The sequence below is a fragment of the Salarias fasciatus genome, chromosome 14, assembly GCF_902148845.1.
Source record: "Salarias fasciatus chromosome 14, fSalaFa1.1, whole genome shotgun sequence".
Lineage (NCBI taxonomy): Eukaryota > Metazoa > Chordata > Actinopteri > Blenniiformes > Blenniidae > Salarias > Salarias fasciatus.
Window position 1 is genome coordinate 17138053 of NC_043758.1, and position 144179 is coordinate 17282231.

The 144179-nt window shown below is 42.0% G+C and overlaps 4 protein-coding genes across 9 annotated transcripts; 2 read left to right on the top strand and 2 right to left on the bottom strand.

Annotated features, from left to right (window-relative positions):
- The first annotated feature begins 1405 nt into the window (after positions 1 to 1405).
- Positions 1406 to 8543, top strand: lbhl (LBH regulator of WNT signaling pathway, like). The gene is made up of 4 exons (XM_030107752.1): positions 1406 to 1892; positions 6547 to 6622; positions 7198 to 7495; positions 8441 to 8543. The coding sequence occupies exons 2-4, from the start codon at positions 6551 to 6553 to the stop codon at positions 8509 to 8511; spliced, it is 441 nt and encodes a 146-aa protein (XP_029963612.1). The 5' UTR covers positions 1406 to 1892; positions 6547 to 6550; the 3' UTR covers positions 8512 to 8543.
- A 3001-nt stretch (positions 8544 to 11544) lies between these two features.
- Positions 11545 to 13027, top strand: c5ar1 (complement C5a receptor 1). Its single transcript, XM_030107751.1, has 2 exons — positions 11545 to 11588; positions 11797 to 13027. The coding sequence occupies exon 2, from the start codon at positions 11809 to 11811 to the stop codon at positions 12868 to 12870; it is 1062 nt and encodes a 353-aa protein (XP_029963611.1). The 5' UTR covers positions 11545 to 11588; positions 11797 to 11808; the 3' UTR covers positions 12871 to 13027.
- A 2183-nt stretch (positions 13028 to 15210) lies between these two features.
- Positions 15211 to 25470, bottom strand: LOC115400093 (dapper homolog 3). Its single transcript, XM_030107750.1, has 4 exons — positions 25068 to 25470; positions 19303 to 19447; positions 18814 to 18924; positions 15211 to 17811 (listed from the first exon to the last, which is right to left on the bottom strand). Exons 1-4 carry the CDS (start codon positions 25296 to 25298, stop codon positions 16322 to 16324), a joined length of 1977 nt encoding a protein of 658 aa, XP_029963610.1. The 5' UTR covers positions 25299 to 25470; the 3' UTR covers positions 15211 to 16321.
- Positions 25471 to 30618: 5148 nt separating this feature from the next.
- Positions 30619 to 103714, bottom strand: gramd1bb (GRAM domain containing 1Bb). Of its 6 annotated transcripts, XM_030107743.1 has the most exons (24): positions 103206 to 103714; positions 92811 to 92900; positions 88144 to 88170; positions 52653 to 52863; positions 50376 to 50396; positions 48812 to 48835; positions 46167 to 46187; positions 45580 to 45603; positions 39906 to 39990; positions 38759 to 38862; positions 38555 to 38650; positions 37813 to 37893; positions 37568 to 37683; positions 36474 to 36627; positions 36197 to 36386; positions 35922 to 36065; positions 35689 to 35807; positions 35448 to 35590; positions 35216 to 35319; positions 34789 to 35095; positions 34584 to 34595; positions 34316 to 34423; positions 33623 to 33743; positions 30619 to 32363 (listed from the first exon to the last, which is right to left on the bottom strand). In XM_030107743.1, the coding sequence occupies exons 1-24, from the start codon at positions 103613 to 103615 to the stop codon at positions 32274 to 32276; spliced, it is 2802 nt and encodes a 933-aa protein (XP_029963603.1). In that variant the 5' UTR covers positions 103616 to 103714; the 3' UTR covers positions 30619 to 32273. The 6 variants fall into 6 exon arrangements, with proteins under 6 accessions (XP_029963603.1, XP_029963604.1, XP_029963606.1 ...); XM_030107744.1 differs by lacking the exons at positions 48812 to 48835; positions 50376 to 50396; XM_030107746.1 differs by lacking the exons at positions 45580 to 45603; positions 48812 to 48835; positions 88144 to 88170.
- Positions 103715 to 144179: the final 40465 nt, after the last annotated feature.

Consider the following 144179-nt stretch of genomic DNA (forward strand, 5'->3'; position numbering starts at 1 on the left):
AAAAACAACAAGCCGTTATATTTAGATGGCTGTAAGGAAGCATCTTTAAGCAACATGTACCAGCACACATGTGTCCAAAAGAGAAGTGAAAAGGATAAAACTGAAAAATGCATATGGAACATATCTCCCAAAAACTACACAAATAAATTGATGTTTTTTAAAAAAAAAAAAACAATAATCACTCCAGTAACTTAAATGTATCTAAGGTAAATAAGTAATTAAACAAATGAGCACCCTCCACCGGAATTCTTTTACATTTGTAAAAAGTCCAAAAACCCCCAAACCTACAAAAAATGCATTAATGCTCTGCAGATAGTCATCTGATAAATAGAGGAAAACCTTGTAAAATATATTATTTTAATTATTTTGACATGATTAACAAACAATCTAACCTGGAACTGAAGAATTTTCTTTCCTTGTCTGAAGGAGAAAGTCACTGAAAGAGCACAGGCTGGTTACCAGACATTGCAAACACAGATCATGCAGCACAGAAACATGAAGTCCAGACCTCACAGATTTATTTTTTGATACACATTTTGCTTTATCCAGGTCAAGGTCACAGCCTACAGGAAACAAACCTATCTATGCTAAACACATTCACTCTATGCACAGGAAGAACATGCAAACTCTACACAGACATATCCAAACCTGTGACCTTCTTACCACTGTGCCACCATCCTATAAATATCTTCAAATCTAAAGTTTAAAAGCATAATACAATTTCATTAATGTCAGGAAATACCCCTGGAGGGCTCATTTAGAGTAGACCGATTGCAAGTAGGTGTCTCCAGTGTTGAGTCTTATTATCTTTGTTTCTTTCACAGAAAATTCATTCGGGCCCTGCGGGAGGACGCCCTTCACTCCTCACCAGCTCCTTCACTCTTCACCAGCTCCTTCTCTACCTTGTTCCATATATAGCCTATTGACTTACCTGCCAGAACGGATTACACACTGCTGTTAGCTGTGCTCTGTTTGTTTAGCAATAGTTGTTGCCTGCTATATAGGTGTGTGTGTGCGTGTGCGTGTGCGTGTGTGTCTGTGTGTGTGTGTGTGTGTGTGTGTGTGTGTGTGTGTGTGTGTGTGCTCTATATCCCCTCTCCACCCGTCAGTCCCTGATCCCAGGGCTAATTCCATGAATCGGCCAAATCTAAATCCACTGATGGAGCAGCATGGCACAAAGAGTAGGGGAGAGAGGGAGAGAGGGAGAGAGAGAGAGAGAGAGAGAGAGAGAGAGAGAGAGAGAGAGAGAGAGAGAGAGAGAGAGAGAGAGAGAGAAAGATGTGACCAGGCAGGCTGGATTAACAAGATGGAGAGAATCATCATCATAAAAACAAAAACAAAACCTTTCCACCTTAGGCAGGAGTTGAGCTTCTCTTGAGTTGATGGAACTTTCATCAGCCACGATGCACCCATGATCCAGTGTGCCAACTCATCAGAGAGGACCATCAAGCCTGCACACGTCATCCGTCCAGCCTTGGTAATCGAAAGCGACGCTAATCCCGCTCCTCTCCAAAGCCTGGCGATGGGGTGGGGTGGGACCGGCAGAGATCCCGAGGGAGACATGAGGGAGGAAGTAGGATACTGGAGGCAAGGAAGTGTGTGTAGGTTTTGGGAAAGAAGAGGAACTCAGTAACCCGAGCTGCGAGACACCGGAAGGCTCCTGCTTGAATCCAGGGGCCACTGAGGATTTGGGATCCCAGCTCTCTTCCAGGCTTCGCCCTGGAGGCCACAAACCTGAGTGAGGACTCTGCGGAGGGGGAATGCTGCAGGAGCTGCTCGCCTCCTGCTGCACCCCCTCTCCTGCCACCTGTACTGGATGTGGAGGGGCCGAGCTTCACCACGGTGGAGCTGTGCCAAGATGGAGAAGACTTCTGCCTGACAGCCAGTGAGGGGTAAGAAGCCGCTGAGGCCACAGTCCTGTGTGGGCAGTTTAACTGCAAGAAGTGTGAGTTTTACTGAGGAGTTTTCCTCACCGATTTCTCAATACGTTCTTGAAATTGCTTTAAAAAAAGTTCCAAATTGTAGAAGTTTGGCGAAGGTTCACTGTCATCGATGTATACAAGAGAGCTCTGCTCTGACAGAATGAAATCAGTTTCCAATAAAGAAAGAAGTGTCAGCTTACTTAAACACACAATTATCTGACAAGGTGAATTTAGCTGTGGTCCAGCTGGAGATGTCCCCATTTCCATTGTCAATACAGCACAGTAGTTTAAAAAATACTGTTTTGCTTCGACATATATTTTACAAAATCGCACATAGTTCCAATAAAATAAGTTATATACAAAACGTCTGATAAAACTTTTCAAAACAACAAATTCCGTTATAAGAGGACTCCACACTCAACCCGAAAATAAAACAAATTGCATAAATATACAAAAACTCATTCCTGAATGTGGAAATGTATTCATAAGGTTGTTTCTGTCTGTAACTGACATGAAAATAGTAACCCAGAATTAGGATTATGCTGTGATACCAGTGTAACAGGATGCCGCATTGCACTGTGAGGGTGTGTGTGTGCACATGTGAGGATCCATTTGTGCAGAGCTATAAACTATGAGGATTGAGATGTTTTTTTTTTTCTTTATTATTTTAAGTTTTGAGAGGTCAAGACCAAACCGAGCCGTGAATGGATTCTGTCAGGACAATCTCCACCGGGCTCCTTTAATCCTTTAACACTTTAAATCACGCAACGATCTGCAGGCGAAGCGCTAATTGGTCTTTATGAAAGAGGAAAGCTTTGAGGACTGCAGCAATGTTGCCTCAGAGTTTCTTCAGAGTGACATTTTACCCTTGCTCAACTGCAACACGTTGCAAAGAAGCAAAGTTTCTTATCTGACTGTTGCATTTTTTTTTTTTGTTGATGCGTGTGCATCTGTGAGAGGTGAGAAGTGAAGACTTCCTTTGATGGAGAGAAGAACAGATGATTTTTTTTTTTTTTTACAAAAGACGATTTTCATTATAAATATAAAACAAATAAAAGTATGCTGTTTAGACTTGGTTTAAAGAAATATCCCTCTTTTCACTAATCAGCTGGTAATCAGTCGATGCAAGAGGCATTTTCTTTTCCTCTGCAACAGCATGACGGATTTCTCCCCGGTCGAACACTGGGCTCTCTGACCGAGTTGAAATGTGCAGGTGTCAGAGCAAGTGTATATGAGAAGGATTACATGGAGGTTAAGCTTCTTCATCATAATAGCCGCTGAAAGTTTCCATCCCAGGTGGCACACAAACAGCTTAAGCCTGACACACTTGTCAGCAGTGTAATTTCAGAAATTGAATTGTGGGGCCGTGCACATTCACAAGTGGGTCAAAAATGATAGCCTCCACCCAAAGCTGATCCTATTTGGTTGAGAACAGGATGTCCTCGTTTTGATGGCTGGTGCAAACTGGCTTGGTGTTTCTTCATTTGTCATATTACACAATTAACATGTTGATTAAAGCGATGAGGCTGAAATCGTTTCACTGGAATCGAAACAAATCAGTCTGACAAAGACAGTGACAAAAAGATTAGGCTCAGGTTTAACAGCTGGACTCAAACGGCTTTGGCTTGAGACACATGTTTTTAGACAGAGTCACCGTGGCCTGAATTTATAAAGTGTCAGAGCAGAGGTCTGTTGAAACTAGTGTGGTTTCCCAAAGCTATGGATGCCTGAAAGGAACACGCCAACAGAAGACACAATGAATAACAAATACTTTTCAGGTACTTTTACTTTCAAGAGTACATTTTAAAGGTGCATTAAGGAGTTTGCACGTTTCATGCGAAACAACGTTCTCTACAGGCCTTCGGCGTAACTGCAGCTTAGTGAAACGCTCGTGCCTGTGGCTTGCATCCATGTACGTGCACAGAAGAGGGGAACTCCTTCTTTGCTCTTTTAGTAGCTCGAGTAAAATTTAAGTGTCTTTTGCCTGGTGGGGTCTGTGCTGGAGCTGTGGCAGTGCTAGAAGCCGGTCTGTTCTTACTTTCTGGAAGATCCATCCTCAATACTGCTCAGGTGTTGCTCGCTAAGCATCTGGCGGAGTAATGGCGGACAAAACGAAAGCTAAGCAAATCAGGCCAGCGGGAGCGCGCATTACGTCACATCATCTCAAATTCTCCCCAAGGAATACAAATTGCCTGTTCTGTCAGATTTTGCTGCCTTGTCATATTTTGCTACCTTTGCATTTTCTGACAGACGTGTCTATACATTTTTGCTACCTTTCCCCCCCCATTAAATAATGCTCCCAGTACACAGTGCACGAATAAATCATTAGTATTCATCCCAATAGCCTTGTGCCATTAACCCCAGCTAGTTTTGATGTGTTTTATAAGTACTTTACAACACAAAGTACTGACCAGTTCTTCCAGCGCTCCTGTCCTGCTCACGATGCTCACTCTCACAGGGCGCGAACTCCGACAGGGAGCAAATAACTATTGGCGTGATTTTAATGATGTGGAACGCATGCGCATAGCCACAAAGTAATCAAATTTAATCAAATCCTCAAATCAAATCCAAAATTTTCGATGGGTAGCAAAATCTGACAGAACACCGGCTCTGCAACTTAAGTGCTGACAATTTAGCGCTGTTAGCGGTACTTGCAATGAATATGTCAGGGCACATTCTACACATCATTGAATATTTGTAACATATTTATGGTGGAAAATAAGTATTTTTAAAGTTGAAAAACTTCTTAATGCACCTTTAAGTATTTAAGTCTTGTCAAACGTCAATACAGAACATGTGATCGAGAGTACGACTTTCAAAAGCATTATATGTCCACAATTTGGATCATTTTTTTTATGATGGAGATGGAATTCTTATTGGTTTAAAAAGTTGGATAGTGAAGTGAAAATACTAAGCGCGATTTAACATTATTTTTTATTTAAATGCAACTTTATAAGTCTTTCCTCACTTGTGATCACCTAATAATGTACATAATATATGTAATAAAATAAAATTATGTGATTAAAATGATTTATTTGTTTTGTATAGTATATTATATTGTTAAATGTTGAGTTTCAGTTTTACAGTGAACCTCTTGTTGGTGCATATATAATGTCTGTGCTTTCACAATGACCTCTGAGAGCAGATCCAAGCCTTGAATAATGTCAACACACTCATGGACAAACCAGATGTTTAATCCTGTGTAGCACACAGCTTCGTGGTACTTATAAAGAAGTTTGAATGGATAACTACTGACAATACCAAAAAGTCAATTTACATCTTTAGGAATATTTTCCTTTTGGAATTTAAATTTCAAGTTTAACTCTGTTCTGTTTTCCATGAGCAGCACACAAGTTCAGGATGCTCCTCAACTGTCTGGTCAGTTTTATAAAACATAAACACCACAGAACCACATATTCAGAAAGAATTTAAGAGTGCTTTGCAAATGCTTAAAATAAATAAATAAATAAATAAAAAGAGGGAGGAACCCAAAACAGTGTCTAAAAACAGAAAGTCTGTGGATTAGATTTGCCTTCCAGCTGAAATTTCATTAAAGATGGAGCTAGATTTAGCAGATTGTGTCATTACACCAGCCAGCGCAGTGTGATTGGTACTTATGGAGGGAGGACTAACAGAGAGACGCAGTGGGAAAAACAGAGAAGGAGCAGGAGAGAGGGAGGAAAAGAGGATTCAGACAGATCCTCCGGCCTTCTTAATCCCCCCGGCGGCTTTTCTGGAGACCGGCGTAAACAGATTGAAGTCAAATGTGGACACACATTTCACCAAAACAAGGGTCTCCGATCATGATACATTAGAGTGTGAACACAGAAATGTTTTCCTTTTTTTTTTTTTATTGTGAAATGAAAATAGAGACAACTTTGACATTTGTGTCACTGATCATAATCGGCTTTGGCTCACAAAAATCACAGTACTGTGGTCGAGATAACCGAGCCAAAACAGGGCATTTGTTCAGTCAGGATCCCATCCAGATAAATAAATAAATAAAATGATAAATATGAGTGCCAAACTCCATAATCCATTTTGTATCAAACCCTATTTGCGCTCTGCACTAATCTGACGTGCGTGCGTGCGTGTGTGTGTGTGTGTGTGTGTGTTTGTGTGTATGTGTGTACAGTCTCATAGTTTCACATGGACTGGCCAGCTTTGAGATGTAGGACAGGAAATCTTTGACCAATAGAAAGCCAGTCGGATGTTGTGATCCTGCTGGAATTCAGCCATGACACGGGGGTACGAGGGGGCAATCACGCTGTTTCATAGAAAACCGGATGATGTGATTTCACCCAGTGTCACCGAGAGTCCGACTGCAGGCTGTGGGCTGAGAGGCGCTCGTATGCAGACAGGACAGACATGTGTCCGTTAAAACAACACAGCCATGAGAGCAGTCAGCAAACAGAATTTCCTTTAAAATGTCATCTGAAGGAAACGCTGAGGGATCCAAAGTCCAAGTCTTCCTTTGTAAAAGACTAAACAGATTAAATACATTTTACTTTGGTTCAAAGGTTGAATGGAGAGATGCTTCACATGCCGACAATAATGTTTAATGTGTGTTTTTTAGTTTTATACTTTGTGCATTTGCCTCATTGTGACTTTGTTTTGTCTCCAGAGGAATGGAGGAGATGAGTGCTCAAGATCCAGACTGCGAAGACATGCAAAGGAAGGACCAGAGGTTGCCATTCCAGGTAGACTCAAGATGTGTGCTGTTTCAAACATTGTGGAAACCTAAATCTGTTCATATGACAGGGATTTATCTGAAGTATGAGGGCAAATCAAGTCCCGTGACACAAGTGATTTACCGTACATTCTGAGGTGAAGACGTTCTCTATGGTTGGACTGTGGTACAGGTTGAGGTTAAAGGAAAGGAAGAGTTGACAGTTGGCGAGTTATAGTACCTATGAAGGTCAGAAGGTCGGCAGGAAGTTATGTGAGTCAATATAAAACCTGCCGAAGTGATGAAAGCAGTGTGACGAATGTGGGTTTGTCACATGAAGTAACTAAACCCGCATTTTTTTAAAATCAATTCAGAATGTTTTGAATTTCTTTGTCATTTTTTCCTCTTTTTCAGTTGATCAAAGCTGATCATTTTGGGATTACCTGAATTAACTTAGCCTTTATTAGCAGGCACAAATACAACAGTATAACTGAGCGGCTCAGGTTTCTTTTGCCAACTTTTGAGGTCTTACTGTCCAGTCAATGTTTAATTTGAAGAAAATGGGTAATTTAAACTCACCTCCTAAACCTCTCAACTCCTCCGCAGATCTTCCCCGACCCCGTGGAGGTGGTCCTGAGCGCAGAGACGTCTCTGAACAGCCAGCAGCAGGAGCACGAGAAGGAGCGCCTGCCCTCCATCGTGGTGGAGCCCACCGAGCTGAGCGAGGTGGAGAGCGGAGAGCTGCGCTGGCCGCCAGAGAACATGGACATGGAGGAGGACGAGGAGGACCTGTTCTTAGAGCAGTGCATCCCTCCGGCCAACATCGCAGACTGGGGAGAGGATGAGGAGGAGGAGGAAGAGGAGACGTCAGTCATACTGAACCAGCCGGGCTTGACACTTATTGGTGAGAATATCATTTTGCTATCAGTTTTTTTTTAACCAAGGCTCAGCTTTGATTTCATCACCTGGTAGGACTCGTTCACACTCAAAGGTCACAGAATTTCAAAACCTCACATTACCCCCAGTGACCAGCTCTTTCTTTAGGTTTCTGTCTTATTCTAAAAATATATCTGAAGGGGAGAAGTAACCAGCTGCAGCTACAGTCAGCATTTTAATTCATCTTACTTCTCTAAATTTTAAAGGGAATGTGTTTCACAAGTGTAATCGCCTGAGAATAGGGACAATTATTTACACGTTATTTGGAAACGGCGCGGTCGTATGAGATAATCTGAGTGTGTTGATTATAAAAAGGACAGAATATGAGCAGAAAACACAGCTTTACATCAAATCACTTCCATATAAGCTGATGTTCAAGAGCAATTCTTTCCAAGAATCGCTATGAGGAACCTGCAACAGTCAGTAAACCTCAGGATCGCATGTTTCCATCAAACGTGATTTCAAAGAGTAATAGTTTTGCTTCAAGGCAGACGAGATAGATGTACTCATCCCACAAATACACATATTGCACCATTTAAAGAGGGGATGACCAGGCTTTCCAAATGTTTTATATTAATTTCCAAGAAATAATCTAACAAAGACAGAATTTCTGACTCTTGTGTGGAGTTTATGTTAAACTAATTAAACCGAAGCTGTACGATCAAACCATTCTATTACTCCTTCAGAGTTTGTTACATTTACGAAACCAGTGAAAAGAAGAAACTGTGATTATACTATATTAGGTTATTCAGCTTTCAGATTCCATGTTTCAGCAGTTTATTTCTGATTCAGGCCTTCATTGGAAATAAGTGTGAAAATGGGAGTTGTCGGGCATGTTGTGCAACGCCACAGTTTCATTGTTGAATGTTTAATAATCAGAGGAAATGAGAGCAGTGTGTTTAATTCTCTACAGACCTGCAGTCGGATGCATTCAGAGACGACACCCCGACACTTCCACCGAGCAGCGCTCCTGCCTTCAACTGATAATACCTCCGAGAAGTCTTTCCCTGCGTGAGGAAACATCCCAACACATCAGCTCATACGGTGGAAACACACGAAAACTACCACAGTGTGTTGTACAGAGATTAAACAGAAAACATGCCAGCTGGGACATTTACATTCTCACTTATATCAACGTGCACAACACAAAAGACCATGGAAAAAGACACCCACAGATTTCAGCACACCTTAGCTGTTCTGTTCTTATTTTAGGGAACATTTTGCTGACGTTGTGATGTTGAGTTTCATTTCCTTGGTTGTTTCCTAAGTTTGAACATCTCGGTGATATCACGCACACATCCTGTCACAGCAACATTTTTGTCTTTCGTTTATGTTTTGCTCATTTTGTACACATCGGCTCTGCCTCTTAAACAGGCAGCAACCTTATCACACATCCTCCTCAGAAATCACCATTTTCACCCCGCAGGTGACGTTTGAGGACATTTACTTGACGACACATCTGCACTTGTTTGTTGGCTGTTCTCTATTTGCTTCAATCTGTGGTGCATCAAAATGTTCCTTAAAAATCAATACAAATGCAGTGTTGTGATATTCTTGTGTAAACTACGAGACAATGGTATCATCTCATTTCAAATGTCTCACTGTGAGTAATATAAATGACGCACGATGAGTGATGATCTTATTTCTCACAGGGGTGCAAAAAAAAAAAAAAATCATTGGTCAGAGGAGCATTACTTCTCCTTTTCTGGACCGGAGTGGACGCTCAGTCGCTTTGTCTCATAATGTGAGCCCCGACAGGAAGGCAGCTCCACATGTAGCTGTTATACAATGAGAGCTGTAGCGGTTTCATAGTCCTTTATTTTGTGTTTAGGATCTTTGTGAATAACTTGTACATAATATGGAAAGTCTTTGTGGTACTGTAATATGATTGTGATGAACTGAACAATAAAGTATTTTCCCCCCACAATATAGAAAAATATTTTCTGGTGCTTCAGATTTACGTTGCTTCATTTCCCTGTAAGCTTTAAGAACTGCTCTTCTTCTCAACTACCATATCATGCAAACAGTAAAACTTTGTAACTTTTTCAACAAATCAAATTGGTTTCATTTCTTAAGAAATGGATAATTTCATGCAATTTAAAGTAAAATGGATGCAATCAAGGAAAAAGTTGGCTGTGAAAGGAGCTACTGCTCATGCAGATGCATGACAAAAACCAACAAAAACAGGGTCAGCATGGAAAATCAGCTGAGACCATCCTGACAATTGAATATGTTTCATAATTCATAAGCATAACCTTGGTGATTGATAAAACTATGGAAACCTTGCTGGTCCATACACCTGCTGTTTCTGAGATGTGGAGTTTGATGAAGACGTCTTGGTCTGGAAGAATGAATGTAGCTCAGAAAACACTTAGTTTAATATCTGATGTTTAAACCTACTGACTGCAACTGCAAATAGAAATTGGCACTCAGAGAGCGCAGACCTCCGCCACAGCTCAAATCAGTCACCAACAACCATAAGAACACCAGATATAATCACACAACACTGTGATCGGGGGTGTGATCGGAGCAGAGCGCTGCAGCGTGCGGTGGCTCTCTCTGTCGCCCTCTCTCCCTGTGTGTGTGTGAGTGTGTGTGTGTGTGTGTGTGTGTGTGTGTGTGTGTGTGTTTATCTGAAAAGGAAAACCAAAAAGCAACATAATTTATGTTATTTTACTTCATTTTAATTTGAAAATTGACCGGATTCTCTCGTATTTTCCGTTCCCGACTTCCTGTGTGATGTAATCTGCTCTGTCCAGCTTTACAACTGGCGGTCCACGGTGCGCGGCTCACGGAGAAAATAGAGAGGAGCGGAGCGGCCGCGGTCCACGGTGCGAGCCGCTACGCACGCAACGGTCCCCCGCGTCTCCTGTATGAACCGTCAGATAGGTTAACATAGGTAGGTTAACTGATCTGACAGTCGGTGTGCGGTGCTTCCCACTTCCGCGTCGGAAGCGGCGCGTCCCGTGTGAACCAGGCGTTTGTCCCCACCTGTCGGCGGGCCTGCTCAACCATGTGAAAGACTCCCTATCTCTCAATGATAAAGAATCCTTTAAAAAATTCCTGGATCCAGACAGTGATCCGGATCATCACCAAAATTTAATCAATTCTAAGTTAGCCTAAGACCCACCTTTCCACAAAGTTTCATTGCAATCCGTCCATTACTTTTTCCGGGATCTTGCTAACAAACCAACCAACCAACAAACCAACCAACAAACCGACATGATTACATAACCTCCTGGCGGAGGTAAATATGCAAAGTTGCGATTTGAAATCAAAGGGTACATCACACTTTGGCTTCACACATATTCATAGCAGATCTTTAAAAATGTCACCAGTCACGTCATTGAACTCTGTGTTTGAGTGGGAGGCAAGCTCCGCTAACTTCATGGCCCAAGTACTTAGATTTGATCCTGACTGAGTGAATTTATCGTATAATAAGCTTTAAATGGCATCTGAACTAAACAAAATGTTTAATTCCAGTGCAATTTCAACAATATGCGTTTTCTTTAAATCATCCCTCATGGTGCAAAATACTGCAAAAAAATGTCCCCAAAAATATTTTTAACATTTGTAGCTTGTATTACCTCTGACTTTTGAATAACTGAGTTTTAATTGGTGAGTGTGCCAAGAAAGTGTTTTCTACGATAAACATTTCCTTCATGTGCTTTATATAAAGAAATTGAGATTTTTAGTGGAGTTTCGTGTGTGATGTGGATGTCTTGTGGATGTCAATCATTTTAGGCACATTTCCTTTTATGGTGAAGTCAATCAAAGCTAATGCTGCACTGAGGCAGCCAAGAAAAGGAAACACTCACCAAAACAGGTCAAGATTTGAGATGGTCAGATAGCTATTTGTAAGAAATGTTGAATTTCGCATGGCAGGAGGGGTTTCCAGAATCAGCAGTTTCGTGATGACTGTTGAAGTCATACATTGTGAACTTGTTTCTGGTGTTGTGCAAGTGTGTGGGGAAGGGCGGTCAAATAAAAGAGTGGTGAGCAGAGCGGCTCCATAAGTTCCTGTCAGCAGTGAGAGAGCAACATCAACAGAACACTGACCTGTAAGTTTGAATGAAATCTTGTTCTATGCAAAATTCTAAGGCATTTTATTTTATTTAAGATTCTCTGTTCTGGGAAAGTGCTTATTTATTTGTTTATTTATTGAATCAAACTCTATGAAACAATTGTGTCAGATACTGCTCATCAATCCAAAATTATGTTTATATTATATTTTTGATCCTGAAATAACTTGTGTTTTAATATTTGCAGCTCTGAGGAGCCATGGACTACCCTGAATACAACGATTTCAACTTTACGGATCCTCTAGATTATAATTACACATTTCCAGATATTCCTGTCACATTGTTCCCTGAGATCCAGCCGATCCAGATCGTCTCTCTGGTGCTGTACGCCCTGGTGGTCCTGGTGGGGGTCCCCGGGAACGCCATCGTGGTGTGGGTGACTGGCTTCTGCATGCAGCGCTCGGTCACCTCCATCTGGTTCCTCAACCTGGCCCTGGCCGATCTGCTGTGCTGCCTCTCGCTGCCCCTCCTCATGGTCCCTCTGGCGCACGACGACCACTGGCACTTCGGCCCGCTGGCGTGCACGCTGGTCAAGGGCTCGTTCTCCCTGGTGATGTACTGCAGCGTCCTGCAGCTGGTCCTGATCAGCGCGGACCGCCTCCTGCTGGTCACCAGGCCCGTCTGGTGTCAGAACAACCGGCGGCCCAGGGCGGCGGCGTACGGCTGCGTGGCCGTGTGGATCCTGTCCCTGGTGGCCAGCGTCCCCCGGTTTGTTTACGCACGCGAGATCGCGGCCGGCGGCCACAAGCGCGAGTGCGTGATGGCGTACACCAGGCGCAGCGTGTGGCCCGTCACCGCCCTCCGCTTCGTGATGGCCTTCATCGTCCCCTTCCTGGTCATCGTGGGGTGCCACCTGGTGGTCTACTGCCGCGCGGAGAGAGGCATGACGCGCGGGCGCACGCGCTCCAAGCGCACGCTGCGGGTCATCGTAGCCGTGATACTGAGCTTCTTCCTGTGCTGGCTGCCTCTGCACATCGTGGACTGTCTCCTGCTGGCCACCCCCGCGGACTCCCCCCGCAGGCCTCACCTGTACCTGGCGCACGTGCTGGCGGTGTGCCTGGCGTACGCCAACAGCTGCCTCAACCCGCTGCTGTACGTCTGCCTGGGCCGCGGCTTCAAGGACAGCATGAGCCGCTCCCTGCGCAACGTGCTGCACTTCATCAGCGAGGAGCCCGGCGCGAGGACCACCGTCACGCACACGCACACGCACACCGACACCAAGAGCACCACCAGCAACGGGAGGGAGATGAGCAAAATGTGACCCCGATGGAACTGTGCGCGCGCTTGCTTTAAAACAGACTGGATCGATCTCACATCAGATCAGTCGGAGGTTCAGTAGAAATCATTCAGAGGATCATTTCTGCTGCCTTCCGAGCTTTGGCCTGTCAGACTAGACTCAGAGGTCCTCAAAATGTGGCTCGGGCATCCAGGGGGGGGGGGGGGGGGGGGGGGGGGGGGCGCGACAGAGACCCTCAGTGGGTCACACAGGAGCAGGAATCCATGAATACTGTTTTTGTTAAGAAATCGTGATTTTAAAAAGTGATAGCAAGGTGATCTATAGTTATTTTGGTAAAACACACATTTTTAGAACTGATTTGCTTTATTTATTAAGAGGAGGAATATGTCAAACCAGAAGTCGAAGATGATAGGATTTTTTTTTAACTATATCTTCTTGAGAAAAACCTGACTTCCATTCCTTTAGTCTTTAATACAGTCCAACTCTGTTTATTGAGACTTTATGGATTTTTCTTGAGGAATACACATTGAACAATTTTGTCGTGGAAAAAGTTTTTCAAGATAAACAAAAGAAATTATCTGTAACCCTAAAACTTTCAGACTTGGAATTGAGGCATTTTCAAAAAATGAAATCTTTTTTTTTTCAAATCTTGCAAAAAGGCATCCCTAGGATTTTTCCTGAAGTGTCCCCAACCCTTAATGTTTCTGTCCTTATATTCCTGGTTGTATATTTTGTAAATATGGATTTACTCGTATATGTTTCATTAGAAAACACAAGGCAACAGGGCAGGGAAATGAAGTCAGTAAAGTCCCAGTTTCATCAAACTGGAACGTAGGAATGACATTTACCACCTGTGGAAAACTGGAGAAATGGAAGTAGGTGGAAGAAGCTGGAAAAAGCTGGTTTCTGCCCACATTTGTACTTAGCTGAATGGGGTTCCATGGGACAATGGGCGTTCTGAGACACAAAAAACCAAGACTAATGGTTGCAAACTTTGCCATAGTTAAGCCCAAGTACAGTTTTTTTGTGCATGCAATCCATCATTTATTTAATTTCATTTGATTTTATTGACCAAGTGAAATGCTGCCTGTAATACTGAAGTCAAAATTTGTGTCAATGAAATGTCTGATGAGTGCAGGTGGATAATAGAAAAGACAAGAAAAGCTTTTTGAAGGAGAGATTCAGGCCATTCCTTTCCCCTAGATCTATTTTGAAATTAAGATCTCAGGTTTTTGAGCCGAGCAAGCCAAAGCACAGCAGTGGTTGAAATCTGTTATTTAAGTTTTAAACTGACCAGCAAGGAGATCTGATCTGTAGCTGCCTGGAAACTGTTGAATTTCTGCAAATGTACTGCGCTTGAATGCATTGCATGTTTGATTCCAGCAGTCGATACATTCCCCAAAATTTCAAGGGGGTTTCATGAGATATTCAAAGGCGGTCATGCTGCTGAAGTCTGAGACTGGCAGTTACTATGGCCATCGTACATGTATTTTTTCCCAAATGTTTTTGTTTTTTGTACATCTCAATAAATATTTCAATATTTCTGATATACAAAATTTGTTGCCTCTTCCTTTATTTATCACAATATTCTCATATTCTGGTCTTGAAACATGCTAGTGGTGTTGAGGAACCCATCGTGTACTGTATGCTTTTCACAGACACATGCAGGTGTTATCTGGTTGTAGGAACTGTTGCTCAATATGTTCAGTCTCTCTGCGACTTTAGCCACAAAACTCCTCACTTCTGCTTTTTTACTTTTCTATCACATGACAATGATGATTTTTTTTTGCCATTAAAAACAAAATATGAGTTTAATTCCCAGGTAAACATACTGTCAACATCTGAGATCATTACAGAAATGTGATAAATAAATAATCAGCTGTGGTGAATAGGTTTGCCTCTCTCTTGTACATAAGTTCTTCTCTTCAACCACAAGAGGGTGACACACCCTTCATGTCTGCCCTGTAATGGCTCAAGAGATGGGGCCCCTCAGGGAAGAGGCTGTTTCAGTGTGAGATGTTTTTACAAGCTTCCTGATGACTTCAACATCAGATTTGAGGTGTGCTGAAGTAAAGAGTCGAGAGAGACCCAAAACATGCAGCACGTCGGCCCTTAAGGCCCGGAGCTGAGCAGCCTTAAGGAATATAAACATATAAAGTACAGACATTTTAAGTTACATGTATGTATAAGTTAAGTTAATGCACCCTTAAAATTGTAAAACTGCTGTCCGTTCAGTATCTTTTCTTGCCATGGCACCTCTTCAATAAAGGAAAACTGTGTACTACTTTGACAATTCAGAATGAGGAAAATAATGAGCATGTGTAAAAGGAGCAAATTCAAAAGCAAACGTGTTTTTATTTACAAACTACATTCATTCCAAAACAAGGCCACATGATGGTATATACAAAAAAGATTATTACAAAAGAACATATTAAGTATTTACAGAGTGTCATTGTGTGTTTAAGTGAATTTGTGCACTTCTTTATACTGTAGGTTATAGGCATGCATTAATGTACACTGGTCCCTTTATGAAATCTAAAGTTTATCCCCGACTCAGAATTCAGGTTGTTTCCACTCATTGGTCCCAAAATCAGCAAACCGAAGAAGAGAGGTAGTGGGCAGCTCACTTCTTTGAGAATCAATGTAAAAATAAAGATCCTCCATCAGCCTGGAATCTATGAGACTGGACGAATGCAGGAAGAATCGTTTTTACCAGAAACACTGAAAGGATTTTTTGGCTTTGTTGTTGTATTTTCTGTGTTTCTGGGGAAAAAAACTCTAAATTTGGAACTAATATGTAGAAAGATGGACATGTCAACACTCACTATCTTGTACACTGTGATGTAAACTAGAAAAACTTAACCAGGCAGATAAAGTAAATCTGATTAAGTTTCTTGATGTTAAAATGCTTTTATCTCATTTTCAGAGCAGTGATATTCCACCCGACATCAGGCTATTGACAAACTGCTGGTGGAATTCACAGAAGAGAAAACATTTTTTGAACAATCAGCTGCATAGACAACAGTTGGTTGTACATAATTAACCATAGGCATTTGATTAATTGAATATGAAACCAACTCATATTAATTAAATGAAAAAAAACAAAAAACAACTGGCAGCATAGTCAGTTGCTGAGCCTCAGTACGGTCCATGTCAACACAGCGTGACTTGGCAGTAATAATCATCCTTTAGAGCCGCATAATAGCCATTAGTTTCCTGTCTGATGGCTGTCGGCCATGAGATTAATACAACCAGACACTACAGATAAAGGATCTCTTAGCAGATCTTAAATCATTCCCCTCAATGCTTCTCATTGAGAGGAAACTGCAGTTTGAGGTAGACTCAGTGTTGGGTCTGGGCTTCTATTATATAATAATGATGCAGTTCTGTTCCTGATGAAAACAGTCACAGTGTGGATCTGGCAGTGGGACACAGGAGAAGATGAAGCTGGTTTAAAAGAGGTCTGACTGTGTGTTCACACAGTGGTCATGACTTTAAGCGACCCTGAGCGGAATCTGAGTATCTTCTTCTTGAGAGCATGGGACGCTTTGATCTTGACGAAGGCTTTTGGTTGAGCGGGGGCATTGGCACTGGCTTGAGGTGAAGGAGAGGATGATGAGGAGGTGGAGGCAAGACGAGGCGGCAGCTGCTGGGGCCACACCAGCCCGCCGCTCTCGTCTGAATCACTGGACAGTGAGCTGGAGGCCGGAGAGTACACCTCGCTCATGCTGGACTCAGACTCCACAGGGACTGTGGCGGCATAGCCCTCCTCTCCCCGACAGAGAGGCGCCCTTTCCTGCAAGTCTTGGTGCCACCGTGGGGTGTTCTGCTGCTGGTGGGAGCAGGGGGGACCCTGCCGAGCTTTCCGAGGGGGCCGGCGATGTGCCTGCGCTCTCTGGGTCTCTCCCTCATCCTGGCTGAGCTCCAGGTTGGAGCACCAGCGTCGGTTGCTGTTGTGGCCGTTGCTGCTGACCTGCGGCCCAGTGACCTGGATGTGGCTCTGGGCAGAATGCTCTCTGCCTTGGTGCCTCTCTGAGGTGCTGTACCTCCTTTCAGGGAGCGCCCGTTGACTGAGAAGGCTGTTTTCTGACTGGGACCGCGCTGTCTTGCTGCTGGATTTCTTGGATCTCGGTCGCTCATTGTGGGGTTTCTTCGATGTTCGGGACTTGGAGGTGGCGTGGTCGGGAGAGGCGGGAACTCGGTTGTGCTTCAGTTGCTCTGGGATGTAGTGTCTGGGAGAGCGCACTGGGGCATGGCAAACCTGTCCGGGGATATACTGAGCGCTAACTAAGTTGTGCATGTGATGAATAGGGGGTTGTAGATGTAGATAATGCTGGGGGGATGTGGGTTCATAACAAAGGTCAAGAGCCCCAGCACCACAGTTAGGATCCAGCGAGGGCAAAGGTGACGGTAACCTCCCAGCCAGCGAGTGTGGCCTGGACTGGGGGTAGGGCAAAGCCAAATAACAGTCCTCCTCCAAAGACGGGGCCTCTCCTCCACAGGCCTCCCCTTCCAGCAGGTCACAACCCCATGCCTGGCTCCGAGGGTTTGCCGAAAGGTCAGCGTGGGGCTGTAGATGGGCGTCAGGATGGTGCTGCTCCCTGGTCAGGGAAGGAGTTCTCCTGTGTAGGGAGCCGTGTCCAGAGGCACTGCTGTACATCGGGTCCGGGTTGAGAGTGGTGCGGGGCTGACTCGGCCGTGGCGAGAGGGTGTGACGCTGAATCAGACTCAGGATGTAACCCTCTACCCTGAAAGCCTGTTGGTAGTCCTCCTCGGTGGCCTGGTCCTCCTCCAGCTGCTCCTGCCAGGTGTGGGCGGTCTCGGCGGGCTCCCACTGCCAGGAGTCCACTGCCACGCCCTCCTCAGCGATACCCTCCAGAGGCGGGTACGGCGCAGAGAAGGAGCGAGGCAGGGTGGGGCGTAGAGCCGGCACATCGAATTCTCCAGACAGCATGAGCGGGTCTCCTAATCACAGAACACAGTATGGTCAAACTCTCAAGTTACAAACACAACCCTGCAGATGCATTTGTCACAGTTCTGGGCTTGTGGAGTTCCTCATGTTACTTATAGATCTGCTAATGTTACACAATGGTTCAGTTCTCATTTTTAGTGAGCAAATAATAACTTATGGAAAACACAAAATGCATCAACCACTGCAGTAAATATCATTATTTATGAAGCCATGTGGTTATAAATCTAAGTTTCTTTCCCAGTTTGTCTCAGTGTGAAGAAAGATGACTGGAGCGCAGCAGAGTTTTTAGGACTCAACCTCTTGGTATGAAGGAATTTCCTCTCTTCGGAGCTTTCCACAGTTCAGATATAAATAAGCTGCAGAAGTATGTCACGGTTTGTCCGAGGTTTCGCAGACACAGCCTATCTTTGATAGAGACACGCTAGCTCTGGCAAGACCCTTTGTTGGCATGGTCACCCACGGGCTGCAGAGATAATAGACCGTGTCTCTGGACACAAGGGGCCCGATGTTCATTCCAGCATAGCGGTCGTCTGACTTTAGTGAACGCTGAAACATGACTTCATGTTTTTGTAGGGGTAGAAATGCACGCTGCAGGGGGGGGAGTAGCATTTATTGTGTTTTGCTTGCAAGCTTTTGTGAATGTTTCTTAACGAAAAATAAAATCAACTTGTGTGTTCAGAAACTCACAGAGAACCATAAATATCTGAACAAAATCCCAAAATTTATTCAACAATTAATTAAATATTTCAATATCAAAGTGGATGATAAATCTGCCAAGAGGCCAAAGCAGCTTTTTTTCTTATAGTTTTTTTTTTTTTTTTTTTTTTTTTTACATACAGTAGATAATGAACAAGAAGCGGATATTAAAAGACTTACTCACCACATCTATTGCTCTCATGGTACCACATTTCTAGATTGTTTTAGGTTTTCTTTTAGAGAACTAATTGGAACATACAGTATCTCCACCTCAGTGTTTCCACGTCTGTTTTTCTTACCGACAGACTTGGGCCTGTCGCTGGAGTAAGTCCGGGAGGTGACGGTCTCTGCAGCCTCTGCTGAGCACGACTTTCCCTTTGGAGACTGACCTTCGCTTGACTCATAGAAACCTAGGACACATGAAGAGCCAGAAGAAATTACTGTCTTGTCTAAATCAGAGCTCGCTCATTATTCCAACTATCTAAACATATGCAGACAGTCATTTCACAAATAGGCCAAGAAGCAGAATTACGAACAACTGGAGCATGAGTGAACAATACGAGCAGAAACGAATTACAAAGTCATTACATCTGTATTCTGAAATGTAAAGAGAAAAGATGGGATTTGCTGGATGCAGCAGCAATACAATGCAACAAGAAAAAAAATTGCTTCGTGAATTTTCTGAAAGACAGGAAATTATCTGGAGCATTTGCATTTAGATAAACCCTAATTATATGCATGACAGGGCCGCAATGGGAGAAAAGGTGTCCGAGGGACTGCAGACGTACCAGAACTTGGCCGACTATCGCCGGTGTCTCCTCCTCCTCCTCCCTGGGCTGCATCGCAGCTGCCGTCCTCGGCGTCGACCCTCAGCTCTCCCACCTGCTGTTCCAGCGCCTGCATCAGACCCCATGGGGAACTCTGAAGAGCACTCTGCAAAACAAACACACTCTCAGACTGTTTCCCCGCTGTCTCTTTCATGAAGTGTCATACACAAATGATCCTTTTTGAGTGGATGATAAGAGGCAACAATTAGTGATCAAGTTCACTGCAGTTAGATTTCTGGTTTGTGAAAATATTGCTAATTGCAGACATACAGCTGCGGATCCTCCACTGCTGGTTTCTCAAGCTGCACAATCACTTGCTGTGTTTCACGGTTTTTAGTCACACACTGAAATTCCAAATATTCTGTACTCTGCAGAGATGAGCGGATTATCCAGTTATCAGATCAAGATCAAGAGAGTCACCACTGGATCGAGAGCATCAACCAAAAACTCAGCAGCTTTAAAATCAGGAGAGTTTCAGTCATTGCAGCTTGTTTAGCGTTTCCTGTCTCACAACAACATTAAAAATACACCAAGAGATTAAAGACAAGTTGTCAAAACGGATAAAGCTGCAGCTCAGATGCGGGGCTGTCTTTAACTAGTCACTGAAATACAAATGTGGCCTTCACGTGCGGCCACGTACACCATCTATATCTGTCACTGTGCTCTCATGCACAGGCCGGCTTCCAGGGCATGCAGTCAGTTGGAACATGAATAATTCAGGCTTCTGTGAAGGGTAGGGACACGTTTTCTCATGTGGGAGGGGACACACACACACACACATGCACACACCACACACACACACACACACACACACACACACACACACACACACACACACACACACTACAAACTTGCTTGCTCATACAACTCAGAAAGCGCCACACAAAAGGACAATGCGATAAACAAAGCGCAGACGATTTTGCTTGCTCTTGCATTTTTTGCATAAATGCAGGAACAAATAAAGAAGACCACGCACACACACACACACACACACACACACACACACGCTCACAGACACTCACAGTGCTGAGACAGTGCAGCAAAATTGGTCATGCCTCTTCAGGCGCCCTGACAGTTTTCACCAGGATCATGTCGACATCTTCTGACACACGTTGCAACATCCGCAGACATTTTGCATGCAACCGTGTCGGCACCAGTTAAAACACGGACACACACACACGCACGCACGCACGCACGCACGCACGCACGCACGCACGCACACACACACACACACACACACACACACACACACACACACACACACACACTCATTAGGAGACTTCATTACTAGAAGATTGAGCATGTCCTTATAACAAGGTGACACTTCCTACTTTAAAGCCTTGCTGTGATGGAGAGTCTGTCAGGCGGCCGCTGCAGGCTTCTGCGCTTCCTGAGCATCGTCTTTGCACTATTGTGTCTGATCACATTAAATGTGGCCTACAGAAAGGCACACTGGGCTTCAGGCACACAATAATCAGAAAGCTCAGTTTAAGAAATATATGGAGAGAGTTTTATTTTTAACAAGGTAACACTTCCATTAGGGATCCTTTTGAATGTAACTCGAGCCTGACTGTTCTGTTTTTCTGGTTATAACATGTCTGTAATGAAATATACACATTATGATCCCTCAAAATCTGTTAGCATTTCACTTTGATAGTGTTTTCTTTACTTATCTCCCTGTACTGTGCAGCTATGACACCGCAACCATTAAACATGAATAATGGACATGTTAAATCTTATTGGATTTGACCAATAGGAGACAGTAATAATGAAAAGCTCAACAAGGAAAATAGTCAACAGAAAGGTGTATTCATAGTAGGCTACCATTTTTTTATGCTGGTTTGTAAATTCCAGTGCCAAGCAGGTATTGTACATTATATGTTACAAAAAAGTGCAAAATTGTAACTTTGCTGTATTTGATAATGAAGACTCAAACACATTCAGAATTACGTAAAGCTCCGATGTGTTTTATAGAAAATAGGTTAGTCGGTTTGCTAAACGGCGACTTGCTTTGACTTAAAATGATGAAATGCATGAATAACAGTAACGCTTGAAGAGAGAGGTGTCTATTAGAAAACGCTCGCTCTTCTTCTGAGTGACCTTTTGGCCAATCGGTGACTGAGCTCCAGCCGCTTTGTCCTGCAAACTACATGTGGTCACAAAACAAACACAGCTGAGGGGTAATTGATCCAAGCCGTCCTCTTCACACAACCTCTTCACCCTAAACTCGCTCATTTCCTTTGTCTTGACAGAGCTTCTTCTGGTCTTTACTGTAATCCAAGAATCAGCGTCATTCCCTGAATATGTTGTGTGTGGTGGAGATGAGGAGCGGACCGAGCTTTGTTTTCAGGATTGGGGTTAGGAAATGTCTGGGAGGAGGGGAGCCTATTGGAAATCAATGAATCAATGAAGGAGCTCCACACGATTGATTGCCTGTGTGACTGCATCCACAAAGAAGTCATTGTCAACACACACACACATACACACACACACACACACACACACACACACACACACACACACACACATACACACACTGTGCCTGTCATGACGCTGGTCATTAAATCATAACCCTGCAGTCAGAGAAAATAGAAATCTCTCTCTGTGGATGAACAAAAGCCTTCTCACTGCAGCGGACTATCTTCGGACGGCACTCTGTGATTACTGGTGTCACCCTGACAGTCACACGGCATCATTGCTATTTTACTGCATCCTGCGCCCCACGCCGGCTGCTGGGGGATGGGAGACACCGAGGACACCGTGCAGCCACACTCACTTAAGATGTGACACAGCGGGTGTACAAAACACCAGAACAGCCTGTTCTGAATCCAGGCAAAACCCGAACAAAAGAGTGTCTTCTGGATTTTACATCATTTTTAGGTGTTATTATGAAAAACGGGACACTTGCGGGTTTAGAGGAAAGAGACAAAGTAGAGCAGTCGACATACAAAGACACATTGTAATTCTGTTACACAAAAGGTTTCCTGCAGGAGAGACAAGAGTTGGCAAGGTATGGATCTTGGCAGTTTTAAATGGGACTGCCGAGCAGACCTCGAAAACCAGTTAATGGCTGGCAGGGTTTGGAACAATATTGCCAGGATATGGAAATCCATGGAACAGGGCACACAAGGCATGCAGCTGCACCGCTGGACCCTTTATAATTAAAGCAACGTAGAGACTGGATTCAAACTGAGAGGTCTGTGGGAGGCCGGAAGACACACACACACACACACACACACACACACACACACACTGCTTCCCCCATTTTTCTGCTCGACTGTACTTCTGATATCTTTTTTCTTCAAAGAAATGAAGACATTCAATGTCTAATTTAAATCAGGTCGATGCATATTTAATCATCTTTTAAATAAATTCCGGAGGGCAAGACTTTTTGTACACACAGTATATGCACATATAACCACAGCGAGCTGGATTCCTCAGCAGACTGAGTCAGACTCAGACCCAGTCCTGTGTACGTTGTGGCTTGTGAGCTTGGCAGCAGGGTGTGTTGGCTGTGAAAGAAATCCCCAAAGAGAGACGGGCACCAGGCGGCTAACAGCCGGTTTGGGGTGTGTTTACAAAGAGGTCTGCAAATGCATATGTCTGATCCGTCCATGTGTACAAAGTATAGGAGCAAAAGCGCTCTGTAACTCTGCTTTATGCTTTTTTGTGCAAAAACAAAGCAGGGGAACGACTTGTGCAAATGATAAGTCACTGCTGGCACGCCAACAGCTTCACACTAATGATGCGCCGCTGTGTTAACACAAGGACACCCAAGCTGATTGATGGTGAGCAATCAGTGAAGAAACAAAACAAAGGCAACAGCAGACACAGGCATCCAATCTTGCAGAGCGTGTATTCATTACTTTATTACAGAGACCTTTTGCCATGCGCTCACGAAGCTTATTCATCTCAAGAAGTCTGTTTTTATTCACCGGATGAGATGAGACAACCTCACTGTGTCGGTTTTCTAAGATAAACACTCCTCCACGCCGATGACTGTATGTATGTCGCGCAGTCATACACAATTCATACATCTTCTCCAAACACACTCAGCAGGGTAGCAGGGAGGGAGGTCAGAGATTCTTGCTTTCCCAGCTGCTGTCTGGCGTCTCACAGCTGTCAACACCTTCAGCACCACCCACTGTATGCAGCAGGAAGAAGTTCTCTCTCTGTCTGGGGCCACATTCACGTTCAAGGCAGCTCCACACAGGCGCGCGCATGCTGACCCGCGCAGGGGCGCGCACAGACACATTCGTTGGTCTCATGGGTCAGTCGTTTTCGTGTCACGTGTGAACTATACATTTCAGAGACTTTAACCTACATGTGAAAGATGAGATTGGGGATTTGGACGCAGATGGTGACCTGATATTATGAGGACTCAATTCAAGACTTCAATTAGAGTCCTGTCGGGCATGGTATCCTCCGAGGAGTTTCCCGTGTAATTACTCACACGCTTGGAGAAGCAGAACAGTTAATAAACATCGATTCACGAAAAAAAAAAATGAAAACGGGGAGAATGTGCGACCCTGTGGGGGAACGCATGTCACTCTTCCAGAGGAGACTGACGCGTGTTTCACCACTGAGCCACTCCACGGCCCTGCCCTCTGGCACTGGAAACACATTCTAAACTCACTGCTATGATGAATACATTTAAAAAGACTAAATAACAAAAATACAGTACTCAGGAATACAATACATCGAGGCCACCTATGTGCGCCTCTTCCACTCACTGGGGCCATCATTAGTATTCTGCTCCATATGCGCCTATTGTTAGGCCCCCCGACGGAGGAGAGGAGAGGAGAGGAGAAGGGAGGGAGGGAGGAGGTGTGAGGAGGAGGAGGCGGTTGATTTAATTTCTCTTTCACCCTCTTTAATAATGCCTTCCTATTGTGGCAATGTTGAGACAGCCTTCAAACGCAGGAGCAACAACCAAACAGAAACAGAAGTGACGCCGAAATCCAACTTGCGCATCAGCAGAGAGAGAGAAAGAACATCACATCCTCAGAATGTACGGCGCTGCTCAGTGGTGCGTAAAAGTTCACGTGGGAGACGATGCCGTTGTGTGCTGTTACCTAAACTTTCACTGGCCTTCATTAACCTAGTTTTTAGTTCTCCTGTTAATCCAGACATCTCTGTGTCACAACTTTACTTGATCACCATGACAAAAACAAAAAAAAAAAGAAGCTGTTCCATGATTCCATATGGATGTTAATGGTGACATTATATTTTAAGCTGTGGAAGCAATAATGCAAGCTGGGGGAATAATTCACTTTTCTGGGATGTGTCGAGGGTTCGAAAGGGAGCTTGTTAAGTAGCAGCCAAAAACCTACAAGAGGGAACAATGGGCCATTAAATAGTCGGTCTGTGTGCCACGAACGGCGGGTGCTCCACCCCCTGGTTTCGTTACCCCACAGACATAAATCTCAGGCCGAAGCACAGAAATGCATTACACCCTTTCAAACAGGGACCGTATTAATCATGTTGAGTAACTTTTTTTTGCAGCTAGAGGTCACTTCAACACAAAAGGCGCAGCCCAAACCCAAGAGTCCAACCAACGGTCAAGCAGCGTCCTCACAATGAGGAGACGCTGCAGGCTTTCCCCAACTATGTCGGACTGTGTTGCCTGAGACAGACAGAGTCACCACCGGGCTGTGATTTTGGGTGTGAGAGAGCACATGACCACAGCAACTGGAATCAGTCATAAGAGCGTAAAAACTTCTTACCAGCTGTCTCCTCAGAGTCAGGTTTTCCTGTCCCCAGCTGCTGAAACACGCCAGCTCCCCTCTGGTGTCCCCCTGAGCCGGAGGGTCCCCGAGAGCCAGAGCTCCCAGCACCAGGCACTCCTGCCTCTGCCTGCGGAGCTCCAGCTCACACAGCCCGGACAGGCTCGCCTCCAGGCGCTCCTTGGTCCGACTGCGCTCCGCAGTCACCGGGAACGAGAACGCACGGTGCATGCCCGCCCCGAAAATCCCCGGACTGTGTGCAATAAAAGCGTATTATTCCTCCTATGTTGTATTTTGGTGCTGCCCAATTGGCCCAGATTTACGAGGGCAGGCTATAAAGGGCCACGCTGCATCCCATTCCTGGTGATAGTGCGGTTGCCTTGGAGCGGCATGGTGTCGCAGACCGTCTATGCGCAATACATTTTCTGTTTCGCAGCTGTCAAACCCAGGCACGGAGCTCCGCCCTCTGCGACCAGCCACGACCACAAAAGTGGGGAGTCATCCGCCCCCTTTGTAAACCTGATCTCAGCCTTCATTGGACACGAGAGGCTGGTGGGGCGCCGTGCGTAAAAGCCGTCCCATCCCCCTTGATTCATTACAGTGACGCGTCGACCTCACCCATCTTTCCATCTTGGCTTGAGACTAATGGACTACTTCAGGAGAAGCTTATTTCTGGAAGCACAATAAACCAGCGGGGATTTTTATTACACTGGAGCGATTTAGCGTCGCCACAAAGCTCCGGAGCGAAGAAATGCGACTCTGGCAAGACAGAACGACAAGTGTGAAAAGCTGTAAAACGAAGCATTGGGATGTTATCATCGGTGTAATAGTCCACATAATAAAAAAAATCAAAATGTTCTGACTAATGGCAAAATATCTTTGTAATAAATTGTAATAAAAACCCATCAATAAACAGAAAACATATTGTGTAGAACAAACATATTTTACCATCATGAAATACATGAAGTGCACTGAATACTATTTTGAGTTTGCTGTTTATATCTTGATAGCTACCAAATAAAGGCCAATAAGAGAATATTTACAGTAAATTCACTCATTATTGAATTTTTGCATTCAGTGGCTGTAACTGATTCTCCATTCAGCATAACTGCTGCTTCACATGTTTTCTCTTCTCTAATACTTCTCAAACTGGCATGCCCAGCTCTGTGATGAGTGGAATTAACGATCACATTCTACTTTTTGTTTTTTTCCCTGTTTAAATACCTGGAAAGCAAAATATATGTAGTTTTACACTATCTTTGCTTTACCCAGCTCAGGGTTGCGTGGGGCAGATTCCCTGCACAGGTCACCAATCACTGGCCAAACAGAAAGACAATCACATTGACAGCATCCGATTTACAATCAAATCAAATGTAAAACACATTGTTGGATAGGGTTTAAAGTATTGAACCTTCTTTAGTTATATAGTGATAGTGTGTGTGTAGATGTGAACACCTCCATGCTTCATGTTGAGCGGTGTAAATAAATGCTATATTCTTTTGACTCCTCCTTAGGGTTGCAACATGTTAGCTCAAGGATATTCTTACTGACAGGTGGGGGTTAAAAACCCATTCAAGGATCCCCTGCTGTGATCTGGGATTCAAACCAGCAAAGCTCACAGTGTATAATTCAGGATTAAGAAGTTAAACAGTGAGTATGGGTGGCCTGGAAGTGGAATCCATAAAAATCACAGAATAATTTCTAATATTAGACTTTCAAATGTTTTATTTAAGGTGATAATCAAAATCTGAAATTTTGTTCACTTAATGACTTTTTCATGTATCTATTTAGGAATGAAGCTTTTCCACCTCGTCCTGCTGCGCACTGTGCTGCATGACTCCCAGATGCAGATGAGCGCCTTCATGTACACCATGTAGAAATTAACAAGAGAGCAAATCTTTTAATAAATGTCATTTTGCTTTTTATCACTTATTCAGGCTATCTCAGGCTGTCTAGATCAGTGTCTGTGTTGAATGAAAACACACATTAGCTTGCATTGGAGCATCTGCTGGTTTCAAAATACAGATATTTTTTTTTATTGATGCACATATTCTGCAAGCATATGAATTTTGTTATCCCTTTGCACTGTCGACTACTTGGAGGCCTATACAGCAGAGACTGTGGTAATGAATAGGTATTTTATGCAACTGTTATTAAAGTGAACCTACAGGGAGCCGTAGACAAAGTGAGGACGGGCAGCTTCGGCTGCACAAGCTTCTTATAAAGCTCGTACCGTCAGCACAGGTCCCAAAATAACAATGCTTTCACTACATAACATCAATATTTAAGTCTTTAGATTTTGTTTTAAAGTGCAGGAACAAATGAATATTTAATCTTGATGCTTCATGGATTCTCCTCCTGTACTTTGTAAAGTTTCCTGAGGTCACACATATCTACTCTTAAAGCTTTAACTGTTTCTATTCATCTCCAAAACAAAACCACTTGGCAAGGTGCATTTGTGCAATAAGACGAGTGACCAGTCCAAGCAAAGCAAACGCTGTTGAGTTTTTTTTTTTTTTTTTTTTTTTTTTATTATTCATACTCCCAATCTCTACTTCACATGAACCAGAAAGCCACTTTTTTATCTTCAGTCTCTATGAGGCAAAGTCATCGGCAAGTGAAAACCCACGCGCAGCGCAGGCTGGATTCTTTTCGTTTCAGTGTGTGTGCATGTGCACACTGCAGATATACACAACATATACTTACAGTATATTTATCTCATGTATAAATTTTCACTAAAAGTCTAGAGATCAAAACGTCTAAAAAAAAAAAAAAAAAAAAATGAAGAAGAAACAAACAAAAAAAAAAAAACAGACAGTAGAATTCTTGTCGAACAGAACTACACCAGAACATATTTTTATCAAGACACACTTGAAGAAGAGCATTTTGCTATGGAGTTTGATCAGGCGTCGTTTTCCGGGAGGTCAGAGTGTGTGAGATTCCTATCGTGCGTTAACCAAGGCCGTCTTGTTAGTACTGTGCTGCGTGTGGCCGTCCGCCGGTCGTCAGTGACATCTAAAATCTCTCAGGTCGCCTTGGTTCCACAGCTGTGCAGCGATAGCAATTATACAATCATTCAAGTGACACAGATTGTCTGTGTGAGTGCACACTAGGAACAAGAGAAATCAAATAAAACAACAAACGTGTTATTTGGGAGAAAGACTGCAGCTCAGATTTGCTGTGTGTGGTGACAATTATAAAACCTGAATCTTGGAAATTTGGGTTTCCGAATTCCACTCTGCTACTTTTTTTTGAATTTACAAAATTTTAGACTGAGCTGATGCTGCTTTCCAGCTGCCACGGATCTCAGATTTCCAGAGCAGAAGTAATAAAACGCGCCGTCCTCACTGGGCGGGTATCCAGAGGTAAAACTCAAGGGCAGTTCTGTTTTCAAGATGTTGGCATCAACAGTTTTTACCAACCTGCTACAGTGTTGAGTACTTTATCACATTGTTATTGTGAAGGGAATGTGGTGAAGCCGACACATGGTCAACTTCGGGGACCTGTCCATACTGTTCTCCAACTTGAAACTGGAACACGAAAACTGTATTTTTTTGGGGTGGAAGTGACATCAATTTAAGGCAGGAATTCTGAGTCCTGAGGCAAACGAAACACAGCATGATTGTTCAATGGTCAGACCATGTTGTTGTGAACTCTTTCACCCCAAAACCCTCCCCAAAAGAAAACAGTGTCACTCAAACCATCTCAATCAAGCATTTCGGATGTGTTCTTGAATACAGCAGAGAATGTGTCAATTTTTAATTGGAAAAAAATAAAGAAAAAGGAAATACACTTTAATACATTTGAAAATAAACTCTTAAAGCATTTCAAATCACACAGATTCATGTTTATGACATTCCTGCACCGTCATACACATGAAGCCCAACTTCACTCTCATTCCTCAGTTTTATTGGGATCGGAAAAGTGACTTTAAACGTTTCTATCCACCCACATTCAGGTCTTAAGGTTCCCGCAGTGTTTTAGTGTGTTATGGTTACTCAGTGCCTTTCAAACACACAAACATGCATACGCACACACGCTCGCTCACACACACACACACACACACACACACGAACATACATAAGAGGGATCCAGTCGTGCAGCTTTTCTGCTGTTTCCAGCACATCAGTCAGTAACACGCCATGCAGGCACACAGTAAAGATCCCCTTTCCCTTCATACACCAGCTCCCATTCCTGCCTCGCCCTGAAAACCGGACAGGAAAAGTTGGTCAGTCTGGTTTCGGAGCTGCTTTGTCAAGGGAATCTTTCTGGAAGAAGCTCATGTTTTCGCCTCTCTGTTTGGCCAAAAGTCGCACGGCGACGAGCAGGAACGGGGGTTCAAATCTGACTATTTCGCCTCGGTTTCGGAGTTCTAAATCAACAAAGCGGTCGTTAAAATAGCTGAAACACACCAGTGAAACTCTTCCCTCAGCTCCGCTGCTGCCTCCATAAAGCGCTGCCATGTTTCTCTCCTTCCATTCATTACCTGAAAAGGTCCTAAAGTGCTTCACTTTCTCCATTTAAACACTAGCAAGGTTTTTTTTCTTTGTTTTTTTTTGGAAGTCATAACTGACAGCTCTCAGCTGTGTGGGGTCTCTGTTCACAAACACTTCAGTGATGCTCTTCCCTGCACCTAATCCAGAATATATATATAATACATGACATACATGATAAATACTTCATTGAAAACAAGATGATAATCCTTGAGGGTACATTTCTACTTCGCTCTTTTGGTTCAATTTAGTTGCGTAAAGTTATTTCTCATGCTTTCGTTGCATCCAAGACAGACACTCGAAACAGGGAAAGGGGGGGGGGGGGGGGGGGGGGGGGTACAATTTAGTTTTTTTGAAAGAAAGAGATTGATATTTTGAGAAAATGTGCCTATTTCGCTGAGACTCGAACGAGAAGAAGATTAATATTGCTGTCATATCTTTAGAAAGAAAAAAACGTGACACCAGATAGTTTCTGTTTGCAGAAGCAGCAAATATGTCTGGCACATGCCTGAACCTGTTTGTGTTTGCAGTAAATAGGACAGGAGCAGAGAAACAAGTCGCACACTGTGGCGAGGACGTGATGACAGGATGCTTTAAAACCCAGATCAACCTCCAATCCAACGTAGTGACACAAGTCGGATTTTATCATCAAGTCTTTTGTTCAACAGATCAATTCTGAGCGTTATTACCGAAAGTAAGAAAGTCGTGGAAATCTGACAGACTTAAAATTAAAAAAAAAAAAGAAAAGAAGAATGTTGTGTGATATCAAAGGTGGTTTCGTAGTTTCATAATAAGTTATCAGTATCAGTCTTCTCATCTCAGCAGAAAAAGGCGGTGAGTGTATTTCTCAACAAGTCAAACAGTTTCTTTACAGCATCAGGCGTCGGGGACATGAACAGAAGAGCAGATGAAGCGTTCCTCTCCAAAATGTTACATATCCAATTACAATTCTCCTTCTTCAGTATTGCATTCGACATACTTTCACGATCCGGCTTCCTCCAAAGCTAATTTTCTTTTTTTTCTTTAATCTCACCAGTCCGTGACTGACAGTAATTTCGGCCGTCAATCACTGTGTAAAAGTAGAAGTACTAGCCGTACTTTCAGATGTTGGATACATCATTTTGGAACAAAACTCTTCGATTGTAAACTATAGCCTGGTGGGACTAATGCAAGGCGGCATCCAAACGCATTAGCATTTTACAAAAAAGAACAAAACAAAAAAAAACAAAAACAAAACAAAATAAAAATCAAAAGGCAGCCTGGCTGCTGGAGCCAGAAAAAGAATAAAGAAACATACACGTGTGGAATGGTAAAAATGTCTCACTTTCCAGCACACGTGTGCACACATGCACACACTCACACTCGCACTCATTTGCACACATGCGCGAATATAATCGCGCGAATGCAGAATCATACTTGCACACTGGACATGTCACAGACATATCTGGCATGCATTTTTTTTTTTTAGAAGAAAACATTTGTTTTTGTTAGAAATTCTTTAACTGGTCTAGAGCTCTGATAATTTCCATATGTACATAAATTAACAATAAATATAGGTAATGCTTATATATTTTGAAATATATATATTAAATAATGAAATATTCTTATATATTTCAAATATATTCATAGAAGTCTTTCCAATTTGAAACATTTTTAAAGAGATATAATCACAGTTTAGTAATAAAACATGTAAGAATACAAGTCTCCCTACTGGTCTGGCTGCAGCGTCCACGTGTAATCGGTTGTGATCAAAGTCTGGCCTTTTTCTCCAAACTAATACATTCGAGTTCATCAGAAGGAAGAGGAATAATACAGGATAAGGTGGGTAACACTGAGTCCGGGGCCGCCGATTGCCTGAACGGCGCCAGCGGGCGGGAGGATTTAAGTCTTATCAATTTTTCAGAGTCTGTTTGGAACATTTGGCTTGCGGTGGCGTTGCAGGGAACCAGCCCTGACAGAAACCACACGGGCCAACTTCAAGCCAGACGGCGGGGACGGGGAGGGAGCGGCGCGGCTCGCCTCCCAGCTACAATGCCTCTTGAACTGTCCTGGGATCACCTGGAGGTTTGCTGGAGGGACGCTGCAGCGAGGACCTCTAGGGGACGATTGGTTTGGAACAGTCGAGAGAGTGTAAAAAGCCTTTTAAGACTCCAAAGGACCACCCCACTGCTTCTCCTTTGACTAAACCTCTCCTCCTGTTCTTTTTTTTTTTTTTTTTGACACACGTAGACTGGAACAGGACCACATTAACACTGACTGAGGGGAGCTAGGTTGTCTAAATGCATGCAGTAGTTTTCCCTCTCTGTCTCTCTGCCGCTCTCCTGGTTGACATGGCTTACATTAAGGATGCATTGGAAAATTTAGAGAGAAGAAGAAGGAAACATTTTCCCCCCCTTCCCCACACGGATGTAGGGAAGGAGTGAGTCTCGCACCTTCCTGCAATGCCTCAGTGATGTTGGGGATACCTCAGTCTCTGTGTGCGATAGGGGCGCTCTCTGTCTGTGATCTTCTCCTCTGGTTGTTGTCACGTCTGCGCGCTGGAGACGACTCTTCCTTTTCCTTTTCGTCTTTGGACCCGCTCGCTGTTGGTCCCGCCTTCCTCGCCCACCCCTCCCTCTCTCACTCTGTCTTGCTGCTGCCCCGCGGGTACTGGTTCACAAACAAAACAGGTCCTATATTGCACAGCTTGCCCTCATGGCCTTACGGTGGTGTGTCAGTGGTAGCGACTTCTCTTCTCCTCGCTCTCAGAGCTGTATTCCCTTAAACCAATGCCCCGCTGGAGGTTCAATAGAGAGTCTTTCATCTGAAGGAGAAGAGGAGGGGAAAAAACACGACGTCAAAATCCAATAAACAATTAAATTATCTGTTACGATACATTTAATATGCAGCACAGGCATGTCTGATAAGTGGAAGTACAAAAGAGGACTTGCACATATTTTAGATTTACTACACAAAGTGCTTCATCAAACAATCATTTTAGCTTCTGAGCCATGAAAAGCCAATAATATTGGGCGGTATGTTATAATAAACTTAAAAATCAGATGTTTTCCCTCATCTGAGCTGATAATGATCACAACTGAAATATAAAGAATACGTGAATCAGTTCAGTTTGCGTGTGGGGAGAGTGAAAGTAATGGACAAAATACCATTTTTAAAAAAACATATTCAGAGTTTTTTGACATTCTGTGTTTTCCTGACACCGAGTCTTCGTATCAAAAGCATTTTCGGTGAATGAATCTTCTTTGGAGGTGCATAAAAAGACAATACTTGAAAATACTCTCCAACTCAAATCAGTCACTAAGAGTTATTTTAAATGATAAATTTACCTGCAGCCAGAAAACAGTTAAAACAAAAACAACATAGCATTAAAACTTTAAAACATACGGTTGCTGTTTACACCTAAACTGTAGCTTATGTTGAAGATTTGAAAGAACACTGGTTCTATGTTCACCTGTTTTTAGAGCATTTTTAGTCTGTTGCCACAATATCCACTGGATGTATTAATGGGCAACTGTTGTTTAAAACCCAACATGTATCAGTGAAATTTAATTTTACTGAGGAGTCACATTCATCTGATCTCACTGCAAGATAAAAGCCACTTCAAAAGATCGAGCACTCAGCTAAATAATAGGTTTATATCCAGGTTATTTTGTTAAAGCTACAGAGAATCACTGCAAAAAGAGGGAGAAGACCCCAAAACTGTAAAACCCTACTAGAACAATACTATTGATGGGTTAAGATTTAAATCATGTGTGATTTCTTTTGCCTTATGTGGTTAAAAAAAAAAAAATAGGTTTATGGGCTCACATAACAAAACAAAAAACAAAACCCAGAACAGATATATTGTATTCTGCTCGGTCTGAACCTTCAGTTTGTCGGCAAACATCGCATCACAGAGCCAAGGAGCTTCAGTCTGCCAGCTTTTGAGAGTCTGGCTGCTCTTTATCATCAAAAGACAGATGTTTCCAACAAGAATGAGAGTGCAGGTACATTTCCCTAAATTGCGCTTTTAGCAAAATGCCAGAAAACCAGAGAGACCCAGATCTCTCTGTGTCTGAGTACCTGGTCTAGCAGCACTACTGAAGACTTGATAATCTCCCTCCACTTCTGCAGCTCGGCATCGTGGTAACGCTGCTGCGCCTCCAGGAGCTGGGCCCACTCCATCTGCGTCTGAGGCAGTTTGCTGGGAAACACACACACACACCCACGCACACACACACATCAGCAACATCAGGCTGCAGCCACTGAAGCGTGAGTTCCATTCTGAAGGCCTGCCAACGACTCGGCTGGCAAATTGTTTCAGTAAGCCCCGAGCTATTCGGGGGTAATTTTAGAAGCTCGGAGTTTTCCTGTCGCACACGTCGGGAGCCATATGGATTTAGTTTAGTTTAGTGCATATGTCTGGCAGGGTGCGTACATGTGCGTGTGTCCGTCTGCAGCCACGTGACGCCGTTTGGTTCAAATGGACAAACCGATCGCAGCAGAGACGGCGCTGGTGTCTCCTCTGAGGTCCATTAACTACATCCAATCTCCAGAACAGTCATTTGTATGGTGAGTGGAGGGCTGTGCCAGATATCTTTAGGTGGTGCACAGTGAAAAGAACAATAAACCAGAGAGAGTAACTATCATCACCTGCTTTGCGGTGGGGCTAAAAGGATTACTAAAAATGTCTGGAACTATTTATTATGCATCTAAACTGGGTGAGTTATTTATCTAATAACGATAATATTGAAGCGTTTAAGCATCTTTGTGTACCTTTCATGAAGCCGCAGTCCCTGCCAGGTAGTTAAGGACTGTGCAGAGTACTCCAGCATCCACAGCTTGTAGAAGAGCATCATGTTGAGGAACACCAGCAGGACCAAGCTGAAGGAGGGAAGGAGACAAAGAGAGTCAGCAAACAGGCCACAAGTCATCGGTAAATGGAAAATTACATACAAATTGCAAAAAAAGGGGCCTGGGGATTTAGTGATATACGCATATATAGTGCTGACAGCTACTTACAAATATATACATATATATATACCTGAGACAGATCCTATGGATGGCAATGAAAGGAAAAGAGAAAGGAGTTACACTCATAAGAACAATAAGATATCTACAAAAAAACTTCTAAAAAAAAAAAAATAAAACACGCAATATTGACATGTGACATAAAGAAGGAACAGATATGCAAACATCCCTCTACGGGTGATGTTGCACATTCGCGTGATCTGCGATGAGCGACGTACACAAAGCTGATGATGAGCAGCAGTTTGGAGACGCTGTAGAGAGCCAGGCCCCCGGGCAGGTGGTGGTGGTGGTGTTCTGGACTCTGGTGTCTGGTCTGCGTGGAGCCTGCCACGTGTTTGATCCGCTGAATCACCTCCTCGTCCGTCGGCGTGGTGACGGGGCTGAGCGCCTCGTCCAGGTGCTGGCTGCGCATGTGGGGCAGCGGCCGCTTCTTCCGCCTCACCGTGGAGTTCTTCACCACCTTGGCCTTCGGAGAGAGCTGGTGGGCCTCTGTTAGGATCTCCTCCAGCTTGGACAACTCCAGCTCTGAGGAAGGAACCACGTCAAACCACTGAGGATTATTATCTTTTCCTCACCTTTGGACCATGATTGACCACTTATAAATCAATCGCAGAATCAAAACAGAAAAATCACGCTGAAACTCACCAAGAATGCGAAAGTTCTCCTCCAATCCGCTCCAGAAGTTTTTCTCGATGAAGCCTTTCACCAGCCCCCATGGCTGTTTCCTGTAGCGCAGCTCTGTTGATACCCTGAAAGTCAGAGAGAAGCCGATCCATTAATCCCTCCTCTATACCACTTAATTCAATTTACGGCTGCAGGGAGCTGGAGTTGATCCAGCACGCTGTGCGTGAAGGCACCGTTCTGAGGTTCTGCTCACCGTAACCGACACTTGTTCTTGGCCACCCTGGTGAGCATGTAGCGGTTGAGAGTGTAGAAGTAGTCGTGGTAGGGCACGTCATGTGTGATGACCTCCGCATCGATGATGTAGCACTCGCTCTCTTGACTGGCTTTGTACAGAGTCTGGGAGAGCGAGGGAAAAAAACAGTGTGTTAAGGGAATGTTAGCTTAAGATGCAAAGGCATTAAGAGACGTTTCTGAGGAAAACGTTTGGACGTCACCTGTGTCTCCGTGACCGTGGCTGTTTTGGGCGCCAGGGGATTGGACAACGAGATGGTGTACAGGATCTCTCTGGTCTGGTTTCCTGCCTCCTCTTTCTTCCAGGGATGGTAAACCACATCTGGGGGGAAAAAAAGATTGACGAATGAATGAACGATTCCTGGAATTATTCCCTTCTTTTGCTTGGGGATTATGAGTTGACTGGATTTCCCACAGAAACATCATCCGCACGGACCTGAGAAGCGTCTCTGCTCCATGAAGTCACTCATGAACTGAGACTCAGTGAAGAGGATGTCGTACAGCTTGTCCACGTTGAACTTGTACACCTCGTTGATATACTGCCGGCCGTTCAGGTCCTCGTGGAAAGCTTGTACCTCACCTACAGGGAACATGAAGAGACGCAAGGTTGGAAAAAAACCCCAAAACAGATAACTGCTCCTACTGTATGTTTGTCCACAGCCATTTAGATTCCAGATTTTATCTCTGATTGCTTCCGCTCCGTGCCCTCACCCTCGTCGTGTGTCTCAGAGGAGTCGCTCAGCTCAGTGGGGATGTCTTCGTTGTCGTTGAAGTCCAGCGACGGAGACGGGACGGGTCCGCCCGGCCCGCTGCTCTCGTTCTTCTCCTCCACCACCAGAGGCACGGCCAGCAGCTCGCCGTCTGGCAGGCAGTCCGCGTACTCTTCAGTCGGGAGGTCAAACTGGGACAGAACGCAGGGCCGGGTTACTTCGCATCAAATGATTAAACCGCGGTCAGTGAGATGAGCGGAGGTGTTGCTGGGGCTCACTGTGATAGGAGGCTCGGGGGCGGGGATGGCGCTGTTTGGGACGACCTTCTTGTGCAGCAGAGGCGGGCTCCCTTCAGGCTTGGCATCGGCGCTGCTCTTTGACAAGTTGTCATTGTTGATCTCGTTCTCTTCATTTGGGATTTCCTCACTGAATCTGAAGGTTCCAGAACACAGTTTGCAGAATTTTTATTTGCTTGAGCAGAATTTGACCTGTGCGATGTATCGGGGACTATCATGTTATAAAGTGACAATGAGTCATTAATTACTAATTATCAAAGTCACATCATGAAGATATAGTTATGACTGTAATTAAGACTAATTTAAGGATATTTTTTAGAATCCCCAAGAGCTTTTCTTCACATATCAAGACACAGAAACACCATAAAAACACACAAAGATTGATGCTTGTGATGAATAAAAACCCAACATGGATTAAGTATTTCTCAGTGTGGATGATGAGCACAGCTGCCTCTTACTTTATTTTAGGAAGACTTTTTTAATTAGCTGATAGATATTAAAAGGAGAAATTCTCAATATTTCAGTTGTGGCAGGGAAGAGAAAAATGAGACAATTCCTTCAGGACTCCAGTGTCGACTCTCGTGAGCTCCATTCAAGCTTCGAAGTAAATCTGCGTCAGTCGTCAGATCAGAGACTTTACACAGGAGGGGGAATAACCTTTGTCATTGTACTGTGGGCTTACTGGAGGCTCGACACTCCTAAACTATGACTATTATTGATCTCACAATCCCCCAAAGATGGGAACTGCTGTGGATGGAAGGAGAGACGGCTCAGAGTGAGATTTTCCAGCCCAGCTGCGGCACAGATAAGTTGAAACTAACCTCTTTAAACTGCAGTGCAATTTAGCTGAGAGCCCATTTGAGGAGAGAGGGATGTGAAGTATGTAATTGTGACTTGAAATAAATTACCTGAGAGATGCTGGAGTGAGTGTGCATGCTCATATGTGACTCGACACGTGAGTGCAGCTTATTATAGCTCGCACTGGGTCCAGTAATTATTTTCAGTTTGGCAATTTCAGCCAAAAATGTTTATAGATGTAGCCATAGTGACAGATGCTGCGGCATAACCGGACTCACCCCATGGTGTTGAAGTCGTCATCGGGAGGAACGTAGTCCTCGTCGTCACTGGTGAGACCGAGCTCGTTGCCATAACACTGGTGAACAAAGTGCCACAGTTCTTTGGGGCAGAGGGGCTGTGGGAGAAACAGTCCACAGCATGAGGAGACGTCACACCACAGCTCCTTCCTCGGCATGGTTGAGAAAAATCTTGAATTCACAGGAACGTCTTCTAAAAGATCCACGCTGGGATCAGGTGAGCGTACCTTGTCGAGGAGGGCATTCTGCCACAGTCTGAACATCATCATGTACGTCCTGTCTCGGGCTCCGAACGACGTGAAAAAGTGCTGCAGAGAATGAAAAAGCATAATTTTTTTATAACCTGGTTTTACTCATCCCTAAGACAGGAAAACCCCACAATATTAAGTCATGAAGAGGTTGAATGGGGTCATCTTGCTATGCTTTGACAGTCCTTGTTTTAGAGCATAGTTAAAACCCCTCCAGTCTGTGATTACCTTAAGTAATGGTGAACGGTACTGGCAGTGAATGGAGAGTGATAATTACACACTAACCATTCTCCAGACACTCCTTTGTGAATGAAACATGGCTCCCTCTTGCTGAGAAGAAATGAAATGGCTCTCCTCTTGTAATCGGCAGCCTTAACACCTCCAGTGTCTCTTTACACTCACGGTAATGCCTACTAATGTAAACTGATTGTAAAGCCGATCCGTGGTCATAATGCTGGCTTCCCGCCACCTGCTTTGTCCATTGATGGGGTGTCAAAGACCATTTTGGGGGTGGAAAGCGTTGGAAACAATTATTTGAAACAAGCTCTCAGGAAAACAAACAAGGCTGAAGACAGTTTAGTTTGCTGTTGACGTTTACTGTTTTCTATTGAATTCTATTGGCTTTTATTTACAGCTTTATATGCTTCCATTTTCTGATGCACAGCACTTTAAATTGTCTCACTGAAACGTGCTATCCTGTAATAAATTTGGCTTGCCTCACCTTCTCAGTGTCTGTGCAGACCTGGATGGCATTGGGAATGAGGCGGGCGGTCTTCTCTTTCGTCATCGAGCAGATGTCTTTTAGTCTCACTGTCAGCTGTACGCCAAACACACACAAACATAAATGCATACTGTAACACACACACGACCCGATACTGTCAATAAGAAAAACCGCACCGGAGGAACGGGGAGAGAACAGCCATACCAGTGTTTCCCAGCGGAAGATGTTGCTATAGAAACAGATCCAGTTCTCAGAGAGGTAGAGTCGTCCCTGCAGGAGGATGTCCCGTTGAAGAGCACAGGAGTAGTCTGCCACACAAAACATGCACATAAAACACAGAAGAATGGACAATAACAAAAGCAAAACATAATTCAGATTTGACTTTTGCCCCTCTTGTGTGTAGGAGTTGATGTGAACAGAATTACACAATACCACAAGTCAGGGTCACACACAAAGTTTGATTTTATTGAAGGCATTTCAAACAATAGTGCTATTCATTGGAGAACTGGGAAAACAACCAGGAATTGGCTTATCTTATGACTTTTTATGTTCTTACGATGTTATAACACATTCACCACAGAAAAGGGTGATTTCTCTTGTTTTTCCAACAGAAACAGCCCAATTTATTATAATTTGGATCATGTCAGTAGATGATACCATAATAGCCTCCAAACACTAAAAACTCCAAAGTTTTCCTTCAGTTTTAGAGTGAAAAATGCAACTATATTCAAAAATGTTTTTTTATCTAATGCAGGATTGCAGCAGATTGCAAGCATGTTTGCACAAAGTCACGCTCACGGCATGGCTTTGATTCTAATGCTGAGGTAGCTAGGTGTCACTGCTGCACCACTAATCTCTCAGCTCCAACCATTTTTTTCCATTTCAGTTGCGGTGAACATCTTGATATTTTTATATTGGACCGAACCCCATTGCAAGATTGTGTTGGCGCACAAGCTGCATATTTTCTGCTCCTGTTTTAGTTCATCGTGGGACAGATCAGTTCAACCTTTCTGACGATGTTTTGTAGCAATAATGATCCTATCCCCAGCTTGATTCTGGGCTTGAGTGCTCTTTTAAGATTGGATTGCATGTTCGTGGTGTGTGTTTGGGCTTTCGCTGCCTAAAAAAATAAAACTCCAAGGAGGGGGGGGGGGGGGGGGGGGAGTCAATGAAGTTTCTTTGTTTCTTTCTTGTAAACATTTTAAGCCATTGCATTGCATGATGATGATATTTACATATATCCCCAGGACATATCCAGTGCATGTCTCCTCTTTCCTCTGCTCACATCGATCACGCCTGCACCCCACCAGTCCTCTCACGGCCCCGCTGTGTGCCTGCGGCATCCACTCACCCACAATGAGTCTCTCTGTGTCGGGGAGCTGCTTGAAGAGTTTCCTAAAGTCCTCATTGCGCTGCTTGTACGTCGGGCTCAGCACCTGCAGAAACACACGCACACTTGAAAACGCTCGCCTCCAAAACTCGCCGCTCTCGCAATCGTCACGCTCTCGCCGGTGTTGTGGCTGTCACGCAGCCCGGTGTTATTTGTTTCCACGAGCATGTGAGAGAACCGTGTGAAAACCACCCACAGGTTTGATCAGGATTGCTTCAATCGCACTCCGACTTTCCTTCTGTGGGGGATTTTGACAGGTGTTGGAAATGAGACTAAAGTGAATGGCAAGCAGAGGTATGCAGCCCGAGTTTGTCTGCGAATAAACAGCACGGTAAATAAATCAGCACGGTGCACATCATTCAATACACATGCCGCCATGACAAGAACTCACAATGTAAATCATGAATCACATTATCAGATTTGAACTGCAGAGTTACACTATTTGACAATGAGGCTATTGTTAAGACAGAGTGGGAAGGAAAACCACTGAAAATATAAACAACAGTTCGACGTACAGGGTCAAACCGAGTTTGTCCTATTTAGCTGTGATCGCACATCCACTTTTTCTTGGCCTCGGCTGACTTCATCTTTTACTGAGTGAATCTGATGTATGAAATCTCCAAATGTGCACCAAAGTGAGGGCTGTCGATGTCTGTGCCAGATGCTTTCCTTCAACAGGAAAGCTCCAGGAAACAATAGCTGCCAATATAGTACATGAGAAAAACTGAAAGGGAGGAAAAAGAACATGAATAAACTCCTCTGGATGAGCAGCAGTGGTGGCTAAAAGAGCAGCGCGGTATAAAGCCACATGTGCTTTTCTTGTTGAAGTAATGAGAGTTGTAATAGCGAGAGACTGAGACTCTCGCTCTTTCTCTGGAAATGCGGTAAAGAAAACAACTGGCCTCAAAGCACACGGGTGACATTGCTGTAATCAGCTGCACATCATGATGCTTTTTTCTTCCTCCCTGCCTAATAAACAAACAAACACTCACCTACGCAGGCAGGAAAAAAAAAAAATCACTTATATGGTAACCTGATAAGGAGTCCAAACAAGGGGCCTGTGTGAGCGCCAGAGGATTTCAAAAAGCTATGACTCATAAACAGACCAGTTTTTTTTTTTCTAACTGAGTTTCGGGGAATTACCGCACAACTGTGCTCACAGCAGCAAACAGCAAAGACACATCTCACTACAGCCATGTCGCCCAGCAAACTTCTCCATGTGTGGCTTTCTTCACTTTGCAAGTTGGTCAACTTACTGCAGGGATCTCCTCATTGTCCCACTCGGGGTCCTGCAGATCGGAGGCAGCCCAGCCCCACTCCCAACCCCATTCCCCTCTGGCCGGACCCTGCAGCAGCCACCCTGCCAGCGCCTCATCCAGCTCCAGCACGGCCTCCCACTCCGACATCGTGCAGTCCTCTTCATCCCGCTCCATGTTCACCACGGATAAATGCAAATTTCTTCCCGGAACGCGCCCTCACAGGGCTCCTCTGATGTCCGGAGAGGACTTGTCAGTCACGATGAGGTTTTGAAAAATGCAAGAGGACAGATGAGGAGTCCAGTGGTTTGGCTGCTGCGGTGTCCGCCCCCTGTTTTTGGGAGCTGCTCCCTTTCAGCGCCGAGCAGTGGACACAGCTCACTCCAGCCACATGATCCGCGTCTCGCTCTGTCGTTCTCTGGCTCTCTCTCGCTTCCTTTCACACACAGGGAGAGGAGTTATGGTCGTTGCCCTCTAGTAACCCCGGCCAACAAGTCCTTTATTATCATGCCAGTAGCTTTTTCCTTTTTTTTCCCCTTTGCTTACTCCTCCTCGTAAGTGTGTGTGTGCGTGTGTGTGTGTGTGTGTCTGCTGCTGTCTAGGTCTGAGTGCCTTGTAATCACTCTGTTTACGACGAGAGAAGAATAGATAAAGTTTACTTTGAGGAGGGGAGCGCTAATACACAACGAAGATTCAACCGGAGAGAAAGACGCTGAGGAGACAGAAAATCGGACCCAAGAAATAATGTGTTTGAAATGTGCACGGAGTCCGTTCTGCCGTCGGACTGAGTGATTGAGTTACAGAGAACAGATGTGAGCACAACCTCCAGTTACCTCCGTCTGCAAAACAACCTCATCAATCTTAACAGGGTCTACACGGGGTCGCAAGCCAGAAGCCAAACTGCAGCCTGAAGCCCTCCGACAACCAAACTATCAATTCCTTCAAAAAGTCTCTTCTTATCGGTTCTGTTTATTTTATGAAGAAGAAGCTGTTGGAGGCACTTGGAGGTATGCTGGAGTTTCTCCCTGCTTTGGTATTGAGGTCATTCATGCACTCCTGATACTTGATCACCCTCTGTTACTCCCTGCAGGCAGAATAAGATGCAGAGGTCAGGGCTCCTATTTTAGAAGCCCGCTAAAAAAAAAACGAAGAAAAAGAAGTGCGCACATCCTCCAATTCAAGATATTCCAGAAGCCAAAGAAAAATGTGTGATTGAGCGGTAATGAAAAACACAAATCAGAAGCGTCAGAGTGTCTATGGCCAGAATTCATTGACTCCTGCAGGATGGGCTGAATGTGAAGACCACATGTGTGCCGGAATTCAGCCAAGAGCCCCACCACTCCTCTGCTCCTCTGTTATTTCTTCATCTGAACAAATGCAGACAAGACGATCTGAGGCAGGAAAAACAGAAAACAATCTCCAGTTGATGTATTCCTGTTGAACGTCTCTGAGGCAGCTTTGAAGAGATTTTTCTTTTCTCCCCCGTTTGGTTTCACATCGAGAAGAAACTTGCAGGGTGAATGATTCATTCCTGAAAATGTACCGTTGTGAACATGCTGAAAGTTCCTGTAATTTTTTTCTCTCCAACAATGAAGCAACAAAAAAAAAAAAAAAAAAAGAGCCCATTGTGTCCAGGGTTCAGGTGGCAGTGGCACTCAGGATGAGGCGGGACTGCAGAGACACGGTGCGTATTGATTTGGTTAACGATTAACTGGCTGGACAAACAGCAGGGGATGGAGGAGACTGGCACCGCAAACCTGGGTGTGGTTTTAGTGCAGACTGAAGGACTGTGTGTTCATCCTATTAATAATAACCCCGTATTGTTTTATTGCAGATGTTTTTCATTTAATGCAAAGTGAGGCCCTGAAAGGGCCAGTGGGTACAGTTCAGATGACAAATATGTGGCTCAACTTCTTATTGAGTTTATTTCAAGGTAAAATATGAAATATATCCTTTTAATGGTTAAAATTAGTCCTTTACATTTGATACCATGCTTTTATAAAGACCAGTCACAAGTTGGCCATCCACTAGGCTGATGAGCTTCTTTCAAAACATCCACTCGCCTTCACAATGCCTGCAATACAGATCCAAAAAGCAAAGGAGGAAATGTCACGTTCCACAGTCGTTTTGGTCTCATTAGCCATAAACTTTCAACACAGAATATCTGAAAACCACTGAGAACTATGTCAGTGTGGAGTGAATGTTAAGACATTTTGTAATTTTTGACTTCAACACCTTGTTTATGAGTTTTATCCCCAAAACCAAAGCTTGGATAAGATTTAAAGACTCGACCATCCCGTTACTGGTTACCTTACATGCTTTATTTTCTCTGTTTATGACGTCAATGTTTGCCCTGATTTGACAGTTACTGCAATTATTTTACAATACTACTCAGATGCAATATCTGTGGAAGGTCTGCTATTAATTTTCACTTTATGATCTCTTTTTTCAAACCCCTCCCTGCTCGCCTTTAAATGGCCTTTTGCTTGGTTGCCAATGTCAATAAAGGTTTGTTCCTCATGACTTACCCGGTTAAATAAAGGCTATAAAGTGCATGTGCTTATAATATAAAAAAAGAACATTTACTTATTTCTGAATTCACTAATTGACTGTCAGGACGATTTGTGTGTGTGTGTGTGTGTGTGTGTGTGTGTGTGTGTGTGTGTGTGTGTGTGTTGTATTGACACACCTGGCCCGAGTGAGTAATTCAGGAAGTAGGATGTTATTAGTTCACTGTACTGATAGGAAGCTTCTCCCTTTGAAACGTATTAAAATATAATCAGCGGCTTATGGAACCACAAAGTGAGACAATCAATTCTTCTGAGAACACAGAAAATACTTTTTAGCAGGACTGAATCTGTTTTATTTGGAGTTGTTTCGCGTAAAGATAACATATCATCAGCGTTCTCCTTTATGAGAACTCAACTTTTGGAACGAAGGGTATAAAACATGACGATGTGTGCAGATGATGCCGCTGAAGGCCGGCTGGTCACAGATCAGGTGTGAATATGAGCGCTATATGTCCGTTAGCTGTGATTAGCGTAGTAAAGCAGCATCAGCTTTAGGTTAGCTCTAAGTTCTAACGGTCGGTCAACAGAAGAACTGCGTTAATTTAATTAAGCTTGAGAAATATTCAAGAAGCTGTCAGGACGTTTTGAGTTCGAGCCTGATACGAACACAAGAGCAGTTCTCCATTCTTCACAACATGCATGGAGGTGTCTGCGTTCCTGCGGTGGCGGCCAGACGGGGTCGGTGTCCAGAGGAGGAGGCAAACATGCCACGACCTAAAGCACCATGCTCCATTCTCAAGCCCTGTCCCAAGGCCTTTGTGATGGGTTTGTTGATTTGTTTAGTACAGTGAGACACTCAGGGTGCTTGTTACCACCTGTTGCATGCCAGAAATAGACTTCTGAATGGGGAGCAGCCTTCGACCTCATGACAGGGGGCTTGTAAAGTACAAACTGAGAACAATCTTAATGTCAATCCCATTCTTTTTTTAAATTTAACCCTCCTGTTGCCCTACGACTAAATATGAGGCTATATCCTATAGTGTTCTACAATATTTTCCTGGAAATAACATAGTAGCATGGGCCAGTACATTAAAGAATAAATACATCACTTTGTTTTGACATTTTTAATTAACAATAACATTTTATGCTCATGCAATTCCTATAGAGACTTGCAAATGAAATTTTGAAAATGCATATTTTATTGGAATTATAATTAATCCAGTAAGTGGAAACTGCCTATCAGTATCTATTCAGCTGCTCCTTTTTCACAGGGGGTACAACAGCAAGTCACTTAAATTTAATGTAACTGTTTAAGTATTAAAAGCTAAACATATGTTTAACTTTTCCCTTTTCAATTAAAAAAATCATGGTGGATGCCTACAACTGAGATTTGAAACCATCTCCCCCACACTCAAGATCAAGATCCAGTAGAATGACAGACTATAATAACGCTGCAACATGCAAATGTGACTGTACTTTTATTAAATACATGTCACAAGGTCTGTTTGGACCCATAAGGAAAAATATTACTTGATCAACAGTAGTAGGAGGATAAACTCATCAACACCATGAGAAAATATTTGAGGAATGTCTGGAAATGCCTACAATGCACCGGGTGTTTTTCTTTCAATACAGTTTGTGTGGCTTTGCTCTGAGGTGGTAACAACACCCAGTGAAATCAATGGGTTGACAAAACAGACAAGTGAGATGCTGAAATCCCACCAGTCTGAAAGGAAAAAAACAGAGAGAGAGAGAGAGAGAGAGAGAGAGAGAGAGAGAGAGAGAGAGAGAGAGAGAGAGAGAGAGAGAGAGAGAGAGAGAGAGAGAGAGAGAGAGCCAGGGTTGCACAAGAATACGAGTCATGCTTACTCTCAGGATGTGTTGTCTTTCATGCTGGGGAGAGAGGGGAAGATTGTACACACAGGGAGTAAAGAAAGGGAATAAACGACATAAAAGGGGACAAAGTCGAAAAGAAACCATGTTTTGACACTGAGTGGTGTCAAATTCAACTCTTCCACTTTCATCTGTGCCCAACCTGTAAAGTGATTCAACACATCTGCCGCCTTATTGTGGCTGAAAGCAACTGAGAAGTCAAGAGTAAAGAGCACCAGAGGCCAAATGTAGTGTGAGCATGCCACCTTGTGGCACAGACGCAAACTGCAGCATACTGTTTCTATATTGTCCACAGAAACAAGAGCAGCACAATAATGAAGCGCACATTATTGTGAAGTCTGCTCCACACTTCTGAAACGGCGTTTCTATTTCCCTGCAGTCTGCATTAGAGAAGCCCACCTGTTGCTCTCTTAAGCTCACCATAATCCCACCAGGACCAGTAACCCAATAAGGTTTTGGCGTTTCAGGGTCAAGGATGGCGACCTTTCATCTCACACACACAGACACACACTCACACACACACACATACATACAAACGGGAAATTAAAGCAAGGTTGACTTACGTTGTACCAGCTTTGGCTCTTCTGTGGAAAAAAGAAAAGAGGAAGAGACAGAATGTAAATAACTCTGTGCAACTTGTAGATAATCTGCTTGTGAGCTAATAGAGATGAACAAAGGCGTGAAAGTCGATCAGCCCTCTCATAATGAGTTACAGTGCTGGAGAAATCCGCCTGTACATCACACTGTTTTTCCCCGTGATTGAATTTACAGGAAGTTATACAAACTAGAGACTAAATCGCAAAGGTTTTCATTTAAAGGTGGGTTTGACGCTGAATGAGGTAACACATACTGGTAGCCCACTGATGGAAGCTTTCGAATGTGCAGTGATTGGAAGTGAATGACATTCCTGGGAAATTCACACGCCATGCACGGTTCGTGACGTGTTTCCTGTCGCTCAGCCGGGGCTGCTGGAGCAGAGAAGTGAACATGACAGGCTCAATTTAAATTCTGCTCTGCGTGAAGCAGACATGTGGAACGCTTATGGGAAATGGTGTCCAAAAACATGCCTGTGAGAATCATTAAGGTTAAGTGCTAGTGGCAGGCATGTTTTTTTTTTTTTTTTAAACTTCATTCTAATGCAAATTATTTGAACAGTGGGCTGCAGCCTCCACCCTCACTGTGTTATCTCATTTAGGGTTCAACATTTATTAACTGCACAGCTTTTGACATCGATTATTACTTCAAACAGAGTGAAATTGTCTTTCAGCTTACTGAGTCATTAACCTCGATGATATTGATTTATCTTCAGGATGATGGATCTTTTAAAATGGTTCGTTTAAAGTAAAGGAATGCACTGTATTGTGGGAACTGAAAGTAAGTTCACTCATCACGCACCAACTGCTGCTTCAGCACCGTAGTCATGCTGGGAAATGCGCATTACTGTGGCTGATTTATTATACATTCACTATATGTGAATTATGTTTCTACAGAAAATGTTTTCAATAACATTCCATGTCCATCTGATTCATTTTTTTAAAAGAGCTCTTTATCAGCTGAGATTAATTAGAAGGGGCAATCGGTTATACTTGCAGTTCAAAAACAGCAGAGGGCAGTAGAGGGATTTTCTAATCCTCACTATGACATTATCATATTTTCCAGTCACATGAACATATGCTGCATACATTCACTCTAAAGTCTGAGAGCAAACCCAGAGAGGGAAACATGCAGGTGATCATTCAAAGGGTGAAACAAGGAAGAGGGGCTTCATGGGGAGAAGAAATGGTGTGAAGGCGCACAAAAATAAATAAAGAGAGAAAGAAAAGAAAATAGCATAAATTAAAAAGCATTGCGTAACAGAAGTACAATATTTACATTAAAGCAAAAAATAAGTTAAAGCAATGAATCTTTAAATACTGAGAGCATTATTTTCAGTTTGGAGTTTGTTTTTTTCGCATGATAAACTACAGTTGGAGCCTCTGAGGCAGATCCACGGTCAAACATTTTTAGAAAATCGTGTCCTTTAAAAGCCCACGTTGGTTTGTTTCTCTTCTTTTTTTTCTCCAGGCTGGTCTGAGTTCTGTCGGAGCCTGACAGCGCTGGCCGGTTCTCTGCTCAGGCCCGAGGCCCGGCTGTGACGATAGCCGCGCTAATGTGGGCTAATCTGATTTGAAGGTGACAGAGACACGAGAGAGGAATTACTTTGAGGCCACTGTCTGGAAAAAGTGTGCCTGTATGCGGGCGCCTCCTTTGTGTTTGACTTTTGTGTGGCTGCTGAAGCTGTGAGAGTCACAACACGGCTGATAACAGAAGCAGATTATTGATGCGTTTGGTTGATGCAATGAGGTTTTTAAAACACTGCGACAGACAATGAGAGAAAGAAAGACAAGAAAATGATCAGTCTTGTCTCAGTCTTTGCTGAGTGTTTTGGTGGTTTGAGGCAATATGTGTAATTTTACATACAACTCCATTTCCAGATTGAAATTAGGCAAAGTGCACATAAAAAAACAAAACAAAAAATTTTTACTTAAAGACTATTGTAAAATATTGAATGGCAAAACCAAGTTTCTCGATCATTAGCAAAAAAAAAAAGAAAAAAAAAAGGCATTGAAAATAAAACATTTAGTTTAATCGTTACACACGTTTTTGTGGGTAGGTAAAAGATGAGCTGATGCAACACGGCGGCAAACGTGCTGCTGTTTTTGTAACTTCAAAATTTACAGAATTTTCTGTTTTGTTACGAGGTTTGATACAATGCATTCGATGGATGCCTAAATTATAACAGGTCGCCTGTGGCTTGTTGTGAAGATCTGATGTTGATTCATTGACTGAATATAGGATTTTAATTTCATGCATATGAAGATAATATCAAACCTTTTCTGGAATTCTGTTATATTTAACTCTGAACTGACTTAAATATGAGGGTGTAGGTTGCAAATTCGGCCTCAAACTCAGACTAATTCTCCATCTAAGGCAAATCACAAGTGAAGGTATGATTTCCCACCATCTCAAATGCGAGACTTGAGAAAACTGTTGCCTTTGCGACACTGATTAAGGGAATGGGAAGCACTGCGGAGGACGAGGGGGTCCGACAGGCCGCCAGAGGGGTTTCATATAGTGGCTAACGGCGGGGGTGGAGGGTTGGGGAGGATTTAATGAGGGCCAGCAGGGATTATCAATGGGTCAAATGAAAACAAGAAGAAATGCTTACTTTAATCAGGTTAAGTCTGTCATACTGAAAGAAAATTAAAGAGAAAACAAAATGTTAACCAAAGCAGCGAGCAACATGAACATAGAAAGAAATGGGAAAGAGAGAGAGAGATAAATAAGATGATGAAGACTCAAAAGCAGAGAGAAAAACCACCAGAAGGACCAACTTTGAAAAAGTTGCATCCCAAATAAATTCAACTCTCCATCTTAGTGATGCATAACAAGCTTGACTGATATCTTCTGAAACCGCTGTCCTCATTATCTCTCTACGTCTTTGTGGAGCCGCACGGCGTGACTGATTTTGCAGAATCTGCTCTTTCATCTGGATCGCATTGGGGTTGGGGCGGTCAAGCTCACGTTGCCGGGATAACCTCACGCCCCGTCTGGTGGTCATGTGACCACTGCGGACCGCAGAGACTCGTGTGAGGTTATTGCGCTGGGGCGTGGGGAGGGCAGGAGCCGGGATGATGGCACAGAAAGAGCCGGTGATGTAATCAACTAGTGTCTGCATGTGGATGTGCAAAAAAAAAAAAAAAAAAGCAGATTGCACAGCATCATGAGGAAACTGTTTCATCCTCTGAGTATTTCACCGTCTGTCCTATTTTCTTTTGTTCTTTAGCCTCTGTCTATTTAACTTTGACACGAATAAGCCTTTAAACAAAGCTATATTGATCCTACATGCTCTGCCTGCGCAAAGAAAAGTAGGATGAGAAGCAGGGAATCAGACGGATGAAGAGATGGGAGAGGCGACGCACTAAAACGTGACACCAGTCTACAGAGCGCTTGCTTGGATGCCAACAGGCGGGGAGATGGAGTCTGACAAAGAGGTAGAAATCTGTCATGTGAGGACAGAATCTGCTCGTATCAAGGTCTCGTTCTGGAACTGTGGATATCTCAATACCTCCGCTGCAGGGCTATTAAAGTCTCCAGAATAGCATATAAAAGGTATCACAGAAGATATAATGTTAGAGCTCTGTGTGCAGAGGAAGAGGGAGACACCACGGAGTTTACATGATAACTTGACAATATTGAATTTACTCTGGAATTTTTTTTTTTTTTTTTGCTAAAATGAGGAACTTTTTCATTATCTCTTCAAAAGAAATGTGTGCATGAGTGTATCATTTTGCTTTTGTCAACTTTTAAAGACGAAAAACTATTACATGTCATGTTTTGACATTTAAATGCAGCGTACAAAAGCCAGCAAAAATACAAATATTGGAAAAAGTACATTATGGGGAATTGGCTTCATATCATGGGAGGAGTAAAGGGAGGTTAAGGGCAACAGAGGGGGGAACCAAGGGAGGTCAGTGGGGTTGCTTTGGAGCTGTTGGTTGTAAGAAATATCTGCCTTCTGACAGTTTTTGGTACAGATGGGGCTTGTGAGTTTTGAGTGTGCACGGGGGGTTGGGAGGGTGTAGGTGGGCTGGGTGGGCAAGTCGAAGCATTCCAAATGGGGCTGGAACATTTCCACAGAGCAGCTCACAAGACAGGAGGTTGTTGCAGGGCGGGGGAAAGGTGGGCACAGAAATACTGGGAGGAACAGAAAAAAAAATAGTAATGCTTACTTTGGAAAGTCGCTTGTGAGACTAGCATGCAATCAGGAGAAGAACAAAGAAAAATCAGATAGAAAAACAAAACGACAAAGTAAAAGAAAAAAAAAGAAGAAAGAAAATCAACTGCAAGGAAGAAACAGCTGAAAGTACAAACAGAAGAGCTGAACAGTCATTATCAGATGGCAACACGTTATCAATATGGCATGTAGCAGCGACGGCGGCAGCAGCAGCAGCAGAGAGAGAAGACGTGCACGCTGTGGTGTGGAGAAACCAAAGAAATGATTCCAGAGACACAAAACAAAGTGGTTTCAGAAGAGGCAGATGAGGACAGGATGAGGAGGTAAATAACGAGGGGGTGGTGTGGTGGCATCTCTGATGTTTTTTCAATGCTTCTCCTGCAAGATAACCTGACATCTACCACGCCAGGTCATCTTGACCGTCAGATTATTCCACCTGCTGCGCCTCACTGAAAGCTCTCTGGCACCTCCTGCAGGGGAGCGCCACCTCACGTTTTAAAAACAACGGACGGAGGCCAGATGAAGCCAGGGCTTTTGTGTCTCTTCATTTCCAGGCACAGTTTTTGTTGTTCTGGCTATCGCTGCATGCAGTCGTAAGATACACACAGACAGGCAGGAGGTATTCATGGGAATGATCTTCACTGGAAATGCTTTTTTTTGTACTTTGTTGACAAGGGATTTTAAACATGGCTTCAGCCCGTACTACAGGCACTTGTTTGACAAATCTCGCAGCTGCCCTTTTGTTGATGCACTACAGAGCTATGAGACACAAATGGGGTTCCCCAGTTGAGTCATAACAACTTAAAAGTCTAAACCTTTCTTAAAATGGAGAAAACAAATTTTAGTATGAGTCCCAAAGACTAAATTAATATTAATTTCTATGTTTCTGTTTCCAAAGACATCTTTAATTTCCCAAATCAGCCTGTGGTTGTGTGTGCGAGTGTGTGAGGCTGTATGTAATGAGTTGGCGGTCAGTTCAGGGTGAAATCTGCCTTTGCACCGTCAGGTCCAGCCCTCTTCCATCATGATTTGGATAAAGCACGACAAGAAGATGGATAGAAACTGTCATCTTAACTCAATTTTTAAGCTTTCTGAATTCATCTCTTAAAAAAGAGCAGAAGCAAAATCAGCCTAACTTTAAGTAAACATGCTTAACATGTACAGGGGACTGTTACTTCTTTATTACAGCAGTGCAATCCAACTCTCTAGTGCACAACTGCAGTTTCTGTCAATCGATTGTACGAGATATATATGGGTTCAGGGACTGTGGAGAAAATGATATGTAAAAATAAAAAGCTAGCATGGAGAAGAGAGTGCATTCTCTCCAGAGAGAAGGGGGAGGGGATGGGGGAAGGGAGGGGGAGCAGTAGTTACAGCTCATTAGTCACACACCAAGTCAATAACCAATCATAACACACACATCACTACACTCTGGAGAGAAAAGTAATAAAGTCGGACCGATTCTGACGCAGTTACAGTATGTGCCGGCAGCTAATGAAAAGCTAAGGGTTTACATATCATCACGAGTGTCAAGGAGTCACTGAGTTCATTCAGACTATAGAGGATGCTGTGTAGGATGACTGGGAAAAAAAAAAAAAAAAAGCTTCACTAAAATAAAAAAAAGAAGTAATTTCTATCGTCTACAAGAATGTGATATTTTTACATCACATAAACATGTGGGATTTATTAACCTGACTAAACCCTTACCTACATTTTAAAGTACAGCATGTAAAATGTAAATAAAGCCACTTCTGAGTGTTGGAGTGGGGATCAGGAGTCTCTGGGGCGTCCAGTCTGACCTCTGTGTCTCACAGTTTTGGTGAATAGTTGTTGGCAATCATGATGAGCTTCAGTTCGTACTGAATTAATTGCTCTTGCACTTTTTTTCTCCTCTCCTGTTGAACAGAGGACAAACTCAAAGCTCCAAAGACTCACTAAACCACCTAGTGGTGAAATATGGTATTGCAGAATTGTCAATGGGATTGAGTCCATTAAGGTTGCTAACATGAGCGGATATCACTGCATCACACAAACACACATCATTGACTTGGTGTCTTAATTTCATTACTCATTGTGTTTGGTCGTATTTGAGTTCTTGAAAACATTCCATATATTTGGGAAACCAAAGCAAAAGCTCCCCCGTTGCATATTTGTGTAAAGAATTCTGTTTTTTGAGCTCAAAATGCGCTTATACTTGGCTGAAAGTGCGCTGGATTTAGGCTTGAATAAGAAGAGTTGAAGAGCTGATAAGGAGCATCCGCCGCTCACTCACCTTCGAGTTCTTCCCCCCGCTTCGCGCTGACTGCAGGGAGTACGTTCTCTGGACAACCTGTTCGGGCGTGGAGGGGGACTTGTCAGAAGAGTGGTCCGAACCCTTCTCCACCATGTTCTCTCCCTCCTGGCTCTGTGGTGTGGGAGAGCGCGAGCGTTTACGCAGGACTGGCGAGCAGGCAGGTGTGCTCTTGTTTGAGTTACTGGCAGTGCTGAAGAAGAGAGCAGAGAGAGAACAAAGGATGTGAGAATCGATTAATATGTTTCCACAATGCAATTAAAATGTAGTTGTGTGTGGGCAGCAGCACAACTTGCTTTTTCCTTGGACTTACATCACTCGAGGCTTAACAGACTTCGAGCACAATGCGATAAAGTGGCTAATGACAGCTAAGCTAATATGGGAACTCGACATCAACCACAACAACAACAACAACAGCCGCGGAGAGGAAAACAAATGCGGCCACACACAAGACCTGAGGATTTTCTCACTAATGCGGTACTTTAAAAGTGACAGGCAAGTGGCTGTGTGTGTATTTTTAGCTCATTTTCTGGCCATTTGAGACATGTGCTGATTTTTTTTCCCCCCAATGGGAATCTAAAGCAGTTCTTATAACTGTTAAAATGAGTGAAAGCTCCTTGGAAAATAATGTCAAGAGGAAAGCATGAATCTGCCATAAAAATAAATGACTTATTATGTGCTGTGATCTTAAATCGAGGAACATGCTGACTTCTGTTTGTCGGAGATAGAGTCGATCTATCCATCGTGCGCTAGGTTCCTATCAGGTCATCCATAACTACACACTTGTTTCTTAACACACGTACAAGCGGCTAAGCAAAGAAGCCTCCTCCTCACAGACAGAAGCTGACAAAAGGCCCTGTAAGTGATCCGTGTGACAGCGCGCCTGCCAGGCTCGGTTACTTGACATGGCGTTATGCAAGCCATTACGTCACTGTCAACCGATGGCCGCCATTAGTGGCCATGAATTACTGATCTACTGTTACACTCAGGAGTCCAATCCTGCTCGGAGGCCTGGATCGAAGCGGAAAGCATTGACGCCGCCTGGCCGACTGTCACTGCGGCCTGGACCAATGGCTGGTGGATTTAAAAAAAAAAAAAAAAAAAAGGAGACATCCAGTAAAAACACATCTCTTTAATGCAGGGGGATGGAAAAATGCACATCTGTTATGTTATGGTGCTGTTGACATCAATTTATATGATTATCTGCTGTTCGGTGGATCATCACTGTGAGGACTGGTGTCTGCTGACATGATTAAATTTGTGGATGGTCTCTCTTTTCAAAGCCAACGATCGTTTCACATTCAAAGTTGGAGGCAAACGTCATCCTCCTCAAACCACCCATCTCTACATCTGTGGAATGAGCGGCGTTTTGTTTATGAACGTCTGAATTAACATCCACATGAATATATTCCTGTCAAACACATGCTGCATTGCGTTTTGCAAGTGTTATCTCAGGGACGGCTGCCGTAGCGAACACTGCGGGACGCCTCCAGGCCCACCTGTTCACAGAGCACCGACGACGCACAACAGCCAGACTTTGGCTCACACGTGCACAGAGCACAGCTATTGTGCTCAGCGCTGCTGGTTGACAGGAAAACCAACACAGAGCTGGAGAGGTTCCTGCTCCATTCCTGACAGGGAGCAGAAAAAAAAGAACAACTCCATCAAGCAGACAGATCTCACACTGTGATCACAGCAGCAAAGGATGGAGTTTTTTTCACTGCGCCAACAGGCTTGGTACATCACAAGTACATATGTACAGTTTCCTTGTATCCCTGCATTTTTTACAGTCTTTCTACAGAAAAGAGAAGCTCGTGATTGTAAAATGCCGTAAACATGGTTGAATTTATGTCTGTTGTGGTTTTGTGACGACAACCTAAAACTCATTGTAACTCTACACATAAACGAAATAAAGCTATTGGAACAATTGGGTAATTTCAAAGATGATATTCAAAATATTGGCAGGGCAATTAAAAGAAAAATAAAAAAAAAAATCCTAATATTTTTCTCACAGAGGTTTAAGTCTTTCATTTTGAATTTGAAGAAGGTGAATATACACAGCATGGAAACAGTTTCACAGCTCGAACAGCCTTTTACGACATGTTGATATCACCAGCAGCATGTCGACAGGTCAACTCAATATATGATATGATGTGGACTTTTCTCAGGGTCACGGTGGGTTCTTGCTAGAGACAGCAAATGAACACACTGAACTCATTCATTTATGGTTCAAACACAGTTTGCAAGAACAGAAACAGCCTACTTTCATTGTATTTCCTAAAAATAACATTGTTTTGAAATATTACCTGTGCAAGTGCGGAGCAAAAATGTATTTTGTTTTCCAGTTCATTCGTCAGTCATACAGGATATGTCTTATTTTAAAACCATTTATAAGTTAAGCACATCAGAAATACACTACAGAGTCTTAAACAATGACAGGTACTTGTATGGCATGAAGGACAAAATTTAAATTTGTTTAAAATATTTAAGTCTCACCAGGTTGCAAAGCAAATTTGAGCTACAGTGAGGTCAGTTCATCAGTTCTTCCGCAATGTAGCCCAAGACCAACCGTGAACAGTTGCCGTTGGGAAATGTGATATGGTCAGAGGTCCTGTGATCCTCACGGACACAACAACTAAATATTAGACAGTATAGAGGACTGCTGAGATATCCACAGGAACTGATGTGTACGAGGCTTTCTGCTTCCCTTTTACCTATAGGTTTAACTCTGTTGGCGTGAAGCAAGTGTGTGTGTGTGTGTGTGTGTGTGTGTGTGTGTGTGTGTGTGTGTGTGTGTGTGTGTGTGTTCTTGTATTTCTATCCTTGTCGGGGCCAAATGTCCCCACAAGGATAGCAAAACGTGGAGCGACGTGCCTTGTGGGGACCTTTTTCCGGTCCTAAGTAGGAGAAACAGTGTTTTCTTGACCATGTTGTTGTTACTGAAAAAAGTAAAAGTGCAAAAACATTTCTTTAGGGTTAGGCTTTGTTGTGGTGTGGGTTAGGGTTAGGGTAAGGGTCAGGGTTAGGGGCTAGACATGAATGGGAGTCAATGGACGGTCCCCACAAGGATAGAAATACGAGACTGTGTGTGTGTGTGTGTGTGTGTGTGTGTGTGTGTGTGTGTGTGCACAGGCCACACTTTCTGTTCACACTAAGAAATCTGATGGAGAAACTTTTGGTGTTGACTGCTTTAGCTGAACTTGTGAAACAAGATAATGTTGAGTTTTGCGATATGACGTGTGGTGATGTGCTGGAAGATTTGATCTTCTAAACGAAGCTGTGCCCTTTGTTTTGTCCCAAATTTAAAGCAGCTGTGACTGCACTGCATCTCCCTTTTTGACCGTGTCTGCAGCTCCCACCGGCAGAATTTCAGAAGCTTAATTTCCTTTGAATTTTGAGCATCTGACTTCTGCCCTGTAGTCACCGGCTTTGAAATACTCAGATTTGAAGGTATTTTGGAGAACGCATCATGATTAATGGCAGGTTTCTCTATATTCAGTTCTTCCATTCTGTCACGATAAATATATAGAACCTGAGAGCACATTATGTGGAAACAATTTATCTTTTGTGACATTTTTAATGCAATGAATTTAGCATATATTGTCCAGCCACATAAAAATCAATTTGTCAAAGTTGTAGAATTTTCTGAAATATCCTCAACAATACCTGGGACAGAAATCTGTTTAAACTCTTGGCAAATTAGGTTAATGTAACTATTTGCCAAGAGGCAAATGTCTTTGTACATAATTCTGTTACATTGATCAGAGCATAAAAGAAGCAAAAAAAAAAAAAAAAAAACCTTCAGATACCCAAATAATAAAGTCTTTATTACTACACAAAAATGTTGCTTGTGATTATAAACAATAGCGAACTAAGAAACAGAGGAAATGAGGCTTGTTCTCACTTTGGGAAATGACAGGCTGTGTCTGTTTCTGAAAAGAAGACTTTTCAGCAGAAGAGGGATTCAGCGATCACCTCTCCATTCCAGACATATTCCAGTAAACAATGGAGTGACGGCTCCATCATCAACATATGAATGACTGAACCCGATCAGTCATTCACACTCTGCAGTTTGCTCTGTGAACCAGCGTGGTAACGTGTGGAGCGAGCGAACACGCAGCTGACGCCGGCGAGAAGAGGAGCAGACAATAGCATCCATCACAGGCGCTTTGTCGGGAAGCGCTTCATGAAACACGACACGGAGACACAAAACCAGAGTACCTGTCAGACCATTATCTCTGGACAGCGACGCTCAGGAAATCCACTGAATGATGAACACTGAGTTCAGACATCAGTGGAGCGACAATAGCGTCAGCACAGAAACGTGGCGCTGCAAACCTGCCACACTGTGAGCAATGTGTGAGTTTTCTCATTGCTGCACGCTGTTGATGTGGCATATTGCTGAAGCTAAAGAGCAGTTTGTGGACCAATATAATGTTGATACATTTTAACAACTTAAAAGTATGCTGATATGCAAGAAGTTATTTTGTTCATTTGTCTTCATACTACTGGTTTAATTAAAAAAAAAAAAGAAAATTAATTTGAAGCAACAAAGTTTAACTAAAAGCAAACAAAGCGCTGTAAGACCTATAAGCGTTTTTTTTTTTTTTTTTTTTTTTTTTTAACAAAACAGACGTTTTTCCATGTTCTATTCTGGTTTATTCAACTGAATGTCATGGGGTTCTGGAGCTGATCCCAACTATTGGTGAAGACCCGGTACATCAGACACTCACACTCATACCTGCTGATGACTTTGGAGTCACATCAAATGCATGATTTTTAACTGAAGAAACTGGAGTACCTCAAGATAACCCCACACACACCTACAAAACATACAAAATCCACAAAGAAAGGTCCATAATATAACCATATATATAATATATATGCATATAATATAACCACAAGTGACAATTTCTGATTGTTTTGGCTTCAATGATGCATCTTTTTTAATCATTCTCCAAGACATTCCTTTTTATGGATTTATCCACAGTTAACTAGAAAATCCACAATGATGAACTACACTGTGAGAAAGGCAGAGAGTGTATTATGATGAGACACCTAAACCAATAGATGCAATATTCAACACAGGCTTTTATTTAAGGGTCACATGTAACTGTAAAAGGTCATTTGAAAGAATATCTGCTGAGCAGCCAAACAGCTCACATAATCTGCTCCGTTATATTCATTAAGCCACATGTGTTTACCTACTGAGACAAACTGTACACAGAGAGAGAGTAGCAGACAATTTAACAATTAAAAAGTCACGTCCCGCGGAGCGCCACCCACATGACAGTAACGCTCAAGTAAAGCTCAGCTCAGACTGAACATCGCTATAGCAACAGTGAACAGAGAGAGTGGTTTAAATATTCAATGTGTGTGACTAAATATAGTCGACCAGCTCTGCTCAGATGCCGTCTGAGCGGGAAATACAGCAGGGAGCCGGTGTGGCAGACGATGCTTCATGACCCATCTGCACTCGGTTATTACACGAGTCATGATGAGCCGACACGTCAACGCCAAGATGCAAGAGTTATTACTGATCCGCCAGTATCACAATAAAGAGGTGGATTTACTACAGAGCTGAGTGATGCGCTGTAAACATGTGGCGGATTAGATTTTTCAGTATTGAAATTGAGACAAAATCTAATGCAGCATTTAAAAAAAAAAAGTATGACAACATTTTTGATTTGCACTGTTCTTGAGTTCACTGTAAAGAAACCAAAAATCATTTTGCCACAAATTAAGAGGTTTTCGGATGGTTAAACAGGATGGCTTTATTAATAAAACATCCATATCTACAATTTGTGAACTGCACAACAGCATGTTCATTAGCATACTGTACACGGGCGACGGCTCCCAGAGGCACAAATACTGAACTCATCTGCATTACAGCGCTGTTCACAGACCGAGCACTGACTTCAAGGTGCTCATCACAGAGGATCCCAACATGTCACAGCCATTCAAAGTAGGTCAAGTTCTTACATACACAGTCACAGAGAAAAATGAAAGAGAAACAAGCCCGCTGTTTGCACCACTTTGTTGCAGTCTTTTCTTTAAATAAGCTCTAAAGCTCTAAATCCAACTGGCTCAAGCTGTCCAAAGGTTTCGCTTCACAATGGAACAGAGTTCCGGGCCTTTCCGAGGGCCCCACTTGTTTTCACAGTTTTGCTGACCCTGGAAAATACCCATCTGGCAGTGGCCCTTTAGCCCCGCTCGCTTTGAAAAGACCATGAGGAGCTCCACGCTCACCAGCGCGCACTGCGCATGCACCCCAGCAGGACGACGCCTACCGTGCACATAAGCAGATGTAAACACGGGAACACGTACGCCCTCGCACTGCAGAAATACCTGGCTGCGCTCTCGCTCTCTTTCATTAAGGAGATAAAATTAGCAACATCACACACGCAATCCACAAATTGTCACCCCTACTAAACCAGCTCCGCGTTCATGAACTGCACACGGGTTACATAACTGAACCCGTCCCACCCCACCCATCCACACTCCCGGCACACGCACACTGGCAGGGACACGTACACACACCCTCACGCACACACCAAGGAGTCCGCCATACCCTTGCTGAAAGACACAGTCCCTCAACACCTCGCCGTAGCAGCCCTCCAGGCAGCGGCAGCCCTCGTTGGCCACCGTCACACACTCAAACACCACCATGTCCTCGTAGACAGCCCCCAGCAACGAGCTGTTCACCCAGCGGATCATCCCACGGACTACGCGCAACACTTTCGTTCCCCCTCTCGGTGTCAAAGAAGAAAGGTAGCCGGGCTGACAAACAGAGCGGGAGAGAGAAGATGGAAGCAGGCAGGGAGATTTTCTTTAGCAGGCTTAGGGCCACTGATCTTCCCCGGCCAGCTCTGATCTCCTAATAACCAGCTTACATCGCCTTTAACACCACCTGCCAAAGAAGAAGCATTGGTGGTCTGAGGTGCCCCCTTGCTTGGACTTTCCTAAACAGGTACATGTTGATCTTTCCAAGGAGGGAAATGAGTCATTACTGCCGGCTCCCTGCTCGCTGAGGCTGGAAGCAGGCAGGTAAAGCAGGCGCTTGTTCCCCGGCACTAACCTGCTCGTAGCCATGTAGAGAGCCGCTCGGCAGCGTTCAGCCCCTTTCAAATGGCTTCATTCACGCAGCGGGAGTTCTTGGATGAGGCACGGGGGAAAGGCGAGGAGGTGGATAGATGGAGATGGGGGGGGAGAGAGGAGAGGAGAGCGAGGGATGAGGGAGAAAGGAGGGGAGGAGGGTGGAAGAGTTCCGGAGCATGCCGAGATGATGAGAGGGAGAAGGAGGAGGACGCAGACGCGGCGGAGAAACGTATTTTCCCAGCAGATCAAGAGAAAACACTGAAGCTCGACATTCACTCTCTCTCCTTCTCTCTATCGTTCACTGTCTTCTCTTTTGTCTAATTGCAGCTGATAAGCTCAGTTTCTCTCTCAGCAACTTGCGCTCTTCCATTCCCTCCTCTTTTTTTTTTTTCCTCTGCTCCCCCAGCCGTTGGATCATCTGCCTGCTTGCTGCTTCGTATCCACACAGTGCTTTTCTCGCGCGATTTCTGCTCCGGGTTCAGAGAATTTCACGGCTGCAGGCTGACAATAGATGCAAAGCCAATGGCGAATGAGGAAGAATGTGCAAGCCCGGGTGGGGAGAGAGAGAGAGAGTGAGAAAAAGAGGGAGGGAGGGAGAGAGAGAGAGAGAGAGAGAGCGAGCAAATGAGGGAAGAGATGGCTTTCACTTTGCATTCCACCTCTACTCGGTGCTGGTGCACTGAGCCTGCTGCTTCCTCAATTATTCATGTGTTTCATGAATGGAGGGGCTGACATCACCGGCATTCAGGTCACTTTACATCCGACGCTCCCTCCAAATCACATAATAAGAGAGCACAGACTTTGTGCTAAACACATTTGGTGGTTTCAGGAAAAAAAAACACACACACACACATACACACACACAAATCCACGCCAAAGACTAGAAATTAACCTGCAGTCCACAAAAGCTGACACCAAACAAGGAGCTCACTCCAAATACATTCAAAGAGTGCAAAAGTTTTTAGGTATTTTGGAAGACTGTTGCATCCTGCTGGGATCTAATCCATGACCGCAGTGAATACACCATCACAAAACCAAATATTGACGTGAATATTTTGTGACCTCATTCATCCTTGAGGCAAATGTGCTTTTATTGTCTAACACGGCCCAACCGAAAACATAGATTATTGCCCATAATGCACCACTTGCTGTGTGACATCTGAACTCTCAAGCAATCAAATGGCATTTTACAGCAGGATCAGGATCAGCTTCGGTCATTAGTCTTTACACGTATTTGTTTAAAATCAAAGTGGTTGCAGCAGCCTCCATCTACACTACTAGATATAACTGAACTTTGACCGAACCTTCACATGAAACACTTCCAATACATCAACTCTTGTCATAATGTTGACATTACACTAAAACTCCATCCCATTTCAAAATGAGGAAAGTCTATTGCAGCTGCAAAGATGAGTACAGAAGAAAGAAGTATCAATGATATAATCATTTCATTACTTTCTGACACCTATTTTAAAAACTAAAATACTTCCATTGCAGGTTGTTTAATTTCCTCATGCCAATGAATGGAAAGTTCTTTAAATGTGAAACTAAACCAACAAACACGATTGTAGCTTTTGTTTTAAAACTTGCTAATTAAAACATTTTTGAGGGAGAAAAAAGATGAAAGTAATTCGGTCAATGTTCCAGACAGGAGGTATAAATTTCGAATTATTCAGCTGTGATATGGACTTGTTTCAACTACAAAACGATGAGGCAGCACTAATTCTGTTTATTTGCATTGGTGGAGTCAATACGTCTTCATATTTTTTTGTTTTTATTCATGTAGATCATTTGCCTTGTGCTTTGAAAATGCCCATGTTACTGTGTAAGTACATTCATTTTGAGGTGAACTCCGAAAGCAAGGCAACTTTTTGTGTAAATTAATGAACTATTTTGTTCATAAGAGAACAAAGAGGACATTTTATCAAAAAAAAAAAAAAAAAAAAAAAAAAGAAGGTGTGGATAATAACACAGATCATGAAATCTTACTTTTTCAAAGTTGGCCAAAAATTAACAAAATGTAAGGAGTTTGGGAGGACAGCTGCTTAAGCCCTAAAAACTATGGCACATATTTCAAAAATGTGAAGAAAAATAAAGCCAAAAAAAGTGAAACTCTGCTCATTACCGACAGCTTTGCTGAATGAAAATGAATTCAAACATCTGCATATGTAGTTAGAGGAAATGTCAGCTGTACCTGGAAACATTTTTATACGAGAGACTGAAAGCCCTTCAGTACCTTACAAATGTTATGGAAGATTATACACTTAAAGTAACATTTAGTGCCATTATTACATAATTGATTAACATTCTTTTATATAAGATCCCAAAAATTGGAGAACTAGAGCCGTAACTAATTAAAATAAAGCATTTCACTTGAATATAGTGTACCTTTTGTTTGTTTTAAAGAGTGAAAACTAAAACTGCCTTTTCATTCTACAGCCCCTCAGCTGTAGAATGATTTGAGAACATTAAGCTCACAGAATCTGGGACTTCGTTTTTGTGATCATTCTTGTTTTTAAATTGGTCTTCTTCATTTTATTTTCTATTCCTCACAAATTTTTACATATCTGCATTTTCCATCTTGTTTATGTTGTATGCAGTTTATAATCACAAGCTACTTTTCTGATTGAGGCTGCTGCTTGTTTCCCTTTAAACTCTCTATAAACTTGATATTATTAGTGTACAGTCGTTCAACAGCGTGTTTCAGGTGACACCTTATTAACCCTCAACAACACCTGAACTCACAACGATCACAACAAAAGTGAAGTGAGATAATCCATCTTCGGCTATTCACAAATACAGATTAGCACAGTGGGGAAAAACCTTGGTGTTTCCATAAAGCACCAACCCGAAGTCCGGGCCGTGCTGCTGGAAAGACTTGACCCCGGGGCTGCGGCGGTGCTGGCTGCCTGTGTGGGAGCGCTCAGCGGAGCCGCGCTGTGGAACAAAGGGAGCTGGTCCACTGAGCCGGACCACTGTGTGCCCAGATAAGCCCGCCCAACCTCACACCAACAACTGACCTACTTAGGGGACCACTGTTCTCATTGTTGTTGCACTCGGCGGACATGCAGATGGTCGAGGTGACCACACGCTCGCGGCCTCGGTATGTGGCGAGGCTGCACATCGCTGCTGATCTATTTATGATTGACGGGAGGAGATCCGAGCAGCCGACGCTGAAGACGCCAAAGATTCCCTCCATCTTTTGGGGAGAGGAAAGGCGTGCTGTTTACAGAGTCGTCATGGCAACGCCAATGCGGCGACGCCTGGCTGGGTCGGAAATGTCTGTCAGGCCGACTGTGCCGGCCGTGCAGTTACCATGGCAGCCCGTCAAGCCATTCATGTGCACCGCCACTTGAACTGTTCCCAACTGGAGGGAGACAGAGGGAGCCGGTCGAGGGTGTGTTTGTGTGTTTGGAACGGGGCGATGCTGAAGCAGAGAGCACCAACACACATGATTAGATATCAACAAAGCCTCGGACCTTTAAGGGCTCTTTGCGGTCAACATGCTCGGAGGGACGGCAGCTCTCTGCGAGCTGGAGGGGCTGACGTCTCCATTCAAGACGGTCTGATCAAGATATCAGACAAATTGATGCTTTTTCCATGAATGTTCGTGTGCCAGCACACAACACAAACTAAGCAAAGACAACATAAAATAGAATACGTACCGTCACAACTTCTACAACAGCTTAAATCTACCCCCACGAGCATAACAGAGGCCTGGAGGCCCAGGTCTAATTAACATGCTTAATTATCCTCACTGTAAGGCAACTTAACAAGGGGCAGGAATATAACAGTTCTTACTGGAAGTGCAACCTACCATACCTCGGAGTACAAGAAACAGCTTTAAAAGCACACTCCATTAAACACAGTCATTTAAATTAAAAAGCACAACTCGGCGAGGTAATTTAAGGACTCGGCGGAGATGTTGGAGGGGGGTGGGGGGGGGGGGGGGGGTGCAGGAAACTGGCAAAGGGATTAAGCCCCTGTGGGACACTTTGTCCTATTGGGACTGGTCACAGCTACTGCCATCTGCAAGGGACAGAGAGGAGGTAGAAGGCAGGCCGGGAGACAACACGGTTGGAGAAAGAAAGGCTGATGGAGGGAAGGAAAATGTGCTTATTTGACCTGAGTGATGCAGAAAAATGGGGTGGGAGGATGAATATGTCAATTCAAATGTGTAAATTATTTATATTTTTGGGTCAAACTGTAGAGTTGAAAGGAATATGTGCATTTAGGTTTCTTAGTTGCACATGACTGAAACATAGGATGGACCTCCTGGAAGTAACAACGTGTTCACAGTTCAGTAAAGTTGGAAGCAAATAACCACATATAAACCAGGGTCGTTTATACAGTGCAGTCCCCCTCAAGTAGTACTGACCAGCTTCAGCTTCACCTGCATCCACGGATAATGAGAGGAAGCACCGTGGACAGAGAGAGACAGGCCTGAAGGGCAGCAAGAGCAGAGGCTTTGCTGGACTGAAATGCTAAAAGCTGACAATCACAAATCCCACTGACAACAATCTACTCACAGCACTCTCTTATTTGGGAGCACTGAGGATTGTTCTGCATGTCATGGAGGCCTGTTACATTTATGTCTTCGGATCCTATTTCCTCTCCACAGGACACAGGTTGAATGCTTTTTGTACAGAGTCTATATGTTCTCTTGTGATGGATTGTTTTTTTTTTTTCAAGAATTGAACAAATTAAAAAAGTGCGTTATAGATAAAAGTTTCTATTGTTTGGTAGTCTCAAAGGGAAAGGCAACTTAAAAGTTACGATAGAAAGTGTAGATATATAGAGAGAGTTAAAGAAATTGTATTCCTGGGTGTGAAACCTCACATTAAAAACATTCAAACCGACATATCCAAACGTGTTCCAGTCCTCAGCAAACGAAAATACTTCCTAATTACCAAAGCACGACTTCTACTACATTATTTTCAAAAATTCCTGTATTTGAATCACTACATGAAGTTTGAGGGAACGCTTACAAGTCTCCACACCACTGTGAAGACTTCAGAAAACGGTTCATCAGACACATTCCAGGACCACATTAAGGCCTTATTCATCAATTTTGCAAAAAAAACCTCAAAAATCTGATAGAAATTGAAACAGTGAAATTAATGTATATTGCCACAAAGAGCTGTCAGATAACAAACAATACTTCTTATTGATACAGAGGGAGGTAATGATTACAGAGGAAACCTTAACTTCAGAACCATGAGAGTGGATTTGCATTTCAGTCAATTACGAGATGGATTGGAATAAACTAAGCCAGGAACTGAAACAAAATACTTTGTTAGATGACAATCTTATTATATATATAAAAAACTATACTTTTCTTTTTTTAATACAGAGGATTCAGGAAGAAAGAAGAATGTAAAATGTACTCCTTTTCAGACATGTCATATATGTGTGTATACATATAATAGGTGTGTTATTTATTTTATGTAAATAAAATGTCAATTTAGATTATAAAATATATTTTTATGTTTGTGACATGTTAGAAATTAAGTAATTGATTTTTTTTTATACATGTACTCATCAGATAAAAAGCAGTCCAAAGATCAGTGTATAACATGCAGGCAGATAAAACATGCCTTCTCAATGTGTAACATTGAGGATTAAGAGCACTGAAGCCCTTTACTGGGTTAAGAACGCTGAAGCCCTTTACAAGAAGGGCCAAAGCCGTATCTATTTTTTTGAGGCAGCTGAGGTCCTTCAACATCTGCTGCACTGTGCTGAAGGTGAGTCTGTAGTGGCGAGCGTCATCTTTTATTCTGTTGCATGCTGGGGCAGTGGGCTGAGGGTGGCCGACACCGACAGGCTCATACCAGTCAATGCTTAGACCTGTATTTAAATATATTTAATATTACTTATTGAACTTTATTCCTTTTGCGTTTATTTTTAGCTTCGATGCCATTTATTCTAGGTGGCCAATTCTTGTGTGCTACAAGAATGTCCCTCCGGAATGAATAAAGTATTTCTGCACTATTCTATCAATAGACTATTCAAATGCAAATACCTGCAGCACTCAAGAGTCTTGTATTATTTCTTGATTTACTTCTCTTTATTAATGTTGTTTTACAATCTGTGGAGCACTTTGGATTATTTTAATCCGGACAACAGGTGCAAGATGATGATAAAGTTTGAATTATTTGCATAAAGTACTCTCAATGGTTTTTTTTTTTTGGTGACATAAAGCCTTTGTAAACAAGACTCTCTTTAGTTTGTGTACAGCAGAGGTCCAGGAGAGACGGTGAGCCGATCCTGATTGTGCGTTCTAGAAGGCTTAATGGCAAAATGGCTCTATTGTTTGGACGGACTTCATGAGAGCAACAAGTGAATGGAACGCTAATGTGAAGTCTTTTTCATCGTACATCCATCAGAGAGAAGTACATCAAACCGTCTGTCCCTGAATGCAGATCCAGTCCATTAATGAACCCGAGGGAGGCAGAGGCACTCCCTCCTGCAACAGAGCATCAACTATAAGGTAAATGCATCTGCAAGATGGCCTACTTTCATTTGTTGTCAAAATATTATTAATAAGTACATATTTCTCATAAAATTTTACAGCTTTAAATTATTGCACGCAAGTCAAACCTTTATGTTTTCCATTCTGAGTTTGTCTTTAGGTATTTTGTTTTTGTCACTAAGTGCTATTATGTAAGCAACTCCATTTTTCATCGACTTTTGCAAATCAATGCTATTTACGTAATTTTGCCTGTGGTCAATCATATCTGTTCGCATCGCAGATACTGGGGGGAAAAAAGCAGGTTACAGATGGAGTGTGGAGGGGAAGAGTGCAGAGAATAATCAGGGATGACAAATGGTTTGTGGGAAGGGTGCAGCAATAAAAAAAAAAAAACAAGGGAAAGGGGAAGGGAGAGAGAGAGCAAGAGCGTGCAAGAGCGAGAGAGTGAGAGAATTAATAAGCTGAAGCAGTTCTGCGGTTTGTCTGGACTGCAGGGCTCCTGCTGTGAACTTGGACGTCCACTGTGGCCTATTGATGGATGGTGCAGCGCTCTCTCTCTCTCTCTCTCTCTCTCTCTCTCTCTCTCTCTCTCTCTCCCCTCTATACCGACCTCTGACACCAGACTTTTCATAATGCTGTTGAAATCATCACATCTGAATCTCACATGACTGTGTATTCCAACATTACAGCCTAAACATCTGCTGCCTATCCAGTGCTGCACATAAAGTTGGAATCTTTAGACTTCTCCCTCCAGAGCACCAGGCGCTGCAGAGGCTGGGGAGATACAATTTTCAAGTCATCTTAAAATAGCCTGAAGAGACATTAACGCCTCGGGAGTGGATATTGCACGCCTCAGGGTATGGTTTGCATGTATGCATGTGAGGATCTGAGGCGGCCATGCAAATTTTGCTGCACGCTCTAAGCATCCGAACGTCTGATGTTTTTGTTTCCGTGCAGGACTGCTTTGCGTGTGCACACTGCATGTCTATGCATGAGGAATGGATGAAAGACTTCCAGCCCCTTGCTTTTGTGCTTCCCTGACCGCGACATAAAGCGGACCGAACACTGCAGTCACCTGCTCTCATTTAGCCACAATGTGAAAGATCAAGGAGCTGAAAAAGGTGAGGAGACAAAGCGGGGGTGAAAATACATGCAGCTGTTTATGTGTTGCAAGCCTGAACTGTCCTGCAGCGTCAACCGGTTCGTCCCTGGTGCCACGTGGGGTGAGTAAGCTCCGGCTCAAGCCTGCTGTCAATGCCTTGCCTTTGCTACAGCTGCTGCTGTTGGCTGTGTGTGCACATCTGTCTCTGAGCGTGCGTGTGTGTGTGTGAGAGTGTGCAGATTTAAGTCGCACCAAATGTCATACCAAGAGCAAACATCCATACACTGGGGCCATGGCCAAATCCTGAGCAATCTCCCTCTCGCTCTTTCTGTCACACACACAAGCATGTGCACTCAAATGCTTCACTTCTTCTTGTCGCCTGTCAGGTAAGTAATATTACACTAAATCCAGCACACTCATTCTAAAACACCGACGAAAATAAAGTCTGGCAGCATGGTTATTCTTAAAACTCACTGTCACTTGGCTCCCTCTGCATAAACATTCAGATCCATATCAGTGCTGTGACCAAGTATCCCGTCACACTCCTCATTTTTTCACATTTGGATCACAATCATCAATTTATTCGCTGTATACAGTTAAAATAACTTCTTCAGGAACACCACTATAGCTCAATGTCCACCTTTCTTACAATATATGAATATGTTAAGTAAAGTAGAATACGGTGTCATGTTAATTTAGAAATTGCACAGGATAAATAAAGATTTAACAACCACTTTGGAAAACACCTGAATTTGTATTTTATTAACTTATTCAGCTTTAATTGATAAAAAAAAGAAGAAAAAAAGATTGACATACAGATTGGCTACTGATCCAGTCCACAATATTCTGCAGTCTTTATTTTGGATTATTCTACCCATCAGAAGATAAATATATGTATATCCTGGAAGGAAAGGGGGAAAAACTATGGGTCACTTTAATCAAGTGCCTGCACTGTTTAGCACCTGTTGTTTTGGGTAAATCACTGTATCCAGTCAAGATAAATAAGCTGCTATATCCAGTGTCAAGTATGGGTTTAGAGCACCTAAAACGGCAAATACATGAACTGGGGTATTGACTGATGGTGACTGACCTCTAGGTTACACGGTTTTGCCTATGAAGCAGATTGTTCCTCGCAGAACAGCGTAATAAATAAATAAATAAATACATACAGCAATGTCATGTTAATGCTAAACCCATCTCACTGATCCCAGTTGTTTCTCTTTTGTTTTCTCTTTCATCAAACCTAGATTTAAAATGATTTTTTCATAAAATCCATGACACAAACGGTCGCGAAACTGGGCCATTCAGCTCATTTTAACAGATATACATGTTTGAGTTACATAACATCTAGCCAGCCAAGCAGGTCACTCCCATGTTTAGGACTATGGGATGTTAACAGATGGCTGTTGAGTCTAAAGTAACCTGTCCATCAGGGTGCTGCAAACAGATTAAGTGAAGACAGACTCAGGTTTAACTACGTCGCCACACTACAGAATAATAAAGAGGCCTTGCAGCAGGACTCATTACCTGACACGCATGCACACACATACACACAATGCATGCACTCAGTTTGATTAGTTGAAGCCTCAAGAATGAATGACTGGAGGAATAAGTGAAAGATATAAAAAGTCCCCCCCCATAAAAAAAAAAAAAAGGCCAGGATGGAAATGAGGAAGACAAATATAGAGATAATGAAAAAGAGACAGAGATACATCAGGGAAAAGAAGAGGTCCTATAGGGATAAGAAAAGGTCCTCATGAAAGTGAGAGGGAAGGAAGCGGGACGCACGTTGCCGAAACTGCTCCCCCTCTGTTTTTTTTTCTGCAGTGCTCTCTAATTCGTCTCTAAAAATATCAAGCAAGAGGAGGAGGAGGAGCATAAACAAACACAGGGGGAGGAGAGGATAAAAAGGAGGGAAGATGGTTGATGGCAAAAGTGGACGAAGAGCACACTGCCAGGCAAAAACAGGGTCAAAAACCAGAGAGAGAGCGAGAGGTGAGCCACCTGGTTTGCTGATGTGTTCATCCATGTGAGATAAAGGAGGGGAGCGGCGGAGACGGCGAGCGCTAAAGCCGGGAACAGACAGGGGAAGCATGTGCCTGCTCTTTTCCAGGCAGCCACGTGAGAGCTTCTCCTCAGCTGCTCTGCTCACACTGAGCCAGCCAGAGGGGAGCAGAACAGGGTCGTCACAGTGACAGTGGGAAAAACACGCGAGCCCACCCTGGCTGCACTGCGTGAACACGTTGGTCACGGCTAACTCAGCCCAAATCCAGACCACATCTCACGCTGGTGCAGGTTTTCAACAATCCACATAGCCAAAGAGAAAGACACAGGTGAGGCAAGACAGACTGACACATTGTCCTGGTTACACATAACTCATAAATGACAGTTCATTTAGTGTTGCCAGGAAAGCCAGTCATCTCAGGATGACACATGTCAGTGAAGCCACAGCCCAGAAAAATACTGAAAATGCTCCCAGACATAAAGCCCCTGCCTGCAGTGTGCTTTGCATACATGGCAGCATCAAGGCTATGCATCACAATGGACCACAAAAGCAATTCAAACAGCTCGTTTCGATTCTCAATTCTTTTCTTACCAGGCAAGCTTGAAGCCTTTCATTAGTACAGTGAGGAGTGTCTGGCATCCGTAGCATGTTTTGGGCACTGGGCTGCCCGTTCACACCGCCGCATGCTGACTGACAGCCTGCCAGTGCCTCACCTCCCATACACAGAGCAGCAGAGATGCACGGAGGGAAGAAGGGAGGCGTGGATGCAGACACTGACGGACGACGGAGGGAACCGAAGTCTGGAGTGATGATCCGCAGCTTCCTTTCTGCTTACATTCCTCCACTTGGATCAAGGTGCCGCAGTGCCGAGTACTTGTGCCAGAAATTCACGCCTCCCCTGGGGTTTCTCCGTTTTCCCAAAAGAGAAGGAGGCGACCCGCACTGCAACGCTCACGGCGCAGTCTGCAGCGGATGCGGGAGGGCGGCCGAAAGAAAACGAATGCCAACAATGCCGGTCGCTGCTCCTCTGACTCCGTCCCCCTTTCAGGCTCGCTCACCGTCCCTCCACGCTCCTGTTTGCACACTCAAACTCTCTCTGCTTCAGCCTCCGCAGCGGATGAAAGCTGCACTTGCTGTGCTCACAGTGAGCAGGCGCAGGATCTCTACCCTCCCCCCTCCCTCGCTATCTGCCTCTTGTTCTCTCTGTCCTTTTCCCTAGATGGCTCTCTTTCTCTATTTCTCTCCAAGATAAGCCTGGTCGGCCTGGCATGGAGGACTGGGGCAGAGTAGTAGCCTCTGGGCACAACATCCTGTGTGTAATGACCCCCTTTCCCTCACCTCCACCCTGTGCAATGTGTGAGGAGGGTATTAAGTGAGGGGAACCTAGTGCAATTCTTTGCTCTTGTACTGGAGTCCAGCCTTGATCAGTGTCAGCAGCTAACACTGTTAATCTCTTAATGCATTGAGTGCAGTGGGGTACTCCCCGTGTTTATAGCTATGTGCTGCGTATGTGGCCTGCATACGAGATGAATCAGACGGACTCCGCAGTGACTCAGCTCGCTTAGCAGGGTAATGCTTGTTTTATAACTGAAACCACCTGATTTTAAATTTAACTGGGGCCTTCTGTGAGTTGTCCTCATTCATATAAAGAGCACTCCTTAAGCAGTGTGCATCAAGCTCTAATAACAGGGACTGCAAGTTGAAAATGTAAAAATAATAAGTCATCTGTTCAAAATTGGACAATCAACACAGGGAGGCCGTGTGTATTACTGTCTGTTCAGCTGAGCTGCAACAATCAAAGTAATTTTTTTTTTAAATGGACCTCGAAGTCGCACAGCAATCATCTTCAGGCTGAGAACATCAACATATTAATCAGCCTGAATAACACCTATAAGTACAACTGAGAAACCTCCATTTCTTTATCCTCTTCTAGATTTAGATCGGCTGATTTATGTGCAAAAATATCAAACTTACCAAGCATCCAGATGTGGAAAAAGTGCATAATAAAAATAGGGCAAGGAATCAACCATCATATATGCAAATCTTGACAATAAACAACTACAATTCAGTGATGGCTCAGAAAGTTGCCGGATCTCTTCCCTAAATCATTTCACAAGTCATGAGGGTCAGCGAGCAAGTGATCCCACACTTTAACAGGAGGTTCCACTTAAAAACAAAGGCTGACTTGATCACAGGCATGGTGCGGCACATTCTTCCTGTTTAATCTTCTTAAAGCACTGCACGCACATTACACCTCATTAGGAGTGACTAATGCCAAGGCAACAACACTCTTTACCAGAATTGATGCACGCACACTTATACACTGGGGGCCTTTTCATGATTTGATCACCTCTTACAACTGGGTTTCTAACCCAAATTTCAAACTCTAATCCTAATTTACACATTTAAACTGCAACTTTATATCCTTGATCACATGCAAACTGGTGGGAGGAACTACACTTAGACACAAATACAGGTACATGTAGACATAGATGCTGATGATCCACATATTGTCTTAATAATATTAGTTTTAACTGTTTAGCAGCAAGCAAATAGAAACAACTTTCATTTTAGCATATTATGAAGCTGCTGTCATTACTAAGCTTACTCTGCTGAGTCACTCAGCTCCATTCAGATACTGATGTGGCCAGGACAGTGTGAGGGCATGACTAATAATGCAGCTGAACTGTGTCAGTCAGGAAGCACGGTTTGAATCTGTGACACACGCTGTACACGATGCAACGTTCAGGACATGTCAACAGTTCTGTTTCATCAACAAACCTTGCTGATGTGAGCACAGGCTTCAGCTTTCCTGGAACTTCTGATCGCAGTCCAAGGCGTGCTACTGGGTAACTGTAACACTTCTCCCACTGCAATCATTTTCTCAATTATACCAAATCAGAAACTACTTGTGGAGGACCCGCGGCACAGGGAGAGACTGAAAAGGCAAGTAATCAAATCTTCTGAGAGCACTGCAGCTGTTATAGAAAGAGCAGTTTGGAGCAGGTATTGACTGTGTTGTTGAACAAAAGTCTTGTTAAAGGTAACACACAGCTCTTTTAAAAATTGCATTTAAGAGGCATCGATGAGGAGAGGTAAACCAGTGGTCAGTTTGATGGATTTCTGTGGTGTTATGATTTCAGAAAAAAACACATTAAGTAGCATCCTGTCAACATGAGAAAATATCAGTCATGATATAATCCAAATCAGAAGAGTCTGTATGTGCTTTACTGTAATTGTCTAAGAACAATGAGCAAATGTAAACAGTGTCTTTTGATTGTGCAGTAAAGATGTTGGCACTCGAATCGACTAGTTTAGTCCTGCAGTCTTATCTTAAAACCTAATAATTCCAGCATCGTGGGCTGAGCAAAACAAAAAACCACGTAATGCAAATTTTGCCATTTCATTCATCCATCTTCTATATCATTTAATCCTGTTCAGAGTTGAGGGGTGCTGAAGTCAATCCCAGTTAACTATTGGCGAGGGCAGGATACATCCTGGACAGGCTGCCAGTCCATCACGGTGCAAACACACAGAGACAGACAACCACAGACACCCACGTTCACCACTAGGGGCAATTTAAGGGCATCAATTAACCTCACGTGTATGTTTTTTAGACTGTGGGAGAAAACCTTGGCACCAGGAGGGTGCACACACGCACACGCACACACACACGCACACGCACACGCACACACACACACACACTAGGAGAACATGCATGTGTGGCCCCTTTTCTAGTTGTGCAAAACGCAATAAATAATAATCCTCTAAACTGTTTGACCACCAGCAGAACCATGCTTTGTCTGATAAAGATTGCAAATAATGTGTTCTTTGACATTTGTGTGTTGAATGATTGGTACTTATGATCTAATATATCTGCATTCCCACACATGAAGAAACTGATTAGAAAATTCATCTAATTTCAAACCTTCGTGACAACTGAAAATTTCTTGAATCCTTAAAATCTTTCACAGCAGGTGAAATTCTTTCTATCATCAATCTACTGTCTTGTAAATGTGAGCTGGTGTCTGTGTGATTCAGGCTTTTTGCTCTGCGCATTTGAACATGTGTGTCCTGGAGAATTGAAAAGCAGACTGTGAGTAACAATCGATATCTGGCAGCTGCTCACTCTTGAAAGAACCTCAGACCATACTGTGATTACTTTTATCATGAAAACCTCTCCAGGGAAGGAATGGATGTTTCATCTCCACGCCAAGGGGCAGGCGAGAGCAGACAGGAGGACACAGTCTCGCTGCTGTGAGTCGTCATTGTCTCTCTCCTCAAAAGCTACTGAAGATGCGGTGGGACCGCATGGAGGGACGAGTGCAGATAGCAAAGGTAAAGAGACGGAGACCCGGGGGTGTAATAACCTCTTTCCTGGGTGAAGTGGTGAGTGCTGCTGCCTTAAAGTCATCTTACAAAGAGTCCACGTGGCACCCGTCTCTGAAGATGCAGAACATCTTGACCCAGCTTAGTCTGACTTATTAAGTAGGTGTATCAAGAAACTTACATTCTGTCAAAAAATACATAAAAAGAACATATCCGAACAGCCAGGATGGGTCATTGTGACACATAATAGGTTTGTAGCTTATAGCAGGGCCGATCAGTCTAGATCTTATGGCTGTGCAGCAATTTTTATTTACAATAAAAGACAATTATGCCATTAACCTTGAATAAAACAAAACAAAAACAACAGCAAAAAAACAAAACAAAACAAAACAAAAAAAACAAAACAAAAAAAAAACAGGTGAACATCATTTGCTGTTGAACCAGAAATTGGTTTATTAAATTTATGCAAGTTTGATTATATAAATTGCCTATAAACCTGGTTAACTTCATTTCTATTCTACAAATTGACAAATTTCTGTCAATTCCACATTTCTTCCTTTCACTGTAACAATGATAAATAATTTAATAAAGGCTTCTTTTGTGTGACTTTGACTAAATGATGACAAAAAAATTACTCTTCTGCTTTAAATTTATATACTGCATATGTTTTTGAAATAAATGGCACATGACGGTTTGAATATTATACTTTTCCACTTTCAGTATTTTAGTGCGAGCCCTATGAGTCCTACATTCTCCCCCCTCTGTTCACTGTGATGTTGGTTTTTCTCTCAGCTGGCAGGCGTGGTGCTGAATGGACAGCTCCTCCACACAGGAGTCAAAACGTCAGTGAGCTGTTTGAGCTCACTGAAGCCACCTGCTGGCCAAACTGGACAGTGCAACTCTGGGAATATATTTATCATGTTCAAAGGATAAGAAGGGTGTTTCCCCTTGGCGTCAGGCTAACTGAAGAGCCGAAACTTCAATACATATATTTACAATTCTTAATGTATTGATGCTGTGTTAAATTAATATGATATATTGGAGGAGTTTCTACAATGCCCTCAGAAAATAAAAGAAAGGAAATCGAAGTGCCGTCAGGTGAGTCCCACTCTGACATACGGATACTGTAAGTCAGCAAAACAATAGTCATGTGATCCCTTTGCTTCTTTTTTAGCATTCCTTGAATCCTAATCTGGCCCAGAGATTTTTTCATTTATTTCTAATAATAGCATTGGCAGATAATCTGCATTAATCCTTCCACACATGCTTTGTGGGATTGGACGGCATGGTGAGGTCTTCCTCTTACATTCTGCCTGGTGGACGTTTCTTACTTTGAAACACGACACGGATTATATGCTCATACTGTTTTTCCGCAACGTGGATAAAGCCCTATAGATTTATCGTTACTATCTGATCAAAGGAGGGGCTGGAGGGCCGATCATGTGACTGGCTGGCAGTTTGCTTATTGATGAACTGACCATGTTGGATAATCTGAGCTGTCAAGGTCAGAATGGGGGCAGAGATAAAGCATGTACTCACAGCCTACAAACCCAGACTTACATACCTATTCTATACAGGTAGCTAATAATATCCAAAACAATCATACAAACCTAATCAGTTGATTTTAATACAAAAATATCAGGAGAAAAAGTCACTAAAAAGTCAGAATGGCCATATTCATGCAAAAGAAGAAAGGCCATGAAGACTAATCTACAAGGTGTGGAAAACAATTTCGTCATCATTACACTAGTAGAACAGGTTTGAACATGTGTTTCTTACATGGTAAGAACATGCAAATATGAGACAGATGGTGTGGTGATACAAGCTTACACTGATGATTAGCAGAGACCACAGATAAGCCATGAACAGTCAGGAAAAGAAGCAGGATAAACAGATGCAAACGCAGGACAAGAACACAAAACAGAAACCGGCTCGTTCAGTCGGAGACCCGAGTAAATTCAATATGATGCAGAAAACACACGAGCAGCAGGCGTCAGCGAAGAGAAGCGCAACACTACGCAGGCGGCCAACATTGACAAAAGCATACAAAGCAGCGCAAGGGAGGGAGAGAGTGAGAGACGGAGTGATGACGCCGATGGTGAAATATGTTTATAAGAGGAAAAAAAAAAAACAAAAAACAAAAAAACAACGAGCCACACTGCCAGGGATGGGTATCACATTCAATATTAGGCTGACCCAAAAAAGTGATGAAGTGAAATACAGATGGCCCTCTGTGGGCCCGTCACGTGCGCCATGAATAAAAGAACAAAGTGGAGCACGTGCTGACATTAAAGCGCTCATTTAAAAAAGGAAAAAAGAAAAAAAAAAGAAAAAAACTCTGCTTCCTGTTTCTGCTGCAGCAAGCAGGATGGAAAAAGAGCCATGCTTCTTGTTCAACAAACCTCCGACACACACACACACACACACACACACACACACACACACACACACACACACACACACACACATCTATAATTACTAAACAAAGGACAGTGAGGGGGAGGGAGGAGGGAGAGGTGGGGAAAGACGAGTCTGGGATTATCCTTATTAACTTAAAACATACTGTAGGTGCAGGATTGGAGAGCAATGCATCATAAAAAAATACACAGGGTAACATTGTGCTAGAAGTTCTAAAAAAGAGCCACATATTGATTTAATTCATTATATTTCACCACAGTAATAAATACAAAAACCGGGACATAATATATACCTGGGTATATATAATTGTAGATGACGTTTTAATTGTAGGAAAATAAACCCAAAGCTGAATGACGAAATCTAGCATGTATAAGGAAAAACTGTGATTTTCAGTTATGATACAGATTATTTAGTGAGGTATACATCCAGTTCTACCCAACAGGTTTTGACCTTTTATGGAGCATGTAACCGTATCTCCTAACTCCTGCATTTCTTAATATTTCTACAATAATTTCAGAGTGAGGACAATCGCAATATTAAATTGTTGCTTGCGTCAACATTTGATGCTCAACATCAATATTTAACCAGCTGCATATATGTCTTGGCCTCATGCACTGGTAAAGCCTCTTTACTTTCCAGTCAGTTCATCTAATTGAAGCATTTCACTAGAAAATAATCTATTAAAAACAAGGTCTCATATTTATGTCTAATAGTTTTAATACAAACTATCTAAAAGCTGATTTTAATTCCACATAATACCATTATAATAGGCTGTTTTCTCTCAGAATACTGTAATTTATCATGAGTAATTTATTCACAGTTCATTAAAACTGGAAAGTTTTTTGAGATAAAGCACTTGACCGCATATTTAAATGTCTGACAAAATTAATAACCATAGTGAGTTTATATTTAGTCCATGGACATGAACTAAAAAGATGAAATCTATTTGTTTTTAAGGTTCTGTGGTTTGCAAGTTTTTATAAAGAGTCCAGAGTTAAGATGAAAGAGAAGATTTTCAACTATAAATAACTCGTAATCCTGAAATAAGTTAAAGATGTCCAACTGTAAATAACACCAACAGGCTGTATCTGTGATAAATTAGCATTTTGAAAATAAAATATTGTATAGAATTTTAATATGATTGCTGAAGTGATGATTTCACTTGTTTTCAAGATTTTTTTTCTCCAAATACCTGATGTACCTTCAGCTGAATTTATTGTGTGAATCAGTCATCAGACCGGCCCACACAGTGCTGACAGCTCAGCTTGTGTGTCATAGAAACACAACCACATCATGTGCACAATGCACACCGGTGCACCGGTCTCACTGAGGAACAGAATTCAGAAGGAATCCAACTGTTGCTTTCCAAGTAATTAGTTACTTTTTGTTTGTAACCACTGCTGAATTCCACTTATTTTCAAAGAAGTAATTGATAAATATCAGCAATGTGAACAAATGTGCAACAAAATCATGACAGTGAATCCAACTGCAACACAACATTTCTTAATTCATGAGCATGCTGATGGTTATCGCTGTAGTACTAAAGGTTAATTGTCACTCGAGCACGTGTGTGTGTAGGTGTGTGAGAGAGTGTGTGTTTAAGTTATAAGGAAACCTTTAGGAGGCTGTTGGTAAATTTGCCTTGACATTTAAAGACCGATCTGATGAGAGAGGTCTGAAATGTTACTCTGAATTAGTGATGAATCCTGAAGTGACTGTTTGCATAAATGACTCAATGCTAGCAACAATCCACGGATTCACTGGATGTGTCGGGGTGTGACCAGGACTCAGATTCATCAGTCGTAGTTGCTAACTCTGTACGAAAAGAAACTCATTACAACTGTCTCTGTTGCTAACCAAAAAAAAAACAAACAAAAAAACAAAAAACACAGTAAGTTGCTGTGTATCTCCAGCCTGAACTGGAGCGGCGTCTATTATGCAGCACATCAGTGACTCATCACATCCATGACCCTGAGCCCCTCAAGCACACAGCTGCCCCGCTCAGAAAAACCATGTGAAGACACAGAGAGAGAGATGAGGTTTTGCTGATGGTTCCGGATTCATCCCACATTAAGTCGGAATACAACACAATTTAGCTGCTACTGTTACACCGCACTGCTGATGCTTCAGTCTTGAGATGGAAATGTCAGTCTCTAAGGGGAGGCAGTTTAATGATAATGCACATTATTTACGGGAATAGGCCGTTTTACAATGTACTGTAAATGGCGTTAATAGTCACACCATTACAACTGAAGTGTGTATCCTCTGGAGGAAACAGCTACTGTGCAAAAAGTGCTTTAACAACGAGACGAGGACTCTTTTTTCCAACTTTCCAATATTACGTTAGACACGTTTCTAATTAAACGCCAACACAAAACACAAATCCAACACACCATTCATTAGCTAGCATGAGATGATGCGATGTGGACGCCAAAAATGTGGAAATGTGCCGTTGCTCAGGGGCTGCTCAGTGTTACTCACAGTCACAGTCAGACACACTTCCGCAAGTGAGAGAGTGACCCCATCTGTGTGCTCGGAGGAGGCTAAATTTAAACCCATGTTTTAGCTCTCATTAAGCAGGCCGGATCCCAGCGAAACACAACAGCTGCATTAATGACACTGCACAAAATGTGTATGTTCCATTTGGACTGCTACTGAGAAGTGGCATCCATCTGCGGTATTTTTCAGGAAGACATAGCGATATAGTGAAAAAAATAAAAAAATAAAACAAAGAGACACACATGCACAAACACACACATCACCTTTGCATTAGCTTAAGACCGGTTGCTATGCCATTATCACCCACAAGACCTTCAAGAGGAGCACTTCAGCTATTTTAAGCTTCACAAATGATCCACGTCACTCCTGGCGATAAAGCCCCGGCAAGGCCTCCGACTTTCAAACAACTCAACTTGGTACTGATAAAATCTGCTGAGCTAAAGCAGTTTCCACTGTGGTTAAAGACCTAAAGTCCTAAATTACACCTACGGTACATGGAAAAATCCTACAAATCGTTCTTGAACTTTTTTCCAACAATGCAATGTTTAGAGAGACAAAAATATTATGAATAGAGTTATATTACACTATTACACTAAATTATGTAACTCCTCAGGTGGTTCAGATGGCACCGAAAAGTCTCCTCAAGGTATTCTATCTTCCTTGGTTAAAACAAACCTCACTGATTTAAACCCTCTAACGTGCTGATAAACTTAGCAATTTGCTCAGTATGTATGAATCCAGATGTTTTGCCAAGAGGCACGAAACAGGAAAAAATTAAGCAACGTGTAATGTCACAGTAAGTTATTTTAAAAGTTAGACCATCAAGTGAAAATATGAATGCACATTCATTATTCATGCTTTTGGAACAGTCATCATCAAATCATCTAATAGGATTCAGTATTACAGTCAACTTGGCCAAGATGAGTATTTGACATTATTCACACAGTATATATCAAATGATACACGTCTACCTTTGACCTCTGCACCGTAAAGGTGATCTATCTTTCTATCCCTCAAATACCCGTTAAAGCAGTCTAAAGTCACTAATATGTTTAGATGAAATGCATGTGCTCAATGAACTACAAAGAAATGAACAATTTGGAATAAATTTAGTGTCTGCTTGAAAGCAAAAAACAAAACATAATCATGAATAAATTAATGCCGTAAGGGATTACGTTCTGTAAGTTGAAAAGCTTAAAGGTTTAAGAGAAAAGGTTTGAAGATACTTCAGAGTTTTACAGACTCTTTGTATTATGAAATACAACACAGGAGAGTACACAAACAAATCGGCTGGCCCCGGCTTGTTGCCTTTTACTGCTTATACTGTTTCTCAATCACAATTACTTTGCATTGGATGCATATTGTACAAATAGCAAAAAGCACATTTGCGCAAACATTTTGCATATTACTCATAAATATCTTCATCATCAGTAGTTGCCAAAAGTATCACAGACAGGACTAAAAGACAGTCATGTCTCATTATTTCTTCCTGCAGTGCCATGAAAGGGCTAAGATAATTTGTGAAACTGAAGCAGCAAGGGTTTTTGACAAAAAACCTGTAAAAATGTAACTCTATAAAATCTATGGCAAACACTGCTGTGTTTCATACCAGTTTACAACTACAAGAAAAAAAGGAAAAGCATCATTTTTTTCAATTATGAGATTAAAGTCCATAATTAATTAAAAGAGAATCATAAAATCAGTCTCTTTTACTTTGACCTCTCCTTAACCATCCTGCAGCTAAAATAACCAGTGTGACAGAGCATAGGCGCTCTAGCAGAGGACAGTGCTGACAGGCTTCAGGTGAATGTCGCTGCAGCAGTTCTGCTCCTGGTTCTCGCTCACAGTGAAATCTGAGAACCAGTAACAGCGGATGGCAGTCCTATGTGCCTTCTGGGGATTCATTTACAGTACGAGAACCAAAAACACCTCCCTCTCTTGGTGGGACCTGGTACTGCACTGTCAGAGGTGATGGATCACTTGCAGGGTTTATGATGACGAAGAACTTCCCTTAATTAAATATGCTGCATAGGTAAGTGTAGGCAGAGGATGAGGGATGGTATAATGCGCTGCAGCCTATTGTTCCTCTTTCCGTTAATGGTGTGAAACACATACAAGCTGCCTCATGATATCAATACTGTGTAGAGTGTCTTTTGCTCACATCCTACCTTTGAGGTTTCCATATCAGTTTCTTCCACTTCTTTTGCTTGGCCTATCAGTGAAGGTAGAGAAGAGTAAATGAGAATTTTTGGTAGAATGGCTTCTTGTTTGTTGTTCTGAGTAAACCATGAGAGGAATGTCCAGTTGACAGTGTTGCCTGACGTGTGCTGCACTTTTCCAGACCAAAACGCAAACACAGAATATTAATGAAGAGTACACTCGCTCAGAATCGATTGCCGCTCGTCTTTAGAAAAAAAGGTAAGCAACCTTTCATGTTTTGTGCATTAGTTTGGGTGACCTTTTCCCTGGTAAGGAAGCACATACTGCTTCCAACAAGCCCCAGAAACCACACATTCAGCATTCTCACTACGATTCAGATTACAAACTGTAGCATGACTGCTAATGTGTGCTGACATTTCCAGCTCGTCCTCAGTCAAGGGGATTTAAAAGGAAAATAAAAAAATATTGGAAGCAAATAATCCACACAAAATTTCATGCATATGTGCAATTTTTGTGCGCTTGGCTTCCAAAGTGCAGTCCTCTCACCGCACTGTCACCAGCAGCTCAATGCAGAGCGCCCACATGTACCGTGAATCACTGTGATCAGAGGCCCTCAGCCACTCCCCCGTCTATTCAGTCAATTCATTTTTTTGCCATAGAACCTGATAATATGTTTGCCTCTTCAGTCAAAGCAATTTCTTCCCACTCATTTAACCCTCAGCTCGGCTTCCCGGCAGCTACCGAGAAGTTTTTTTCACCTTCCGAAGAACTGAAGTAATCAGTTTTATTATGGTCCCACCAGGATAAACTGAATGACGTAGTTAAAACCTTCTGAGACTGAAGGTTTAGGTGCTTAACTTTCCCCACCCAAAAGAAAGTGCAGTGTCAAAACTGTTCAGTATTCAATGAGGGGAAACTACCAGTGGATTTGTGACGTTGTAGCTTTTCAGGCAGGGAGTGGCGAGGAGGAGGCCGGCAGCGAGATTAATCTATGGCACGTTTGTAACCACTTGAGGGGAAATCAATTATGACTGTGATGAAGGAAGGCAATTCTGAGAAGAGAGGTTACAGATTACAACACTTGATTTATGCAACCTGGAAAACGGGCCTTCCAGGAAGAAAAAACCGTGGCTGAAACCTTGAACACATGACTGAGTTTGATTGAAGCCTTTAGGTTAAACATATCGACCGAGCAATGTCCCTCCCGAGATGTTAGGAAAAGTTGTACAAAGAAGTCGGCTTATACATTTTAATCACTATTTCAACAATATATAGGAGGTGCTACTTTTCTTTCACTTTTTTTGTAAAAGTTTAAAATGAGCTAATTATGAGGACATGATTAAAGAAAGATTGTTACATTGTTTTATGGATTGTTTACGTGTACGTTGTTGCTACCGCTGCTGTTTCAACAATACTTAAAGGTTTTATGTACTCTGCACCACCTGATGGTTTTATGTTATATTTATGTGCCAGAAGTTCAAGATAAGTCTCAGTTTCATGTGAATATGACAGGAAATTAAATGATCCTGGATATCTTATGAATCCAAAAATTGTGCTTTCCTTTGAACAATAACAGATGGACCTCCAGTTCTCAGTAAGAGTGCTTATATGCAAAGATAAAGTTAATTGCTTGGATATAGATATACATATTTAGCATCATCAGCAAGCCTGATAAGCTGATGAACATATGCGAGGCACCAGAGACCTGATGGTCAGTCAGCAGGTCTGCGGGACGCAAACACAGACAGGTGCACTATATGCTACATGTAGATATATATGAAAGGGAAGGGGAAACATTTAAAATGTAGATGCATGTAATAACTGCTTCTAGGCTCACCCACCTACTCCCAATGATACTTGCACATGTTGTGCACTGATTGATGAATCTGAGATGTGAAATGGACTCAATGAAAACCATTTACAACTCAAATTCATCCAAAACCCTGCCAGCATTAACCTATAATAAGTGAGCTGTGATGAAACGACACACGGACGGACATCAGTGTCAGCTCCAGCTGTGGGCAGACCTGTCCCTCCAAAAAGACGCAGTCCTATATTTAGTTTGCAATACCGTGGAATGGCATATGCACGTGGCATATCTCCTTGTGGGACTCTACAGTGAGGCAGATGTCTGCCCAGCATGAAAACAAACCCTTTCACAAAAGCGGTAAGTGGGTGTGCCGGAGACAGACCGGCTGCTTCTGTACTCGAGGACTTGATGAATCACCTTTAACGTACAGCACCAACAGCTGGCTCAAAACACAAAGTACTACCTCAATTTGGTCTTAAAATACCTCCAGTATTTTCCCTGATCTTAGCTTTCCATTAATACTTTAGAATCTATTTCAATCAAACAATGGAAAACTAGAGTTTATGGCACCTAAAATACACTAATTTTAACCAACCTGCAACAGAGATGCTTCAGATGAGTGAGATTATATTCTATAGAATTGAAAGTCATATAAAACCTATACATATATACAGATTATAGATTATACCTTAAAGGTGGCATCAAGTTTTTGATCAGATTTCACTTTGTGGTAGTTTCTACCTCAGAATGAAGCAGAGACACTGCAGTGAACGTGATGTATATTATCACTCAACGTTGACAGGGATCCATTAATGAACCAGCCCTTATTTTAGAAGGGTATTCAAACTGATATCATCGCATAAAGGGTCACGATGCCCTCGATGTTTGCAGTCATCTAATTCTTATCAAACTCTTTAAACAATGACTTTGAACTGATAGTTGGCACAAGAGTTTTTGACAGAGATTCACATTTTTTAATACTCAGTTCTATTGCTCATCCCACAAATGGACGTTGCCCCAAACTGAGACACAATATGGAAGTGAATAAAATATATAAATATATACAGTTTATTAAGAAGAGGCATTAAGATAACTATTCAAATATACATTTCCTTGCCTCTCTAATAATCAATATTTTTGGAGTTTAACTCACAATATCTTCCATTTAAAGGTTTTCTCATGTACAACTGGTGTGAAATCCAAATCTGAGAGAAACATTTTAGCCTGGAATGAGTGGAAAACAAACTATTTTTCATTGTTTCACCCGTGCATTCATGAATCAGCATGTGCTTGGAGCCTCTAGTAATTCTATTGATCTTCAATGAGAGGAATTTAGAATTCATTCAGGTTCTTAGAGATAGTTACATTGAGGTAACCTCAGGCAGCTGAGGGCTGCCCTGCATCGCCGTCAACAGGCACAGTAAATCTAACCAAATTGCCTTTAATGGACTCTGGGAGCAGAGATCACAGCAGAGATTTAGAGGCCAACTACAAAATCCCCTCTGCGGAAATGTGTATGTGCATGAGCATGAGAGGTGGATTGTATTGGCAAGCTGTGATTTATTTTGCCCCACCCCAGCATTCATCAAGTTATGGAAAATTAATGCAGCTATTACTCTTTCTGACACATTTTCCCAATTAAATGAAGTAGTAAAGAAAACAAAAGCTAACAAAAAGTTCTTGTTGTGTAATTATTTTTAAATATAAGGCTAAATAAAAATCTCATTTAGAAGCTGCTAAGGACACAGATGGAACAGATGCAATTTTTTGTGTGCGTTTTTCTGGAAAAGGTCAAACAGTAAAGGTTATGATAGGAAACAAAATCAGGGTCACGGTGTAATCTGGTCAGGAGAAACCATGTTCACACTATATCATTTCATTATGTACATATGATTACAACCGGCCACAGCAAAAACTTCTAGATTTAATCATTCACAGTTTGAGGATTATTAAGTCATGATGCATTGTGGTGGTATGTAAGAATAAGTGGCAATATTCAAAAGACAAGTCAGTGTGATATTTGATGCCAATTTTGAAACATATCTGCTCGATCTTCAAAAAAAATTATGATTTTACACATTTTTTTCATTAAAAATACACATTATTGTGACTTATGTGTCATATTCAGAACAACTAATTAGCATTTCATTTCCAGGTCAAGTATGTGCTGCAACTACAGACAGGTAGATAAAATGAGAAGCTGACCTTATGTTTGTGCATGGTGAACAGGCAGACACCATCCTGGCCTCTCTCCTGGCTCTCATGGCCCTCTCCTCAATCACCGCCCTGTTGTTTCCGTTGTCAAATTCTCACTTGTCCGGCATGCTTTGTCATCGTCCCCGAGCCTCAGAGTCCCCGCTGGTCCTCCTTTCTCACAGGGCGCATCCGGCATCGGTCACAGGAGCAACGATGTGTCGCAAACCGGAGGTGATACACACGACACTTGCGAAGCCAGAGCTGCTGCTCTGAAGCTGCAGGATGTCCAGGTGGACTGACTGGGTGTCGCTACCCTGGCAGGAGCTACATCGGCGTTCTCGCTCTCTGCCACAGTTCCAGCTCCTGTCAGACCGCCGTGCCTCTCCCTCCGCGCGCGTATAATAGATGCAGCGACTTTACGTTTCCTGTCCAAGTGATTCACAGACTCGCTTCCTCCCGTATCACCTCACATCTGCCTTGCTGAGCCATGGATGAGCAGTTGTACGAGGGAGGATGGGTCAAGGATGCGGGCGCGCTGATTGGCTGGCCGGCCATGGTGTGTGTGTGGGAAGGTCTCCTTCGGTAGGCTACCGGGGAACGGCTATGCTCGACGAGGGTGGTCCTTCACCTCCTTCCCTCCACTCCCTGCTTCATGAGCCTCCCTCCCCTGCTCTGTTTCCCTTCACTTTCTCCCGTCTCTCCTCCTCCTCCTCCTCCTCCTCCTCCTCTTCCTCCTCCACCTTGCCGTCTGCTCTACAAGCTGCGGGCGTGCACTGGCAGCGCTCAGCCGCCGCATCACAGCATCTTTTTTTTCCAAGAGCCACATCACTGCGCGCAGACAAATACACACATAAATGTGAGGAGGAGGTGACAGCTGTGCCATGCTTTCATTGTGGAAAGTGTAACGACCCTGGAAAAGTCAATGACACCGTCTCGTTATCACCATCTACATGAAGCGATTTAAAGCTGTTTACAGTTTAGGTCACTAAGAAAAAATATGAGGCATCTGATGTTACCCATAAATAAAGAATTTCTATAATTATTGCAAATGAAGTAAAAAAATCCTATAATATGCTGCCAGGATGTGGTTCAAGTAAATTATATACGACTCTCACCAACTTATCCTTCCCGCTTTTGAAAGTCATCCAGATTCAGATATATCGGGAAGTTGACTGTTTTCCTGAGTATCGCTTACATACATGTTGGATCTTTGCTGTTCTGAAGCTCCTGCACGAAGCAAAGAGGAAGATCACATTATGCTGACCTCCATCCCTCGAAGCTAATGTCTCAAACCACAGACACTGATCAATAATCCGGCAATCGAGACGGCAGGGGATCAGTGCGGACGTTAGAGCAAAGGTAGAGGGAGCGGGGCGGGACCGTTCAGGAGCACAACGCTGGACCGTCAGTGTGAAGACAGGATCAGTTAGTGTCACAGCACTCACCTCCACGGATATTACGGTTTTTTAGACAAAAAGCAGATGTGAAATTTTCTCTTCTTTTCAAACACAATGACAAAAAGTTGCGACCTGCAGATTCTCTCGCTGGCTTTGCACCAAGCACACTTTATCCGAGCGGAAAGCTTTTTGCATGCATTATTCACAGTTGCTCTTGCAAGTCCATATTGATTTGGTGCAGTTTGTGATGCTCAAGTCTGCCTGCTCTAGGATCACAGAAACAAACACTTGAAAAAGAATGCAAGATATATAAAGACATCCTAATTTTTGACAAATACTGTTAAGAAATAATAAGTTTGCCCAATATAATTTTGCAAGGGAAGCCCTCTTATTCACATTACAAATTAAAAGGTTAAAACATGCTTTTCCTTTAAAGACAGTGTAGTTAAGGTTTGGTGAGAGATGAACTGTATTCATGATGCCTGAAGTTTGTGGAATGACCTGCAGCTCACATTAGGTCGATAAGTGTGTCCCTAATAGATAACGCTGCAGAGGAGTGTGCACTTGTGATTTGAAGGGATATGTCCTGCATGACGGTCACAAATGTTGAAATCAAAGTGACATCTGACACATGCTGCACCGTCACTATGGGTTGTGTTTGCACACTTTAATGCTGATGCTAACAATACTTTACAATATAAAGTACATTACATAAGAGCCTGGATAATGTGTATACAAAGTTTATATGCACATTACCCAGGCTCTTATGTAAGATTTTAAAGATCGAGGCGATTATGTTCACGTCTTCCCAAAATTATATTAGATTATTCAGATTTATCATAAAATTGCTTTTTTTAAGATATTTGCCAAGAAGTTGAAATGAATGGGTCGAAAAAATAAATAAAAAAATTCAACGTGCATCAATTCCCTTCAAAACAAACAAGTAGCGGCTTAAAAGACAAGTGCAGAGACTCCGAGTGGTTTACAGCCCGCCTGGTTGGCGAGTGACTCAGCTCGCATGACTGACCACTCAAAGCACACCCAACTAGTCAGACACACACATACCAAAGCTCACACACACATACACACACTGATGCATCACAATAACAGAGGCCTTCCAGCTTATTTAATGAGCCAAACAAACAGGAATTCTGTGAAGCCATCACTGCAAGCAGGCTGCGCACAAACACTCAGTCACACAAATCAAAAAGTAAAGTTTTTCATTGTTCTGATCTCAAAAGAACGTAATTAGCATTATTTCCAAAAAAAAAAAAATCTTCACTTCTTCTGTCCCTTAATTTAATTGTTCACCCACAGAAGCAAAAGTGAAAAAAAAAAACAAAAATAGGGAGGCGGTTTTGCAATTATAATGCTGACCATTCAGCAAGTACTGAAACCATATATTGAGAATAGATCATACTATTACTAAATAGAAAATCCGTGCACCTGATGGTCAGTGACACACACAAATCCTTGTTCTGACATTTGCAAAGCACGGCTCGAAGATTCCCGACATAACTGCTTATCACACTCACCTTTCCAGCTTACGCCTTGAACCTTTTTTCCTCGGGATCGGCAGAGTGGCAGCGCGGCTCTGACACCATGAGGATTAAAGTGTCTGCGGCTACAGTGTGCGTCCACAGTGCTGACCTGCCACGGGGCTGGCCAGCTAAAAAACCCACCTCTCCCCCACAGTGCTGCCCGGCTCACAAAGCCCTGTTTGTGTCTGATGTTGTTTGTCAAATAAAAGCAAACAATGGCATTCCACGGCTTGCAACTGTATTCAGCGGCGGGGCCTCTCCAAATGTAAAGCGCATTCAAACACCTTGGTCTGTGGACAAAGCTATGAATCTGTGTCACATGCAGGGCGTGGGTGGGCCGGGGTGAATGGGGTGACAGTGGTCAGATCTCACTGTACCCTTAAACGGCAGCTCAATCGCAGACATTGCAAAGCCACACTTCTACGGGTGAGAGAAGGCGGATTTACCTGATTTTGTCCGCTGCACTGTCAGACCTACACAGAGGAGAGGAGAGAGAATTGACTCATGGGCTTCCACTGGTGTTACAGTACCAAGACCAGGCAAACCGCATGTGCAGGAAACACAATAAGGCGGTGGATTGCACACCTCAAAACGCTACAGAGCAGCGAAGAAAGGGACAAGACACAAAACCGAAAACATTTCTTCATGTCAGCACCAAATCACTTTGATCATGCGATCAATGGATGACATTGAAATAGAAGTCTCTGCTCAAACAGAAACATTCTTCAGTTAAATGTGTCTGACTGAGTGCATTTTTATATAAACTTATAAAATTATAGTAGTTGGGACTGTCTCAGGTTTGAATCCCTGCCTGTGAGGAATTTGCATGTTTACACTGTCTACTTGCTAATCCAGTTAGAGGTGCAGTTTCGATTTAATGTAAAAACAAATTATTACTTGTTAAAACACAATAAGACCTAAGATAATTCATCCATCCATCTTTACAAAACATTTAACTATTAATCGCCTAAAAATAGTCCATTGTACATTTTGTTCAGTAACAGCTCACACATACACATGTGGTTAATATTGGTGAATGGAAAAACATTGTGGAGATCTTTTTCATCCTCTGTGATGAATATATAGTTTTCAATTTTACAAGCACTCTTCTGTGAAGCTGTTTATTCCACAATACCAAATGAGAGAAAATTGTTGACACTTCAGTGCAGAAGTTATAGTTATAGTATATACTTCCTGCATTGTACATAAAAAAGCATTAGGACAGTGCGCGTCTTTTTTTTTTTTTTTTTTTTTTATGCCAATAGCATTTCTTCTTATTTAGCCTCTAGAAATCCTATGAGTTTATTCTGCAACATGGATCTTATAAAGTATGGTAGGTTTGACGGCTCGATGTCGCTCTCCACTAAATCAGAAGTGACAACTGTGACGGTGTACTTCAGTATGCAAAAATCGCAGCGTTCTCTTGTACGTCGTCTCGGTACGCCAGCAGCAGAGTCAGAAAAGGAATAAAGCAAGCACATCCAAATGGAACTGTTGATCTGGAAGCATTTCTGTATGAAAACAGCCTGAAAAAGTTCAGGATCTTATTGTTTGAGTGCAGCCTTGGAGTCACTTCTATCATCACATCAGTTTTGGCTGAGAGCAGCTACAGCTCACAGCAGCAGTTGTCCCGTGCGGTGGAGTGAGACAGAGGTCACACATTATCTCAGGGTGTCTGTGGTCTCATGACAGTGACAGCAGCTGTCCATGACCCCTCGCACTACATGGAATAAGACTGCAGATTATAACATGCTATCAAAGATATCTCTAAGATTGCCTCTTTTCGATCTGTAACGGCCAAAACCGACTTCATCACGATAAGATAAAAGTCAATCGGGTCTGAAGAAATCTTCTTTGGAAGCGATCGCAAGCAAACTGGTGAAATCACACATGTGCGACTGCTTTAACTTTACCATCACATTAAAACAAATTCACCAAATCAGGATTTCTGTTACGAACCTCACATCAGCCTGTAACAGAATATGTGCTCACAGCTACAATCGCAAGCACAAAGTGTTATGACAGCTGCTAATACCACCTGTTAGGAAGGCAGGGGAGAAGTGTCACATGTCTCCAGCAGACAACATGTGAAATGCTCCAATTTTACAGCGGTTATGCAACGATACTCTGTTCTATAGATTGAACCAGTGGTGGCACATCTCGCGGCGTACAACTTTGATTCACAACCGACAATCGAGAACTGCGTCATCTTTCCCGATGAGTCACTTTACACCCACTAAGCAAAGTGACATTGTGATGTTACATAAGACGATCTGCAGTTACAGCGGAGGAGAGGAGCTCAGCAGCTGCAGCAGAAGCGAACACACAAATCTGACACGGAATGAGCAAATTCATCAACAGTTTCTCTGCACAGAAACATAGAAAAAAAAAAAACAACAACCAGAAGCTCAAACACAGCTAATGGCAATTCCAGCTTTCATCTCGCCATGCAATGCAGCTGCACGGAGCACACTGCAGCACACAAATAGACAGATGCAAAAGAGAGAGAGAGAGAGAGAGAGAGTGAGGGAGAGAAAGAAAGAGAGAGAGAGGGAGAGAGAGAGAGAGAGAGAGAGAGAGAACAAAACAAGACCGGCTGACATGGAGATATGCAACGCAAGAGGAGTTTCGGAAAGGCTGCGCTGCAGCTTGCCAGGCAGAAATGCAGCTGTGTCTTTTCTTTTTTCTTTTTTTTTTTTTTTATTACCTGCAGAGGAGACATGACATTCCGTGCCCTCTAAAGCCGGCTACAGAACGCTGCTCTCCCTGCAGCTGCTGCAGACGCCCCTCTCTAGCTATCACCAGCACGGAAAAGAGAAAAGCAGCGAAAAATCCCATAGGTTTGACAGGTACTGTTCCTAATTCGAATACGTGGACGGACTGAGCGAGGAGAGCGAGCAGGACGGAGAGCCAGAGAGAGAAATATGGAGAGGCGTGCGGGATAGGGAGTGGAGGTGGAAGAGTACAGCTCCGGCAGACAGAGCTACAGGCTAAGACAGCTCTGTGGGTGGTTATTAAAAGGCTAGACGAAGAGGGTTCCTATTCACTCTCTGCTCTGCATATTCCGCTTTCATTCGGACATTTCTGAATCTAACTTCTGTAATGTATTGAAAATCAGCAGAATTATCACTGGTTTGTTCTCTCTTTAGTTATGTATTAGTGTTTAAATGCCAGCTCTGTACTAAAGGTTTCTGCATTTGTTTTATTTAGTTTATTGCAAAAATTAAAATGAATGACTAGTTCTCCATCCATCCATCCGTCTTCTAAACTGCTTTATCCCGTGCAGGATTGTGGGTCGCTGGAGAAAATCCCACTTAACTTGGCAAAGGCAGGATACACCCTGGACAGGTCATGATTGTGGATTGTGGCGGGAAACCAGAATACCCTCCACAGAAAGGAACTGCCAGTGTTTGAACCAAAAGGTTTTGTTTTGAGACTCGAGTACAAACCACAGATTTCACACAACAATCCCAAAAGGTTGTAAAAAAATCCATCTTAAATGAGTCTCTCAGAAATAAAAACCACATAAAAATTCACCCGAAACCCAAACAAAAAAAAAATTGAAAATGAATTTCAGAATTTTTTTTTTTTTTTATCAAGAATTTGGGAAGATTCTGGCTATTTTACTGCCCAAAGGTCCACAAAGTCAAGACTGACTCCATATGGTAAACTGCATGGTTCAGGCAAACTTGCAGGAGCCACTTTTCATTAACACAGTTTATTGTGCAATCTCAAAATACAAGGACAATGAATCAAAATGTATCCTGTAGATTTTTTTCTATAAACAGAAAAAAGACCACATGTTCATGCCCTGCTCTTCAGTTTCAAATTTAAACCAGAGTTGTGCTTTTAAGTGATTTATACAATCACAAATTTTTGTAATTATACCTTTCTGACGGATTATTTCTTCGCAGTGTTTGAGTTTCCTCTGCTTGTGCAGGAACAGGTTCACCTCTTCAGCCACCAGGCGCACATATTTATTAAAAGTTAGTCAGCCGGTGGTTTAAAGTCTCGGACTGACAGTGTTGCTGCTGTGACAACTTGTGGCATCTCCCAGAGGTGATAAAGGACTAATGATGCAGCTTGTCTCTTCAATCAAGCTGAGATCTGGAGAAATGCAGACAGCAGTGAGTGAGGGGGCTGTTGCCTATGGCCACTTTTAGATTACTACTAACGAGGAAGATACCAGGGAAAAAGGACAGCTTCTTCCAATAAAAACAGGTTTATGCAGCAGGCTGTGGGTAAATAGGCGCTCGAAGATCATTTGGAGTCCTCATTAATGTCAGAAGCAGTATCAGAGAGTGGCGTTACCAAGTCAGAGCAGAGACAGCATACAGTATTGATCCCCCTGCTTTCCCATCACTCTTCCATACCCCTAAATAGGTCAGCTGGGTTCTGGAGCCAGTCCCAGCTGGCTATGAGCACCAAGTGAGCAGTCCATCACAGGGTAAACGCAGAGAAGAACAGTTACACATTCACACTGATGGGCATTTTAGAGTCACTACTTAACCTGAAATGCAGATTTCTGTCAACCAGACTGAGAAAACAAAAGGTATGCACTGTGGCTTAATACAGAAAGTCCATGAACTTGGATCCAAAGTGAAGCAATTTTTGTTTTTGTCTGGTGATCGTGCCAAACCACTACCCTCTTGTGTGCCAGAACAGTTCTGTCTGAAACCCTGATTCAATATTTCTGAGGAAGTGTGCACCATTTTCCAAGAAAAACATGATGAAAGATTTTTTAAAAACGCATAAAAACAGAAAGAAATAAGACAAACTGCCCTCTAGTGGTGAATACACATGATGACTGCACACATGAGAGCCCACAACAGGAAAAACGTTTGCTTTTCTGATTCCCTTTCGACAAATCTGTACATGGAAGCAGACAGCCACATGAGGGAAACTGTCCAAATTTTATTTGGTACACGCAATAATTAAAAGATGAAACACAAGCATAACTAACTTTCTGATCTGAATTAGTTGTTTCAGCAAAATATACCTTAAAATTGGGATCAATCTGAGTATCTGAAACTGTATTTTTGAGTTGAAAGAAGGAGCAAACACACACACTGTCTCTCACACACATACACACACATGCAAACACACAACTCACCCCTCCTCTCGTATCAGCGGAGTCAAGAAGCGAGTGCTGTCGTCTTCATGGCTGCTCTGCAGGCTGCTCTGCTGACTGCTTTGCTGGCTGCTGCATGGGAAGAGAAGACAGATTGACAGTAAGTCCAACGTGCTCCCAACAAACATTGATGCCAATGAGAAAGTACAAGTTTGCTTTCTCCTCAAAACAAATTCATCAAGCACATCGACGTTTCCAAATCTAGTAGAAAGTAATGAAAATGAGTCGACATATTTGTCTCTTTGGTAAAACAGCCATTCAAAACATAATTTAATTCTATTATAGCTTACAAATATTTAATCTTTTTATTTATTTTTTTTTTTATTTTCTCCTAATGGCATCAAAAGGCCATGCTGACCTTCTTTATCAATTACTGTTAAGGATCAAATAATGTTGCGAACATGTATGTGCGGGGCCAAATACACATGTAGGAAGGTAAAGGCAACACGTGCAGAAGATGTCATCTCTGTTTTGAATGTGGTTTGTATTGTGTGGGTGCATATAATCAAAGACAACACTAGAGGGGGCTATGTGATACAAACACAACTTCCAGACAATCAAGAGGTTTGCAGATGTGTAAACAAATGCATGTTTTGTACCCTGATAAATTAAAGTCTTTCATCAATTAATAAAAATAGATTAAAGACATTTCGACATATGTTGCACATATTTCAGTTTAAACACTAATTCATATTAGGTTTTTATTTTTATGTTTGTGTGAAATTATGCTTGGCAATGATTTTAGAAGCATGATATCATGTGACCCCTTCTTGCAGTGTGTGATTGTTCTATTTTAAAGTTTGACTGTCACCTCTATCCACACTTTGACATTTGAAAGCCTGTTGGGAAATCCAGTCATTAATTCACATTTTCTCATCTGCAAGAGGCTCTGATTCACTGAAACTGAGCTGGTGCTGGCTGTGTGAGGCTGTTCGGTACAGTGGGATGTATGAAAAATGCACATTTAGGGAGGAGGAAATCATCACACCGAGCTGCACTCTGAAAATGGCATTAAAAGATAATTGCTTTTATTTTCTCACAGCCAGTTTGCAGCTCACTTTGCAGGATAGTACAATATTGGCTCCACACAGACTTAAAAGAACTCGACTTAAAGAGTGAGTCATCTTGGAAAAAAATGGGACAACACAAATATTTGATAATTCTACAGCTATAAAATCAACCTTGACGTAAAAAGGGTTCAAAATGTATCAATATTTCACATCCAATCCAAATGTATTAAATGTGAAGCAGTTTTATTAAAGACTTTGCAGGTAGCGGCTACCAGTCAGGGGAAAAAGACAACTTTCATTTCGAGAAATGCTTTCCAGCTTTCACCCCTCAAAAGATCATTTCTGTATCGTCTCTTGAGTGTCTTGCGCTCCTGAGCTGCAGCTGCAGTGTGTCTGCCAGCTGTTCTCTCAGATGGGATAAAAGCTGTGGAATCTGATGGGTTGATTCATGCACTTTTGATGCAATATAGACTTTGAACATGAGTGAAAGGAGCAGCAACAAAATATTGTCATGTTTGTAGTTCTGGCTCACCGAATATTGTGCAAGTAAAAGATGTGAAATGAAAGCAAATCAGTGGATTTCTTGGCACCCTTGATGAAAACACAGAATCCTCACTGCCTGTCTGTGATGAAGTGCACTCCAAATCTGAATGACATTTGCATTTTTTTAAAGAAGACCATTTCTCTTTCTATCCTTAATACCTGCCAATCACCTGAAGCAGTCTTTAGTTCTCTGCTCCTCACCTGTGGAACAAACCACGGATCTCTGAGGCTGCTTGAAACTGTCGGCAAACTCCAATAAATGTGAATAAACTTAAAACGCGACTGCTTACTGAAGCTCAGCACTGAAATAAAAAAAAACAAAACAAACTTCATTTTAGGATTGTTTATATATTCCTTCTTTCTTTAAAAATGCAACTTGGAACTATTTTTACATTATCACTGAGCAAGTACATCAGCTTTTACACACCAAATCTCCTGCATTGTGCCTTGGCTGTATATTTATGTCATGGTTTTTCATTGTGTTTTTCCTTTGTCTTTGCCAGAAAGGATTGAAATTTTCCCGTGTAAATATTTGAATTACAATATCCGTATATTCTAGTCTATCATCTTGCCTTGACGCTTTGTTTACAATCTGTCAGCATTTTCCAATCTGACTTTTGCAATGCTTTCAACAATTGGGCTTGGCTGGTAAGCTGGGTGTTGCTTAATTGGAAGGTTGCAGGTTCAATTCCCCATCTCACCCTGTCCACGTGTCAAAGTGTCTTTGAGCAAGATACTGAAACCCAAGCTGCGAATGATGTGACAGAATATTCCTCCGCATGAGATAAAGGTTTGAGAAGTCAATGAAACATGTTGAGTCTGGATGCAGCGATACTGTCATGATGCACATTTCATTCTGAAATTCTGTCGGTGGTTTCAGGCTCCTTGACTTCCCCTCCTCTTGTCTGAATGCTGTTCGCTGCCCTGAAGTGTTTCGCCTGTGCCTGATTGTGTGCTCGTCTTCACCTGGTGGCTGTGATATCTCATATTGGGTGTCTTCTGTGTGTTCAGCTCACTCTGTGTTTCGGTGTCTCGTCCTGTGGCTTCAGCCAGTTGTTAGATTATTTCGGTCTTTCGGCTTTTTTGCTTTTGGAGTGTCACTTTTTAATAACATGAAAGTTAAATGTATTTGTTGCCTGACCAACTGAGTCCACCTTCGAGGAAACCTCGACAGATGTGAAATAACTTTCAGACTACTGACCAGAGCGAAGTGCATTTAAAATATAATGTTGAAGACTGTGATTAAACACTTCTTAATACAAATAAACATACACACCTTTTTTGTCATTTAGAACCAAACATATTAGTCAACAGAGAAGCTATTGGACATGAACATCACTAATCACTATCATAACGCTGCAGAATCTTATTTAAAGAACTGTTAGACCTGAGAAAACTGCTTGATTAAGGTCAGGCTTTTTCTTTTTTGTTGTTGTTGTCCCTGTGTAACTTTGTGAGAGGCTGTGTGTCTGAAATATTTAAAACTGCTGGATGAAGTGGAAGCAGTGAGGTCGGAAGAAAAGTATTACACCACTTCCCCAAAATAGCCCTGCTTTTATCAGCAAAACAGCAAACTCAACTGAGCATGCCAGCTTCCACGATTCTCACACACACAACCTTCTACACACATTTAACCGACTGCAGTGCACTGATTGAATGCACCACCCAGCACAAGATAGGGACCAGACAACATTGATAAGATTAAAATGAAATAAAATAAAGTACCAATGTGAAGATCGAACAAAGAATGCTGGGTCCAACACGCTGGGTTGCACTAAAAAATGTGTTCGAAACACCTCAGTAAGAGAAGACGAAAATCAAACATCGATATGAGTTTATGTCTGATCACAAAAGCCTCGTTTCATGTCAATTACAACCAAATGAGGATTTGAAAAAAAGAAAAGAAACAAATCAAGAATTTCAAATCATTCCAGAAGCAGACAAAGCATCTTCAACAACACAGCACTGATCTGAAAAACCTCTCAGCTACATCTTGATTAAAAAAATGAACTTAGAAACACTTACATGTCTGGAAGAGAGTGAACACCATGCTGCTTCAGCACCAGAGACTGTCATAAGACCCCACATGCCTGGTTGACTATAAACCCTCCTCTGTTTGTATATTAACTAAGCAATTGCAGCTTTGTTGAAGCAACTAAACCCTGTGTAAATATTAGAAGTTCTATTCACCAGAAACTAACTTTTCCATACGCTTCAGATTTCAGTTCATTCGAGCATTTTATTCCCATCCAACGTTCTCAACCACTCTTGATGGGTTTGCAGATTGCTTTAATTCATAAGTAACACACATTATCACCTGCACACTACAACTACACAAGTGGGGCATGTCTCCAAAGGATTTTTTTTTTTTTTTTTTTTATCACATGATCACAACGGCATTTATAGAGAGACTTTGCTCCCTTAACTAAGAGGCGGGCTAACAGATTAGCAACCCCTCACACATCAGTGCCCTCTGAACAGCTATCTAGCAAAACCAGCAATGCATTCACCTCAAATGTTACTGAAAATAATCAGCCACCAGGTGAGCAGCTTCTCTTTGTCGGGTACAGGATGTATTTTTCCTCTGTGTTATGTATGTTATGTGTGCAACAAACATGTCACACTTACACACAATAAACCAGCTGAGTCTGAAGGAGGCAATTCAACATCTGAAATCTTCCCCCTGATCCCTCGACAGTTTCTTTAAAACTGTTTCAGACTCTATAATCTCAGAGCTTCTAAAGATAATAAGGTAATCAGTCTCTCGTTCAGGAGTCTTTCCAGTGAAAATTGCTGCGATAAAATTGATTCTGAAAAAGAATGTTCCAGATTCATAAGTACATTAGAATTACAGACTCATAAAAATCTTCCATTCCTCATTAAATTACACCTTAGGTGAGTATTTCTGACTTCATGTGTCAACTTCTTTTCAAGTCTTATTTGAACAAAACTTATTTGAACTTCAGAGTTCCTCAAGACTCTATCGTGGGCCCACTTCTGTTCAACATCTGCATGCTGGTTCAGATTTTAGATCACAACAAATTGTACTATCATAATGATACAGAGGACTCGTAGATTCACATCCATCTTTCACCAGGAGGCAACAGTCCAGTAAAAGAGCTCAGCGAATGTTTTGAGCAGATGATCTCTTAATGTGTTAAAATTCTCTTCAGCTTAACAAAGACTAAACTGAAGTCATAGTTTTGGAAGCCAAAGATGACATTAAACCGTATTCTGCATCAACCGATGAGGATAAAAGGTAGAAAAAGCCAGAAATCTTATTGTAATCACAGACTGTGAACAGAGCCTGACCTGTCATATTAAAAACAATTACACAATCTGTTTATTATCACCTAAAGATTAAACCGAGTGATAAAGGACTGACTGACTTAGAGAAGCTAATGACTGCATCTGACTTCAGTAGACTTGAATACCACTTTCTTTTCTGGTCTTCCTGAGAAATAAACTGTTTTCGCAAATACTAAGAAACTGGACCATGTGAGCCTTGTTCACCATAGTTAGTATGTCTTTACTGATTTACTGCCATGCAAAGAGTAATGGTTCACAAATCTCTGAATGGTTTAATTAATTAATTTATCTATATTACGTTGCACTATGTCTCAAAATTACAGACTTATTTAAGTTTTAATTACTTTGATGTTTTGTGTTTTATTTGAAGGTGTTTTTATCCTCCCTCCACCTTTCTCGTTACTCTTGCCAACTTTACATCTAGCACAATGAATTGTGTTGTTGCTGAAACGTGCCGTAAAAATGAAGGTGGTTTGCAGGCGATCAAAGTGCAGTGCAGCCATGGGTGTCACTCTGGGTGGATCAGTGGATCAGTTCACTATGTTCCTGTCATGCCTCAAAAGAAAACTCTTTCTCTGTAGTTTTTCCATCAAAAGTTCTGTGCTGTGCAAAAATTCAGAATCTCATCTAAACCTCACAATCATTAAAAAAAATACATGAATACATCAATTTTCTTGACACTGATGTCAGACTCAACAAAAACTTTTCCTCTTAAAATGGTAGTTTTATGCTCTGTGATTTATCTTTCTCCACAGTGAGACGCCAACATTCGACTGTGGAACAGAAAACCATAACTCTTGAGTGTCCGGGGGCTTTAGGGTGGATATAAAATAGCAGCAGCTCGATTCAATTTAAGTTCTACACTGTCTTGAGACACAACGTTCCAACACTGAAGACTCAGACATATAATCAAAGCTTTGGGACTGAGTTTTATCTGCTGGAGAGGTATTTTATCAGACAGGAGAGAGACACGTTTACCAAAGCAATAGAGATACTATAAAGGAGGACTCTCAAACTCAAGATGAGCTCGCCATCATTTATGCGGAGGATTGGTGTTTGAATAGGAACAAAAAGACGGCAGATTTATATATGAAATGTCTTAATGCATCTCAAATAATGTATAATAATAGAAAAATACAAAACACTGGGGCTGATATTTTCCGACTTTTCTCCCTCTGCAACTGCTTCTGTTTGTGCACTGTCAACTTTGTCAGAAGACAGTTTTTAATTATATACATTTCTTCAAGAAATAGCTTTCTAATTGTGGGAACAATAAAATAAATCATGGTTATGTTGGTTTCATTTAGTTTTTTTAAATACTGAAGCAACACTGAGTGTTAATCATAGCGTATTCCCGACACTCTGTGTCCTTAAAATAACAAAGAAGCACGCCAGCACTGTCTCGGCCTGCTCAGCTTAATTGCTTTCTGTTTTTTCAAGACTGAAAGACATATTTTGTCCCTTTAGGACCCGTTCACCCACACAGTGGGCCGACAGTGACCAGTGCAATGGACGTGTTGATCCACCAAGAAAACCTTTACACATGGACAGTACAAATTATGGAATCATAACTTCAGATCTTTGGATCAGAAGAAAGCTCAACCAAACAGCTCTACAGTGACCACCAATACCAAAACGCTCATAACATTTATACACTGTTAACATTTGTACACTGTGCTGTGCATAAGGCTGTTCTAGGCCTTAGAAGGCTGCTAGTCACGCATGTTATTATTACCCACGATCAAAACGCCACAGAGCAACCTAGAGCTAAGAGCTTACTGAACACTTATAATAGAAGAGTAGCACTGAATGCCAGCTACAGTTAGGTGTCAGATGATTGTTTGTGGTTTTGATGTGGTTAATGAATGACTTTGTCCTTACATTTCATTTTGTTTATGGCACTACAAGTCTTGTAGCCTTGAAGATAGTTCACAGACACATAAAAATTAAATGGAATATTGTAAGACGTTAATGAAGTGATTTACAGCACTATGTAGAACAGTAAGTACCACGGTTATATGTATATGTATATATATTTTTTTTTTCAGCAAATTCATTCTACAGCTGTAGTCACGCTTCAGTATTGACCAGAATCCTGGACTGTCGGAGTGACAGACAAAACACTTCCACCTCCAGAGCCACTATAAGTAATGGCTGTCATTTTCACTCTTTGAGTGTCAGACATGTTTCATCCGGAGAAAAACCTCCTGCATTACCATAAATTACAGGTTGTCAAGGTCAAGGTTTCTTTATTATACCTCACGGTAAATTTGTTTGCAGGCAGGGACTCGGCAGTCCGAATAAAACACATAAAAAAAAAAAAAAAAAAAAAAAGTTTGTGCAAATCGTCCTGTATTTTTTTGCATCACTAAAAGCAGGACCAGCCCTGGACATAGGCGACCACCGAGGGCACCATCTACCAGGAGGGGCACCGAATTGCAGTCCCAAAATATATAAGTTTTGACAGGCTGTCCTGCACCCCACTTGTGGCAGTGCAGCAGTCACAACTGGTAAATTTTTTAAGGCGGTGCGCCTCATCATTCTTCAATTTCAGTTTGTTTATAAATCAGATAATGATAGACGACCTTAAACTGGCCCCAAGCCGCAGCCATTAAACAGCGCTGGAATCTGGACTAAGACCCGCCTCCTCAGAGCGACTTTTCCAGAGCGCCAAGCTGTTTATCTCCTGTTCATCTAAATGAAACTCACTCATTATTAATATTGTAGCGATGGCCGCCATGAGGGTGGTGCCGCAGTGCATTCTGGGGCAAGATGTTTGAGCTTTCAAATGAGTTTTTGTGGCTTATCTCAAAGTTCTGTTGTTGAAAGTTTTATCGGTGGTTTTCTTTTGTTGTATTCTTGTAATGCAGTTAATCTAAATGGTCAAGTTAAAATTTTCATGTTGGACTGCAGCGAGGTGTTTAATGGGATCCTGCTATTTTCACTGTTGAACATGTATCAAAAGAAATGCTCCTGTCTGCTGTCGGGTGCAATGAAAAGCCTGAGGGTCTCTCTGTACATGATCTCAGTCCACACAGATTACCTCAGCACATTTTCTGAATTTGCCGCGGAGGAAAGGGTGGAGTCAAATGCAATGTGGGACACGATGTGTGGTGCTATCAGCCCCAGCAGAAAAATCGACAAAGCTCCAGACACTTGTCTCCGCCGCAAGAGAATCCAGGGTCGGGCCTGACTAAAAGCATGCATACTTTATACAAAGAGTAATACTGCAGCTCGTAGTGACAACAAAGGCTGCAATATCTTTCCAGTGTCATGAGTGTGGGTCTTTTGCATGCTGATGGAACGGGAGACTGCACCACCAAACTAACGTGGATTTATGTGAAATGAGTGAAAACATAAGGAGAAATGAGAAGCTGTAACTTTTATGGAGAATGGCTTTCCTGAAAAAGATTTGTTTGATAAACACATCCAACTCTTCTGTAAAGACCGCCCATGGAAGGGAGTACTGCTGACTAAACAGAAAATGTATCTGCGAGGCTGGTGCACAGCAGAACACTCCATCTTTATAACTTCACAACTGCCTTGTTTTGATTAATTAAATAAAGATAAAACACTAGGATCTGGATTATTTATGGCACCCTCATGCAGTCTCAAGCTGAGAGATTTTCTAGAAGAAAATCGGTAGCTTGCAGCTTTAGGCAGACTGAGGAGGAGTCCTGTCATCTTAACTCCACAGTGAAGCATTACATTGAGGAATACTTGCACATTACACCTTGAGGGGGAGATATAGCTCCACTCGATAATGACAGTATTTCACACTTGGGGATGCAGTCATGGTTTTACACCGTGCTTCTGGAGACAGTATATCTTCAGTTCGGAAAAAAAAAAAAAATATACTGCAATGATAAAGGGAAATATAAGCCTCATCCAGTCTTCTGTCTCTTCATGATAACCAGCCTCAGAAAACACAACAGACACGCAGAGAAAGAATACAAATAATAGTTTTGTAGCCTATAAATCATCATTTTATAGCACTTTTGGCTGACTGCAGATGTCAGTATTGATTTGTTCAAAGACATCTTCTAAATGGCAGCGAATGTCAAGTCTCTCTGGAGCGCAATAAACACATGGGTCAAAGCCCTTCAGCAAATACAGACCTAAAATAAAAGCTTTTCAAAAACACATTTACATAAAAGACAAAATATAAAATGCACTCCCACTTAGATTATTCTGTAAAACAAAACTGGGTGCAAAATCTAAGACTCATTCGACTTTTGCAGACTTGTAAGTTCTCATACATGAGAGAGTTTTGACACATGACGGGAAAAAATGGATGAATACATTCATTTATCCATTCATCTTGAGAGGTGGAATCAAGCATTTGGCTGGGAACATCATGGAGAGGTTACCAGTTCATCACAGGGTTAACGGAGAAAGCATACATCAACTCACACAAACATTTACACTCACAGCCAGTCAAAATCAACAACTCGCCTGATAAAAACCGACAGATGATCAGTAAAAACACGCAAACTCTGAACAGAAAGTCACTGATAAAGACTCAATTAGACTTTTCATCCAGTTGCATGATAAGTCTTTGCTCATGAAATCCGTCACCGGCAATAGTTTGTATTTATCAAAATATGCTTGTTTGTCATTTCAGACTCACTTCAACTTAAAAAAAAACCCAAAACAAAAAAAAATAAAAAAATCTAAATCCCTTCACTGACCTGACCTCCAATGACCTTTCCCAGGTGACATCATTACTGACTCATCTCAAATTTCAGGTATATATCCTTAACAGACACAGAAAAAAAAACTGATTTCATCTTTTAATCGCCTTCTGACAACTTGTAGGAATATCAGGCTAGACATTATGGTTTTAAATAATTTCAATAACAGCATTGCATTCCTGAACTATAACTTGTGTGTGTGTTGTGTGTGTGTGTGTGTGTGTGTGTTCATGGAAGAACGCTGTCGAAAATGCAAAGCTGTTGTGAGGTTTGCAATGGTCTCATAATTTCTGCTACTACATGGTGCGACATATTAACATGTTATTCTAATGATGTGATGAGTAAAAAATGGCTTATATTGAATCAAGGGATAGCCAGCAAAATGAAAATATTGAGTCTAAAATATCTGTACTTCATCACTTACCAGTTACCACTGATTCCTTATCAATACAAACTAAATGTAATTTGTGCTCTTTAATGTACAATTATTATGTTTGTCGAGCACACAATCCTTTATCAAAGAGTGACCAAGAGTCAAACTGTCAGCAATAAATCCACAAAAGTGGCATATTGGAACCAGTTCAGGGCAACACACACTTCAGTGCTAACAAGCAGCACACAAAATCATTTGCATTGCAAAAGACTTTTGAAGCACTAATGGCCAGTCCTGAAAATATCAAACCAGCATCTTAACTGTACAGATTAGTGATGAACCACATTAGTGCAGGTAGCAGGAGCTTGGAAGCAGCATGTCGGTTTAAGGGAAGATGTTGGGAGAAGAAGAGGGGAGTGGAGGGAAAGTGTGAGTAGCCCATACCAACCTGCTTTCAGTACCTTGCTCCTTCTTCTCTCTGACCTTCAGCCACTTCCTCAGCAGGAAACGCTTGCGACGAGGAGACGCGCTGGGCGTGGAGCAACTGGACCAGGAGGAAGCGGCGTCTTCGTCGCTGGACGGCGTGATCTCGATGGAAGGCAACTGAAGGTATTCCTTGGAGCTGGAGCGGGATCTCGCCGTCAGGTGATTGTTTGCCAGTCGCCTTGCTTCGACATCCCTCTCGCTGGGCACGTTCCTCATCCGACGCATCTTGAAGCGCTTGCGGCGGAGAGTCGGGGTCGAGGAGCTGGATCGTATGCACCCGTCTGACACTACATTGCCTCCTCCGTCCGAGTACATTGGAGCATCTTGAGGCACACTCACCTGAAGCGAAGGAGGTCTGAGAGTGTCGCTCATGACTCTAAAATCGCTTTAAAAAGTGCAAATCCAACCTTGGGCGCGCTTCCTTTTTGAGATTAGTCGTGCCAAAAAAATGCTGCCTTTGCAATCCTGCAGCTTGAACGGCTATTAACTGCAAAAAAAAAAAAAAAAAAAAAAAAAAAAAGATTTTCAGTGCTGAACAGATGGAGCACAACTGTGATCCTCAGCAATCTTTGGTGTATTTCCCGTAGCAGTCACAAGTCTTTCTGTTTATTTCAAGACCCTCTCCACATGCCAGCCAGTAGATTATAGAAGTCCTGATCGCAGATAACTTGGGCCTCACCAAGTCCCGCTGCTGCTCCACGGCTGTTGGTGGATGTGTATCAGTTCGGTGGCTGGTTGACAGACTGTGAAGAGCAGCCTTGTGGCAGTAAACTCAGTCTCTCAGGCCGGGAAGAAGAGGGCTAGATTAGATAACAAAGGGGGCTTCTGTTCTGAGAGCAGCAGATGAAACATGTATAAGGCCTGTCAGTGAGTGTAACACAACTCCTTTGCTGGTCCTCCCCGGAGACCGGCAGGCCAAGTTACACACACACAATCGCTTACACATTGGCCGCGCTGCCTCCTGAGCTGCCAGGGCTGTTACCTTAGCTGCTGTTGCTAATACTAAAAGTGAAGGCACCAGCTGTCAGCCCTTGAATATTGATGCTGTTGTCGCATATAAGGCTGGAAGGCTGTTTGCTGTCACTTTGTGCTCATTTGCGGGCATTGCAAGCAGAGGAAGGGAGCTGCTGCTGGTCCAGGTTGTTCCCGCACTGTTGGCTGAGGTCCGTCTTGTTCTCCAAGAGTGTCTCTGTCGTCGTTACTGCCTAAGGGTTAGAGGGAGGTGATGGGACTGCAAGGTTCAGGCAAGGATGAGGAGGATGATGATGATGATGATGGTGATGAAGACCAAGCCAAGCAGCCACACGAACACACACAAAATCACAAAGGCAGATAGTCAAAGACGGTCATACAAGCACACATACAGACAAATGCAGATACAGTAGTAACCAATCACATCAAACAGGCTGCCCTGATCTACCGGAGTAAATGTGAGGGCACACTAAGAGGCTGTGAATGAATTGTGGAGTAAATAAAGTTTTCTATCTATTCACCACCATACACCAGCCAATCAATCCCTGATGCCTTGGTTCTCTAACAGGATGCTCAGTGCTTACAGGACCTTTAAACCTTCTGTCAAGGTCCACAAACAAATCAGCGATAACGTCTGAACTCTATGGACCCCTGCCATTTAACAAATGGTTATTCGAGTGGCAGCTGTCAGCCTCTAGTGTCAAAGGGCACTCAAGTGCACACAGCAAAGAAGGCACCGTCAAAAGTCATTCCAAAAAAACAAAAACACCTTTATAATCAAAGTCAAAGTTTGACTTAAGATGCAGTATTCTCACTGACCGTTTGATCAACACCCCTTATTTGTTTTCTTCCTCTGAACACAGACCTTGATGAAACCTGTCTAGAAGCCGAGACTGTCAAGTGATGTGAAGCTAAGTGGACAATACTTTTGTTTGGCCTCACTCGCGGCACGGTGTGGTTACTGACCCTCAAATTTTAATCGCAAACAACATATACTCCCATCAACACCCAAGAGACGGAGGGGGGGGGAGGGAGGGCAATGGGGTCTTCTGCGCCCCCGTTTCCAGGTTCCTTCTGGTGGGGGGTGGGGCGGGGGGGGCTGTTGTTTTCCCCACAGGCCGGGGGTTTGGAGCGGCTGTGGTTTGGGGGGCTGCTGGCTCAGGGGGGTGCATACCTGTCTGCGGCGGGGGGGTGGGGGGGTGGGGGCGGCAGTTGTGGGTGGCGGGGGGTTCTGGATGTGGGGTTCGGTGTTCCCTTGCCTTCCGGGGGTGTCTCCCACAGGATGTGACAGTTGGATGACGCGGGAATGTGAGTGTGTTTGGGGTAGGATGGACTGTGTGTGTGTGTGTGTGTGTGTGTGTGTGTGTGTGTGTGTGTGTCTGTGTGTCTGTGTGTCTGTGTGTGTGTGTGTCTGTGTGTGTGTGTGTGTGTGTGTGTGTGTGTGTGTGTGTGTGTGTGTGTGTGTGTGTGTGTGTGTGTGTGTGTGTGTGTGTGTGTGTGTGTGTGTGTATGTGCGTGTGCGTGCGCGTGCTTGTTAGCGTGTGCGTGTGCGTGAGAGGGTGTGAGTGTGTTGGAATGTGAGTGTGTGTGTGTGCGTTTGGTTTAGGGATGAGTGGTTGTGTGTGTGCGTGTGTGCATGTGTGTGTGTCAGTATGAGTGAGTGGGTATGAGTGTTGGGTTGGGGCGGGGGGGAGTGAGGCGGGAGAGGACAGGGGGTGGGAGGGGTGGGCCGGGCGGGGGACGGGCGGGGGGGTGGGTTCCGGGTGGGGGTCGTGGGGTGGGGGGTGGGGTGGGGTGGGGTGGGTTGGGGGGGGGGAGGAGGGGGGTGGAGTGGGGTGGGGGGGGGGGGTGGGGTGGGGTGGGTGGGGGGTGGGTGATGCCCTGGATCTCGGGGTGCGTGGCCGGAACACTGGGGGGTGTACTGGCCCGGGGTGGGTAGCCGCCCGTGTGGGCTGGTTCTCCCGGGTGGGTCATAGCCCTTCGCCTGGGTGGGGGGTTGGCTCCTGGGCTCTTGGGCCTTGGGCTCTCGGCCCTGCCCGCCCCGGGCGTCCGGCGCCGGGGGTGGACCGGCTCCTGCCGGTCGTGGCTCCGCGGGGCCCGGGCCCCGGGACTGCCGGGGTCCCCGGCCGGGGCTTTCCTCTGCCCCGTTTCTGGACTGGAGCGTGGGCGTCTGCCTGGGGGGGCGGCTTGGATCCGGGCTCTGTGATGTCCGCCGGCTGTCTGGGCTCTGAGGGCCTCTCTGGCCTGCTTCTGGCCTTCTCAGAGGTCAGAGGTCATATATGCATGATCACTATCACCATCACTGTCACCATCATATTCACATGATCACGTTGATCTTTAATCACTCTTTACATACTGGGTTACCTTGTCTTCTTGTGGTGGTTAGACTAATGGTGATCTGTAGCAGACCTCTCTTGATGCACGCCCCGAGTTTACTACTAGTTACTACTAGCTATATTCAAAAAAAAAAAAAAAAAATACGGTTTGTGGTGTCCTTGCATTTCCCTCCTCCCCTACACCTCCTTTTATTTTTGTGGCCTGGTCTGTTCACTAATATGGTTTGGAAAAAAAGGGGGAAAAAAAAAAAAAAAAAAAAATGTATGTATGGTTCTGTAATTTTCTGTGTTGGTTGTCGGCTCTGTTTTGGTGTTGTCTAGATTGGGGGTTTGGGATTGTTCTAGGTTGCGTGTGGTGCGTCGACAACACTGTTTTGTATTGTGACTTTGTACATAGGTTGTGCCGCCCCCCCCCCCCCCCCCCTTCCGTTCTCCCTCTCTTTATCTTTCTCTCTTTCTGTCCCTGCTCTCTGAGCGTTTCCGTCCCGGTCCTGTCCGGTAGCCATGCCGGATGCCAGCTTTAAATAAAGGCAGCAGCAGGAGGAGACTCAGTCTCATCCTGCTGCTAATATTAAAATCTGTTCGGATAGTAAAAGGCTACAATCATACAATATTGCACGCCCCAGCTACCGAACAGGACAAGGGAAAAAAAAAAAAAAAAAAAAAAAAAAAAAAAAAAAGTGGACAATACTTGGTTAAAAAAAAGCAACATTAAACACATGCAGTCAGTGCAGTAAGGATTGAGTGGGAGCTTTGTGCAAAACTGGATCCAAACACAGAAGACACTAAGTCAATAGTAAACACAACCATGTGCATTCTTCTCATTGCTTACGCCACATGCAATACTGGAATAATTGCTATGCACATATGGCTTTCTCAGCTGGGAGTCTACAGGGTGTGAAAGAAATTCACAGGAAGACTTTGCGGTTCCAAAATAATGGAGAGTGTGTCTGCAAGGAAATACTATTGAACCCAGTATCGCAACTACTATTCCACCGAAAATGACTAAACAGTGTGAATTAAATTGCCCAATTTATGCCAGTACAAACATGTTTTTCAGATCTGTCAATCAAGTGATTGAAAGACTGCTCAAAATCCCATAAGGAAAGGAAGCAGGAATGAAATCTGAAATAAGGAGACAGTGATTCATTTTGATTCTGCATACATGAGCTCTCCACTGTAAGTCTGAGCCTTGTTACTGTAAAAAAGGAGTCCGACCATGCAGTGAGTTCGTGAGGAGAGAGCGAGAGCATGAAAAGCCCTTTCTTCAGGGGAAAAAGACCTAATTATGAAGATGTTCTTCGAGTCTCTGTGGGAGTGGGATTTGACAACGGCAGTCACGACACTACTGAACATATCGTAAGGCCAAAACACAGCTCCTGTCTGGAGGGCATTAAAGCGTTGGCCAAGGAGCTTATGCGATTATGAAATTCATATCTATAGATAGAACTGTATTGAAAGTTCTAACTGCATTTGCAGGGCAGGGCAGGGCAGAAGTTAAATCAGTTTAACAGGATGTGAACAAAAGTTTGTAGTACAAAAACATCAAAGTATAATGTATACTGCTGAAAATGTACACCTCCATGTACCGCCAACTCCTTACATCAGCCCGTTTGCTCTCTTCAAAGACAGATCTGAGATAAGAAAGCCCTGACAGAAAGCACTCATCAGCTTTTGTAGCCAACAAAATGTAACCGAGGATGAACTTCCCTGCAGCACAACTGCTGGTTACTGAACTGGTAAGAAAAAATGCTTCAAAATGTTGCACTTTCTGTAGCGAATTCCCACTTTTACCCAAGATGAGAAAGAAGAAAAGCTACAGTAGCTGATTAGTCCTTTTTGGCAGATCTGTAGCTAAAGCTGTGAATTCAAACAGTGTCAACAGTCGGTGGGGATCAAACAACAAACCCAATATCACAAGCTGCTTTTAAATCTTATCAGTATAGATTTACTCAGGAGTAACTGAGTTGTGATGTCCAGAGATCAGCCAAACTTCAAAGTACTGCATTTTTTTTCAGCATGATTAAAGTTGTTTGTATGTCAGTAAGAGATCTAACCAATGATTTCAATTCACTCAGTGAAGCAACAACACACAAAACTATAAAAATGCTCATTGATGCACAACACTCCATTACATATCTGAGAATTCAATGTTTATGATTATGTGACATACAATGTGACTTTTCATTGCCATTAAAAAAATGCTTTGATACTGTGGTGCTTGACTGCAATCATAACCACATAAGATATAAAATCATTTTAATAAATCGATAAATTATAAATACCAATAAACTATTCATTTATTCACTTGCATTATCAATTAATCATGAAATCTACCCTACTGTGAAAGGCTTTCTCAAATGTATTCATGAAATATCATTAATCTGATGAACTCAGATTTGCAGGATGCTGAAAAAGCGTAATTGCTGATACACTTATGTTGTGGTATACATGCACAATGTTAATCTAACCAAATGCATGTTTGTTCAACAGAAATGCACCATAACTTCAAATTCCTTTCATGAGGAAACTCACTTGGCAATAAAGATAAAAAGGACAAATGATGGCCCACCCTGAAAGTTATTTTTAAGTTAATAAATGTGATAATAATATTAAAAATAAATAATTTAATATATTTTCATTATACTTTAATAGAATTTACTATAATCTATAATTTGAGGTGACTAATCTTCAGAAAGAAAGGAAACTGCTTCTTAATTGAATTTTTTTCAACTGTGGCAAACTCTGGCTGGTGTCTCAGCCACATTCAATCTAATCTACTCACTGAACCGTGTTTTTACAGAAAACCAGAGTATTCTCTAATGCATCGATCATCCTATTTTTTTAATTAAGTTAATACTTTTTTTTCATATTTCATCCCCACTACATGTTGAGGCAACCAGGAATCAAGTAGATAATGATATTAATATTCCCGTTCTCGTAATAACCCAACACTAAATTTATCAAAATAATGTATCTTCACAATATTCAGATTCACCTCTGTCCCCAAATGTTTCTCATGAATGAATAATGCAAAAGCTCGTCATCGTCATCAATGCCAATTTTATTGTGCTCCACCATGGAGGCAGTTTTATCACAAAGCCCTCATTAAATGTTTAAAGGAGGAAAACTTGTTTGGGTATCATTTGAGCTGTGGTTTGAAAATCTATGACGGCGAACATGGATTTTATTTTGTATTCACTTTAAATCTCTCATATAAATGCATTATGAAACTCTGAACTGTGAACAGTGTTGTCAGTGAGGAAACCTGTCATTCTATATGGTTTGTCACACACACACACACACACACACACACACACACACACACACACACACACACACACACACACACACACACACACACACACACACACACACACACACACACACACACACTGACCTAGAGGCTGAGCGTGGAGGTGGGGAAATATCATGCATTAATCATGGTCAAACAGCGTTTCTGGTTACGGTTTCACACGTTCTCGTCGCTTCGGGTCACACTGTGACAATCAAGGTGTCATTACCTCTGAGGGTCTTTGAATGTGCTGCCATGATGTTTCTGTTCCATCAAGCTTACCGTTTCTTTTTCTACAGAAACATATAGGAGAGAAACCCTGAGAAACACCACTCTCTGGCTGGAGAGCATGTTGATACACCTGCACACTGCAATATTAAAACCTACAGAGCACAGCGGGAAGGACCCTAATGGTCTAGCCATCTTGCGTCTCAGCGGCTTTTGCACTTTGCCATGTGTACATTAGTGGAGTCAACAGATGGACCTACTGCAGAGCAGCTTTGCTGTTACAGCTGAGACAGAGACAGTTTTCCATCACCACCATGACTGCACGGCGCAGAACAAGCATGTGATTGCTTGCCTTTCACGCGTCATTACCGACCATCAAAGTTTAGATCTATTGTTCCCCAAATCTCTATTCTTAGCAGTCATGTCCCCGTCAGCATTCAGTGAAAAACTGTGGGCAGATTATGGAGACATCCTAACAGTGATTAAGAAACACTTGTAGAAATCCAGGCAAAAAAAATAAAAAATAAAAAAGAGACTGATTAGGCAAATGAATTCTTTACAAGGGTCAGAGAAGACTGGGAAATGTCTGTGACTGTCTGAAGGAACGTCTGAGAGAAACAAGACTTAGAGGCTCCTGACATCAGCATTGCAATGCAAAATTTTTCATCCATTAAGAATTAAATACCCAGTTGATCCCATGGTGAAAGCAGAGTACATCCTGAGGAAGTCACGAGTCCATCACAGAGCAAACACACACATTCACATTTATGGAAACAGTACAATCAATAACTGACCTGACTGAACTGGGAACAATCAAGTAAGAATGAAAGCTACTACATTGTCGAGCCCCCAAAAACTACTTTATCAATGAAATCACAATAATTACAATAAGAGTAATTACAACGTATCATTGGGCAGATATAGATCACTCTCTCCGAGATCGAAAAGTGCTCAAATACTTTACACTTTACTGTGTTTTCTGTTTCATATACAGTGTTTTGATTTGCTTTCCATGCTAAAGACAGACATACACTTTGGATGTGTAACTACAAGTATTTTCAATGGGGTAAAAAAAGGTTGAAAATACATAACATAAAAAAACCCCTCAATGTCTTGTCATTACTCAGCAGATTCAGCATTTATATTTGGACTTTGAGCCAGTGTGGAAAACTAAGTTTTTAATGCTGATTCAAGTTGAGGGATAGTTAATATCACACCCACTGTTAATTCATGACAATATTAGAAACCTTATGTAACTAAACTCACCCCATTTTACCTTTCTGCTTTCGTACACTAATCTACGGGGTAAATCTCAGTAGTATCCCAGCAGAGAGCACAGTGACTCACTGTAAGGAAGAAGGGACACATTGTACTGAAAATGACTGCATTCAGCGGGCCACTCTCACTCGACGCAGAGCCCGACTCCGCTTTTGTGTCACTCGGGCCCAAAAGAGACCGTCCCCTTTATGAAAATGACTTCATTGTAATTATAAATACAGCTGGAAGATTATGTGGAGCCATGAGTCACGTCGTATCTGAAGGTTACGCAGAGCCACAAAGCTAAAGCAGCATTAGAGGACGATCCAGAGGCAGTGAATTCTGAGGCTTTCCACCGAGCCGTGTGTACAAACTTTTTTATCCGGCTACCCAAAGTGCGTCCTTCTTAATCACAGCTGGCAAGCAATCCCACGTCCCTAAGTTCTCCTCATGAAAGGGGCTGCCTCCGCCTCCTCCTCCTCCTCCTCTAGAGAGACTTGCTGTACGGATCCAAACCAAAGGCTTTCATCTCTTATTTAGATACCCTGCTTTCCAAAAATAGCCTTCATACACTATGGAAACAAGGCAGGGCTCTTTGGTGGTGTATTGTAAGTGTGAGTGTAGTAAAAACACATCCTGGTTGATTGTAAGCCAAAAGTGTGATGTAAAAAGTCAAAAAAGAAAAAAAAAAAAGGGGGAATAAATGCAATGAGCGAGTTAGTCTTTTTCATAAAAGTGTGATATTTTAACTGAAATTGCTCAAACATTCTGCTCCGATCACATCTGACAGAGAAAAATAGGTCACGCAAGTAACCAAATGATTTGAAATTTGGTTTCTGGAGCATTTCGTTCTGGATTTCCAGGACTAATGAAGCATTTCCCATACATCAGCTCACCAAGTAGGACACCCGACTCGCTAATTAGTAAACTGTTGCGCGTGCTACGGACGCTCAACTCTCACAGGAGGCTTCCGCAGATAAAGAGAACAAACTGAGCATGAAGATGAACATCACAACGTGTTAGTTGGAAATTAACACGTAAATCAGCATAAGAATGTCCTTTTGTTGGGTGACTCTGGTTTGGGACATGATGTACTAAACTACGATGAGAGCAAGTGGGCTGATTATCATCAGTCTTATTAAATCTAAAGATAATATGGTGATAAGAGCCAAGTGGAAGTTTGGATTGTACACTTAAATACCACACACAGACATTTCTTTTTTGCAAGTCTCCTTAACCACAATGATAAGATACATCAGCTTTTCAGCCGTGCAGTGGTAATTAAGAAGCCCTTATGAGACTTCAGCTAATGAAGCACAGACAACTCATTCCTTTTGGGTCTGCCTTGCTTAACTACTTCTGGTGTTGCGAACCTGAGTAATGACTTTCCGTAGTGAGACTGAATCTACACCATCACACACCCCAAAAGTGTTCGAACGGGGATAAATTCTGGAGGATTTGAGCGCCTCATTGCCGGTACGCTGCATTTATAGCGGTACTGTGAAGCATCCGTGTCCTTGTTTTTAGAACATCCTTGCCATAATTGGTTTTTATACATTTTGAATGTAAAATCAGCAGGTGGTGGTGCTGTTCAAGCTTCCAGCAGACGTAATCATCGTTGCTCTTCTGAGCAGGAAAAACTTTTCAAATCCTCGCTCAGAACTGATTTGAACAACTAAATCTACTCATGCTCTCGTTTAAATTATTCAGTCACCTGAACTGCACTGGTTGTCAAGTAAATGCCTCTCATTTTTTTTATCTTACGAGTCAATTAGTTCACCTCAAAATGAAAAAAAAAAGACATCTTTAGCAGACATTTATACCACATAATGCTACATCTGAACCAAGCAGGACAGACAGAATCACTTCAAAATGTCTTTTACACAGGAGTTCCTGCCATCAAAGCAGGAACATTATCACAAGTGCCAGTCAATTTAATATCGGTCACCCAAGACTGTAAGAACTGCAAACACATGAGGCTTCAAACAGGATAAAAAAAAGAAGACATATCTGAGGCAACAAGAACTACTGAGGTAAATACAACAGCAAGCTCCAGCGCTGTGTTTTCACCAGCCGCCGTTTCCTGTGGGGTAAAAGAGGCATTTTCCCAGGCCTGACAACCACAAGCAGCTGAGAGAAGGCAGGCTGTCGGAAACCAGGACACACGAGATGCATTCAAAGTGGGCTCATTCAGAGAGGGCTGCTTCTGAGATGCCCAAAGATTAACTAAAGGTGGAAACTCTTCTGTGGGACATTTTAGCTGCTTCTTCAGGAACAGCTGCACTGACTGTCCTATAAAACATCTTAGTGGCCAAATTGGCTATCCTTATAACTCTGAAACATAAAAGATCACATAAGACATTACTTCAAGTCGCAATGCATCGCGATATTAAACGACAGGCACCTGCAAAAATGTGAAGCATACAAACAGGCTTGTACGCCGAGTTAAACACGATCCTGCTGTGACACATGGGGATAGACTGCATGTACACACTGAGCAGAACATTGCAGCAGCTGGACAGCTACAGTAACATAACACCCAGTCAGGGACGACTGCCTGTTAAAATCTCTACGACAAAATCTTTACTGCCAGCCATGAGGTAGAAGCATTTCTCAGTGTTGTAGCATTCAATTCCTGCAGCGCATGATTTGAAATCAGTACTGCAAGAAAATATAACATGGAACTGAAGAAAATGTGTTGCTATTAGAAGAGCATCTTTCTGAGATAGTTTTACAAATGAGTTCAAGATGTAATTCTATAATCTTGATTCATATGACTTATGTTCCAATTTAAAATGATCCTGCATGAAACAGCATGGAAGTTACACACAGAAAGATCCCAGGTCTACCCTAGAGTAGAACCTGGACACTCATGGTGTGAGGTGCTGTGCAAACCACTTCCTTTCGTTCCAGTGGCTCAATGAAATATGATGACTGACAATGACTCAATAAACAAGGTGCAGATAGCTTTTTAATGTGCTTTACAGTACGTCCTTGTATGACCCTTACATGGCTCAGCCAAGTCTCTGCTGCACATATTTCAAGGTTAAAACATGGAACAAGGCTCTCCATTGTACAAGTGGCTACAGAAAGTGAGCTACACAAGAATTAGTTTGCAACAAGAGTCCTGAAAATGTTCAATTTTGTTTAATCCACCCCAAATCTGTAATTAGCAACCTGAAAATCTTTTCACAAACTGAAACCAACCAACTGAAGCGTTTCCCCCGCCCTTGTTCTGATATTTGCGAAGCCTGTCAATCTGCCTGCAGCATGCTTGTCTCATCAATTCACAATTATGGTATGTGTCAAGAAAGGAATGTCCAAGCACTGCACGAACAACAAGGTACCTTTCATTGCTGCATTTTAATGCTGAACAGCTAACCGTACCGGAGAGTCAAACAGCGAGTGGCATGACAGCTGCTCAGCATCAGACACGGATTGACGCTGTTCTTCTTTGACTGGCTACAAACTGAGCAATTTTATAAGTTTACAGCCAGCCACACTGCACGACATGAATTTAATAAACTTTAGGCATGACATGAACTTTGCTGTGTTGATCGCACAGTGAAAATGCAAGCAGAATAACAGCCTTTGATGTACATGAGTCGACGTGACTTGAAGACGGCTGTCCTTGAACCAGTCTCCCAGTACAACGTAGGACCACAGATTTACAGCCAAGACCACAGATATCACCGGGATTCTCTCAGAATAATTTCTTTCATCTGGGATGGCTAACAATCACAGTGCGTAGTGGGCTTTAAGCTTGTTTGAAGCCACACACCTTCAGAAAGAGAGAGAGAGGAGCAGAAAGTGCTGGTCCCTCACGGTAGTTTCCCTTATATTTGCTCCAAAATTAGGAAAATAAATAACTACGTTAAATCAATCTCCATCTGGTTTTAATGTTGCGTCTCTTTTTCACATCTTGTGCCAGGTTCGCAACACTTGTATTTATGTGAGATGAAGAGGGTTTACACTTTATCAGGGTGTAAGCAAATCTCCTTTATGAACTTGTCCTTTGAACATTTCCTCAGGCTCACACCCAATAAAATCAAGAGCAATGTAAACAATATAGAACGCACTCAAAAGCTGTATATCATGTCTATATAGTGTGTGAACATTACTGTGCCTGTTTGTTCAACAGATGGAAACAAAACGTGTCGATCTGAAAAAAACAGTTGCAGGATTTAAAAGTGAGAGGAGCTGGAATCGAACCTGCGACCAGACAGTCAAGGGTGCACAACAACAACGAGAACGAATTGTGAATGTTTGAACGCTAGATGGGTGCTTATTTTAGAACTTAATGAAACACATACACGCGCGCGCGCGCGCGCAAGCATCTGTGTGAGACAGCGCTCGGGAACTATCAACAAGTGCATTATGAGCGCAGGGAGCAAAAAGGAAATTACAGCCGCAATTATTGCTGCGAGGAAATCGATATACTGTTTACTCACTTTAATCATTCAGTCAATGTCGACAAACAGGTTGTAAATCAATGCTGCTGAATCTGTTTTAATGATCTCGTTTCAACGATAAACTCAGGTGAGAGCTCTTTTAAAGTAACCAAAGCAAGGAGGGAAAAAGAAAGAAAAATAACTTTTAAAAAGCATGACAGGCTTCATGCAGTGCCTGGTTTTACCTTAGAGAATGATAACTCGCTCAAAGTTGCTCCTCCACTGCAGCTGCGCGCTGGGACCGGGCCGGAGGACGCCTTCTTCCCAGCCCCCCGCAGCTCCTCGTCCATGCCGGCCGCGGCTCGAACCAACCCGCTCCGGACGGTACCGAGCACGAATCAGGCGCGTCTCGGAGGCGGAGAGCCGCTGCTTCACGGATGAGAGCAGACCACTGAGCGGTGACCTATCAGTGTCTGTCCAAACAGCAGTAATGACCTCCTTCTTTTAACCTCTTCAGCGCTGCAGCCCCCATCAATGCAGATCAAGAATTATATTACAAAAAGCAAGCTTTTGCTCAGGTTGTGACAGAAAAAGCAGAGACGTTTGCACGCAGCGTCCTGCAGTGTTCAATCAATGTAACATCAATGAAAAAAAAAAGAGATCAGGTAACAACAAGGAGAGAAAAGTAAAAAAAAAAAAAAAAAAAAAAGAGTTGGAAAAACAGTCAGTCACCTAAACTACTCAAGAGAACTCAGAATCAGTGGGATGCTATTTGGAGAGGAGATTATTAAATGATGTTTAGGAAGAAAATCAATTCAAAAACAATTGTTCATAAAGTTTTGGCCGAGAAATATGATGAGAAGTTCATGCTTGGAAATACTACAAAGTGGAAACAAAGTGTTTTGGGTTCATCCAAATGAAATACTGGAGTAGATAGTTTGTACTGAGCGGGTTACTATCAATAAAAGTAGTGGTAACCTATATTTACAGCCAGGAAAATCCTCAAACTTGAATGCTTTCATGAAAGCAAAGGTAACTCAAGACTTACATTTACAGTTACATTAAACAAGTTAACAGTAAATTCATCCATCCTCTGTACAATCTGGAGACGATTTCACCTACAAAAGGCATCCCAGACATCTCAGCCAATCACAATTTAACACACTGAAACGTGCACACACTTCAACTGTATGTATGTCCACCTAGGGAGGGCAGCGCTTCCCAGTCTTATTCATCCAAGCCCCCCCCCCCCCTTTTTTTTTTTTTAGATAATAGAAAAGCCAACACTTCCAGGCCTTAAATCCAGATATACATGCACTGATATTTACATTCAAACTCTGCTGCATTTAGTCAATGTTCAATACAAACTGCATGTTTACTATCAAAATATAGTTTTAAATCACATCAACAGTTGAATTGAAAGTCCATCATATCTTACAGTGTTCAGTACATTCAAAAAATCTTTAATAAATGACACTCTGACCAAAAATATTTCTTATAATGCTCTAAAATTAAAAAAAAAAACATTAAAGCTGAAGATAGCTTTGTAAAGCCAAACCATCTCATCTCATTTCTTCTCCTCGTACAGACAGAAAACATGCAGCATTTGACAGGTTGGGTTTTTATTGAAGTTTACTGGAGCAATCAACACATCAATGAGCTGCTCCAAGCAACCCTCCAGAGGCCATCAACAGTCCACTGTTAGTCATTCAGCTCATGGTCAGTTCTGCTTGAGATCTCAAGATCCTATTTGTTTGGTAATCCCACTTTCATTTGAACCTTTTCATCACTGTCTGTAGCCTATCAGTGACTGACCACTTCACAAAGACGGCACGGAAAGAGAAGATTATGGTCCAGATGACTTGTTGTATCACCGATCACGAGGTCTGACCTTCTCCGCCTCTTTGGGAACAAAGGATTAAAGGTTACAGACAAACAATGTGGGCAGGCTGTCTGCCAGTGTGTGATTAAACAGTGTGTGTTTTCGTCTTTGTGTTTTTCTGTCCAATGCTGAGTGTGACTTTTTCCTGGGGCCTTGTGCATGCGGCATGCAAAAAGGCTGTTGTCTGGCAGCAGCGACTTGCTCCTTGGATTCTATAGCGAGCCCAAACAATGTTGCTATTGATTGGAAAGAAGCACAGAGAAAGAAAAAAACAAAAAACAAAACCAAAACACAGCCCAACAGATGAGGCAGAGAAAGATCCACAGTTTCTATTTGACTGATAACAGCATCGCTCAGTGTCACATAAAAGAAGGAAAATGAAAAAAAAAAACCAAAACTTATAAGATGCTTCACTTATCAAGTGTTAAATGTCCACTACAGTGGCATGATTTGCAGAATGATTTCATGAAGTCTTGCTCTCAGAGCTTGATAAGATAATTTAGCACTTGCATTTCGTCAAAACACAACTTCTGATCCACTTGTGTGAGTTTTTTTTAAGACTCCAAAATGAGGTCAATTGCCTTTTTTTTGTTTTATGACTAAAATGAACTCCCCATAAATCCTGGATAATTTTCCCGCAGAGGCAACAAGCCCCTCGCCTGGGGTGGATTCGAGTGACACCATGGTTAGCGTTCACAAACGGGGTGCTTCATATGCGACATATGCAACACATGCTCGGATGAAGTTAACTCCGCTCAGTGTTTGGAGTCAGACAAGCATGAAGCGCAGGCCGGTAATGGATTTCCATCCTCGCATGACGGCTTTTACAAGAGCTGGCTGTGACCCCTGAGGGTAATGAGATTAAGACGGATAAATCTGACATTTATAACAGAGCAAATCAAATATGTGACTTCAAGTAGATTAATAATTTACTCCTCAGCTAATAGAAAACTGGGTTATGTGCAGACTTCAAAGATTTCACACATTTTAGAAATTTATATCAGTTTTGTGTTTGAAGAAATGTGACTTGCAGTGAACAAACATTTAGTAAAAAATAAATGCCAGTTGAGTCATTGAAAAAAAATACAAAAACAAGAAGAGAATACTATTTCACGATTTAGGTCATACAATTTAAAATTTTGGCTCTCTATGGCTTTTTGTGTACTAATATACTACATTTACTATCACTTGCACTTTTTTCTTGTGCAAAGTGCACATGATGAGGCATGATGGAACATTTTAACAGGGTTTTTTTTTCTCATTAATATCAGTCAGGCGCACTGACAATAGCAGCAAAAAATGGACAGCCACAGGAAAGAGGAAAAACACAACAGTTCTTGTGTTATTGTGAGTAAAGCTAAGCAGAATTGAGATTATTTTCACCACTCCAACAAAACCTCCACAAATAACATCCCTGTTAATGTTTAGCACAATTAGAACATTATTATGATTAAATCTGATCATAAATTGTGCAGCTGTCTCATAAACTTAACGCACATGATTTATTTAAAGTGGCTGCTTGGCCCGTTAAGGGATAAGAGAATGAAGACATGAATGATTTTTTGCTGTAATTTGGACATTTATATGTACATTTTATTGTGCTTTTGTTAAAAAACAAAGATTGTCAATGTTCTTAGTACCACTGTGAAAACTTGTGAAACTGAATACATTTATACTAAAGAAATACCTCCTTTGGAAATACAGCACTACATGCATAAAAAACTGGTAGAGAGCTTGTAAGAGTTCAACCAACAAGCTGAGCTTTACAGAAGCAGTGTAATCATTGAAAAAAAAGTGTTTTAAAATTGAATTCTGCTCCACCAAATAGACACCTTACCATATTCTGTATTTGTGGGCAAGATTCTAAGTGTGTGCGAATGCGATAACGAGGTACACGCGCCCTTTTTCTAAAGTTGGGGCCTGAAATAGCTACTGTTTGATAAGACTCCAATTACATAGTGAAAAGCACTCTGCTACAGTGAGTCACCGCTCAGAAGAATGGGAAATCTCCGTAGGTGCTCTTGCTGTAACGCGTAGCCACTGAGAGTAATTCATGGCACGCACTAATAGTGACTGCTCGGCCATTCAAAGACACCGCATTCCTGCCAGCTGGACAACAAATAAACACATAAAATCCAGTCTTGGTTAGCCTTTAGTCCACATGAGCACAGCAGCTGCTGCTGTGGTGCTTTTGCATATGAATGAGAAAGGAAAAAAAAAGAAGTGATGGACTGTAAGTGAAATGACTTCACCAACATCTATTTAGGCCGTTTGCTGACTGCCTGAGGTCTGCCTGGTGAATCACATATGTAAAACTCTCCAGCCACGGGATGTTTTTACAATGAATTTCTGGTACTAATCATTCTGCACGGAACTCACATGTTAGAGGTGTAGCTTGACTTCATCCTCAAGCACAAAGTAAAAGTACTGGAATTCTATTTGAGAGGAAATTGGTGAAAGATTGCGAAGGGGAATTCAAGGACAGCTGATAGAAATCTGATCACTGTTATCCTGCCACATTCATTCATTTCCTACTGAGCACAGATCTATTAAAGATCAATTGGAGCATGTCATGTAATAAGTCACCACTTGTTTTGGTGAAAAATTTGCACTTTTTTTTTAAAATCATTACTGCGTCATACTTTTTTCCATTAACTGTACCCACTCAATCTTTTGTTCTGTAAAAGAAATGCAGCTCACGACGGTCAGCAGGATATCTGTCACACAGGATAAAGAGGGTGTGAATGCGAGCATGATGAACTATGGAGACCATGTGGCGGCACAGCATAAAGTAATCCTGCTATTTTTCTCTCATATACAATTTATCCTTCATAAAAGAATACAGAACGCCTTCTGTGCTCGAGAATCAATTGCGCGACCCTGTCGTCAAAGCTTCCACCTGATGAGCTACAGGAGAGCATAAAAGTGCCACAGCATTTCTGTGAAAGAACATGAAACTGGCCTCAGGTTCATAACCTAATTTCTGAGGTTGTCTTAGTGCTGTCAAGCAGAGCCCATTACTGGCCCATCACAGGAAACGGTGTGGAGCTGCAGGGTGGGGCTGTCCTTCAGGGCACGGTTTGTGTGGTGAACAACCATGCGATCACTGCTACATGGCTATTAGAGTCCTGCAATGTGCAGCACGGTGAGTCTACAACCGAGCAAGCATGAAGGAAGAAAAAAAAAAAACAAGAGGAGGAAGAGGAAGAATGAGAGACACACAGTAGCACAATCTGTAGGGTTTGCACCGAAAAATTGCTGTATACGCCAACGTCAAACTCATTTTCAGCTGCTCCAGGAGAATGAAAAGAAAGCTATTACATTCTGCTGCTCCTCCTGCCAGCCCACTGATTCATAGAAAAAAGAAAAAGAAAAGTCGTTTACTCACATCTTATAAGATGTGAAGTAAAGAATATGAACATAAACAGGCACTGGATGCAGACAATATAGCTGGGTTCCCATGGCAACAATAGGAAAAGTGACAATTGCTCACCGCTAAAATTATCCACTTTCATTAGAGATCATTAAGGGCTGTCCAACAGAATGATTGTCTTTGTTTGCAAAAGAGCTTCAATGAATAGATCTGCTGTAAACACTATTACCACCCACCATTTTTTCTTCTTTCTTTTTTTTTTTTTTAATTTCAAATTCTGTATATTTGAATATATGGCATATTGACGAAGACCTAGGGATTCCTGGACTACCGAGATTGATTCCATTAAAGTTTACTGGAAGCAGACAGACTTGCGTGCACTTTTTATTTGAGTTGTGCAATGCACTGAGTGGAATGCATGAATGTGAGGGCAAACCTGGAGGCTGGGAATGAGCTGTCCCTTGAGGGGTAAATGACGTTTTCTGAAATGAACACACACACGACAATAATATTCCAGAAAGTAATTACGGGGAATACTACACTGCGCTCAGAGACTAATAAGCAGCGACGGAGTGTGAGTTCGGGGCTGTGAGGTTAATGCTTTTCCAACCACAGGATAAATATGCAAAACACCTCCGTCTTCTGCATCTCAAATACGTCCTAGTTTTGCAATATATGGATATGAGTGGAAAGAAGGAGATAATCAATTATACGTGGCATGAGTTTGAAAAGTCTGAAAAGTTGGCATGTTTTATAACATGCCGCTGTTTGTTTTTTTTTTTCCTTTTCTGTTGTTAAGCTATCTTGTAAACTTGTAAATTTATTTAACAAAGTACATATAAAACACTATGAGCACAGCACTGTCATCCAGGGACTCAGGAATAAGCATTTGTGCCTCATTCTGGGTGTTTATTATTCATAATTCTTCACTAAATGTAATTAATTCATTTAGTTCAGCTTCAGAAATGAAAATTTCTGTCAACACAATGCAGCAGCCGCAGATTCAACGGATGGTGTGGTGTTTTTTAGTCAAACTGATCTCTGAACACCCAGCACAGGTATTTATGGGATTATTCAGTAGCAGGAAAATCCATAGTAAAAAGGTGATTGATAGTGGAGTTTAATTCCATATTAGAACAGAATCAAACTCTAACATTTTGATCAATCAATGGCATCTATCAAAAACTGCTGCCAGTAACAACATAATCCAATAAAATAATTTCATTATTCAATGGAAAAGTAATTGTGTGTTTTAGGAAAATTTACTTTCAGGCTACTGAAGCTTGGTCATTTTCTTGACACATGTTTTTATCATGTGGAGCCTAGTGCAACAAAGGTAGAGCATGAACAGAGCACTTCAACGGCCACTTGGAGTGTTTGTAACACTAAAGCATCCGAGAAATTAGCAAAATTGGATTGTCAGAAAACTAGTTTTTTTTAATCATACATCACGCTACAGAAAAAGAATTGAACTCAAAAATGATCATTGCAGACACTGGCTGTATATGTAGGAAAAACTTTGCTAATACAGCTGCCACAAAGTAAATGAACAACCATGGAAATAGTCAGGAGAAACTCGAAACCGAGTTTTGAAAAAAATCATGCATTCATCCTCATACTGTATTCATCAAGTACAAAACCAATTACATAACTCATGAGGCTCCAAAACAAACTCAGCTGAGCATCCAAACAAAGCAAGGACAGACTCTCATTCATCATCACATCCTTTTGCTGCACGTCCTTGCTTGGAAAACATCTGCGCTTCTCTCGCCAAACGTTTCTCTACAAGCACACCACAATGCACATCATTAATCCTCGAGATTAAGGTGAAATAACATTTGGATGTTCTCGCCAGCCGTGTTTATAAATGAACAAGCTGCGGCTCTCTAGGTAAGAGAAGGAATTACATTGCTTGGGTTCCTTTTCTTTTTCTGACTTCATTGATAAAGCCTCATCCATCCTTATGCTGATTTAACACTGAGTTCATTTCCTACATGAAACTTGACAACGGTTCAACACAACGGGTCTCAAGAAGAGAAGCTGTTTGCAGAGCAGGTCCTGACATCCACAGCATGTATTGTGCGTATTTGTGTGACAGGTTACAACAACAGAGGAAAACACCTCGGGGAGAATGGCTGCTTATTGTTCAGCAAAGCTGACAGACAATTGGTGTATAATGGACTTTTTGAGGGTTTCAACTCCTCGGTCTCCTCTGAAAAGCTTTTGGCAACATTCTCTGGCTCTTTTCAGTGAGTGGATATAATAAAAAAAGTTTTTTTTTCTGCTTTTGGCAGTTGAAAGTGTGTCTGAGCTGCTATCCCCACAAAATCTCACACTCAAATATACCACTGAAGCTGAGTCCATTCTTGTTTTATTCAAAAACACTGAAACAAATCGTTGAGGGGTGATGTTGCCTGTTGTTAGATTTTTAACTGTACCTGTGACCATGATCTGGGCAACTGAACTACTGATTCCATTAAGCAGTCGATCAAAGATTTATAGCTTCAAATCTGAACAAGCTCACACAGAGAAATCTGTGAACCTAAACTATTATGATTTGAAAAGGATCAAAAAAATGGGTACGGGCTATAAAGAGTCTCCAGTTAATTAAAGTCAGCTGGCAGACAAAAAGTCAGGGCTATTTCTGTTATCAGACACAGAGAGAGAGAGAGAGAGAGAGAGAGAGAGAGAGAGAGAGAGAGAGAGAGAGAGAGAGAGAGAGAGAGAGAGAGAGAGAGAGAGAGAGAGAGAGAGAGAGAGAGAGAGAGAGAGATCTTTAAATGATGGAGATTTGAGACTGACTCAGACTGTACAGTATGGTGCTCAGGGGCGCTACGTCAGCACAGATAATGAGCCTGGATGTTTTGACAGTGTATATATAAGCCTCTAGAGCATTTCCTTCCTCAGATGATGGAGGACCTCAAACTTTGACACGAACTGCAAGGAAGTCAGACACAAAAATCAATAATATATCTTCTCCCCGCACCGCACAACAATGACACAAACTCTGTATTTCCTGACATTAACTTATCACAGCAAAAAAGTTGAGAGTTTTCATTTTTTTTCTAGTTAATTTTTTGGTTTTTAGCCTCTCTATTTTTATTTAAGTGTCCCTGAATGGAAAATCTTATTGCAAAAATCAGGTTTTTCAAGGAAAAAAAAGTCACATAGGTCTCAAAAACTCATCTATCAGATATGGTTCACTTGGCCAGATATGATGAAGCACGTTTTCACACTAATTTAAGTTTGTAAATTTACAATGCAAAAACATGTGCGCTTACATAGATGAAATTACATGAAGTTTTAATGAGATTGTAACTCAGTTCTCCTGAGAGCCGGATGAAAGATGTCGACTGTAAGAAACATGAACATTATATAGTATCCACTGTACAAATTAACATTATCTTAAGCTAGACAAGCCTAACTTAGTGAGGTAATTAAAAATAGAGGTACTTTCTAAAGCAACTACTGAATATTCATTTGCAGTAACTGACTGGTGCCTCGTTTTGAGGCCTTCAGTGTCACTGTCTTGCATCTCATGTTTGCATGATATTTATTTAAACTAAATCTGTTGTAAAATGTGAAATTGATCAAAACTCAAAACACAGAAAAACATGATGAGTCTCCTGCTGGATTCCCATCAAATAAACTGCCTGAGTGCCTCTAAATGACTAACTCAATGTGTAGGACGTTTGAGAGCCATTAAACTACCACTCGCACAGCAAGGGAACAAATGTGGAAATAAAAAACACCCTCATGAACTGGTAATAAAGCTGAATTTGCCCTATATTAGGTCTATTTCTTGAACTAAATTATTTATTGATTTATGTGTTTTCATATGCCTTCCAGGATTTGCAGAATTTGTGCTTCCTCACATATAGTTCAAATAGATGGTCCTCAAAACTATCAGTTGTTGTACAACCTTTCATGCATTAATCGTGACAACAAATTTTGATTAATCAATCATAATGAAAAATGCTCTGTCCAAATGATGCTTTGAAAAAAAAAAAAACTGCAAAAAAGGATCATGTCACAGTGCATTACAGAGGTTCATGTAGCCTACAGTTGTGCATAACTGAGCCAGAATATCATCAAATAGAATGTCTAAACAGGACAAGGATTCTTGAAACGTCATCAGCAGCACCTCTTCAGGGTAGAATTATGTAACCGTATCTTGCGTGTGAGTCATATCACGTTTCCTTTCAACGATGGACCTTTACTGTCCTTTGCTGTATTTACTGATAATCTTTATTGTTTTATGTTCATCATCCGAGTCATGTGTTACAAGGACTAGAGGTTAATCCAGTCATAGCTTCAAATAAAGTCTTACATGAAAAAGAACATTAGTGGGCTGTAGTTTTCAGACAAAAAAAATGACATTTCGGAAGTTAAATTATTCTGATTTCATATTGATAGGACACAGCTTTCAGGAGGCAAAAAGCTGATATTTAGTAACATTTTGAGAAAGAAACTTGAAAATGGAAAAATCAAGAAATTTGAAGTCAATCAAGAGGCTTTTGATAATAAAGCAGACTTGTGCCATCTACCTTGATGTTTCAGTTTGAAGAAGCAAAGCTTTGACACTTCATTAAGCAGACACCTTCAGGAGTAAATATCCATCTGGAACATGCTACAGGTTGGTCATTAGCAAAGAGAAAACAGGCACCTTTCCAGCTGTAGCTGTGGAAAACACTGAATGTTTTCAGCGTATCTGAGGACCTTAGCAGCGACAGCTCATTCATGAGAAATCAACATAAACTACCAATAAACAGTAACCCATGAATTCCTAGATCCCAACATGAAAAATTATATAACCTACACTCACCAAATGCATAATGTGCTACAATGAAATACAGTCAAATGATTTCTGTGTTATGATTATAAATGACCAGCTTTTTTCCCAGAATTTGTACAATTTAACGGTACTTTATTTTGGCCACGTTCAAGTACAGTAACATTACATTCAGGATTACCAGTCCATTATGTACCTGAATGGATTTACCACTGTTGGATTCAATGTAAAAACACGTTCTGATGTAGGACGATGGGTGTCTCGAGCTTATAGATTCCAAAGAACTAGGAAACGTTGCCACCATTTCCCAGAAAAACACAGAAATCCCTCTTTACTTAAAACTCACCAACCCTTTAGATACCCATGTCAAAAACTATTTCACAATATTAAATTAGCTTTGTGACAATTACCTGCTGTGTGTCCGCAGGGACCAGCTGTAGTCCTCTGGGTGAGTAGCTGTTACACTGCCGATAATGAATCCCGGCAGTCAAGAGTAAGAACCACAGCAGTAAAGTACAGTAGATAAACACATTTTAAGAGGAATCATAAACACTGAAGAGACCTTTGAAATTAGGCAGTTCAATCAGATATTATTGCAAGTCAATATGTATTTGCAATGAATCCTTGTTAAATTGATATATATATAAGGTTTGATTATTTTTATAACTATCAGATCCTGCGAACACTTCAATACGATTGTGGAGAGAACTGCTGCTTGTGGATAAACTAAAAGAAAGAGAAGTCACTTGACTGTGACGATCATTGACAGCTCGACAGATGGAGTGGGAGTCGGCGTCGGTGCAACATCCTGATGATTAATTGACATAACAAAGATATTTTTCAGCTCCTATCAGGATCAACTCCATTAAACATGGTGTTTGTCCAAATAAATCTGCCATCCTGACTGTGTGGCCAATCTATTTCACTTCAGTTGTACAGCGTAAAAAGGGGAAATGGCTCTGACGGTTGAACGACAGCAGCAAGTCTGCCAGACATAATAATTACGGGTAAAAACTGTCGAAATGATTGTACCTTGTAAGAGTACACTCAATTTTGTACACTCAATTCAAGGAAGGATTTTTCCAGTTCTACAGCCTCGCGAAAATGTGTCTTCATTCCAAAGCGTGCTTTTTTTTTTCTCAGCTTTAAAAGGGTAGCTGTGATACGTTTGTTCGCAGCATCATTTAGAGTCAAAGTTGCAGTCTGTGTAGAATAAAAAGCTTTTGTAAAGGATTCAAATGGTGCAAAGGTTATCAGCTGAGACTATTATTACACTTTGGCAGACCATTCAAAGGTTCTTCCTGCATGTTGCACTAAAAGATCCTCTGCTCTCTGGAAAATGAACGCTTCAGTTTACACGTCATCCCTCCGACCTGTCATGCTGAAAGAAAATAAAAGGTGACTTTAAATGAGCAGCTACTCATGACTCAGCTTCAGCCACGGTGGCGAACAGGACGATGTAACACAGCAGTAAAGCATTTCAAAGAGGACGACACATATAGCACTAAGGAGGCACTCTCATTGAATCATTGGACAAAAGCAATTTTCAGGTGAGAACGGAATTCAGAAATCTATCAACTTAATTAATTTGACAGCTTCCACTCAAATATCTCTCTCTCTCTCTCTCTCTCTCTCTCTCTCTGTCTCTCTCTCTTAGGGTTAGAAGTTACGGTAACAGCCCCACTGCATGAACTTAATGCACTCATAAATATACGTAAGAAAAACTTGAGAGAATGCATTCCTTTGATCTCGCATGGCTGTGCATACGAACATGTCTAAGTTTGTCCGGAAGGCAGAAGAACTCAAAGCAAAAAGAAAATATCCTGCAGCTAGGAAGTATATTTTCCTTTTGAAATGGTGTTAAAGGGGTGGGGAGGGTTGGGGGTGGGGGACTCATACCAGACACACTGCTGGTTGTATAACACTGATAAACACAGATGACGCTTGTGAGACTTTTATGTTCGCTCATTCCAACAGAGAACTGTTTTTTTTTTTTAACAGCTTTTAATTATACACCAGCTCCACCTCTTTTGTGCATCAGATATGCACCATTTCCAGACATGTGCTCAACAGCACAACATGGCATCCTTACATAATGTGATAATTACAAAAACATGATGCTGTATGATGTGCTGTGAATGCACGTTACATTTGGCCCAGGATTTGTGATGATTTACGGCTGATTCAACCCTGAGCTGTCGCCCGGTCACAGCTGTGTCATGAATCAAAAGACTGAACTTCCAGCAACCTCGTTTCACAAAAAATATTAATCAGCCAAAATCAAACCTAATGAACTATTCACAAAACTGATTTGTAATTTTCAAATTGTTTTGTTTTTTTTCTTCTGTGAAACATTTTTTTGCTGCTGCAGTTGAGAATGAAACAGCAAAAAGGTCAACAGTGGAGTAGCACGACGAGGCAGTGAGTGGTTAGCCTTGACAAATTACAGTTCACGCTCACAATACAAAGACAAGCTTGTTACCAATCCATCAAAGCATTTTTCAGACATTCTAATGATTGACAAAACATATAGACTAGAGGATAAAATACAGATTTCAGGCTCTTGTATACATACATCTCTGCACATTTATATTGATCAGCATATGCAAACACATACAAAAGATGACACACATGCTAACATCCACAGTGACTGAATTAAAACAGTTGACAACCTGTCCCAAAAGTACTGTTGCAGGTTGGAATATTCTCCAACCTCTGAGACATAGAATCTCTGATGGATTGCTATAGTCTGTCAGTGTGCACTAAAACTGGATAATGTGGTTCAGAAGATGAATGGATGAACAACAATAGCGTGAAGAAAACATACACGTAACAATAAAATTGACTTTAATGTGTGTAACAATACACATGTGGAGACAAAACAAGAGTTAAACATCTGTGTGTTTGTTGTATTAAAGTAAAGGAAAAATGACTGCATTTGGTTTTATTCTGTTTGCTTGAAAGCACAACGAACTGCTGCCGTTTACTTCAGGTACTCAAGAGAGTTACTCTGGAAAAATGTATGAATAAAAACTGGGACGACTCTTTGGCTCCTGTTCAATTGTAAATGAGATATGAAAGTAGGAGCTTTTTAAAGGGCCATTGAAGGGCCTGTGGTGTTTGTAACACTTGCAACAGGTGTGACAGTCTTGTGCCAGACTTTGGTTATCTGTGTCTGAGGGCAGGCTGTGGTCTTGACTCCTTTCCAGGTGACTCGAGGGGAAGTGTGCGATCACAAGCTCTCTACACACACTCTTCCACTTTCCATATGAGTTTGTCTGCATGTAGCACACAGCGCAGTGTGCTTCTTTTGTTTCATGCCTTCAAACATCCCACGCAAACATCCTCTCACCTGCATCGCCGCTTTACGGCCACAGAGCCGATCACATCCTATTCTATTTTTGCATCCTGTTAATTCCTCGAGGCTGCTGTGACCCACGTGAGCCAGGATCTGCAACGAGACACTGCTGGCTTCAGCTACTTCATTATCCTCTAATGTAAGTGAAAGACAAGATATCAAAAAGACCAGTCTCTTCAATAATTTGCCTGAGCTTGTTTTGCAGAGGTTGGAATAAATACTGTAGTTTCTATAGCCATCAACTATTTCTCATGAGCACGATTCATAAAACTGATGCAGTTCCAGTAAATATAAACAACAGCAGTAAAGGACAAATATGATATAATCAGTAGTTTATTAAAAAGAATTCTCAAAAAAAAAAAAATTAAATGCTTGTAGACAGGTTGATGTGAATGGTAATCGTGGAAAATTTGATCACAGTTTCGAGTAGGTGAACTCTGCAGTGCAGAAAGAAAGCAACCTTTTTTGAGTTCCTATGATGTTTCCATTGTTACATTTTAAGCCTATTTAATCAATAATGGCATTCAGATTTTAATCAGCGTCTAAGGAGGAATAAAACTCAGCCGTTTCCAAACGTGTCAAAACTTAAAGAGTAAAAAAATGTAAATATCTCCACTGTGGAAAATTCAAGAGATAATTCAACCATGAGGTTTGTTTACAGCAAACTCTTGAGGGAATATAATGTTCCTCCTTTTAACTTCAATAATAAAAGTTTTAAAGTCTGTAAATTGCATCGGTTTAAACATGTAGGTTGTCACGCAGAAACTGTTTTGTTCCTCTTTCAAATTCCATCACACAGCAAGTGTAAACCGCCTCAGACCCAGCTGTCACTTTCCCTTCTGACAACAAATTTGTACATATAGCTCTCTTCTTACTCTGAAACAAACACTACAGTGTGGTTTGTGGACATGTGTTTGATAAAATACCAAAAAAGGTCTAATTAAGTTTATTTTAAGCATCCGACTATAAAAAAAGCTTCAGAGTCTGAGAGATGCAGCTGAGGGTCACAATATGGGCTCACAATTGGCTTGTGAGCTCCTTGTTAATGTCGCTGAAGAAAAATAAATGCTTTTCTTGAATTTACTAAACAATCTCTTAATGTGACAATAACTGAACTAATGTATCCTTCAGTATCTGGAAGGCTGAGATCCAAATGGAATAAAGTGCTTAGACTAACATTTCAAAGGAAAGGTATTCAGAAGTAGACTTTTATTTTGAATGAATGTTTTGAAGTGTATAATCCAAACGTTCAGAGTAAAGTGATCTAAAGTGTGAGATGTAATTTTCTTCTTTCAGTAGTTGTGAGGCGTTTCCTATCTTCACTCACACTGAGCTCAAACAGCAAGCCTGGGACTGCTTTCCACTCCACTCATTCAGTTTTCCATGAGAGAAAACATCCAGTAAAAACAGGACAGAAAAGGAAGCATCGGAAGCCTAAAATCAGTGTATAAAGAGAACTGTGAGCCTTTCTTTGCTACTCTGAATGTCAACACAGTAGTAGGCTTTCACTCAGAGCCAAATGCATCTGTGACAAATCCAAACAGTCGTCACATGGTGCTTCACCCAAACTGTAGTCTAGCAGCATCAATGAACCTAACAGTTTATGCAAATTATCTTCATCCAACTGCATAAAAATATAATAAATTCAGAGTGAGAAATGACAAAACTCTGGAACAAATACAGTAAAATGCAGGATAAATCAACATTAAAGCCAGCTGGTAATCCATCGTGTTGAAAGAGCTGGTGCTAATTAAATTGGGGAACATATAAATCTCAGCAGGTTTCCCAATAACTTAAGTCAATCTGGCTTACAGTGACACCTGTTAAGACCCATAAAACATGCCAGCTATGCTAAACCCCTAACCGTTTGAATTTCTTTTATTAGGGAGTGAACAAGGTGATTAGTGAGGGAATGCTAATAAAGAGGGGGGCTTACACGAGGATACAGTTTCAACAAAGGACTGCTTGCATGCTGGATTTTTATTAACTTTGCAGGACGGTATTTGTTGTGAAGGAAACTGCCTGAGTAAGTAAGCACCTATAGCCTGTAACCTCAAAGAGTCTCCCCACAGAAACACTTCCTTGAAACATTTACACAGGAAAGCAACGCAAAAAAGAGAAAGTGCACGCTTCCCAGATGGCACGTAGTATCAAGATAATGACATGCAGCTGCAGGAAGCAAAGTGATGAGGAGAAAACACCAGGAGGGGCTACAATAATTCAGTAACAGGAAAATCTTGGTTTCAGATCAAATAACTCTTGTGAGACAAAAAAACAAGAGAAGCACAAGGTCCTCACAGAATGGAATCTGGAAGTGATTACTGTATAACCACGGAGCAGGAACAAGAACAACGTGTAAATCGAACAGACACTACCCCTCTCATAACCTTTAAGTTTGACATTAAAAAATGTGGAATGGATTGAAATAAGTCATTTGTCTTTGGGAGTAATGTATCACACATTTTAACATGATTTTTACAATTGATATTCCTTCTTTCAGGAGATAATAAAAGTTTATTCTTCAGTTCTAATGAGTTCAGTAGGTTTCTATTTTATTCAAAACAAAAAGTCCCCGTGAAGCTAAAGGCCAACTCTGAAGTATGACTGCACAGTTTTGTGCTTTTCCCTCAATTAAAACTCACATTCTCGCCTATTTGTCAATGTATTGAACCGTATGGCAGTGACTACACTTGATGCCTGGGAGACAGGAAGCCTCCCTTGTCTGTGATCTGCAGCTAATGGTGTGAGTTTCAGTGTGGGCATTAGAGAGCAGCAGAGTGACCCTGGGAATACAGCGAGAGGGAACCCAACATCAATCTTCATCCTGCGCAGGGTCAATGAAGGCTAAAAATAAACACCTTAAACTGACAGTGACTGAACGGCTCGCACTCAGCTGAGCGCTTTATTTGCAAAAAAGGGGAAAAGCACACTTGATTACGACCAAGAAAATTAGTTCTCATGTTTGGAGCGCATTGTGAAATGCTGTGTGGAAAGACGATTGAGAGAAGATTGTTCAAACATCCATCCATTCATCCAGCCTCCTGTTTTGAAAACTAGGTTCAGAGAGCTGGAGTGAAAACATGAAAACTCATTCTCTTTTAGTAAAATCATCACGTCACATGGGAATAAAATGATGCATCTTATTTCAATATTCAACAAGCACACACCCAGAAAAAAACTCCAAAACTGTGATAGAAATTTGTGACAGTATTAAACGGCAGTCATCTTGCTGACGTGATTGAATAGGGTATGACATCTGGGTTGCCATGTCTGCTAAATATTTAATCAGCTGAAAGTATAGTATTTCCAGAGCACGTGCATTCTGAGAGTCAGATGATGCCGTGCGACTCAGATGGCGCTAAATATTCTCTGGTGTATGGCAGCGGACACATACAGCTCAAAGAAGGGCAACGAGTGTAAAATATTCATGTGTTTATGAATAAGACCTGTTGTGGACAGCAGCACCTATATTCAATGTGTTTTTTTTTTCTTCTTCTTCTTCATGTCTCCCCCAGGTTGTGTTATACTGTCCACATGGCATCGAGCCAGCACGATTCACCTTGACTGCTTTTTTCTCCTGTAGTTACTTCTGAGCACTCGGTCACTGCAGACAAGCTAAATTTATCGATTCAATTTTGGGAATGCGTCTTGACTTATTACACTCGGTTTGACACTCAACATATTGCGGTGAGTGTGCAAGTTCATTGAAAGCTGAAGCTGTTAATTTCAAAACGCCAGATCAATGCCATTTTTCACCAGCTGGACTCCAAGCAGTTTAATTTTCAGAGGAACATCAGCGGTTAGGAGACCGAAGACAGACTCTGTGTGTGTGTGTGTGTGTGTGTGTGTGTGTGTGTGTGAGAGAGAGACAGAGAGACACTGTTAGTGAACATGAGTGAAATATTACAGAGAACAAGTTGGCTTTTGTTTTCTATTGTGTCTGGCGCAAACTTCCCTACATTCAAAAATCTGAGATTCTCACTTGATATTGCCGAGACTGTCATCTATTTTTCTAAGGAAATTAAACAATACGTTCCCAAGAGTGTCTGCTGCATGGGAGAAGCTAGCACATTGTGTTGAGAGAATTGGTTTTATAAGAAAGGCTGGCAAATGGCCAACATGTAAGTCAGTCTGGTGTTAATCCTGAGCCGCACTGACTTCCAATTAAATGGCAGAAATGTGAATAAGATCAAAATGCCTCAGTTCACACAAAGACACACAGATGGTCTTTTTTTTCACAACTTTGAACAAATATTAGCTGGAAGAATCTGTGGATTTTTATTGGAATGATTGCAACAACTATTAATATTAATACAGTATGCACACCTGTTGGGTGTATCATTTCAGTTCCTCAAATACAGAAGTTTCACAGTAGCAATCAGGTGCAGCTGCATATATTTTCTTGCAAAAATATCTAACTATAGCTGCACTCGCCTTGCGTCACAACACAGATGCTAAACCGGCAACTCTCCCCTCCCACATAACACAATGAGCAGAAACACCTGCTTCTGTTGCAGCTTTCTGACACCATGATTTGTTAGTGTGCTACAGACGGTGGCAGCGCGGGGAACAGCAACGTCAGTTTCATCTATGAAAGGTGGCTGGCAAAAAAAAAAAAAATCCAGGTGGTTGCACACTCAGGAGAAAAAGTGCTGGCATCACATTGCTGCCCTTCTACTGTGACTGGAGTCATCCTAGGTCTCAGGTTGCCTTCACATGAAGCAAATAAAACCAAAAGCACCAGTGATAAACACAACTAACCCATAATAAATAACTTCAAGTTGCCCTGGGGCTGATGTGGTGGTGATGAGGCTACACCTACTTTTCTCCTCGTCTGCCTTCATACTACCTCTGTGCTCACATTTCAAACACTCTTGCATGCACATTGAGACATCATGTTCATCTGGTACGGTCATCCAGGCACATTCAAAGCAAACTGCAGCAGAATGCACACATGATCATGCAGCTCCTCTCACTATTGCTGTTAGTATTTGTTGCTCAAAGCGGAGGAGAGAGGCTGACATACGTTACCTCGGTGAGTGGAGCGAGGACCGGTTCCTGGGTGGGAGTCAAAGATCATTCTGCCAGTGCCATCTGTCAAGCAGGTTGGGTACAAAGGAAGTGGGAGCGAGTGTCCCTCTCCCTCCTTCCTGTGAGCCTCTCTCGCTTCACAACAAAGTGCTGTGATCAACCAGAGGAGAGAGCGGCGCGCCACGAGCCGGGGATTCCTCTGTCACAGCGAAGGCAGCGTGGAGCGGCTTAAATTCTCCCATGAGAAGATGGAAGAACGCACCTCTCTTTTCTTGGAGAACAGCGACTTGCTTCTGCTAATATACAACCCCCCCACCCACCCTCTCTCTCTCTCTCTCTCTCTCTCTCTCTCCTTTCTCTCTCTATCTGCTTCCTATGCCTCCTTCTCTGCTCTCTTTCTCTCCCCTTTCTGATCCTGCTCCACTTGTACAGTTCGCTCCCTCACTCTGGCATGCATTCTTATCCACTGTGGCTCAGGCACCCACACACACACACACACACACACACACACACACACGCTCAGTCTTGTATTTCTATCCTTGTGGGGACCGTCCATTGACTCCCATTCATGTCTAGCCCCTAACCCTGACCCTTACCCTAACCCTAACCCACACCACAACACAGCCTAACCCTAAAGAAATGTTTTTGCACTTTTACTTTTTTCAGTAACAACAACATGGTCAAGAAAACACTGTTTCTCCTACTTAGGACCGGAAAAAGGTCCCCACAAGGCACGTCGTTCCACGTTTTGCTATCCTTGTGGGGACATTTGGCCCCAACAAGGATAGAAATACAAGAACACACACACACACACACACACACAAATATTTGCACAGTTAGACACATGCACAACAAAACTCCTGTCAGTTTTCTGAGCGTTCTGCTCTCATCTGGTCGCTTCCAGCTGTTATGCAATGACACTCGTGTGTCTGTGTTTGAAACGTGCAATCCACATGTTCTCAAACATATTGTAATTATTTTTTTCCCCAAAAATCAGGCATGCACATCTCCTGTCTTTTGGATTAAAGATAAAAAAAACAAACAAACAAACAAACAAACAAAAAAAAACACAGTCAAACAGAAGCAGAGTATTTTGATAAATTTGGACAGCACTGCCTCTGATGTGACGTAAGACTCCCCATAATGAAATAAACCATTCTCTCAGAATGTGTCACTGTACAGTACGGTTTTACTTGCAAATCCTTGTCGTCCATGGTGTGTGCCCGTGCTTGTATAGCCACCGTAAGCATGATTGGATGCTCTCTCTCTCTCTCTCTTTCTCTCTCTCTCTCTCTCTCTTGAGGGAGAGAGATGTTCTATTTTGAGGCTTCAGCTGTAATACACAACACAAGAAAGGGGACAGTGAGGTGCTATTATGAGAATTTCCCCTAAAACAACCCCTCCTCCACGCACGACCACTGCCACCATCTCCCCCTCTCCCGTTCCTCATGCTGCAAATCTCTAAGCTTTGGGGGAGACAGCAGCGTGAGGGGAAGAGGACGGAGTTGTCTTCGGGATATAAATAGAGCTGGAGTGACCTGATCTATTAGAGCTTGGTGGAGGTCCAGTATAATGACAGTTATTGTCCTATAATGTCACAATGTAATAGTGATCTTGTACATACAGTCACCCACATTGTAGTGTGTGAGTGTGTGTGTTACAATTGCTTTCAAAAATGTCTATTTTTCAAAGTCTTGATATTTCAGTGCTACCATGATGGGAGATGCCGAGTAGAGACATGTCAGCTGAATTGATCATCTTCCTTAGGGCAACATTTCAGTGTCAGGCATGTCCAAGTGTTGGTGTGGTTAGCTATGATGTGTGTGTTGAGTTACAAAAAAATAAATAAAAACAACAACAGCAAAAACAAAACCTATTTCTGAACCAAACTGGCTCATCTTCAGAGGTGGAGCATGTCATCAGGAAAGACAAGTAGCTGCATGAGGCTATGTTACATTTAATGCTATAAAATTGCATACTCAAGGAACGGTCGACACGAAAACATAAATAAGTAAGGAATAAACTATTTTAAAAATAGGAGGTAATATCAAATAGAAGAGTAAATAGAAGAGTAATATAAAATAGGTGTTCTAGGAAAACACTATATACAGTGTTTACAATAGCAAACACTGTATATAGTGCTTACAATCATAAAGAAAAAAAATAAAAAGGCGTATGATGCCAGTGCAAACAAAAAGAGAGTGTCTCTTGCTCCAGGTAGTTTATGCTGAAGCAGGCAGCAGAGCTACAGGGCACCACCAGAGTTCAAGAGTCTAACAGCTTAAGGAAAGAAGTTGCTCCTCACTGTGGTTGTTCTGCTCCGCAGACTCCTGCCTGAAGGGAAGGAGGGCAAAAAGTGAGTGTGCAGGGTGGCTACAGTCCCTCAAGATGCAGGGTGCCCTCTGACTGCATCTGCCGGTGTAAATGTCTGTGGTGGAGGGTAGACTGAAGACTGCGTCCCACAATCCTCTTGGCACCTTTCCCCACCCTCTGCAGAGGTTTCCTCTCTGCAGCAGAGCAGCTGTGGCGCCACACCACGATGCAGGATCAGAGGATACTCTTCACAGCTCACCTGGACAGACTGCTCAAGACTTCACTCCACGGTAAAATGTAGCAACTGCAGTGACCTGCCCCATTAACAACATTAAACAGCCGGTGGTCCAATTGCAACTGCACTGCTACATCCAATAACTCTACTGAAGCATGTCAATCACAGTAACATGGAAGTCAACCATGCAAAGTGAAGAATAACTACTTGTCAGATTGAGAAAAGTACAGTGGCTCAGGAGGGTCAAAGCCACAACACAAAAGCAAAAGCTACAAAGCAACAACAAAAAGACCCAATGCAAAAGCAAAATATACTGTTTCGGAGCACTGACTCGTAATGTGGGTTTAGTCCCCTAACTACACTCAAAGGGGATTTTTTTCCCGGGTCCCCATCACACTGTGGAATCACCACTGTTCATCTTTTAGTTTTTATGTATTCTCAACATGGAATGTTGTTTCTCACCAAAGGCTGTATCCTGGCAGTCATGCTGTTAGATAAGAAAAGACCAGCAGTATCCAACAGTACATTTGTGTTGACCTAACGGTATTAATATTTGATGGTTGTAATAAAAGGGAATGTTCTGTCTTTGAAGAGCACGTGTAATCTACAAAGAAGCACACACGGCATCAGGGGTTATTACGTTGACTTGCATTTATTTCCTCAAAACTTAACTTTGACTACATTGGAGACTACCTTCAAACCTCTTATCGACATCTCTAATTAAACTTTCATTTGAAAATATCTCTGCCCTTTAAAATGTAATGAGAAAGATGGGTTTATGCACCCGTGAATAATAATATTAATTTAAAGTGACTTTGTAAACACATTTAAATCCTTTAACCTTAAATATAACCTGAACTACAGTGCAATCACACAACCACAGGTATGTGCAATGTTGCCCAAAATCATGCAAAAAAAAAAAAAAAAAAAAAAATTACAAATATCTGTATTTTCCAGTTGGCTGGGCTCTGAAATCCAGGACTTGACAGTCCATCACAGAGAAAACACAGAGACACACACCTGCAGTCAACTCACCGAAGGTTCTCAGTGAAAACCCACCCATGCGTTAAATTTCTCCGAGGGGTTCAACATGATACTGAACCTAGTTAACATTTACAAAGCATCCATGCAGCAGGAACTCACCTACAACCTACTACTTATATTTGGATAAACATCAACCTCAACATAAACATCTGATGAATCATGTTGATTCTTGACTGAGGAATAGCCAAAGAAAGTGACTTTTTGATGTGTTTCTGAAAAATCAAGCCAAGAAAAAAATAAAAAATTAATAACACAGAGTGTAAGCTGGTTATTAGTTGCACAGCAATTATACAGTGTAAAAAAAAAAGAAAAAAAGAAAAAAAAAACAACCTCCAAGGCAAAGATGGCATTAATAACTCAGTTGCTATGGAAAGTGAAACAGAGGTGTTCTTTTCTCATCTTGGGTGTCAGCATGTGAGTTCACATTATTAACGCCAGCAGAAGGGAGATTTTCCCCACGAGCTCATGAGAGAGGAGGTCAGGGAACGGTGTGCCCTGTTAACAACCACTTTCTGGAAAGGCTGCAGGCCTGTGTATTAGTCTACGTTGAATAATTTCATAATAATAATCTGAGTGATTTGAGGCAAACCTAATGACATAATCTATCTGTATTTTTAGAGCTGTATCATTAAGGTGTAAATGATATGCTGCTTCACATTCGCACCTAATGCACCAATGATTGATGAAAGTAGAAATGGTTCCAACAGTTTAGCATCATTAGAAAGTGAAGCATAAACCAAACACATAGAGGAGGCAAAAACAACTGTTGGTCCAGCTATAAAAGAAAAAAAATAAATGCATTATTTATAATGTGTTTCATTCACTTGGAATATAAATAATAGGAAAAATAATAAAGTTCCCTTTCTGCAACCTCCGGCTAAAAAACACAGAGTCCTAAGAAATGACATGTCTCGAAAATCGTTCTGGAGGAAAAAAGACGTTTTCTAAATCCGTACAAAACACTGAACAGATTCAAATAAAAAAAAAACATTCACCATTTTTAAAAACAACTTTCTTTTGGTGCAGTGTGGGAGGTCCAACAGAGGTTGATGTAAAATGATGTTTTAAAAAATCATGCCAACCTGACCATGAAGGAAATGTCACTCTGACCTCAGACCTTGTCTATAAAAGAACGAGTTATACTGCATCACATCCCTAAGACATATTAGATCCTCTTAAATTCATCTTCTTTGACTAGAAATTTCAGCCCTAAATCATCTGTGGTACACTTGTCATGAAGGCTGGAGAACCTTTTCTAATAATTTTGATAAATGCATTGTTGTTCACTTGCTTATTGTTTTGGCCTCAGGAGCTATTTAGTCCAAATTGTGAGATGACATTAGTCGTAATGTCTCTAACCCAATTATAAGGCACTGTTTCAATGCTGTTTTTGTGTTATTAATATGCACATCATCATCTTTTTGCAGTAAGCAGGAAGGAATATTGTTATTTTAGTTTTACCCAGGTTATGGACTGTATTCATCGAAAAAGGGCAGTAACATCGGACATAATCACCACTGTTACTGAAACAATGAAAACACTTGGAAAACTAAGTTGACTTAAATGATTTACTCATGACATTCAGCTGAGGTTAGTTGGTCAAAAAATAGGGCAAATAAGATATTCTGTTTTGCTTGAGTTATCAAGACATCATTAAACTTAACTTTCAAAATCAGTAATGTTGAAGTTTTTTTTTTTTTTGTTTTTTTGTTTTGGAAGGCATTTCAGAAGTTGTCATGAACATTTTTTTTTCTAAACAAATCGAAAAGTTAACTCATGACAACAGGAACAAACACAGAACTTGTCATGTGAAAGTGCCAAATGATCAACAGCTATTGATAACATTATTTCAAACAATCCAAAAATTCTCTCTTAATATCTGTTGAAAGCTCTTGATCCTATGAGGCAAAGCAACAATCAGCGACAGTTAAGTAAAATCTGTCCTCTTCCAGAACCAAATGAGCTAAGGTGATTGCGTAATAAAATTTAGCATGATACAGTGCAGCACAGGCTGTAACTGATCAACACATAGTAAAAATTATGTGTATGCTCATTACATAATCAAGCTGCCAACATGAGCTAAAAACAGTAATTGCACTGAAAGTAGCATTTCAGGACAGAGTTAGTGAGCAATTAGAAATCTGACTATTTCTGGGGACTGGACTTTACACCAAAGTATCCCAATTATACAATCACTCCAGTAATTGATATTCATTTATTGCTAAAAAAAAAAAAAAATAGCAGCTAGCTTAACTCCCAATGGTGTTTATCAGAGAATGACCATGGTTAGACCACTTGGTCTCTTTAGGTTCAAGTTCAACATACCTTCTGTGAACATCTGAACTCCTGTTGATTCCGTTTGGATTTCCATGTGACCCATCCTCCTCCAAACATGGGATTTCCTCTTTAAAGATGAAGCATTAGGTATCATGGCAGCCATCGTTTTCCTTTTCTTTCTGTGAAACCACCACAATTAGAGGTCAGAATACACCTGTATTGCTGCCTTTAAACATTGAATTTGTTAACTGTATTTTTCTTTTAATGTCTGAAATAAAGCAAACTGATAGTTCATTGTGACTCTGATCAGCTCTCCTTTCTATGTTAATAAAAACCCAATAAATAAACCTCAGCAAACAGGGCGGAGTGTGGACTCATGTAATTACCGTTGTTGGTCAGTGACTAATGCGTTGTCTTGTTAAACTTTAAGTACTTGATGATCTCCATGTGCAAACGTGTTTGCCGAACAGACTGCAGAGGAGTTCTGCTCTGCACTGTGGCTCTCTGAAGCAATGGTCCAACTCATTTCTATTCAAGCTTTAATTACATAGAAAAGCCATGCAATGGCAATCAGCACAGTCTAACAAATCAAAAACAAGCTCATATTATTCTGAGTCACACTTGATGATCAGATATGAGAGACAATAGCAGGTCGCCTGCTGACATCTGATTAGTGCGTGGGCCATCCTGCTGCTTCTGCATGAAGACATTCAATGCAACTTTTTCCAGATAGCATTGATCAAGCAGTAAACGATGCTGCAAGTACTTTCTCTTTCACTGTCTTAGTTGTTTTTACTGTTCTGAAGGATTACTACCAAATCAATTAGCCTATTATCAGTTTTTCAATATTCATCCTGGATTATTTCGAGCTGAGTGACCTGTCTTTATTTATAACCTTCTCACTTCAGCAACACAGCCATTGAAATTGTCAAGTGCTGCAGAGTGCACTCAACATAGCTTAACTAGCAAAGAAAGGAAAAAGGGAACCCATGGTAAGAGCATAATTACAGAAGAGCGTTAAGGACGATAACAGCCATGCCACATTGCTATAGAGTGACACCCCTTTGCTCTTTGCCACAAAGAAAAAAAAATCCTTGTGCATTTGAAGGGGATGATGGAAAATGGTTTTACTGAACATTCTGTGCCATCAGGATGAAATGGCAAGATGATTCTGATGAGGCAGCTGTGTGGTGGAGCCGCACTGAGTTACAGGATTTGGTGACAATCAATCAATCGATCAATCAATCAATGTTTATTTATAAAGCACTTTGTGTGTAAAAAATAACTTGACATGCTTTCCATAATTAAAAACAATCCCCTGTGCCCATCTGACCAAAACCCCCTCAGTCTCCCGACATACCCAAACATACTAGAAATGAACAATCAAACAATAAATCATAACTAAATAATAAATATGAACATGTGGTTGAGTACACTTGAATCTGACAAACAAAACACCATCAGATAACAAAAAACTTAATAAATCAACTAAAACCAAGAATAAAAAGATAAGTCTTGAGCCTGTTTTTAAAAACCTGAACATTCTCTGTGGCCCTGAGGTCTTCCGAAAGACCGTTCCATGTGCGAGGGCTGTAATCCTGAAAAAAACGCTTCGCCATGGGTGCATGTTCTGCATTTTTGAATTAATACCTGGAGGAGTACATCGGCCTCAAGCAAAAAAAAAAAAAAAAAAAGAAGTCCAGGTTTTTGCTTGAGGTGTCAGGGTCATGTGCTTGTAGTTTGGGTAAAATCTTCTGGGTCTCAGACCCGATGACTAAAACTTCAGTTTGGTCCAGGTTAAGCTGGAGAAAATTTTCTGCCATCAAAGGCTTTATGTCTAAAATACAGTTAAGAAGTGCATCCATTTGTGTTGTATCATTATAGGAGTGAACGCTAACCCCGTGGATCACATAAAAGTTAAAAAGCACTGGGCCCAAAATCGAACCCTGGGGCATACCGCAGGAGATTTTATTGACCTGAGAGGAGCAACATATGAATGTTCCTTTGTGTGAGGTCGGACATAAACCATTTATGAACAGCGCCAGAGAGGTCGAAGTGTTTAAACGAGTTGAAAGAATAGTATGCTCTACTGTATCAGACGCAGCACTAAGATCAGCAGAAACCACAGTTAGCTCATGTGCGTCATAAGATCTTTGGCTAAATGGTAAACAGCAACAGAGCAAGGTACTTCCTCTTCAGATGAATGATGCATGATTAAGGTCATGACCAGGCTTGAGCATCATGAACTCAAAGCTGTGTGTTGTTGAGTGGGAGATAGAGATGCTTGGGTTATGATAAGCTAGATTGTGAGATGGTCTTGTGCTAAGTGTGGTAAATGTACCTAATTACTAGCTTCCATTTGTGACAATGTTCCATCAGTCCTCAGAAATGGAGCATTACAGTCATAAGTAAAGGGGAGAGGTGTGGGTAAGAAATACAATATCCCTCTATGAGAAGATCAATACCACTTATTGGTCCTTTCAATGTACGGCTTAGTTTAGGAGATTAGCTGACCACAAAGAGCGCAAACAGAGGAGTGTGCCTGGTTCAGTGCTATACAGATGGCAGCACATACAGACGAACAGCTTTGTCAGTTAACATATCACTGACAGCCGTAATTTTTCTCTCATAGAAGTCCACATAAAAACATTTTCTGGGCTACGTGATTTGCTGGCAACAGCAGCAATATTTTGTGTTGTACTGTTGTGGTGTAACACTCACACAGCTATGAGAAGAACAAGGCCAATTCATTAATATTTCATATGCTTCTTTGGTGTGCTGGTACCAGCTGTGGGTGAATTTGTCTTGAGAGTGATGGTGTTGACTGCTTTGGCTGAAACTCTGGGGTCATTAGGTGTGAAGGCTATTTGGTGCTGTTCTCTTTATGTGTTGCTTCTGGAAATTTGCTGAAATTGAGTTTGAATACCATTGAAATGCAAAAAAGAACTAGGGAACAGTCTACGGACTGCTCTCTCGACCAGACATCCCGCAGTGATGTACAGGTCAGTTAAAGTTGTTATTTTAAGTCAATGTTTATTTCAAACAATGACATATTCTGACTTGTTTTTCTACTAAGCAAAAACAGAAACATTTCAAGGTTTTCCTTGTTTCATTCTGTGTATTTTCAAGCTATCAGTCATACAGAAAGTGACATATAAATGAAGGCCATTGTTCTGTTTCAACATTTCAAAACTATTCCCTACTACAAAACATTTAAAAGATGAATAAGTACTTTACATTTTCATAGAATAATTGAAACTTTTTGAGGTTGCTTTCCATCAATGCAGCTTCAGGATTACTTTGCCACTGAGAGTAGTGCTATTGTGCCACCATGTGGACAATATGCTACACCTCACTGCAACACGGATTTGTACAGTTGTTCTGCACTTTTTGTTGTTCATGTGTTCATTCACATGCTCAATTTGGCATTATTTACTAAATTGAGCATTTCGTCTCTCTCTCTCGGTCGTGTGTGCGTGTGGGTGTGTGTGTGTGTGTGTGTGTGTGTGTGTGTGTGATGTGAGTGTGTGAAAACAATATATGACACAATTCTATTACTTGAGGCAAAGAATCGTTGCACACTGAAACGCTTCATAAACATTTTTTTTTTCATAGCCACACATAAAGTGAAGTACTTTAGCAAAAGAAAAATGCACAGTATATCTTCACAGCACATTTTTACAACCGTTTTGTTACCAGGTAACATAGTGCAGTGTTGCCTCTGCTCGATATGATGTCTAATTAGAAATGATCACCAGTTATTAATGAATCTCACTCCCCAGTCAGAGGAAAGGAAATGACTTTGGAGAGCTTTACTGAGCCACGACCCTGGAGACTCACCCAGCTTTATCTTTGGCCTGCACATGATGGCGATAAGGAGGTGGAGACTAAATCAATTTTGCTGCATTGTCTCATTAGTTTGAGCCCTTGGGTGAGCTCGGCGCCATGGTGATGCCCTTGGAGGAACAAAGCCGTGTCACTTGCATGTGGCAGGAGGCAGCAGGCTAAAAATGTATACATATTATTACATAATATGATGTGTTGCATGATGAAAATCCCAATGGATCTTGATGCTTTTATATGTGTTCCTTCCTGGACACAATATTCCAGGAATGCACCCAAAAATGTCTTCATGAACTAACAAGCATAAGG

Coding starts and splice junctions, on each gene's coding strand:
- lbhl (XM_030107752.1), top strand. CDS start 6,551: ATGGAGGAGATGAGTGCTCAAGATCCAGACTGCGAAGACATGCAAAGG. Junction 6,623..7,197: donor ACCAGAGGTTGCCATTCCAG/GTAGACTCAAGA, acceptor ACTCCTCCGCAG/ATCTTCCCCGACCCCGTGGA. Junction 7,496..8,440: donor GCCGGGCTTGACACTTATTG/GTGAGAATATCA, acceptor AATTCTCTACAG/ACCTGCAGTCGGATGCATTC.
- c5ar1 (XM_030107751.1), top strand. CDS start 11,809: ATGGACTACCCTGAATACAACGATTTCAACTTTACGGATCCTCTAGAT.
- LOC115400093 (XM_030107750.1), bottom strand. CDS start 25,298: ATGCACCGTGCGTTCTCGTTCCCGGTGACTGCGGAGCGCAGTCGGACC. Junction 19,448..25,067: donor TGACTCTGAGGAGACAGCTG/GTAAGAAGTTTT, acceptor TTTGTTTTGCAG/AGTGCTCTTCAGAGTTCCCC. Junction 17,812..18,813: donor CGACAGGCCCAAGTCTGTCG/GTAAGAAAAACA, acceptor TTCTGTGATTAG/GAGACCCGCTCATGCTGTCT.
- gramd1bb (XM_030107743.1), bottom strand. CDS start 103,615: ATGAGCGACACTCTCAGACCTCCTTCGCTTCAGGTGAGTGTGCCTCAA. Junction 50,397..52,652: donor GCGGGGGGAAGAACTCGAAG/GTGAGTGAGCGG, acceptor ATTGCATGCTAG/TCTCACAAGCGACTTTCCAA. Junction 39,991..45,579: donor AAAGACAACACATCCTGAGA/GTAAGCATGACT, acceptor GTGTTTCTGCAG/GTGCTGAGCCCGACGTACAA.